Source organism: Semicossyphus pulcher, unplaced genomic scaffold, assembly GCF_022749685.1.
Source record: "Semicossyphus pulcher isolate SPU_LCO1_2020_fin unplaced genomic scaffold, fSemPul1.0.p SCAF_28, whole genome shotgun sequence".
In the NCBI taxonomy this organism is placed as follows: domain Eukaryota; kingdom Metazoa; phylum Chordata; class Actinopteri; order Labriformes; family Labridae; genus Semicossyphus; species Semicossyphus pulcher.
Window position 1 is genome coordinate 6,934,029 of NW_027211702.1, and position 142,685 is coordinate 7,076,713.

The following is a 142,685-nucleotide window of genomic DNA, read 5'->3' on the forward strand; positions in this document are numbered from 1 at the left end:
TAAGAACTGAGTCACAACCGCCCAGGCTGAAAAATGGCCAACATGGAAGTTCCAAAAGCTGCAGTTCCTCTGGCGTCCACTTGAGGCTGTCTCCAGCAGTGAGTCAGTCCCCATAGAGCCCCATGTTAAACTTTACAGCAGAAATAAACATGTTTACAGCCTGGTACAAAAAACAGTTTGGGTCTCTATAGCTCATTTCTCTCTTCATGACAACTGTATGTTTTTAAATTATGAGCTGTAATTCGAGTTTTGCTGTTTTTACTCTTTTTGTCTAATAAATCATTAAATTGATTTTGGACTCGAACTGGATCATTGCGCGTCAGATAGATGTCACACTCCTTCACTTAGCCACTTGCGATCTTTGGATTCAAGTAGATCGCAACAACAAGGCTAAAAGTGATGCATCATTAGGGGCGTGGCCTCTTTGAGTGACAGCTTGGAGCTGCTAGCTGTCTGCTAGGTGTCACCTCAGCTAATTCAGTCACTGAACGTAACCTCTGGGCCGTGTTTGTGTAACAAGTCTGACGCACAGTTTTTACACTCAGATTCTACCATTATTGTATTTAGATGTTAGCACTGATTAGCAGCTATCTGTGTTCACACCGCTATGTTCCAAAAGCTCTCCTAGCTTCTTTAGTCGAACAAATAAACATCCCCAGTGAGCCACCACCACAAATAGAATCTCATTTTGTACACACAGTCGTTAACTTGCTAATTAGCCAGCTAATTAATTCGCCTTGGGCACAGACTGTATAACTGTATTACTTTGATACTTTGCCAACCTCTCCATCCTCTCAAGCTCCACCCTCACGTCCAAATATGGTCACTTCTGGCTCCAAGTAACCAACATGGCGACGGCCAAAATGCCAAACATGAAGGTTCAAAACAGTAATCTAAAAGGTCATGTTGGCTTTGTCTGTTTAAAAACTGTCTATGGCAGGCATGATGGGACAGATGTGTGTGTGTGTGTGTGTGTGTGTGTGTGTGTGTGTGTGTGTGACGTTGTCCCTGTTGTTTACACAGCATGTCTCTTTTGCTCTGGGCCCGCTGTCTAAAAACACACACTGAGGCAGCAACATGCCGGTGTAGCTGTAAGCAAAGACTCAGTGGCTTCAGATAGTATTTAAGTGTTAAATTTAAAGCTGTACTTATTTCTATGTTCACAATGGAAGAAATATAACTTGGTTATGCTAAGTGTTGCAGCCACAGAGTGATTACTTGACTCTGCAGTTTCCCTCCGCTCTCTGGCAGCACAGGCCCAGCCCTGCCTGCAGTGTCTATTATTGATGGTTCACAGAATTATATCGGAATGAAGGACACAAAAAGGGAAAAAACGTAACTTAATTTGTAAAAAACTACATTTTCTATTTCATTAACATTGTTTTTTTAGCTCACTTAATTAAAAGAAGGTCCCAAGTAACTCGTTTCTAGGAGATAAAGGAGAATTTATCTGACTATATTTATCTATTCACATTTGCTATTGCAAAACATGAATTGAGAACATGAACTGTTCTGCTTTCAGAGAGGCTGAGAGAATACATGCACCTGAAATAAAGTTTTAACTGTAATCCTGTTTATGAAGGCTATGTTAACGGTACTTTATATATTAACTGCGAAACATGTAGTTCCACTAGTTTAATCCGATTTTAAGCAGCAGGAAACATTAAACGTGACATGCCTCAGTGGTGGTTAAAACAAGCTAACCGTGATTATTTCAGGTGTCAAAGCTTCCTCTTGGCTGGTGAAGATCATAAATTGCTTCAAAACCTGGTTCTGTTTAGCAGCAGTACTGTAGATAAAACATCTGAACTCTAACAGACGCAGGATTTTGGATGCAGTTCGATGCTGGATTCTCCGCAGCAGTGATGGGAAAACAAGAAATAGAGGCTAAAAATGACTCGAACTCATAAAATGATTTATAAAACAGCTGTCACCATGTTTAGATTAAAGTGTTTTACTTGCCTCGTGTGGCTCGTGGACAGATCGGTGCGCCGTCTCCGCTCTGACCATTCCTCACTGTGTGTATGTGTGTGCGTGACTGTGCGTGACGCTGCGTCACATGTCAATCTGCAGACTGACCGTGTGATGACATCGAGCGGAGCCTGCGGTCACACCCATACACTGACAACCAGGGACCATGAACGCACACCGTTAACTCGTTACACAGGGATGAATCGTAAAAAAAAACAAAAAACTAATTTGATGAAAAAAATATATATATATATAAATGTTTCGATCAACTTTAAAGCTACACATAAAAACGTATAATAAATAGCTGAACACGCAGCAAGATACTGCAAAATGTATTTAAACTTCTCGATTAATAAGGTTATTACTCCCCAACACAAGCATCGATTAACTAAATAAGTACACCGATAAAAGGTGACCTATTCAGTGTTGGGGTGACACTTTAAAGTAATAGCTTTTAGAAATCTAATTTAAATAAAGCTGCCTAAAAAAAACTTTGTAAGAAAAAAAGATAAGAAATATAGAACAAATATGATACAAAAAGTCATGTGCAAGCAAAATAAGCTACACAATAATGTTTTTGCAAATGGTGCAGGTCTTACATAAACCCCAAAACAGTAAAATACTCCACTGTTCATGGAAAAAGAGCATTCAACCACTCCCCTGAATATTTGTTAATAATAACAATCAACAATACCTATGACAAACTGAGTTTTATAAATTCAGATTATAAACTTTAAAATGATTGCAGAATATTTTCTTAATCTCATCTGGGTTTTAAACAAGGACAGAACTGCAACAAATGCTGCATCATCAAATGTGTCATCTGACCTAAAACTGGTGAAAAATAGATTTTACTTTTACCCTCTTACCTTTTATGGCCCCATTTTTTATGAATTAAATGCATTAAAACATTGAAGAAAAAAGTTTACTACTTGCAGCCCATATCCTTTCATAGCCCTCAAAAACTCTCGTATATCAATAACATGTAGTTAACTACTCCCCAACTGTAGTGGAGATAATAGGACACCGCTTATCCGGGTGCTAGTTAGGGCTTATCACTAGATTCAAGTCACTGTGTCGGCCAGAACACCACTTAAGGCCAAAACTCAAGAGTGTGCATTGAAGAGGCGAGCGATGGTTGATGCTGCTTTATTCCCTCCTAGGTAGTGACAGGCTTACATCCAGTTGCAATACAAGATAACGTGGGTGCGTGCGTGTGTGTGTGTGTGGTTTCTATAAAAGAAAGAAGATACATACAAATGAATGAATAATATATACATAAATACACTCATATGAACAGAGAAGTGATAAACACTCATTACATGAGATGCTCTCTCATATATACGTTCTGTGAAGTTACTGCCAATGTGAACCTAACACTTCCGGTTATTTACGGCTAATGTCAAATCTCCCGCTGCCCAACCGGGATACCAGGATACCTTTATTTTGAAAACCTACGGACGTGCTACATCCGTCACCGAGTGATCAAAGCACATATGATTAACACCATTCACGTCGTACCCAAGCTCAACAATTAAGCACATAACATTACTAAACAGATTATGAGCACATTAACACACATGAACATGTTTAAACTTTACGTGATGCAGGTCCGACGACCGTAATTACGTGCATATAATTAGCATAAACATCAAACAGCCAACATCAAAGCGCAGAATCCTGATCAGAATTGGCTGACATTAAGTATGCGTATCTACATTAACACAAGAAATACGGTCATTCAGTAGAAAATACTTACTCTTATGCATTTACGCACACATCACTCTTCACAAGTTATTGCACCGCACTGTCCCTCACTCATCTATCACTCTGAAGCAGCCGGCTTATTAATGTGAATGACGTCACTTAATACAGCGAGCCCGTGGGTAAGCTCCCAATCGTATGATCTTGACGATATACACCAATAACCAACAGTACTTCAAAACAAAAGACCCCACATAATTAAAGCCACTTAATAATAATTATTAACACACTTGTCACTTTGCAGCCTTTTCTACACCAAAGCTGGCATGGGTAAACTGACAAAAGTTCACTGATAAAAGGATAAAGGTCATCTCAAATGTCATTGTGTGGGTTTGTTAGGATCACAGCTGCAGAGAACACTTGCTGACTCATTGTATCACTTGATGGCTAATATGTTATTTATTTTTCATCCTCACTCCTGGTAACAGGAAAAATACAGTTTATCACTCCAGGGATAAACATTAATCACAAAATAGACTTCTCACATGCAACATCTGCTGAACAGTATTGGTGCCAAGGATAAGAAAATAAATGACGTTTGTTTAAGATTAATTTGTTTTTTGTTTCTAAAGAATCTAATAACATTTCTTAAAACTGGCTTCTTTAAAGGAAGCATGAAAAGGCAGAAAAGGATGGGTCCTAAAGTTGAGCCCTGGGGGACACCAAAATTTGTGGCGCAGGGAACGACACAGCATCATCTCTGCTTACCCAGACTTTTTTACCAGTTAAATCAGAGGTGAAACACATCAGGGAAACACCAGAGAAACCCACAATACCGGAGCAGAGACGCAGAATTTGTCAACAAAGGACTTAACTTCTCGCACTGGAAGAGTCCCCGAGGAAAATATGAGGAGGAAGATTTTGTTTTTATTTTGTAAGTACAAATGTCGAGAACACATCCTGAAGATGGTATTTGACTTGTAAAAAAGTTTGGCAAATTCATTTCTTTGCCTGAGATTTGCTTCTTTCTTTAAGCCATCCCATTTAATTTCTTAAAAATTGGCTTGCTTTAAGAAAGCATGTAAAGGGAGAAAAGGATGGGTCCTAAAGTTAAGCCCTGGGGGATGCCATAATTAGTGGAACAGGGAATGACATAGAATCATCTCTGCTGACCCAGACATATATACCAGTTGACTCAAAGTTGAATCACTTGAGGAAAACACCATATAAAAGGCCCTTCAGATGGTTTAAGAGCACAGTGTGTTCAGTGGCGCCAATCACGTACGTTGACAGGAAAATACCGAAGCAGTGATGAAAAATTTGTCAACAAGACGCTGTCGGCTCCACTTTGCATTCAGCTGTGAAACAAAAGCCTTACAGTTGTGGTCAAAAGATTACATACACTTGTAAAGAACATGTATGTCATGGCAGTCTTGAGTTTCCAATCATTTCTGTGATGGAATGATTGGAGCACATACTTCTTTGTCACAAAAAACATTCATGAAGTTTGGTTCTTTTAGGAATTTATTATGGGTATTCTGAAAATGTGATCAAATCCGCTGGGTCAAAAATATACATACAGTGGGGAGAACAAGTATTTGATACACTGCTGATTTTGCAGGTTTTCCCACTTACAAAGCATGTAGAGGTCTGTAATTTTTTTCATAGGTACAGAAATCCAGAAAATCACATTGTATGATTTTTAAGTAATTAATTTGCATTTTATTGCATGACATAAGTATTTGATACATCAGAAAAGCAGAACTTAATATTTGGTAAAGAAACCTTTGTTTGCAACTACAGAGATCAGACGTTTCCTGTAGTTCTTGACCAGGTTTGCACACACTGCAGCAGGGATTTTGGCCCGACTCCTCCATACAGATCCTCTCCAGATCCTTCAGGTTTCGGGGCTGTCGCTGGGCAACACGGACTTTCAGGTCCCTCCAAAGATTTTCTATTGGGTTCAGGTCTGCAGACTGGCTAGGCCACTCCAGGACCTTGAGATGCTTCTTACGGGGCCACCCCTTAGTTGCCCTGGCTGTGTGTTTCGGGGTCGTTGTCATGCTGGAAGACCCAGCCACGACCCATCTTCAATGCTCTTATTGAGGGAAGGAGGTTGTTGGCCAAGATCTCAAGATACATGGCCCCATCCATCCTCCCCTAAATACGGTGCAGTCGTCCTGTCCCCTTTGCAGAAAAGCACACCCAAAGAATGATGTTTCCACCTCCATGCTTCACAGTTGGGATGGTGTTCTTGGGGTTGTACTCATCCTTCTTCTTCCTTCAAACACGGCGAGTGGAGTTTATACCAAAAAGCTCTATTTTGGTCTCATCAGACCACATGACCTTCTCCCATTCCTCCTCTGGATCATCCAGATGGTCATTGGCAAACTTCAGACGGGCCTGGACATGCGCTGGCTTGAGCAGGGGGACCTTGCGTGCGCTGCAGGATTTTAATCCATGACGGCGTAGTGTGTTACTAATGGTTTTCTTTGAGACTGTGGTCCCAGCTCTCTTCAGGTCATTGACCAGGTCCTGCCGTGTAGTTCTGGGCTGATCCCTCACCTTCCTCATGATCATTGATGCCCCACGAGGTGAGATCTTGCATGGAGCCCCAGACCGAGGGAGATTGATCGTCATCTTGAACTTCTTCCATTTTCTAATAATTGCTCCAACAGTTGTTGCCTTCTCACCAAGCTGGTTGCCTATTGTCCTGTAGCCCATCCCAGCCTTGTGCAGGTCTACAATTTTGTCCCTGATGTCCTTACACAGCTCTCTGGTCTTGGCCATAGTGCAGAGGTTGGAGTCTGTTTGATTGAGTGTGTGGACAGGTGTCTTTTATACAGGTAACGAGTTCAAACACGTGCAGTTAATACAGGTAATGAGTGGAGAACAGGAGGGCTTCTTAAAGAAAAACTAACAGGTCTGTGAGAGCCGGAATTCTTACTGGTTGGTAGGTGATCAAATACTTATGTCATGCAATAAAATGCAAATTATCTATTTAAAAATCATACAATGTGATTTTCTGGATTTTTGTTTTACATTCCGTCTCTCACAGTTGAAGTGTACCTATGATAAAAATGACAGACCTCTACATGCTTTGTAAGTGGGAAAACCTGCAAAATCGGCAGTGTATCAAATACTTGTTCTCCCCACTGTACAGCAATGCTAGTATTTGGTTAAATGGCCCTTGGCCATTTTCATCTCAATTAGGCGCTTTTGGTAGCCATCCACAAGCTTCTGACAAGCTTCTGGTTGAATCTTTGAACACTCCTCTTGACAGAATCGGTGCAGTTCAACTAAATGCGTTGGCTTTCTGACACAGACTTGTTTCTTCAGCACAGTCCACATGTTCTCGATCGGGTTTAAGTCAGGACTTTGGGAAGGCCATTCTAAAACCTTAATTCTAGCCTGATTAAGCCATTCCTTCACTCCTTTTGATGTGTGTTTTGGGTCATTGTCCTGTTGGAACACCCAACTACGTCCAAGACCAAACCTTCTGGCTGATGATTTTAGGTTTTCCTGAAGTATTTGGAGGTAATCCTCCTTCTTCATTATTCCATTTACTTTATGTAAAGCACCAGTTCCACTGGCAGCAAAACAGTCCAGAGCATAATACTACCACCACCGTGCTTGACGGTAGATATGGTGTTCTTGGGGTTAAAGGCCTCACCTTTTCTCCTCCAAACATATTTCTGGTCATTGTGGCCAAATAGCTCAATTTTTGTTTCATCTGACCACAGAACTTTCTTCCAGAAGGCCTTTTCTTTGTCCATGTGATCAGCAGCAAACTTCAGTCGAGCCTTAAGGTGCCGCTTCTGGAGCAAGGGCTTCCTTCTTGCACGGCAGCCTCTCAGCCCATGGTGATGTAAAACACGCTTGACTGTGGACACTGACACCTGTGTTCCAGCAGCTTCTAATTCATTACAGATCTGCTTTTTGGTGGTTCTTGGTTGCATCTTGACCATCCTGACCAATTTTCTCTCAGCAGCAGGTGATAGCTTGGGTTTTCTTCCAGATTGTGGCAGTGACACAACTGTGTCATGCACTTCATACTTAGAAACAATTGTTTGCACAGTTGATCTTGGGACCTGTAGCTGCTTTGAAATGGCTCCAAGTGACTTTCCTGACTTGTTCAAGTCAATGATCCGCTTTTTCAGATCCATGCTGAGCCCCTTAGACTTTCCCATTGTGGCGTTTGTGGCCGAGTCAGATGAGTGTCTCAAACGAGCTCTATTTTAAATGGGCTCAGAGAAATCACCAGCTGTCGTCAATCATAATCACTCACAAGAAGTTAAAGAGGCCATGCCACAAAGCACATTTGATTGACACAACTTTCTACATCAACAAAATTCAAAATTGAAGTTGCTGTATGTATATTTTTGACCCAGCAGATTTGGTCACATTTTCAGAAGACCCGTAGTAAATTCCTAAAAGAACCAAACTTCATGAATGTTCTTTGTGACAAAGAAGTATGTGCTCCAATCATTCCATCACAGAAAAATAAGAGTTGTAGAAATGATTGGAAACTCAAGACTGCCATGGCATACATGTTCTTTACAAGTGTATGTAATCTTTTGACCACAACTGTATGTCTGATCACGACCGTGTGTGGCCCCGTTTGATGGTCTGCTCAAGCTTCTGAGGTCTGAACACATCCCTTCTTTAAGAGGCAGGCAGCGGGGGATTCATTACTGATCTGAAATGCAGGATGTGGGTTTGTTAGGACCACAGCTGCAGAGCACATTTGCTGACTCATTGTATCACTTGATGGCTAGTATATTATTTATTTTTCATCCTCACTCCTGGTAACAGGAAAAATAGTCCAAAATCACTCCAGGGATAAACATTAATGGACTTAACTTCTCGCACTGGAAGAGTCCCCGAGGAAAATATGAGGAGGAAGATTTTGTTTTTATTTTGTAAGTACAAATGTCGATGCCTTTTTGTTTTTAAAGAATCCAATAACATTTCGTAAAATTGGCTTGCTTAAAAAGAGCATGTAAAGAGAGAACAGGATGGGCCCTCAAATTGAGCCCTGTGGGACACCATTGTCGGAATGAACCAGGAATGACACGGCATATCTAACCATGTAAATAAAACCCCAACATTATATTTGACCTATACAAAAGTTTAGCAAAGACATATACGTATTTGCCAATTTTACTAAAAGGTCTGTGTTTGAAATGTGCTATGTAGATAAAGCTGCCGCACTTTACTTTAAAGTTCATGTCAAAAGTTAGATGCTCTTCCAAAATAAAAGCCTATAACTATTGGTCATTAACACACTGTTGACATAAAATTCTTCCTCCTACTTCTTACTTTATAAAATATACATACGTGTTTACAACTGGGATCCACTGGAAGCACCAAACGACATGGAATGAAAACTGTATCATTTGCAGAGAGGACAATGCAAACAAACAAATCATCCATCCCTCTTCTATACCACTTATCCTGTTCAAGGTCGCGGGGGGCTTGAGCGAGAGGCGGGGTTACACCTGAACAGGTCACCTGTCATTCACAGGGCTGACACATGGAGACAGACAACCTATCATGCTCACAATCACACCCACAGGCAATTTTAGAGTCACCACTGAACCTAACGCGACCATCAACAGAAACATAGGAAAAGGTTTTCTACAACCTGTTGACAGAATGTCCTGCTCTACACTCATGAACGTGTTTAAAGGGAACAAACAAGGAGACGAGGTGCAAACAGGATTTCTTCGTTTGTTTTACTGTTTCCTCCTCGTGTTCTGTCGCCTTTGGCAGCAGAGAACAAACAAGGAGTCAGGATGTTGATGGAGTGGAAAAAACTGGTTAAACAGTTTCAGAATCACCTCTCACTGTGAAAAAAATAAAGTAAACAGCTGATTAATTTTTTTTTTTTTATTAAACAGAAATTTCCAGCATTGTTGTAGGTCTGCACCAGAGAAAATGCTGGTTTGCATCCAAAACAATTCACTATTAACACTTCACAAAAGATTGACACCATTATTTACAGAATTTACGACCCGTGCTGCACAGTGATACACGTCCCACGCCTGCCGTAGTTCTTTCAATTACCGTATTGACCCTAATAAAGGAGATAATAATGTTTTTAATATTATATTTGAGGACAAGACAACTTCATATTCACAAATAGAACCCTCCGGAGTCGAACGCCTGATGTTTTACTGTTGAACTGGTTTCTTATTATTTGCAGATGAGTTATAAATGATGGAAAACAGCAGAATCCCACCCTGACATAATTATCTGTTAAACATCCAAGAATAACTGCTGTGATGGCGTGACCAACAAGCTGCTGCAGGAGCTCAGCTGGAGAGTGCGAGTGTTTGACCACGGAACAAACTGCCTCACCTAAAAACACGAACGATTCGGGGAACTTTGGCCTGAATTGGTGTTTGTGTTGTTATTTAATAGAGGAGGAGATTAAAAAACACTCTTTGCATGTTCGTCATCATGGTCAACAGTTTTCTCGGAACCTTTGCCCAAACTGAATATGTTAATGTGGACTTGTTCTCATGAAGTGTACGAAAACAAGTTTAAGGAAAATCAACAACTCTCATGTAAATTGGTCTCTTTTGCTTCGAGCAAATGCAGCTCTGGAAAAAGGATCACTTCGGGATTTTTCAACCTAGACCCTACTTTCCCATGTGTTTGAGTGGAAGTGACTAGTGGAGACATTAATTATTGAAATCGATCCAGTATTCAGGGAGGGAGCACCGGCCGGCAGCCGCCACATGAGATATGATGTAACTAAACAGGGCAGCGTGCATACGCCAATATACAGCCACTAAAAGCGCTTGTTTCTGCTACTGACAGGCTCAGATCGTTATAATAAGTGTCTGACAACACTGTGGCAGCCATGCTACTTTACCTCATGCTCTCTGTTGTTGTCTGTAACCAATTCTGAAGGCTGAAGTCTCGCGTGAGACCGTAGTTGTTACAGGAAGAAGGAGAGAGAGGAGTGAGAGTACAGAAAGCGTTGCTCAGTGCTATCTAAAAGATTGTCATGGCTGAAGATCCTCTCTCCTTCTTCTTCTTAAAGTAAGGTAAGGTAAAGCAGCATGGCTGCCACAGTGTTTGGCGGCTGCCGGCCGGTGCTCCCTCCCTGAACACTGGATCGATTTCAATAATTAATGTCTCCACTCGTCACGTACACACAAACACGTGGGAAAATAGGTCTAGGCTGAAAAATCCCGAAGTGATCCTTTAAGTAAGCAAAAGATGTTTTTCAGAGCTGAATAATGCAAAGAAAACATCAGAATGTTTTAACAGAGGAAGAGTTCACAGATCAGTGTTTGGTGGAACAACCTGGTTTTTAATCACAGCGTTCACGCATCTCTGCATCCTCCAGTCCGTCACAAGGCTGTTGGTGACGTGAGGTCGCTCTTGGAGCAGCTCGGCTTTGTTCGATGGCTTGTGACCGTCCATCTTCCTCTTGATCACATTCGGGAGGTTTGAATGGGGTTCAGATCTGGATTGGGCGGGCATGACATGCAGAGAGAGATGATGATTTAAGGGACATTTGGAGTGGGCTCTTAATATTTTCCGGAGCCCTCTTTTCTGGGATCTTTTTCTGTAATCGACACGTAGTGGCTTTAAAACACGGAAGCTCATTTTGATCTGAAAATAGAAACTAAATGTTCTTTTTAACGAACAAAACTCAGCGTCAACTTTTCAGGGGCCTTTTTCAGAGAATGAAGGTTTGATTAGTTTGCAGGATCACCACAGAGGCTGTTTTCACGTACTCTATTCCACGCCATCATCCTGAGATCAGTCCACTTTCTTTGGTTTGCGATTCTTCCACATGATCACTGCAATGAAGGCCCCTGTGGACAACATAAGAATTAGGCTACACAAACACATACACTGTACATTTTAATAAAAGAAGCTCGTAGTGCTGACGTGGCCTTAGACACGACACACATTCTCACATCTCTGTTATTGCCATATGTTGAGAATTTAGAGGTGTTAACTCTGAAGTGAGTTCATGTCTCGATGACAAATACATGCGTGAGAGCTTTGCTTTGGAACAACAGCTGACTTACCGATACAAAGGAGCACAATAACTGCCGCGATGCCCGGCAGAATGACCGAATACTCCCGAGGAAGAAAGTATTTGTGCAGCACATGATCAGTGTCTACGAAGGGCTGGGGGAGGACAACATAACAACATCGCGTGTCTAAGTAAAACATTTAGAGACAGTTTCTTATTGATCTCAAACAAGCCTGGAAATGACTATTTTTAAACCAATTTTTGGACGTGAGGGAAAGTAACAGAACATACCAGGACGATGACCCATACTGAGTAATATGTGAACAACACAAGGCTGAAGACCACCAGGCTCATGCCTGCTGCTTGATCCACTCCTGTAGCCTGAAAACAAAGAAACATCTGGTGAGCATGAGGCTGGAGGGGTTGCACGCCATAATGATTGTAAATGATGAAACTATTGGGGAAAACTATTGGGTGCAACTAGCAGCGTGTTTGGTCTGAGAGACAAAAAGTTGTCTGTGAGACATCTGGAAAAAATTTGTTGTGAAAAGTGACGATAAACTTTGTACAGCTTTTACTCAGAACAGACGGATCTGATAGCCGGTCACAGAGCGTAAACAACAAGAGCCAGGCAGGCGTCAGTTTTCAGCCTGCTCATCAGAACATTTCCAGCTCATGGCTGTCTGACTGTGCGGCGCCACTTTTTAGATCCTGGTCATTTTAAACGATGTGTTTTAACTGGACGAAGGATTTTGGACAATTACTGAGTTGAAAGTAATCTGCAGCACAGAAGCTGTTTCTTTCAGTGTTTCATTAGTTTTAATTTTTGAATCTAAAAACGGAGCTCACGTCGGTTACAGCAGCTTAGCTCTCAGACCCTCCATACATGCTGTGTCTGATGGAGAGTGTCAGGAAAACATCAAACTGCTTCATTCTGTGTATTTAAACTGGTTTTATATATATTTACTTTTATTACAAAAACAAGAATACAACTTGAAACATGTATGATGGGCCTTCTGAGTTTTACTAATGAACCGTCTGGTTTCTTCAGGCTTCCTTCATCACCAGGACACCCCTCAATCCGGCAGGATTATCAAACTATATTGTGATCTGATAAATATAAATCATCATAATCATATGTTTCCCTGCTGCCCTTCAGCATATACGATTAAAACTGAAGCATCAGAGGTGGAGATATTCTGCTTTTACTACATTTCCCAGGATGCAACTTTAATCAACTTTTATTTGACCTTCCTTAGCTGTTCAGTATCCTTAAATATTACACTGTATGCTACTATTTTTTTATTGTAAGTTTACTTTTAAAGCCTGATTACATTTTTGAGACTTGAGAGGACGACAGAAATAAAGCTTTTCTCACAGCCTCAATATGACTGCTCCTGATTAGTAAGTTGACCTTTAAATCCCCCTTTAAATACACAGACCTTGATAATATTATGTTTTGAGTAAAATGTCAGGGTGAGTCAGAATACTTCAATAACAGGTGAAAGGAGCAGATAAAGTGTTTAGATACACATATTTCTGAGTCATCTGCTTATATCTGAAGAGTAAACAAAGCTTGGATTTGAACTCATTCAGAAAAACATCTTTATTTACCTTCATTTTTATCTTTTCTTCATATCTACACTTTGGAAAAACTATATTTCTGATGTGTAAGAAGCCGCTGGCACTAACTAACCACTATCTGTTAAGCATATGACTATAAGCATAAATTTAGAATAAAAAACTGGTACTAAAATAAATTCTTACCACTTAAAGTGTAATGTAATTCTTTAAGGATCACACTCTGGTTGACTTTGTCTGTTAACCCTCCAGTAAAAACAGCTTTAACGGGGAAAGCTGGTTTGTCAGTTGGCCGCACACCTCTTAGCAAGCCGAAGTCTGCTTTCAAATAAGATAGCCAAAGTTCATTTACATATATTGAGAGTTAACAGTTATTTTACTCATTTACAAATATTTGTATGTGGAACATCAGATATAGATTTAGATTATTGATGAACAAGGTCGTCTTGTAAATTCGGCGTAGAAAAATTATATAATTCTTATAATATTAGGGCCTTTAAGTTATATTTACAGGATTGACTGGCACAGGAACATTCAGGAAAACCACTTCTCAAGATGAGAAAACCGCGAGGATCTTAAGCAGGGATTTTGTAGAATCGCAATTCAATATAGAATTTGCTCTACACTAAGATGTAGACAAAATTTTGATTATAATCCCCAAACATCATACTATGATTGATTATTAATGTACATTATATGTCTGTCACAACCGTTAAGATTAGCTACAGTAAAGAGTTAGTCTGCTTTACTCCATTATCGTGTGAAACTGGCCAAAGTTTATAGTCTGATATTCTAGAGTTAACGCTAAGTAACTAAAGCTAAAATATAAGTTTAAATATCGCACATTTATTCAGGTATTTCACTTTAATCGGCTTATTTTCTTACCATTTCTGCCAGTGTGCTGACGTTTCCTGCTCTCCTTCTTCTTCCGGTTGGTAAATACGGCTGACGAGCTGTATCTGAGGGTCTTTGCTGCCCCCTACTGGTTGATCCGCACAACACGCTTCAAGCTATTAGAAAGTTTATTGTAGACTACGAGTCTGCAGATTAACCTGTTCAACAAAATAAAGAAGTTAAAAGAAACAACTTTAATATTAAAATGTTGCTTACAGGTTAAAGCAAACTTACTACAAGCAAAGGAAGACATTAATACAATTATACAATAAAATAAAACCATGAACACAAACACAGGCTCTGTATTTTATTACGTTTCCAAATTTAAAATTCACTAAATTCACCCCCCCAAAAGGGTGAAACATCTTTTAAGTTAGACATCAGTTTCACAGATTTTATATGCCTGTTTTGTTCTGCACAGAATATAACAAAATATTGAATAAAACCAGAAAAAATTGAGACATAAAACAGCAAGAGAGAGACGGTTAACTGATTTGGAAATACTTTATTAAGTGTTTCATAAACTGAATTGTGTTTTCTAAATGTTCTTCTATCCAAGCAGGCCGACACAGTGAACAGCAGCACACTCACACAGTAAAACTATGGCCCTGCTGATGTACACACATGAAACTTTTTTTTTATTTTAACAGTACCTGGTCAGATTTACAAAGTGTGGAAGCACAGAGGATGGAAGTCACAGCTGCAACAGATCATCAGCAGGAAACAGATCCACCAAAATACTGCAAACGCACCACTGCAAACAAGATTTAAAGGATTTAAACGTCATGATTCTTTGAGAAGAACACGGATCTGCTGGATTCTTCTTTGTGCTGTAAGAAGAAGCTCTGCTCCTTTAAAGAACCTGCAGCTTTCAGTGTGTTTGGTCCTTCTGATGAAATGCAGACCTCGCTGTGCAGGAAGTGCATTGCATCGTGGGAAAGACAGATTTCAGCAGCTAATTAAAGATGCAGCTCGTGCTAACAACAGAGCACATATGCTTAGTTGCATTCATGTCAAACAGACTTTAAGCAGCATGAAGAATTATTCATGTGGATGTGGTTTGGATCTCAGCTGATGCAGGAGGGAGGCGTGACTGTGAAAGTTACTTCACGAGAGTCCTCTTCAAGGCAACGCAACTTTTATGCATGTGGCGTGATGGTATAAAAGCTTGTGCATGGAAAACAAGCCATCAACTTCAATCTCCATACTGATACCCGGTTCGTTTAAAACCTGATGGAAGTTATGAAGTCAAACCTTACAGTCTCATCTTCAAGACAACTCTTTTTCATCACGCCTTTTTCACCGTAATTTAGCACGTTGATGCAGGTTTTTCAGACCCCCTAATTGATGCTGATAGTCTCTTCTCCCATTGCCAGTGAAGTATCCTCCTGTCGGTCTCTTTTCTGCTGCGTCACCGCCTGACGTCACAAACGCACCCGAAACAGGGTTAGTAACCAGTGAAGATGTTACAGTGGTTAGGTTTTTATTGTATCTGTTACTCATTCAGTCGGTTTATCAAACTCGACGACAGGTTTGGAGCGACGTTCGAGCGCTGCTCAGACGGAGACGGGCGGAATTTGTAGCTGAGATGACGAGGAGTCGCAGAAGTTACCGACGGAGACGGAGCCGAGGCGATAATTACCCGGGTCTTCTGCAGAGTCATGTGACCCGGGTCTGAATGCTGATTGTAACCTTTCGCACTGAGCAGAAAAAGCTGGGTGTTAGCGTGTTTTTTGACCAGTGGGAAAGTGACTCATGTTTCTGAACCAAAACAAAAAGATAAAATGCACCAAATTAAAGAGCAACTTCACATCCTGTTGTAGCAAACATACACCCACTGCCTCAACAAAGTGCAACACTAACCTTTCCCTGATATCCCCAAAAATCAACAGTATTGTGTTTCCTTATTATTCCGGGGGTGGAGACATCGTCCATCTTTATGTTACAGTCAGCGGTTCAGACTGAGTTTTTCACTCTGGTTCTGTTTGAGCATAACTTTCCGTGAGCACCTAGCTGTCGACAAAATGGCAGACGCCTGCAGCTGACAGGAAGTCACATGTTCTCTCAGAGGAAGTTGGCGTTCATTTGTAGTTTTTTCGTTCACGTTATATTTTAGCTGAGTTTTGAGTTAAAGTTTTATACAAATAAGACACCGATACAGTGCTGAGATGTTTTTCTTTCCCCCCACTCGTCTCCTCTTTTCAGACTTCTCTGTCCTCTCATGAACTTGTGTCCTTGTTGTCCTCTGGTGGAACGTTCTGGTCAGCGCAGCTTTTATCACCTCTGTTCCGTGAGGGAAACGTAATTCAGAAGGCTACGTGTTTGCTGAGAGGCTACGGAGTCATGTTCTGAGACAAGAATTAGCTAGCTAGCGTGCTAACTGTACAGGAAACATTAAACAGACCGTATTGGACGGATTGTTCGCTGTAAATTCTTCCTCTTCTTCATGTCACACCCCCTCCTCGCTTCTCCTATGAGGAGGATGATTTGCCAAATGAATAAACGACTGACAGAAACCTGGCCACAATGTTTCTATGCACATGGGCAAGAAAACAAGACGAACTTGAGCTGCAGAGATCACCTGGTTCCTGACTGCTGCAGAGGTCTGCCATTTCACACTGCTGACAGTCTGTTGCTGTATTTCTGGTGATGAGTGTGACCTTGTGTCACACTTTGGATGCAGTGTGTCCCAGAGTACGTCACACATTTCTTTACAGGTGTTTTGGGGGGTCAAGTTTTCTTTCTCAGAGGGAAATAACTTGTCGCAAAAAACACTTAATAAGATAAATAAAGTGACTGCACATGTTATTAACCACAATAAGAAAGTGCATTAAGTGTTGAGTCACTCTGTAAGCGTGAACATTTGGCAGCTTTTCACATCACAGTAGGTTCTCACAGAGCGCAGAGAGACACGGCGGGCTGAGACCGTAAAGAAAGATGGCTACCCTGTACGAGCGAAGCACCCAAAGGTCGTCTGTCTCTGGTGTGATCGTATAAAAGTTCACCGTGTGACACGTGAGCGGCAGCTCCATCAGCGAATGTGCACAGGGAAGGTTTGAGTTAGAGACACTGAACAGTCTCTGTTCAAACTGTGTGACACGTTTCTGTCGAACCAGACATTAAATCAATCTCAGTTTTCAGGTAAAGGCGTCCACCGGATCGCCTCTGTGTCCGTCTGTAAAACTTTAAATATGTGAGCAGGTTTGTTTTACCTTCCTTTGACAGGAAGTTAGCAATTTAAATATTTAGACATTATTATTTGATGTTCAGGTTTTTTTAAGTGAAGGCTTCTTTTGTTGAATAAAGAATAATTATGATTAACAGAACAACATTTGTTTATAATGTTTGTTTAAACATATAAAAAAGTATAATTTTGGAATCAGAGGCAGACCTCGCATCACTTCACCTTTAAATTATACCCAGCAGGGGCTGATCCAGACGGGTGGCCTGGGCCCCCCTTGAAATCTGATTGGCCAAAATCCTAAACTATGACTGGCCTTGTCAGAGGCGGGACCTACACAGGCTGCTAGTAGCATTTCACTGTGGCACATTTCCTTTAGTACTTTAAATTGTTACTCTGGACAAACATCTCTTTGAGTCCTTAAAGAACAAAGCTTTGAAGATGTATATGTTGCCACTTGTTACTTTGTTGTTACAGCTACGACCGGTGTCAGTTCGGCTCGGTGCACTGGGTGTAGATTCCAATGAAGAAGTTGTTTGTAGCTCAGTCAGACGTAAGAGATAAGACCTTTGTTTTTACACCCAGCTGGTGCGCTCGGCTCCTGATACCCAGCCCAGGTATAAACATAACGGAGTTCATGTGAAGTTCAAAAAGTTTGATTCTTTTGTCCGTCTGGATTTCATGATTCATAAATATTTGAGACGACAAAAAGGAAAAGGATCATAATAAAGAAGAGCATAAGATCTTGGTAAGTTTTGCAAGTTAGCTAATGTTAGCGGTACAGACAATTGCATTGTGTACATTGCTAGCTAGCTCGAGCTAACGTCTCTATAGTAAGCTTGCTGCTTTATTTCTCACTGCGCAAAATTCAAGTTTTTCACAGTTACTCTGAAAACGTCTGCTTTGTAGAGCAGCAGCAGCAGCAGGTTACAGAAGTCTTAATTCAGTTGCCATGTGACTGGGCCGTGTCAAAGTGAGCAACCAGGGCAGGACCCAACGTTCAAGATGTCTGTATTCACTTAGATTCAGACAAAGACGAACAACTTATTCCATCATCCTGCTCTCATCCAAATTTGATCTGTTTTGCTGTCCGCCGTTTCAACAGATATTTGGTGTCATCTACGATCTCATAAAAGATCCTGTGTAAACGGTAACACAGTCTCTGTCACAAGTTTAACAACAGGTGAGAAACTTGCCTCAGCTCAGCATTATCGCTCTGCAGTCTGTATTAAAGCAGAAGAAATATTGAGTTCATAAAGCTTTGATGTGAACACACAAGAACAATAAACAAAGAATCAGTCTCATGTTCAGAAGTCCGTTTTCTCCGTATGTGCAGGTTCTAAAACAGTTTGTGTCAACATGGCAGCGTACGCGGAGTCACAGTCAGCCAGGCCGGCGTGAGGTCTTATAGATCCATGTAGAGAGGAATGTGAGTGAAACGCCTCCACACGATGCGGAGCTGTTCTCTCACTTTGTGCATGTGAGAATAAAACACCCAGAAGGCAGCTTGAGATGGAGCATCACATCAGACTGGTTTCTGCCTCTCTGTGCCTCCATAACCTGAAGGCAAACTACAGCATGTGTGTGTGTGTGTACTTTAACAAACGGCAGTGTACTCGATGTGTGTATTTGAGTATATTTGACACTAGGCCAGTGTGTAGTCAAACTGGCCCTTCTCCAGCCCGTCGAGGCCGTCAGCCCAGGTGGAGGTGGGCATACTCCTGTACGGGTCCAGCAGGATCCGGAAGCATCGCACGATGAGGATGAGGAGGAAAACAAAGAGGAAGATGACCAAGGCGAAGGTCGTCTTCTGCTCCAGGGACATGGCAGCGATGGCGGAATCCGACGAGGACGCGGAGGAAGACGAGGAGGAGGCAGAGGAGAGGGCGACGAAGTGTCCCCCGGCAGAGTACAGCAGAGAGGAGAGGGCAGAGGTGAAGGGCTCTCCCTCCATCATCCAGGAGGAGGGGAGAGAGGCGGGGGCAGGACAGCAGCTCTGCAGCTCCCACAGGGGGCGCTGTGGCATCGTCTTCACTCCGGCCCGGCCCCTTCAGATGAACCTCATTGTCTGCAGAGACAGAGGACAAAACACAAGACTTTACGTGTCACAGTCACAAAGTATTTACAGGATAAGTTCACCCTAATGATTACATGTTCATGTCGAAGGTTAAAGGTCAAACTACCGACCAGTCAGCAGAAGCTTTATCCTTCCTGAAGACAGCACGTCACGTCCCCTAAAAAAGCTAATGGCCTGGCTAGTCATTAGCATCTGAAGATGTTAACTAGCAAGCTGAAGCTCCCAACTGGTCGCTTGTCTTGGCATGCTGGTTACCAGTCTTGAAAGCTAATATCGTGGGTTGCTGGTCTTGGCATCAGTTACCAGTCCTTAAGTTGATGACAAGCAAACCAGTGGCTGATCTCGGGGCTTGCTAGCCCTGGCAAAGTAGTTTAAAGCCTTGTAAGCTGAAGAACTAGCCAAGCCATTAGCCCATATACCATCCAGTGGGTTGCTAACCAAGCTAGTTACAAGCCTCTGAAGCTAATGTCCAGGGTTGCTAGTCTTGGAGAATTAGTTACAAGCCTCTGAAGCTAATGACTACCCAAGTGAGTAACTGATCCAGTGGGTTGCTAGCCTTGGTTTGCTAGTTGCCAGCCTCTGCAGCTAATGATTAGCAAAGCCAGTAGCCCATCTCATGGGTTGCTAATCTCAGCATGCTCAAGGAGTAGCCAAGTAGGTAGCTAATCCAGTGAGTTGCCAGCCTTGGCAAGCTAACTACTCTCTCGAGGTGATGACTTGCCATGCTATTAGCTCATCCTATGGGTTACTATTGTAAGCATGCAAGTTACCAGCTCCAGAAGTTTATGACTAGCCAGCTTGTTAGTTTATTATTGGCTAGATGCTGATCAGTCAAAATGCCAAACTCAAGGGTTTAAAAACGGTAACCAATGGGATCAATAACTTATGAATAATTACCTAAATATGCAAAACAAAGGTGAAGTATTTTGTGCAAACATAACGGCCATCACGCAGAGAGTATCGTTAGAGGAGCAGTGAACGTGCTAATAAAGCAGCTGGAGTCAACGCCAGCTGCCTGAAAGCTTCCTGTCCAAGGAAGGAACGACTTGAATCCATCATCCAACATCCACAGCAGTGTTTCGTATGACTGTATATTAATGGCTATAGATTTGGCTAATTTGACCACATCATTTGGGTTGGCTTTTATGTTTCCATGATGGTTTCCTTGGTAACTTGTGGCTGGGAGGTTTCCTTGTATTAATGTGTATGTTTGTTGGCGAAGGTCAATTATGATGTAACACAACGCTGTACACACTCAGGTGTGACGTCCAAGAAGTTGCGTCTCCAAGACCACCGATTTAGTTTTGATAATGTGGTATTTGATTGGATGATGGGGAGCGGGCTGGAGGCAAATGTGACATTTGAAACATGAACTAGAAACAAAGGAGGCCAGAGCGACGTTCAGTCTGTTCCTCAGCATGGACACAATGTCATCTTTAAGATGACTTACTCTCTTTCCTCTCCGCTCCGCACAGGTAACAGGACACTGTGTTTTGTACCTACCGACACGTTTGTACGTTGTAGCTATGAAAACCATGGACAGCTTTGAGGCCGTAAGCTGCAGACAGCTGTGTACGCTGCCCTCCTGCTGATTGTGAAGGAAAATCGTTCATATTTAAAAGATATTTAGCGCTCTGTTGGTTCTGCTCGTAAGTGAGTGCTTTGATTAATAAATGTGTTCTTTGATTTTAAAACTGTAGCCTCAGGGAGTGTTTCCTCTCTCATCGCCGGGCGCTCCATCCCAGCGCTCCTCAGCACTTTCTGTCAGAGAGAACAGCACACGGAGTCCATATAAATAAGGGGGTGTGTCTATAGGGGGGGTTACTGTTCCTACAAAATGTTGAGACTGAACTTGCACTTTAAAGTCAGATATCAGGATGACTGACACGACGCATCATATCAGAAAGATGTCGTGCTCATCTCTACAGGTTCTAAAAGGAGATGATGCATGCAGGTGGAGTCATTCTGTGTCATCAACAAATCCAATGAAAGGACAGAAACTAATAATGCATGATGGTGCCGACAGATGATGGTGCTATCGTACAAGTTAATTCATGCAGAACTGTGTGGGATGGATCTAATATAAAGCTGGTCTCACTCTGTCAGTCTGTGTGACATCAGTTTGGAGGCGACTCAGATTGTGCGCTGAAAGTCTGATGAATCAAAGTAACAAAGTAATGAGAGGATGCAACATGCAGAGACACGCCTCGGCTGGCTTCACCTGCAGCTCGCTCAGGTGTAGCTGAAAACAAACCTGTTTGTTTCTGTGCTCTGAGAACAGGGGAGCAGGACGAGGAGAGAGTGGGAGACAGGAAATGCTAAAAAGTTAGTTTGAAGCCAATGATGTTGTGATTAGTGTTAGCCTGTTACTGTGTTCTGCATCATTTCTTTACACTTTGACATCTCACAGAGTGATGTCAGAACGCTGATTTGATTTTAATGTAAGAAAAATCACCAAGTGCATCGTAGCCTTCAGTCATTGTCATGGTTCTTTCAGTCCTCAGAGGGTGAAGCTTAAAGATATTCTTGCTTTAAACTACAGGTTCACATGCACAGTTTGGAGCGTCGGCTGTGCACGTCCTCAAAAATGACCACTGCATACACGACATGCAGTCTGCACATGAACAGTAGGGGCAGTGTGGAGGCAGAGGGGATGTGACGGGGTCAACACAGCAGCAGGGACAACAAGGGCAGAAAGTTCTGAAGACGAGCTGATAGACCGAGTCCACAATGATCCACATCTGTACGATGTGTCGTTGCCGCTGCACAGAGACAAACATGCCTGTCAAACAGCTGCAGACAGATAAGTTCTGTTTTAGAAGTCAACGTGGAAACCTGCAAAACTAAACGTCCGTGCACGGAGGAACATGTTGGAGAGACGGAGCGGGGACGGAGCAGACTGTGTGTTCTGTCCACCGAACACACAGAAGCTGTTTCTGCTGTGAGCTCAGAGTGAACATCACAGTAACCTCCTCGAGTGTCTGTTGTTTGTATCCCACACATACATCCAGCCTGAGCTCTCTGGTGTGTCGAGCGGAGAGGTCATCTTAAATGTCCTCCCCTTTGAAACCCCCACACGTGTGGTCGAAACAATCAGTTAACAGGTTTTTAAACAGGCAACATTGGAACATACCCAAATGAAGTTAGATACACACGTTCTGCATTTTCATTCGGAGTGAAATCAGTCAAATGTTACATACCAGCAGGATGTTGACTGAAATGGCTGACAGGGTGAGATGTGTCGGGGTTTAAACAAGAAGAAACTCCTGGGCCTCATGTAAAAAACAGATTTATTCATGCGCGGCACGGCGGGCGGATGTCAGAGAACTTTCTCTCAGACGAGCACAAACAGAACTCCCGCTGGGTTCAGATCTGTCAGACAGGTCATGTACAGAGAATAAGAAAATGTTCCTGCATGAGGTCCAGGTCATGGTGAGGCTGGCGGACCAGAGCTGAAAGTAGTCTGAAGATAGAAGCTCTCTGAAAGGTGAGACAGGCAGCTGTCAAAATCAACATGTTATACATCCATAACATGTGGTGAGTTGTTCCCCCTCAAAAGTGCATTCTTTTTAATGGCCAACAGGGGGCAAAAAAGAAGTGTGATTCTATAGCAGTCAATGAGAACATGCTCCTCCTCCTCTCCTGATGTATTCCCTCTGTAAACATGTTCCTAACGAGTTTATGGTCTCAGTCTCTAGTTTCAGGTCTTCTTCAACACAGCATGATGTTCATTTAGTCACTGATGCTCCCATTTAGAGTCACACAGACCAGGAAGAGGGGAGGAGTTAGGGCGGGGCTACCTTTGATTGACAGGTCGCTACAACGGCAACTTGAAAAATGTCCTGTTCAGTGTTTGGTTGTACTTAGAAACACTCTGAGGAGTCGGCTGTTAATTTGTACACTTTGATTAAAGCCTGTTTTTAGTGAAGCAAAAGGATGAGCCTTGCTAACCAAGCTAGCTTTAGCAGATATCTTAGCATTAGCTAACCTCCAGCTCCGCTCTCTCTTCTAAATGTGTCCACTTCTGGCTCAAAAAAACACCAAGATGGCGACGTCCAAAATGCAAATATCCAGTCTTCACAACTCTACAAACCAATGGATGATGATACAATGGCCACGCCCACTTCTTATTAAAGTCTATATTTTGTAGTTAAGGTGACCCCTCTTGGCCAAAGTTATGATCATGGGAGAAAAGGTGGATGCACCTTGCTAACAAAGCTAGCTTTGGTTAACTTAGCATAGCTCCTGTGGCGCTCCACCCTCACGTCCAAATATGGTCCCTACGGCTCCAAAAGATGTTAAACTCAAGACTTCAACACGGTACTCCACAATCTGATGGGTGACATCACTGTTGCCGTGTCCGAAACCGCATACTTACGTACTCCCTACTACATACTATGTACTGCATAATGCCTACTAACCTGACTGTTAGGATGCCGTTGGCATCATACTCAGAGCCGTCTTCTCCGTATCACGTGACTTAATCGTTTACGTATGTCCGCTCTGATCTCCGGTCCATCTCCGCCATAGTAGAAGCTGAATAGCCACAATGCATTTTGGGGCGGTTGAGTACAACCAGAGAGCTCCCCTCTCATACTCAAACATCCGGGCCGATCGAGTATACATCCGGGCATTTCTCGCATACACAAAATTGCATACTAGGAGATGGGAACGCATGACATACTTAATTTCACGTCATGGTTAGTATGGTTAGTATGATTAGTATGATAGTATGATAGTATGCGGTTTCGGACACACCGAACGTTTATAGTTCGGAAGCGACGCCCAGTGGCCAAACTTATGATCACATCCTTTTACCAGTTCTATCATCTTCATAGTTTTGAACAGCACTTTGTCGTTTCCATTTTGTATTTTCCTTTATTTGTTGTCTCTTCTACAAACAGCTGATCCGACACCGTGCGCTGCCTGCGTAGGTATACGCCCCCCGAGGTCGGTCTTCCGACTTGGGAAGTCGGATGGCTGCTCCGTGCAACAACAGTAAATGAAAGCTGTACTATTAACGGTTTATTATCACGTCTGTCTTGTGTCTCAGTGACTCAGTCGTACACACAGTACTGTCCAACGTCTATCTGTGGACATGTTGTGGACCTCATTGTTCTGTGGTTCTCGGTATTCCGAGAGACCAATCACAGGTTCCGAGGTAAATGGAACTCACCAACAGTGCAGAGGGAAAGGGCTGTCTGAAACTGAAACTGACATGTTTATATGTAGGACTCTTAAAGTGGCTAAAGTACGTGGTGCTCCTGACCCCGTCTGCAGCTAGCTTAGCTTAGCTTCTGTGTAGGAACTCCGGCCGGCTTCTCCGAACAGGGACCGTGCTGACTGTTATCTACTGTACGTAGTACACTTACTACTGATAAGGACCTCAAACAAGCCCACTTGAAACAAACTGAACTATCCCTTTAACTCTTTAACAAATAGAATACAGCCTTAAAGATGTCTGACAGACAGATTTAGCTCCTTTAAACAACAGTCTAAATGTGATCAACTTCCTGGTTTCCTCAGGCTTCCTCCATCACCAGGAGCTGGCAGAATTATCAGAATAAACATTGTGATAAATATTGATCAATACAGAAAAATAATTTGATCATATTTGTTGCCACATCGCTTAAAGTGCTTTATAATACTGCCATATACTGATACTATCACTGGTGCTGTACACGTACCTCTGGCTCCACCTGCTAACTTACCTGCTAACTAATTCACTACCACCTGTTTATACCTCGGGACTTTACAACAACAGTTTATACCTGCACGTGACAGGAAATGTGTCATTTATGATCAATAACAAGTTGTTCTGCTGCAGCAATATTTCACGTCTTTATGTCGAAAACTCAAATTACATTTTAACTTGAAACTAACCTTTGTTTTCACTTGAAGGCTGTGTGCGCTGTGTGAGAGCTCCGTTGGGACCTGAGAAGAACAAATCACGTCACGCTGACACTGTACATGTGACGATAGGGATGTGACCGCCTGTTGTTTCAGTCTGTTATCTTCAGCAGCAACATGTTCGCGGTTCATGAGATGCACTTTCACTCATTCAGCTCATTAAAACGCAAAATCACGTCGGACACAGCGAGACAATGAAGGAGACATCGGGAGACAAAGTTGGCAGCAGGAATCAATCAGACAAGGACGCTGCAACCTTTTTGTCCCTCACATTCACCTGTAACTCTTGATTCACACATGATGACAGAGCAGAGACACGACAGGTGAGCAGCTGTGACAGAAGCTGCTTCATTCTAAAGTCACACACACAATCACTCAACAAGTGCGGAGCCTCCATCAGCATCAGCACCACCGACACATCCGCAGAGAGGCACCTGACTGCACACACACACACATGCAGCACATGCACACCTGCAGACCCCTGCAGCGGGGGAACAGCGGATCGATGTTACCTTTGTCTGTGTGCGGGGGAGTCAGATCCATGTCCAGGGTTAGAGGGGGGACCGGGAGGTTCGGCCCATTCTACCTTTAGTCCGCCTCACAGTCCGCTCAGGATGCGACAAACATATGAGACACAGCTAAGGAGGAGGAGGAGGAGAAAGAGGAGAAGGAGGAGGAGTGAGGAGCTCCGTGTGAAGCCCGACAGGATGCCATCCCCGGCGGAGGCTCTGCAGCCTCTCTGCCCGCTCAGCTGCTCCCTGCCTCCGCTGGGAGGGAGGGGCGGATCTGGATCAGGATCAGGATCTGGATCTGCACAGTCAACAGACTCCAACCCACAACCCCAGAGAGGCAGTCTGAGATACAGCTGCTGCGCTTATCAACACAGCGTATTAAAGAAACAATGAGACATACAATTTAAATTGACCCAATTATTTTAAAACACAATTTTTGAGAAAGGTTCCCACATGTCTAACACATGAAAAATATAAGAGGACACAAATCTTGACCCCATCAGACATTTTTACAAGCAAGAAAGCAGCTAAAGCTCACCTGTGATTAATGACATCACAGGTGAGCGAGTTTAGCAGTGATTGGTATAACTGGGAGATGTGATGAAACAACTTTGGGGAATGAAAAACAGTAACCAACCCTGAAGTGCAGAAACCTGCAGTTCCTCTGGTGTCCACTTGAGGCTGTCTCCAGCAGTGAGTCAGTCCCCATAGAGCCCCATGTTAAACTTTACAGCAGAAATAAACATGTTTACAGCCTGGTACAAAAAACAGTTTGGGTCTCTATAGCTCATTTCTCTCTTCATGACAACTGTACGGGGAGAGTCTTTATACAACTCACCTTTACATTATATTAAGGCTTAAAGTGATGCAGCATTAGGGGCGTGGCCTCTTTGAGTGACAGCTGGGAGCTGCTAGCTGTCTGCTAGGTGTCCCCTCAGCTAACTCAGTCACTGAACGTAACCTCTGGGCCGTGTTTGTGCTGTTGGAGCCTTTTGGAGATTTGTTCATGTAAATATCAGACAGATAATCTGTGTGCGCTTTATTGGACGAACAGACCGTCCAACACGTCTCACACACTTTTTTTACACTCATTATTTTATTTATGCTGTATGTCAGCACTAATTAGCAGCTATCTGTGCTCACCATAGCAGGCTCTTTAGCTCGTTCAGTGTTTGTCATACACTAATTTATTTGTTCAACTTTGCTCAGTTAACACAAAAAAAGATTCTGTGGAAACATGATGGTTAATGAGCTCATTCAGCTAATGAATTAGCAATGGACACTGATGTTTAGCTTTGATAACTTAGCATCTGCTAACCCCTTCCTACTCAAGCTCCACCCTCTCCTCCATATCTGGTCACGTCTGGCTCCAAAAACCCAACATGGTGACAGCCAAAGTAATGTCAGACTTGAGGCTTAAAAAAGGCAGTCGACAAACCAGTGGGTGACATAATTGTCACAGTTGGAGGTAAAACAAAAAGGGAGACGACCCAGGTGCAGACAGTCCAACAAAAAGGTACAACCATAGATCTAGGAACAGGAAACACGGGGAGCCACAAGGAAAATCCAGAGTACAGGTGACAAGGTAACAAGGCTTTCACGAGCATAGATGCAATGAAAGAAACACACAGGTGGCAAACAGGGACAGGTGAGACTAATCAACACAGGTGAAAACAATGAGGGCAAGGCACACAATCCAAAAGGTGGGAAAAGACACAAAGGAAGGAAGTAAAACAAGACGTGACAAACATGAACAAGAACTACAAAATAAAACAGGAAATGATAAACAATGAAACACAAATGAATCACACAACTAAACAAGACTTAATCATGACAAGAACACAGAATGAACCAAATTTAAACAACTCATGACAATAATGGCGGCTTTATACAGTAGTAATAGAGATAGTAGTAATACAGTAGATCATCCAGGTGTAGTATATGTAAGACAAAGAAATCCATGAAAACATCTTAAAAATGAACCTCAAACAATTTAAATGTAATAAATGAAACAATGTAAATCTAAAGGCAGCTTCTTTACAGGTGTATCCAGGTGTATAAAACCTGTTTGCAGCACAACTTCTGGCACTTTTGTCACAGCAGGAAAAACACAACATATATTAATCATCATAAGACTGTCCAAGGGTCCTGATAGCGTGACGCTGGCTCACTGAGTGATGAACACTGATGAAACTTTCTTTAGAAACATGTACCCCACCTTTAAACACACCTGTTTAAAATGTTATTCATTAGTATGAACACGATGTAGTGTAATGTAAAAGTTTAGTGTATGTGACAGAGGAGGAGCGTCCTCCACACTTCCTGTAAGCAGTATCGACCTGCAGCTTACAGACAGGTTATTTAGTCTCCGGAAAGACCCCCTCATTGATTTTTTGATGCATCTCACACTCAGCTCCAGTGTTTCTGTGTGTGTGTGTGTGTGTGTGTGTGTGTGTGTGTGTGTGTGTGTGTGTGTGTGTGTGTGTGTGTGTGTGTGTTTAATGGGGAACGATTTCCAGCATCCTCTGTGCTGCCCTCGACCGTCTGCAGTCAGAGGAGACACACTGACAAACAGGTGTTTGTTATGACCTTACAAAGGAAGCCTGCTGCTTCAATGTCACAGCTGGTTCAGTGACTTTCACCAATCACACATTCTGGATGTGATCTGAAGATGTGCAACGACACTTTGGCAGACAAACATTAAATGCAGAGTGAACTTAGCAGCTCTTCCACTGTTCAACCTCTTCTCGCTCGGTGTTTGGTCTCCTCCACCTCCTGAGGGAACGTTCTGTCTCTTTAGCTGCTAAATGCTCCACTATGACCATGTTGTAATTATTCTTAGCCCAATACAGAACTGGATCTTTAATATGGAGATTCTTGTGTGTCATGCTAATCGTCGCTAATGTAGCCTGAAGCAGAGAGGAGGAGCAAGCTGCAGAGGTCTGATAGGCTCCTTCACACTCAGCACAGACTTCAGTTTTCCCTGTTTGTTATTTAGACCATAGACTGTTTAAACAGTGAGGACAATGCTTTAGGGCCTAAAATCTGCATTGTTTCAAATGTCCAGCAGGGGGTGACACTCTGATTCTATAGCAGTCAATGAGAACATGCTCCTCCTCCTCTCCTGATGTATTCCCTCTGTAAACATGTTCCTAACGAGTTTATGGTCTCAGTCTCTAGTTTCAAGTCTTCTTCAACACAGCATGATGTTCATTTAGTCACTGATGCTCCTGTTTAGAGTCACACAGACCAGGAAGAGGGGAGGGTTTAGGGCGGGGCTATCTTTGATTGACAGGTCGCTACAACAGCAGCCTGAAAAATGTCTTGTTCAGTGTTTGATTGTACTTAGAAACACTCTGAGGAGTCGGCTGTTCATTCTGTGAACTTTGTTTAAAGCCTGTTTTTAGCGAAGCAAAAGGATGAGCCTTGCTAACCAAGCTAGCTTTAGCAGATATCTTAGCATTAGCTAACCTCCAGCTCCGCTCTCTCTTCTAAATGTGTCCACTTCTGGCTCAAAAAAACACCAAGATGGCGACGTCCAAAATGCAAATCTCCAGTCTTCACAACTCTACAATGGCCATTCCCACTTCTTATATAAAGTGTATGGTTTGTAGTTAGAAGGTGACCCCTCAGGGCCAAAGTCATGATAATTGGAGTAAAGGTGGGGGTCATCTGAGGTGGTGTTTGGGGGCAGGGATGGAGTCCTGTGTGAAAGTCAGTTTCATTCACTGTTTTTGCTACTTTTAGTCATCTTAGTTTTCAAAGTAAAGGTGACGCCATAAAAACGTGAGATAGAAATCTTTAGATCATTTTGAACGAACCGTCTGGTTTCCTTCAGACTTTCATCCTTATGGGGACACATCAGAAACAGGCAGCATCATCAAATATAATAATAAACAATAATGCAAAAGATGCTTTAGGGCGGGGCTACCTGTGATTGACAAGTGACTAACAGGGCGACCTGTCAACCAGGATAGAGGCATAGCAATGTGTGTCCATACGTACCAAATATGGTCACTTCTGGTTCCAAAAAGCCAAGCTGGCGACGTCCAAGATGCCAAACTGAAGGCTTCAAAACGAACAATGGGTTACATCACTGTGACCACGCCCACTTCCTATACACAGTCTGTTTGCCCGGAGAACTCCTCTGTTAGTGTTTAGTCCACATGTCCCACCAATCACAGAGTCCGATGTTAGTTATATAAAGAATCAAACAGGCTCAGGTGTGAGAGTTGATGTGTCAGCCTGAGGCCTTAATGAAGCCCTGATCTGATATTTAACTCTGCAGCAAATGTCCTGGGACCCGTATGAAGGCTTATTAAAGTCAGAGACAGGAAGTGAATAATCTGAGGATTACAGTGCGGACACGAGAGGAATTCTAATTAAAGAGAAACTTTTTCATCTGAGAGGAAGAGGAGGAGAGTTTGGTCTGCTCAGAAACAGTCAGAGGAGAAGCTCCGTCACTGAGCAGCAGGGGTAGTGGGAGGATTACAGTACAGGATATAAGTAAAAGATTATCAGTAGTTTCTAAAGTTGATTCAAGACCATCAACTTTGGAGACTGGACTAGTGAACCAAAGGCAGAGCACATGGACCCAAACCTGGAGGGGTGAGGTGAGGGCAGACAGGGGGTCAAAGATCTTCTGCAGCAGTGAGAAGAACACATGGCCCCGTTTCCACTGAGTGATGAAGAAGAAAAGATGAGGATTTTTATGGTGGGCGATCGCGCTGCGACGGCACAAACGGTTTCCATTAGAAGAAACAGGCTGCAAAGTCAAAACTACAGTGGCCCTTGTAAGCCACCGTAGTTTATGATTGTTATTGGGATGCTTCTTTGTTGCCCACAAAACTACAAAAATGGTCATTATGCTAAAGTTGCCAAAACCCTAGAGGACAGAGAGCTACAGATTTATAGGAATCTACAAAGGAACCATTTTCCATATTCACACGGCGGCCATTTTCCTCTGATGTCACGCTCAGTGTGGAAGCTCACATGCTGCTTAATTCAAAACTGCCATTCAAATAAACTTTAAAAAAGCTTATTGTTTTACTACAGTATCTAATCGATCAGCAGCTGAAAAGACGACTGATCGAGAAAGATCAAAAGGACTTTTGGCCTCATTTCAAGCTAAACAGCAGGTCTGATAACCAGTTAGCTCCCATCAGACGTTAGCTGCGTCTCAGTTCAGGGGCTGCACTCTTCAAAGGACGCGGCCTACAGAGGACGAGTCACTCGTAGCCTGTGTAGACGCTGAGGCCGAACTGAAATGAGACGGTCTGGTCTACGGTGGATTTCCTGTTTGCGTCACCAGCTGTTCCCGCCCTTACCCTTGGGTCACAAAATGCAGCACTTGTCGCCTAGCAACAGGTAGGTAGCGGGCTAACTAGCTAACATAACTAACATCATGTAACTTTTTTTTTAAAGATGATTTGAAGTCTAAAGCCCCTTTCGTTTTTTTACATTTGTATCTCGAGCTGTTCGATTGAGTTGAAACCAAAAACGTTGACATTTAAAGTGTGTTCCTCGGCTGTTTAAGAGTCCGCATAATGAACCTCGATGCAGGAGGATGCACCCGATGGGGGAGGCATTTGTTGGGTGCATCTGAAGGAGCCTTCGATGCGCCGCTGTGACGCAATCAGCCTTTAAATACGTCCTTCAAAGGATGCAGCCCCTGAATTGGGACACACTCAATAGCTAACATTAGCGTTTAACCACTTCTTAGCTAACGTTATTGTTAGCTAGGAACTTAAACCTTTCCTCTTTAAGCTATGTTGGTTTCCCACGTTTAGCATGATGTCAGAGGAAAATGGCTGCCATGTGAGTGTGGTTGATTATAGAGATCTTCACATGATGTTCCTACGTCCTGATTGGGCAGATTATCTCGTGGTAGAAATAGTTTAAGGATTGCAGGGGTTAAAGTCGGACCAGGAGCACCAAGAGAGACATCGTATACATCAGGGATTATCCTCTGGGGACCATGACTGTGCAAGATAAAGTTAAATAGCAATACTGCAGGTGTGTATTCAGACATCAGAATGAATCTCTGGTTTATAATAAAAGCACAGAGCCAAATAATTCCTGCCATGTAGGTCACATTTACTCCTCCAGGCAGCCGTTTGAACTCCTCCTCACTGTAATCAGCTGCTACATGAGCCTGCAGGGGAAACAACGGCACACAGGGATGAAATCTAAAGTCAGCCAGGTGATGGGTGTGTACGCTTGCAGGTACAGAAGCTGCCTGCACACATCTTGTTCTCAGTGCCAGCTGGAATCAGAGTCATCCCACACACACACACACACACACACACACAGAGGAGAGAGGAGCCCCTGTGGTAAGAAAGGATTTCTGCCTGGAGGCAGCATGAATCATTGATGTGAAATACTGTATACTCTTCCTCCGCTTTAATTGAAAGCTCAGCAGACGAGAGTTTTATTCATCAACTCTGAAACTTGTGCTGAAGCTGAACAGATCTGCAGCGAGAGCTCAGAGCAGATACGGAGCAGAGGACACTCTGTGAATACGGGAACATTCAGGGGACAGACGGAGAGTGAAGATAATGTCGTCTTAATTATCTGATGTCAGGACGATTCTCTGTCAGCTGATCACATACTCTCACAGTTATTCTCCAGCAAAGACAATAAGAAAAGTTTGTCTTTGAGTGACAGCTAATAAATAATAAAAGCCTGACGTGACCTCTGTCTGCAGAGAGCTGGGGGACTCTACGCTGACTGAATATTAAGTAGATGGAAAATGTAGTTGGAGGACTTTTGTTCCTCCAGACTGTGAATAACAAACTTTACAATGAGTTAGCCCCACATTACTCTGCTGGCAGCTATGATGGAATGGCTGCAGTGGCTGTTTTCCTTTGGGGCAAATTAACAAAGGTCGTCCACTAAAAGTTCTTGTTGTTTCCACTGACAGGCTCAGATTGTTATTCTAAGTGTGTGACAACATGACAGAAAGGATCCCTACAGAGATAGACCTTTTTGTTACAGAGGAAGATGATTGTTTTAACCACAAACAGACGTTACATCGCTCTCTGCACACACACCAGACTCCATTCAGAAAACAGGGATTTTACTTCTCAGGACACAGGAGTTGTTGGTCTACCTCTGCTTCAATTGGTTAGATTTATGGTGTTATTGCGGGTTAAACAACTATTTTGTTGGATGTGAACAAACCATTTAACTACACTAGTCATACAGTAACACAAACAAACTCACCAATTGAGGCAGCAGTCCCTGTATTCTGTGAAGTAAAATGAGTGTTTTTGTCAATGGAGTCTGGTGTGTTTGAAGAGAGCGATGTAACGTCTGTTTCTGGTTAAAAAATGATGTTCCTCTTTGACCACATTACAGAAAGGATCCCTACAGAGATCTACCTTTTTGTTAAAGAGGAAGGGTTTTTTTTTTTACTCCATCGACAAAAACTTTATTTTTAGTTTGGAGAAAACAGAAATAAACGCAGCTTAAATTAGTTTGTGTGTTTGTGTTTTTGTTTGACTTTTATTTTATATAGTAAGCGCAGCTCCAACACAATATTAGTGTAACACACAAAACCACAATCAAAATAGCCAATGTAGGCAGCGGTAGACCAACAACTCCTGTGTCCTGTCAGCTAAAATCAGTGTTTTTATGAATGGAGTCTGGTGTGTCTGCAGAGAGCGATGTAACATCTGTGGTTAAAACAATCATCTTCCTCTGTAACAAAAAGGTCTATCTCTGTAGGGATCCTTTCTGTCATGTCGTCACACACTTAGAATAACAATCTGAGCCTGTCAGTGGAAACAACAAGAACTTTTAGTGGACGACCTTTGACCCATCAAGGATTATGTTGCAGCCATTACAGCCTGTTTCACTGCTGCAGGATGTAGAAAACTTTGCATACCTATTTATAAAAAAATAAAAAATAAAATAGGGCCTAGGTTCAAAAAACAAAAAGAAACACAGAATGAGCCTTATCGGGGAAAATAAACATAGCATTGATAGAAATGAAAAAGAGATGCATTTTATTTGTGTAAAAAGGCACATTTAGAGGACAGAGTACAGAGAAATGTTCCTTCCACTCAAACACAGAAACAACAGCTGTTGTTATTATGTATCAATAAAACAAACAGGAAGCAACAAATGTGATGATTTTAAACTAAAACATTAAAACAGGATTAATCCATCGGGCGGTCGCTCCGTCCCAGCGGCAAACTACAAACTCAAGTATTGATTTTACATCAGAGGAAAAGAATGGAATATGCACATTAGACATTATGAGGCCTTAATATTTACTCTTACCAACTTTATCATGTAATTAACGTTTATAATGTCATTTATTATGTTACAAATACATTTGTGATTAACTGCTTCCTACAAGGCAAAGTATAAAGTAAATTCAGCATCAGCTATAAGCATCAGAATTTAGCGAGGAGTGGTGGGTTAGTACATCTGGACGTGGTGATCTGATCCAGAAAAAGAAAAGTTATTTACAAGCAGAAATATGTTTTGGCTGAAAGGTGCACAACAGGTTGATGGCTACAGCAACAACTCTGAAAATAAAAATATTAAACATCAAACATTTGAAATGTGAGACTGGCAGAGGCGCCAGCAGTTTCAATCATTTCCTGTTAGTGCAAAACAGCACACAAGTTTCTTTAATACAAACTGCAACTAGTGCCCTGCTAACGTAGGACCAAGTAGAGTTCACACTATTACAGTATATAGTAGGGGACTAGTAGGTTTGGGCGATCGCGACACTTTTTACTCATATTTCGATCTAACAGACAATCACAGGAGGAAAGAGGTTTTTTTAGCTCGATCTACACGCACACATTTCTGCCCTAAAGCTTCGTTTGAGCTGCTGTTGGAAAAAGAGGAAACAGGAAACGGAGAAATTGAACTCATGTTGGCTTCCAAAAAAGGTAACATGACATCGTTTATGTGGATAAGTAGATTAAATCTTTTAGCTTAAGTAATTATTTAATGGGAGAAAAAAACCCTCACACCGGCAGCATTATCAAACTGAATCTCCCGACAAATCTCAGTATTGATCAGAATAGAACAAATATGATCATAATTTGTTCCACTGCATTTCAAATCTCATTTAACGTTCAGGGAGGTTTTCCTGAATCTCTGGACGTGACGACCTCGAGGGTACAGAATTCAGCGGGGACGCGGGCCATGGATCTCTACGACAAAGGAAACGAATCACTTCCACAATATGTTTGAAGGGTTTTGAATAATCTCTTAAAGTCTGTTCTGGCCTCTCAGCTGACGTGTTCGATCGTCTTTAAACAAATGTACATTTGGCTTTTTCCCCACGAGGACGGACGAGGAGCGACGAGGACCCTCTCTGTCCAATCAGCTGGCTCCTCCTCCAGCGTGACTCCGCCTCCTCCCAGTACGCGACACAAACCGGGCCCGTCAGCCTCACATAGTCCTGGGGGGCAGCTGCTGTTTGTAAAGACCGGCTAACGCTTTGGCGGCGCTCTGGATCATCTGGCGCTGCGTCATCCCCGTCACCGCCTGGTGCCAGTCCGTCCGGTTGATGTTGGGGATGCTGCGCTCCAGGACCTCGCCCACCGTCACGATCAGACCCGACCAGCGCAGGCTGTAGTCCGGGGGGGTCAGGGACTGGGCCTGCCGGGGGAGGGGTTACAGGTCAGTGTGAGGAGACGCTGGAGGTCTCTGAGTGAGTCTGACGCTGATGAGTTTATCCAAATCAATAAAGTTTTATAGATTGTGTTTGTCCATTTTTACGACTACTAGTATACTATCCTGCTCTCTAACATACTTCTTCTCTGAAAGTACTTCATTCTATAAAGCTCATCTGCCTTCCCATCAGGGACCCTGATACTCTGCGGTTGCTGTGATTGTGTCACCTGCTCAGATTTACCTGCTGGATGTGATCCAGAGCCACAGGAGTCGCCTGAGTGAAGACCTCGATGCGGATGTTGTGACCCGGGTCCTCCAGGATCAGACAGCACATGTCAAACCACCTGAGGAGGAAAGTTTAGAGGAAGGAGCATGAAGTTTTCTCTGCAGCACAGACGTTAAATAAATGTTAAATACAGTGAAAATAAAGTGGAGCGTCTTCACACACGGAGGAGGCGAGGCAAAAATATGTGAGAGCAAAAGTTAAAAGTCTGTTAAAAATAGTGAAGAAGAAACAGCTGTGGTTGCCTCTGTGTGTGTGTGTGTGTGTGTGTGTGTGTGTGTGTCAGTCAGAGGTTGTTTTTCTTCTCACTTGTCAGGAAACAGCTCAGCGATGAAGTTTTCCAGAGAGACCACCGGCTGCTTCTCGTGGATCACACCCGCACGACGCAGGCTGTCAATGCGCTCCTGAGCTCCCTGCACGCACGCACGCACACATGCACAATGACACACACACACACACACACACACACACACACACACACACACACACACACACACACACACACACACACACACACACACACACACACACACGCAAAGAAAAAACACACTCAGCTTGCGCATGACTGAAATACAAACTGAACTATTAAACTGAGTTTTCCTTCTCATGTGGTTTTAAGTCTGTTGTGACGAGCAAACGTATCAGAGGGCGTCGTGTAGGCAGCTGGTTTGCTTCTGTAGGAAAGGCACACATACACAGACGAGAGTGTTCCAACACGTCTGCTGTGACAAACTTCACACGGCTACAAGTCAGTAAAGTTCACGTCTGGCAGTTTAAAGGACCTCACATGAGAACATCTGAGTGGTGATCTTTAATAACTGCAGGGAAATCTTCCTGCATCGGTCAGTTGGGAAGTGTTCTGGGAAGGTCTTCTGTATAGGTGTGTTTAGGTGGGTCGCAGGCAGGGTCAGAACTGACGTCACACTTGCGGGTTTTTTTTTTTGACTCATTAGCCGATATAAGTCGCACCTGATATGAGTGAGGCGCTGGCGTGGTTTCGATGGAGAACGAGGAAGACGCCAAAGGCAAGACGTCTCTTAAAAGCCCATGACTGAGGACACAGACTTTGACACACGCACACACGCACGCACGCACACACGCACGCGGGCTTGTTAACCTTAGCTAACTACAGGAAACGAGTCTGGTTTAGTGTAGCCGCGTAACAGGAAGGCTTAAGTGAAGTAATGTGTCTGAACTGGAGGCTCAAACATTTAACAGGAGTGCCCGCTCTGAATAAAACACGTCCCAAACTGATCGGATACAAAGTTGTAGCGCGTCTGTGTGACTCTGTCCCGCAGCAAACACTGTCGTCCTGAGAAACCTCCTGATGACTCGTCTTATTCAGACATCCCCAAAACAATTCACAGATATGACTTCACCTGGAAACGTTATTTTAGATTTTCAGAGAGACAAAATGAACAGGTGCAGATCAAACTGCCTCCGACAGCTACAGCTAATCTATCTAAAATACATATCATTTGCATTTATGCCGTCAGACCCAAAGCTACGTCTTATCAGAGCAACCAAAGGTGTGACGTAGCAGCAGGCTGCTAGGATAGGTGGCTGGTTTCAACATTATTATGAAGATGCCTCAACTGTGCGGTAACCCACCCCCTATTACATAAAGGGTTGTGATTGGCCCGACTCAGGTCGGATGGAAATCTGTGTGAACAGGACGGGGGACCACACGCACCTGCAGCCCTTTCTACATCGGGATTCTGCCACAGCGCTGTAACGAAGCTCCGCCATCATGCAGCCTTTGTCATTTTACATTGAACCACGCAACGTCACCATAAAACGCCCCAGTGTGTGTTTTCACACGGGCGCGTGGGGCGTAAACAAGCCCGAGCCTTACACACACACACGGTGCTGTTCCGCCCTGCTGACGCCGCTGTTTACACACTCTCTCCTCGGTTACAACCTCCGATGCCGGCTCGGATGTGGAACGACCTCGCCCCGTCGTCACAGACGGAACGTAACAGCGGTGCAATAACCCGCCTTGGCCTGGCAGTGTAAAAGGAGCGAGCGTCTGCGTTTGTTTACAAGAGCCAATAAAAGCTGCACTCACAGGTTGAGCTGCTTTAAAGGACACGTCTGTCTATAATCTAATGTCTTCTGTTTTTAGTGATAAGCTGATAATTGAAGAGTTAATTTCCTTTATTTCGATCACCATTAAACTTTGTTGTAGAGCGCTGTTCAGGATTCAGACCCTCTCCCTGTTCAGGACTCTCTGGGGGGGGGCAGGTGTTATTGAGGTGTCTGTTCTTTGTCGGTGTGAGGAAATTTAACAAGCCGTAAATTTGCCACGTCCTCGTCCTTGAGGCGTCGCCTCCTGTAAAACTCTCTGAATGAGACATAAATCCCAACCTTTGTGTTTCTTATTGTCCACAAACTGTTCAAAGAGCCGCTCACAGCCGAGCGTTTAAAGAGGGACGCATCCTGCCGGACACACAGAGCGGGGGGGCTTCGCTTTTAAAAGGAACTATAACCCCCAAATACACACACACTTTAAACATGAGGACTTTTCTAGTAAAATAACTTTATTCAAGACATACGACGACCTTGTTCTTGTAATTCGACCACTTTGTTCTCCACAATGACTATTTATATCTATGACTTCATTCTGATCATCTGTTGACCTTTCAGCACCAAAGGTTTCATCCTGTGACGCTCGTCTGACCGACACTCGTCAGCCATTCATTTCATGGATGGACTTTTGTTTTGGTCTTGTTAGCTAACTTTAGCTAGCTCGCTAAAGCCAACAAATCGCTCACTAGCCTCCGGAGAAAACACCGTCCTGAGAGGAGAACACCAGCTAACACACGCAGACTCCGGAGCTCATCTTCAGGGTACATGTCTAACTTACTGTCGCCAAATTTCTCCACCAGCAAACTCTTTTTATGGTCAAATATTGTCTCCTGGCCCTTTTTATGTGAGCGCCACGTCTCTCAGAGCGCAGAGATGAATTCGCTTCACAACATGTTGAAGCAGTTTCCTGTTTCAGTCAGAACAGGAGAAACAGGAGAATAATGATGAAACACGCGCCTGTAAAAGATCCACCAGTGCTCCTGCCCTCTGTTTTACTTTGAGTCATTAAACAGAAATGTTAATATCAGGCTGTAGACGCGTCAGCGGACTGACCTTGACCCCGGCAGCGTAGCCCATAGGCTGGGGGGCGATGTTGGACTGACCGGGCTCTCCGGTGACCATGGCCATCCCAAACACCTCCTGGAAGGCGTCTCTGACCGCGGCCACGTTCATCTCTTTGTCTGAGGTCACCACGACGTCCACGTCCCCCCCGGACCCTGCAGAGACACAACACAGGAACATTTAATGAGGACGCTTTAATATTCTGCTAACACTCGGAGCGCTGCAGGACGAACGAGTCATTTTTATGGAGTCACTTCAAACGCTTCCTATGGCATCAATCTGTAGCGCTGACATTAAAGAGTTATCTCAGTTAACAAAGCAGAATAATTCACCTGTTTTCCTGCTAAATAAACACAAAACATTTTGATAAACTTTTCTGAACGCAGAAACATGACCTCAGTATTTCTGAACACTCCAGAAGTGATTTGAACTCCGAACATCTTTTAGTTTTTGTGACATTCTCACTTTTATGATGTGATAGAAATGCAGTGTTACATCGCTCTTTGCTTATAGTGATGTCACTTCCTTGAGTATCTTCAAACGCTTCATGCAAAAGAAATCCCAAGTTGGCGTTTTCATGGGCTCAAAGTGACGCAGTGACTCACTGATGTACGGAGCCATGCCGGGGTCCAGAGTGGTGATCATGGACTCCACAGAGTGTTTGGTTCTATCCAGGACCGTCTTCACTACGGGGTTTCCTGCTACGCCCTGAGGACACACACACATTACATCACATTACATACAAGAAATACATCCGGCCATAAAAAGTAAATCAATATATCGATAATTCATAAATCATTTCAGTAATTTTTTTAAACATAAAGTTCAAATGTTTTCTGCTTCCAGCCTCTTAAATGTTTGTGAGGCGACACATCTGGAGGACCCGCCCCTTAGGAACCATCATGGTGGCCTGTTTAGTGGGACTTTATCAGCTACTACGTCTGAATCTTTAAGCACAAGAAGAACACTGAGTGATGTGACGTGAGCTGATACGTTAAACAAACGAGTTAACAGAGAACGTTCATCTTTAAAAACTTTTCAGCAGCTAAAGACTTTAAAAAAGTCCAAAACAAGGAGGAATGGAGCCAGCGTGTTTTTTTCCTTCACTCCATTTTAATCCTGAAACTCAGGACACACGACAAACACACTGATGACCTGCAGCTGTACTGTGTGTGCTGTAACTAGTGCTGTCAGGCGATTCATAAAGTCACTCTGTGATTACCAGCGGACGTCTGTGTGTGTGTGTGTGTTTCTCTGCATTGACCCTAACCCTCCTAAAGGTCTGTATCTCTGGAGACGCTCTTCCTGCCCTCTGAGATGAGGCAGATGTGTGAGGACGGTGGGTGTCAGCGGTCTTATATTGTGGTTTTCATATGTGGATCTGAGTTATTACCTTGAAGAAGCCCCAGATGCCTCCACCTGTGTTGGTTTCTCCAGCCGCTCTGGGATCGTCCTGCTCCTCTGGGAACGTGATGGGAGATCCAGCATCTAATCCTCCGGTCATCACGGGCTGCTGGACCAGCGGGTTCGAGGCCACGCCTGGAAGAGGATGTGAGATAAATTAGGGCGCTTAGAGGAGAATCCGAATAAAGTATTTGTACTGAAACAAATCATGAATATATGAAACACGTCACACGCTGGAAAGCTACAGAAGAGGACCAGCGCAGCTCTCACCTGGCATGGCGGTCGGACTGGAGAACGTCGGCATCAGTGGCGTCTGTGGCGTCCGCCCGGCGTGTCCCCTTGTGATGTCATATCCTGCGCTCATGGAGAAGCCGGATGCCATCGGTCCTACGGGGGGTGCCGACACGCCTGCAGCCATGGGAGGAGGAGGTCTGATGGAGGAGGCCAGAGGAGGTGCAGAGGGGGAGGTGAGGGGAGGGAAGGGAGAGCTGCTGGTGAAGGGGGAGGACAGTGTGGAGGGAGGGGGGAACTGGGAGGAGAGGGAGTGGTGTGGGGGGAGGGGGCTGCTGAATGCTGGGTGGGAGGGGCCAGAGGGGAGGGAGGGGCCGGGGGGGAAAGCGGTGGAGACTGAGGGGGAGCCGATGGAGACGGAGCTGGTGCTGAGGAGGGACGGCGGGCTGGACAGACCTGGAGGTTAGACAGAGAGGTTATTTAAACGCTTTGACTGCATGCTGGACGATGTCTTCATTTGATCCTCCGACACGTTCAGGAAGCTACGATCACATTAAAAACATTTATTTAACTTTAGCGAACTTTAACAGGTGGTCTCGTTAAGGTTAAAAACTCATGAGCAGAGAGAGAGAGAGAGACAGAGAGGGAGAGAGAGAGAGAGAGAGGGAGAGAGACAGAGAGGGAGAGAGAGAGAGAGAGAGAGACACTTTTTTTTCTATAATTTTGGAGCTTATTATATTTGGAGCAAAGTATTTGAACTCTTCTGAATCTGAACTTTTTTTCGTAGTTGAAATTGTAGAGACCTTAAAGCTTTCTCTGAGAGTCATTAACTTTATCTATCGGCAGCAACTTATATATCGTTTCTTTAATATGGCAGCCTTCGTCCCTCTTACCGTCTCTGGGGACAAATAAAGGATGTCCTACCTGCGGTCATTGGGGGGCTGCTGGCTGTCGCAGCCACACTCAGAGGAGGTGAAGGGCTGGCAGGAGGCGTCGTCTCAATCCCGCTCTCTTCCATCATCTTCCTGGTCTTTTGTTTTCACTTCAGTCCAGAATAAACCTGAAAGAACAGGTTGTGATCGATCAGGGAGTGTTTATCACCTGGGTTACGCAGCCCCTACTCTGAGTGCAGGAAGCTGTTTGGTATTTGTAAGGCTGAAAGACCAACACGGCAAACAAGACGACTTTCCCCCAAAGGCCTCAGGTTTGCTTTGTAGTTTGTTAGTTTTGATTTAATTAACTTCATCAAAATGTGAATACCAGTACTCCTAAAGAGACACATTTAAGCACCTTATTTGATCATGTTTAAGGATACATTTGGTTTTGTAAAATGCCTCCACCTCTCCTCATCCAATTTATTTCTATTCAAATACATTTATACATCAAATACACTCGACTTCCACCACAGACTGTATGGATTGTAGCGGCTTTGGTCCAATCACATGCTGCATTAGCCTCAATCGACTAAGCTTGCTGTGATTGTCTCTGTGGAAAACCAGACATGAAGTCTTTCTTGATCTGTGTACAAAAATGATGAAAATACAGGTATCATTAACATTCTGATACTAGGTGTTTTATTTGGTGATAGGCTACCTTAAAGGTATTGAGTACAGCGCTAACAAAAAGGCAGATACCAAAACTCAGCTTTGTTTTGGATCATGCACCACTACTAAACAATGTAAACTGATAATTCCTGCGTATTTCAGTCATTAAACAGATATTCCGGCCCTTTCCAAAATCCGGTTTAGCTCCATTTTGCACATTCCTGAATACATTTGTGTTTGATCACATTATCACCTGCTAACACGCAGCTTGAGAGATGGAGGAGGAACAGGGGCTCAGTGGGGGCTACAGCTCGTTCTTGTCCCTTTAGCAGGTTAATCCAGCCCTGAGGAAATGCACCAGCATCCCTGCTAGGAGGCTTTAACATTACAATGAGGAACTATTGTGCTTCAAAGGCAGCACATTTAAAATAGATATCACACTGTAAAGTTTTGTGTTTATGCAAAGCCAAATTGTTTTAATTTAAGTGTTATGATGTTTTGATTGTAGGGACAAAATTGACATACAGGACTGTAGAAGTTTTGTAAAATACAAAAATAAGATTACAGTAAGACTCACTAAATGACTTGAGTTATATTTTGTTTAAAATCCCCTTTAGTTCGTTAGAAATGTATAATTATACATAGTTTCGTTTTTGTGATTGTTGTTGTTGTTGTTTGTGCTTTTCAATAATGATGCCTGACTGTTATTTGATGTTTGAGTGTAATAAATACCCAATAAACATAACAGACATCTGCTCTGTCAGTGAACACCTCTGCTTTCTTGTTGCAATGTAAATAACACACACTTTGTTCAGTGCTGTAAATGAGTACATGAGTAAATACTGGTACCCGACTAAGGCACTCTTTTAGTAGGATTTAATATTTAATAATGTTGTAGTTTTTATTAAGTGTTCAGTGAGTCAGTGTTAGCTTCCTTTAACACAAACCGCTGCAGTTAACACCTCAGCTGTACACGTGTACAAACACTCTGAGCGCGAGACGAAATAAAATGTGAACAATTAAAAATAAACGTGTTCATTTTAAACTCACCCTGCAGGAAATAATCAGCCGTTAATGATAAGTGTCCGTGTTTAAAAGTAACAGAACAAATAGCTTGAACACTCACCTGCTAGCTGGACTAGCTCAGTACAGTCATGAACAAACCACTGGCGCTTTTTGATGACGTCATCTGTTGCCACGTCTGCTCAACTCCGACTCCTCCCATTACCGGGAGCAACCGGACAAACTGTACAGATTCATATTTCATAACCTATTGAAATGCAGCTGAATTGTTATTTAAAACACAATTTAAAATAATTATTGATAAAACATAAATGTTGTGACTAAAAATTACGAATTTCACCGAAATTAAAAGTTATCTGTAGAACTTCCCTGGAAGTCATAGTGACCAAATTAAACGCACTTTTACCTTTTATTGGAAAGAGTTGGAATAATTCGAGTGCACAACTCATCAGAATATGTAACAAAGATCTAATTGGTTTCAGACATTTGAAAGCGAAATTGTTACATATTAAACTTCTAAATTTAGATTGTTTCAACCACAAAATACAATAACAATGTGCCAACTTAAAATTTTAATTCAGCAGAAACATGAGAAATTACACAGATTTATTTTGGTCAACATTTCAAATTCATATATAGAACTTAATCTATATTATGTCTAAAAACAAACTTAATGTACAGAAATATAAAAACATTATCTTTTTAAAGGGGATAATGTTTGCAGAGGTGTTTACAAGTCTACAGCAAGTTCTTACTATTCAACAAATTAGGTATTAAAATTCAATTGCATTGTTAATTACATGTCAGAAGATGCATCAAATTTGGTGAAAATTGAGCGGCATTTTTCTATAAAATCCCACAAGGCCAATTTAATTCAATTTCTACCTGCCTCCAGCCAAATACCGAGTAACTGTTGGCTGTCAAAGGTAAAAACTACAGCCTCCCACCGCGGCAGAGAGATTTATTCTTACAATAATAAATATTTTTTCAAAAGCAATTCTTAAGTTAAGAACAGTCAGGGATTATAGGTAAATGTCTACTCTCAGCGTTTACAGTTTCAATGTGTTCTACATGATCTCAGGTGAGAGAATAAAGCTCAGTCAGAGCCGGACTGTCAGTGTTGGTGCTGCTTAGTGCTCTGCTGAGGTGAGTTTTAATGCTTGTTTGCCACCATCAAGAAAAAGCTGTTGATTTCAAAAGTCAACGCAAAGTGTCTTAAACCTGCATTCTTTCTAATGTCCAGCAAGGGGCGCCTTCACTGGTTTTAAAAGAAGTCTGATCCTATAGAAGTCTATGAGAACATGCTCCTCCTCCTCTCCTGATGTATTCCCTCAGTAAACATGTTCCTGATGAGTTTATGGTCTCAGTCTCTAGTTTCAAGTCTTCTTCAACACAGCATGATGTTCATTTAGTCACTGATGCTCCCATTGAGAGTCACACAGACCAGGAAGAGGGGCGGGGTTAGGGCGGGGCTACCTGTGATTGACAGGTCGCTACCATGGAGACCTGAAAAATGTTTTGGTCATCGTTCAGTTTTACTGAAAACACTCTGAGGAGTCGGATTTCAAACAGTAGGCTTTTAAAAACAAGAAAAATAAGCAATAAAAAGAGATTTTTTTACTTATTGATAAAATAAGTAAACACTTTTTCAAAACAAGTAAAAATAACTAGAGTTATTTAAATAAAATAAAAAAAGGCTATATACCCTGGTATGCTTTAGGGTGTGGTTTCCTGCAAGTTACAACCATAGACTGAATAAAAAGATGGACGACATGTCTCTATCTACTTTCAATGCACTTATTTGAAGCCCCCCGAGGCGGGCGCTGCCATCCTGCGCTGGTGACTAATGACAGAAACCATGTTTGAGAAAAATGTATTTGACGTGCATTTTGATTTTCTAGTTTGACTCATGTCCCATCTGTTAACATGGAGGAGGCGGGCTTTATGAGCTATACTGCAGCCAGTCAGCAGGGGGCGACAGAGAGGGTTTGGCTTCACTTTTAGGGAGCCGTCATGTCGGCCATCTTTTTATACAGTCATTGGTTACAACACGCTAAATTGTCCTGTAAACCAGGACAGAGACATAAGACTACCTAAAGGGTGACGTCATGGTTGCTAAGCCCACTTCTTATATACAGTCTATGGGGACAGTTTCATCCATATAAAATCTTTACACTGACGTTTAAATGTTGACATTTTGTTGACATATAAAATCATAAAAAGGAGTAAAAACGTTAGAAAACCATTAATAAGCCCCTGATAGTTTTAAGTCCAGACAAATGAAAGGCCTCAGGAGGGTTAAAATGAGCTCATCTTTCTGTGTCATGTGGACGATCATCAGTATTGCTGTATGAAAATGTTATAATTTGATCTTTCCGGACACGATGTCGTCATAGACAGAAACCGTCAGGGGAATGTAATCCTTCTGAGAGGCGTCTAAGAAGAACAGAGGGTCCTGTGTGACGTCCGGATTAAAACCCTCCAGAACCAGCTTCACCTTCTGCTGCTTGAACGTCTCCGTCACGTCCAGAGAGGTCTGAAGACACACACAGGGACATAAATATAACACTTATACACACTGAAGGTGAAGAACACCTGCACGACTCACCTGTACTCTGAGGAACCACGGCCAGGCGTACGCAGGAAGAGTTTGTACTAAATGTTCGTGGAGTTTTGTTCCGTCTAATTTGTGATCCTGTTTTAAGACGACGGCAGCCATTCCTGCTCGACCTTCATGTCCTGAAGACACAGAGCGGAGAAAGTCACAGAGACTGAGCAGAAGCTTGCTGATAGTTAACGGCTGCAATAAAGAAAGACGTGAAAAAGTAGCTAATAAACATGAAATAACTCGTCTTACATCACAACGTAACACCAACTAAACAAAGTAAAAACACCTTTTAAATCAGTTTCTGTTGCTTAGCAACACTGTACATGACGCAGTATATAAATGACATCACGTCCACAGACCTGTGATGGAGACTCCGTAGACGTTTGCTTCCTGGATAAAATCAAGAGCCCCTAAAACCTCTGAGACCTCTGTGGTGGAAACATTTTCTCCTTTCCACCTGCAGACACAAAGTTACAAACATGTTCATACAGGTGAACCTGAAACACCTGCAGGTGTGAACACAACAGGCCGGCGAACTTTAAAATAAAAAGCATGGTATTATTGATCAAAGAGATTTTCCTCTTTGTAAGTTAATATGTTGAGGTTAACAACATGCATGCTGGGAAAACTTAGCTAAATGACCAAAGCACAGCTGGGAGGTTTTTAAACTAAGTGTTGGTAATGATCAATAAAACTGTATGTAGTTAGCACCTGTGTTCCACCTCTGCTTTAATACTTTATTTTATTCACTTTTTATTCACTTTTTAATTGCATTTGCTGCCAAAGTGACCTTGTTATTAACATGTAATGTGCAGTCCTTATGTGGAAAACTACTGCACATGTTCATGTTGTAAATATCCAACATTAATTCAACATATGACCTCCATATATTTCTTCCAACACATCTCAAAGTAATTTGACACATCTGAATCGATCCATTCAGTGTGACACATCACAAAACAAAACATCACAGTCGTGTATTCTTATTGTGAACGAGCAGAAATAAACCAGCAGAGTTTCATCAGCAGAGTTTTAGGTTACGGACGGTGTTGCACCTGAATGTGTCTCCGATGCGATCGCTGAAGTACAGGAAGTCTCTGTGGTCGTGGAACAGGAGGTCTCCGGTGTTAAAATAAACGTCTCCGGCTTTAAACACGTCTCTGAGCAGCTTCTTCTCTGACTGGACTTTGTTCCCCGCGTAGCCCAGGAACTGACTCATGACCGTCAGAGGAGCCACCAGGATCCCCGCCTCTCCTGGGGCAGAGACAGGAAGTACATTTAGAGCTCAGCTTCTCTGCATACAGCTTCATACTACAGACTTACACGTCTCTGTATGCCATTTATTTACCTGTTTTTGCTCTAATGCATCTTCCAGAGTCTGTTCGGACCGCCTCGTATGTTTGTGGATCGTATTTCAGGAGCTCAAAGGGCATCGAGAGCTGAGGAGGAGGGAATTACTGAACATAATGAAGAAGAAATGTATATAACAAATAATACAGAAATAAAAAAGTTTGGATGTGTCCAACTTAGCAAACCACTCGTGTAACTGAATATATTGTCCCAGGTCCAGAGGGGTCATAGCTAAACGTTTTCTTTCTCACCTTGTTGAAGTAGCTCGCCCGCCCGATGGCTCCCACCTCGTCGGTGTAGTTGAGGAATCCGATGCTGGCCTCCGTCAGGCCGTAACCCTCTCTGATCTTTAATCTTCCAAAACGTTTGACAAACTGCCTCCAAACATCCGGCCGGAGGCCACTTCCTGCCGCCAGCCGGACACGGTGAGATCTCTCCTCTGGAACCTGCAGGCAGGACGAGACGTTTAAAGTTTAACAGTCCAAACACTGATCCTCCAACACAACCACTGATGACCCGAAGCTTCATGATGCTGCAGCATGTCTGATATTCTGGTTTACTTTGTAGCTCATAAAGAGAATCAGAATTAACTTCAGTCTGTTTCATGACCAACACAAAACTCCTCACAGGAGCTTCAAAGACAAAACCGGTTCATGCGGATGTTTTTGAATTCATGAGCCAAACGGGCCTGAACAGACTGCACACCTGTTCGGATCTGTCTTTCAGCTGTTCATGAAACATTTACAGATAAAAATACATTTTTAACTTCAATAAAAAAAAACAAATAGTCCTGCAGATGTTGGGGTCAGGTGCCAGGACCTGGACGGACTCGGACTTGCTCTGGGTCGTGTTGACCCGGCGTTGGGAATGTGTGTGTGTGTGTTAGTTTAGGAGCTGTATGTGTGTTTATGAGTTTAGTTCCGGGGTAATTGACTTACCCCCTGGAAAGTCCCTGCCCGGGCCGGGGGGGGGGGTAGTACTTTCCAAAGGTCCAGGAACTTTGAGGGCGGGGCCTGCAGTGCTGATCGTTTCTGATTGGATGAGTACTCACAGCGTTTTATTTTACCCGCCATGTTTAAAAGACTGCAGCTGCGCGCTCACTGTTATCATCAATCGAGATTGTTTATCATTTGCAATGAAATCAAATAAAAACAGCACAAGTCGGATCTCCTCCATGCTAACAGGCTAACTGTAGTGTCGCGGCCCATTCGTCATGTTTTATGGCGTCATCTTTGTTGTGTGGCCTTCATCTTCTTCTTACCGCCACCTACTGGACTGGCGGTGTAGTGTAGTTACTTTTACTGCTTCTCCAAAAATCATTGGCCTGTTTTGCATAATATTCCCGGGACTGTAGGCCGCCATGGAAACGCAGACAACAATGGGCCTCAGGAAGCATTTAGTTCCTTGAAGAGAAGTTCCTGGTACTTAGGGTGGAAAAGCACCTATGATGTCATTGTTATGTAAAGACGCACGCCATGGAAACAAACACAGCAGGGTTTACATACACACATGGCGCTGTTCCGTCCTGCTGGCTCCGCCTCTTACACCAACGCTGTTTTGCCTCTGTTAGTACCTCCAATGCTGGCTCAGAGGTGGAATGATTTCACCCCACCATCCCGCCTTTGTGTGTTTTACATCAAAGACGAGGAGGACAGAGGAGGAACAGTCCCGGCTTCACATGGCGATGTAAAACAGCTATAGAGACAGATGACCTTTCACGCTCACACTCACACCTACGGGCAATTTAGAGTCACCAGTGAACCTAACGAGCATGTCTGTGGACTGTGGGAGGAAGCCGGAGAGAACCCACGCATGCACGGGGAGAACATGCAGACTCCACACAGAAAGGCCCACTACGTCTGACCCGGGATTCAAACCAGGAACCTTCTAGCTGCGAGGCGACAGCGCTAACCTGCTTGAACTTCTTTCAGTTAAACGACATGATGAGAAAGTGTGTTTTTCAGTCTTACTGTCGGGTGGTTGATGAGGTATCGGAGCAGCTCTCCGATGTACTGAACCACCGTCACGTCGTGTTTCACACAGTCCTTCCAGAACTGACTCGCTGAAAACTTCTTCTTCAACACACACGTTGCTCCTGAGAAGAAGAAGAAGAAGAAGAAGAAGAAGAAGAAGAAGAAGACAACAGTCAGAAGTCAATAAACGTTTTAATACATTCAACATGTCTAAGAATGTCGATACAGATTATTTATAGCCGAGAACTTTCCTCTGCTTTGTTTCTGCTGCCACGAGAGGAAGTCACACTTCCTGACAGGCTTGTAGAAAAGATTTCCGTCTGTGTGAAGGTTTCCTCCTGTGTTTGTGTCTTTGACGTTATAATGTACTGAACATGAAGGCTAAGTCTCCCATGAATTGTGTGTTTGTCAGGGTCTCGTGCTGCCACAGACTCTACGCTGTGTTTACTCTACGAGGTGAAGGTGCAACCTACTTCATTATCATAAAGGAAGCAGCTCCAGAAGCTGCAGGGACTAAATCTGAAACCTGAAGACGAGACGGAAACACAAACTTGTTCTGCTCTTTGTATGCGTCTGCAGGTGTGAGCAGGCGGACACTGGAGCTCCTGGAGTTCTACTAAAGAGAAGCTGCTCTTACCGAGGTGTATGCATCCTCCGAGCGCTAACAGAGAGGCCGACATGTGATACAGAGGAAGAGTGACGTAGATGATGTCATCAGATGTGGCTCCACACATGTGTAAAAAGGCCATGCTCATGATGGCTTTGAGATGACCCACGCGGGCCGCCTTCGACAGACCTGGAAGAATATGTGAGAGTAGTTTAGATGTGCAGGATAAAGAGTCCATCTGTAGGTTAGAAGAACAAAGTGCTCACCTGTGGTTCCTGAAGTAAAGATGAAGAGGAAGTTGGACATGATGTCGACTTTAGGAAGGTCACATGTTTCTGCAGACATACGATCTACCTTATCTAATAAACTGCAGAAGTCCTCGGACGGAGACGTGTGATCCACCACCCACACACACATGTGGTCCTTCTTCAGATCAGGCAGAACCTCCGACACCAGGCCCACCAGATCTGGAAGGAGCAGACACAGTGATCTCTCTCTGCAGCCTTAAAACACTGGTACAGAGAACATACCAAAACACAATGACTACTTTAAAGCACATGTGGAGCTGGAGCCTCCTGATTATCTCTTATTAATCTCCTTCTGTGCCTGAATGCAGCCTGATGTCCTCCTATAAAAGAAGAAGATCAGGTTCTGAATGAAGTTCCCGGGTCTTTACTTTACCCCCTCAGAGTCCCTGCTCAGGGGCTTATTCATCCCATAAATACAGGTACTTTATTGCTCAACATTTATGATTTATCGAGAACTAGTTTTTGGGGAAAACCTGGATACAACAGACTGAAGAGGAACTACTTGAAAAGACGTCCTGGGACTAAAAGTTCTGTGTTCCTTGGTCGGGGCTAAGAACAAAATGAGTTTGATTCTGCGACGACCTGTCAGAGGAGATACGGCTCTGGATCGTCTGCTTCGTAATCATCCTTAAAAACAGACGTTTTCAGACGTGCTTCCTCTTCAATGGATTATTCTTCTGCTTTAATGTGTTTTACTCATTTATACATGAACTGTAAGTAATTAACGTTTGTTTGGTATAGCGCCTTTCACAGAGCAAGGTCACAAAGTGTTTTGCAGAATATTACTGTAGTAATGAACCATAAGCTGCACGTGTACAAAATGACGTCAGATGATCAAAGCCAGTTTGAACAGATGAGTCTTAAGCTGCTTTTTAAAGCGTCAGTAGAAACTGTGGAGGAAGAGGAAGGCACAAACACCTTTTGTTTTCAGTCGGACACAAGGGAGGACAGGTAGACCGTGTTCAGAAGACCTGAGGGATCTACAGGTGATGTCAGCAGACACATGATCAGCCGTAACATTATGACCACCTGCCTCATATTGTGTAGCTCCCCTTTGCTGCCAAAACAGCCCTGACCCGTCGAGGCATGGACTCCACTAGACCTCTGAAGGTGTGCTGAGGTATCTGGCACCAAGACGTGAGCAGCAGATCCTTTAAGTCCTGTAAGCTGCGAGGTGGGGCCTCCATGGATCGGACTTGTTCGTCCAGCACATCCCACAGACGCTCCATTGGATTGAGATCTCATTCCTCAAACCGTTCCTGAACCATGTCTGCAGCGTGGCAGGGAACATCATCCTGCTGACAGAGGCCACTGCCATTAGGGAATACTGTCTCCATGAAGGGGTGGACTTGGTCTGCAGCAATGTTCAGGTAGGTGGTACGTGTCAAAGTAACATCCACATGAACGGCAGGACCCGAGGTTTCCCAGCAGAACATTGCCCAAAGCATCACACTGCCTCCGCCGGCTCGCCTTCTAGTGCACCCTGGTGCCATGTGTTCCCCAGGTAAGCGACGCACACGCACCCGGCCATCCGCATGATGTAAAAGAAAACGTGACTCATCAGACCAGGCCGCCTTCTTCCATCGCTCCGTGGTCCAGTTCTGATGCTCACGTGCCCATTGTAGGCGCTTTCAGTGGTGGACAGGGGTCAGCATGGGCACCCTGACCGCTCTGCAGCTACACAGCCTCATACACAACAGACTGTGATGCTCCATGTGTTCTGACACCTTTCTATCAAAACCAGCTGTAACTTTTTCAGTACTCTGAAAAGGATCCATGGACTTGGCAACCCTGGAAGCAACGCAATCAGAGGCAATGATAAGGACGTCTCTTATCAGTGTTTATCTGAAGGCAGTTGTTGTTCATCCAATCCTTAAAGGACGCTGTTGTTTGTCAGTGTCGTCAGGCTTAAAAGATATGTAACAGTGATATGAGATTCCTTGAAATTTGCTGATAACGTGGCCCAGTGGAAGCTTATAGAGAGAATAAAATGGGACAAAGGACAGAACCCTGAGGCACGCCACAGGACAGAGTAGCAGCCTTTGGACATGTATGGACCAAGTGACACAGAGAGACTAGGCAAGGACCTTTTGATGTAAGCACATTTTTAAGTAACAAAGTTGGTAAGTTGCAGTTAAGTCTTGCAGGGAAACAGGAAAGGAACTGTCTCAAAGTGATGGCAGAGGTGGACACGCTGAAATGAGTGGAGTAAGGGGTGATGCAGATCTTCAGATCCGATCACTCAGGCCACATTCGGGATTTTGCAGGATATGGCGAACAATGGCTACGAGCGTTCGTGGCTGCAGTGCCAACGCAAGATTAGAAATAATCATACAGAAAGGCGAAGACTCCAACAACAGGTCGCGAAAGGTTAACGTGTGCTTTTAATGACGGATTAGACCACGTTCTGGGAGACCGGCCCTATTTCTGTCCCGCTGAGGAGGAAGTCCTGGACTCTGAGCTCGAGGGCTCGTGAAGATGAGCCTCTTCAAAACATAACGGCAGACGCCAGAGCCAGCAGCCACTGAGAGGGTCCGAACGCCGGCAGAGACGCAGGATGACGGCGAATATTTTATTATTTTATCATAAAACATAAATAACAAAAAATGTATCCACTAATTCCTCGTTTCAAAGTCTTTGTATAGCACTTGGCAGCTTGTTCTCAAACATGTCTATAAACATGTTGTCCAACCTACACACAGATGTGATCATGTGTGAGGTGGAGATAACACCTCCCATGATCATTTACAGACATGACATTGAAGGATTTCAGGTAAAAAGTCACTATCACCACATCCTCCTGATTCAGAGCTGCAAACACACGTCTGTCCTGTTAGATGGGAGAAGCCGTGCTGAGGTACTTTGCTCTTTACATGTCAACTATCAGTGAGAAACTTGTACTCCACAATAAAGCACAGATAGTGACGTTACAACAGCTGCAATCTGCAGATAACCCAAAGACCTCTCTTTGAGAAAGGTTGAAACTGGTGCAGGAGCCTTCACGCTGGGCGAGGCGGAAACAACAATAAATGCTTGTTATAAATTAGATTTAAACTGGACTAAAAATATATTTCTTCTAACTTTCTTTCAATTTAAGATTAAAGAACTTTCCTGAGAAAATCTGGGAACTCTACCGATTAAGAAAGCACTGAATCACAGACGGGACTCGCGACCAGAACGACCGCGTTCAAAGTCAGCACGCCGGTCTGTCACCGAGCACCAAACTGCAAAGAGGCCGCTTGTCTCCTCGGCCGACCGCTGCTTCACCTTTATATCCATGAGAGAAAAAGTGCAAACCTGCGCCAACAAGCAGCGTCTTCGCCCCGCAGCTCTGGAAGCAGTGCAGCAGGATCTTGGCTTTAATGTTGACGTTGAGAAAAGCGACCTCACAGCCCAGTTTGCAGAGTCCCAGCCACGCACAGATAAAGTCCGGCTCGTTGAACATCAACAGAGCAACAATGTCTCCTTGTTTCAGAGAGCCCTCCGTCCTGAACGCGTTGGCGAACCGGTTGCTCCTCCGGTCCACGTCCCCGTAAGTCAGGGTCTGGTTCTCGAATATGATGAAGGGTTTGTTCGGGTTCTTCCTCGCCTGGTACAGGAAACAGTCGAGGTACGTGATGATTCCCTGCTGCATACGAGCCTGCAGCGCCTTTCTGTAACTCTGAAGCTTCAAGTAATAAATCAAATCCACCCAGAAGAAGGGGTAGGTCATCCTCTGGTAGAGCAGCAGAGCCAGGAGTCCCGCTAACACGCTGCTGATCACTAAAGTTATCATCTTTACTTAAAAACACTCCACAGCTCTCTTTAGGACGGCTGCAGAAGTGTAAAGAACAGGCTGCAGCTGCGCATGCCTTCAGGAAACCTGCACTCAGCCTGATAGCTCTCTCATTATGCAATTTCTCAGCAGCACAGTGACAGCCAATGAGCTATGAGCATGAGATGAACCGTGTGGATTCAACAGGGCCGTAAGAAAGTCATTTGGGGCCCGAGAGATTGATTGAATATCTGAGACAACATGCAAACTTTTCGGAGAGCTGGAGAAAGGACGAAGAAGACTGAGGACATGCTGACAACCCAAAGCCTCTGGTGGACGTACAGATGTCCACATGTTGTTTTTAAAAATGTTCAAACACTCTTAATCTGAATGATTTTTTAAAACAGAAGAAAACAATTGCCACCGAGCTGTGTACAAGACTAATGATGAGGAATAAACAACAAAATGTGTAAACGTTGGTGTGACCAATACTGCAGCCAGTCAGCAGGGGGCGATAGAGATCTTTTGGCTTCACTTTAGGGAGCTGTCATGTCGGCCTTTTTTTTATACAGTCTATGCTTAAAGGTATAATCTGCTTTAATCAGTGGTTGGTCTGCCAGAGAGGGTAGGCGGAGCTAAGCGGCTGCTTTTCCGCTCTCTGCAAGTGTTGCGAGTAAACAGTAATCTACTATGGCTGAACAAACAAAGAAAAGATGGATGACTACAGATACAACTTCAACAAGAAGTGAAAATCCAAAGAAGAAGAAACAAACTCGACGCTCAGATGAAGCAAACAGTCTGAAAAGGAAAGCGACCGTCAGCCAGGAAAATCAAGAGTTACAGCCGGAGCCGACCGTGGACGTCTGGTTAGACTGGGATGTTTACTCCCGTAATTACTTTATATCGCCAAAGGTGCCGCCAAAGAGAACAAAATTTAAATCTTCAAGATTGAATCTTTGATAATGTTTATGTTAAGATGAAATACGTCTTTAGATTATTTTCTGGGGTTAAAACCTTTAAACAGAATTTGCATTTGATCCTTTATAAGATTGCTAGCACAGCCTGGAATCCGGCATAAAATGTGCATCTTAGTGGTATAAAAAATGTCTTAGATATAATCTCTTAGGACCCTTGATGTACCCTGAAAGAGCGCGGCTTTAGGGTTTGAGATATTAAAGATAACTAACAATTGTCGCTCTTTCCTTAAAGTCTATTAGTCTGCTGACATTCCTCTGCTTGTCTCCTAGCTGTGTTGTAAATAAACTGTATCAACTGCATACAAAGTGATTCTGCACTTAGTCGGCTTTATTGGAAGGACACTCGTATATACAGAATAACATCGGGCTAAGTACACTTCCCTGTGGCACGCCGTGACTGCAGGAAGCTAGGCTGAGTAGTGCAGAACAAAACCCAAAATGTCTGCCAAAAAAGTTCTCACAAATTCAACAAGACTCCAAACACTTTCATCATATTATGACGTTTTATTCCAAAGCATTTGCACCAATATCACTATGATGAAAAACAAAACTTCAAAAAGAATAACAGACAGAATCTGAGGGTGGTAGTGGCTAAACCATCGTCACCTTACAGGCAAACAAACACAGTGGCAGCTTGTGTTGAACAGATTCTTTTTTACAAGCACAGGAAGGAGCAGTATGTGTAGAAGAGTCTCAAGTTTCCCAGTTTCCAGAATCATCAGTGCTAACCAGAAGCCGCGTGTGTTCTTGTTTTCAACATAAGACGCTGGGTGATGTTAATATTTTTACACCAGAACTGATCAAACTATTTACAATATTTTACAAACATTTCAAACCGGCTCAGAACAGCTTCAGACCGCTGCTGCGTCAGGCCGTCCAGAGAACAGGAGACAAATACAATCATTCAAAAGCAACGTGTCTCTGAACAATGTTTTGTGGTGCGTGACGTATTACAGATTAACGACGTGAACTCTTCCTGCTACAAAAAGCCAAAGTCCAGCTTGAGCTTTCACTTTATTACATGTTTAGCCCTTTAAATCGCACCGTGATAAACATGACGAGCTGTGTTAGCTTCTTCTGTACCAATGGCAGTGATCGTTTTGGTGATTTAGACAAGGTGAAGATGAAATGATGTCATCGTGGATTTCGTATTACATCCATCGGACATTTTGACACGAGTTTATAAGACAAACAAAAGTATAAAAAACATTATTGGACCCACTGTTGTTGGTTCCCTCCGTCCTCTGCTTCAGGGACGAACACCTGGAGGAACATTTAGATGCTGCTCAGGAGGTCACACTAAAAGCTTGATTGTGATTGGTCAAGCAACAAACAAAACATTAATAACCAAGATATCCAAGATGTCCAGAACTTATTAGTCCACGTGGAGAGGAAACCGTTTAAAGGAAGCTGAAGGAGCAGGGAACACTTTCAAAGAAACATAAACGTAACGTAAAACTATTCAAAGTTTAACTTTCATTCTGTGATGATTTTAAAGTTTGTGTGGATGAAGTGGGACGCCTCAGGGCCCGGGTGTTCAAGGTTTAATCATCTAGATTTAGAAATCCACTTCTGTTCTGTCCAGGATCAGCTGATCCCACTTTCTTTTATTCCAGGTGTTCAGAGAAAACTGGATCAGATCAGCCTGATCCAGATTACCAGAGCTCTGAATGGGACTTCTGACGACTTACTTTGTCCACAGGGGGGCGCCAACATCCTCAAAACAGAAGCTCCTGACAGCTTTCATGTGAATGTTTTATGTCTGATATGAACTTGGGACGCACCGATGGAGAAAATCAGGGCTGATGCCGAGACCGATGTTTTTACAATGACTGTAGTGTTTGTGATTAATGGCCTCGTCTGGATACGGGGCCAAAATGAACTTTAATTATAACAACATAAACGTATTCAGGCCTTCATCACACTCTTTGAGAAAGCTTGAATTTAATCTTTAAATACTTTTTTTATTTAAACTTTCACATAAAAATTCAGCCTGTTTCAGAATCACCTGCTCAGAGTACAAACACTCCTCAGAGCCGAACAGAAATCTTTCTGCAAACATGAATACTTTCATGTTACAATTACATTTACTGCACAGTTAAAGCAGTTCATTAATAAAAACTACTGCCATCGCCGACGGGCCGATGTCTGTCCACACGGCTGATATCGGCCGATTCCGATGTTCAGCCGATGTGTCGGTGCATCCCTGACATGAACAACTTTTTGGCGAAACGTTTTATGGTGCTGTCACAAATCAGCAAGTCAGGAGCAGAATATAAAAAAATAAGTATTAACATCTTTGAAAAATGTCGACTTAAAAGTTTTATTCTGTTCTGTCACCGAGTCCTCCCTCTGCTGGGATCAGGATCATCCTGATTTTATGGATCAAAGTTTCTCAATCCGAGAACCCAAACTGAAGGATTTGATTGATCACCTGACATCATCCGATTACATCATCCTTTTTTGTCTTTTGTCTTGGAACGAGCCGGCCCCGTGTCCGGATAGTTTATTTTGTCGGGCAGTCAAAGAATCTTTTCATTACGATATTTGATTTTTAAACACGGCCGTGTTTACATCGGTCTCTCAATAAATAAAAAACACATATTACATGCCAATCACACGGGGACACACTGAACACGCGGTCAGAGCCAGACGCTCCTGATCTCATCATGAAGTCAGAAACATGTGACACACCGAGAACGAGTCTCTCACCCAAAGTGCTTCTGTCAGTGACACCAGGTGTCACAGGAGATGAGACACCTGCTTTCAGGAGTTTTGGTTTAAAATCTTCGACATGAAATGAAGTCGATGTTTTCTGTGTCTCAGACGATTAAATGAAAAGAAAAGAATGTGAAGTTAGTGAAAAACCACCTAAAATATAAAATGGAATATTGTAGAAGTTTGAGCGACACTGATAAACGACTGGTTCCTTTGGTTAACATGAACACTCCTCAAACACTGAGTGACGATCAGGAAACAGTCAGCAGCTTGATCCCACGACTCGTCCCCTCCACACGCTCATCTTTGATATGAACACGACAGCAGATTAGCCGTTGTCTAACTGTTGTTATAAAAATAGAGATTTCACTGGAGCTGAATGTCACACGGAAACTTCTGAAAGGCTTCAGGCTGCTGAAACAAAGTCGTTTAAAAGCATCTAAAGCACCTTTTCACTCAGAGGATCCTTCAGGACCTGGTTCTCCGTGTTACTGCAGCACAGACAATCTGATGCTTTGAGACTAAAAGACCACTGAGGGGCGATCACTCCCCACCAGCGTCTGCTCCGTCTCAAGGTACAATACACAAAGGATATCACACTAAAGAACCAGAGCAAACACGCCCTGTAAGTTCTGCAGCTTCACAGAAGAGCTGAGAGCGACTCCGCGGTCTGCTGAGAGAGCACGCAGGCGGGACGGGTTAATGCTACCCACGACAAACGATGAGCCCGACTGTGAGGGCTCTTCTTTAAGTTTATGGTGAAGCCCAGACTCAACAGGTGTGACGGATGTTTGAGCGCCTGTAACGCAGCTTCCTCGACCGAGAGAGAGCAGCTGATGTAGTAACGTGAGCCTGTCACCCCGTATAAAAGCTGCGCTTCAGTTCCCACCTGCTCTCTGAAGAGGCTCATCGTCTCCCTCTCACTGCATGCTGCTGTTTGTGGCGAGCATGTCAGATCATTAGCATAGAAAGGGGCCAGCTCTGCCCCCAATGTGTGCTAATGATCTGATTTGAATAGAGGGAAGTGAACGCAAAGAGCGGGGATGTATTTAACCTCTCTGTGTCTTGTGTATGTTCAGCGGCTGGTAAAGGTGCCCGTCCTTTTGTGAATGTGTTCCAGAGAGTTCTACGAGAGAGATCAGGGAGGCGGTCAGAGGGAGGACGTGACAGCAGAAAACACATCACACAAACTGCTTCGTCTGAGACCTACACTCGTGTGGGATGACCTACAGAGACTTCATCCAGTTTACAAAATGCTATAAAAGATAACAGCTGGACCTTTAAACTCTTCTGTCCACACTTTGTTCAGAGAGAAGACGATTACAAGGATAATGTGGAAGTATAACAGCGAGGAGACGAGTGAAGAACGCTGTGGGTCGAAAGAGTTTCCTGTTTGTCCTGGAGCTGCAGCCCGGAGCTCAGTCTCTGCTCTCATTCGCTGTCCGGCTCCTTGTGGTCCGAGGACGGACTCTCTCTGGCTGGCAGGATGTCGTAGTGACACGGGATGTGGCTGTTTTTTGGGAGATCGTACGGATCCTGGCCAAACTGTCCGTGTCCACTGCAGTCTCCGCTGGCCTGGATGGTGCTCACAGTCGGCTCTGGAATCAAAGACAGACAGGTTGGCAGTTACAGGAGAGATAAAGCTTTAAGGGCCTCGTTCACGAAAGACTCGACTTCTCGAAGCACACGCAGAGGATTCAAAGTGCCCTGCAGAGACAGCAGAGACAAGACACAACTGTGTGCTCCGGTGCGGTTTGTATTTAAATGAGTCATTCTGCAGACATTCGGGGCCAATGTGGCTCCGTTCTATGAAAATGAGCCTCGTGGCTGAAAAAAAAGGGTCTAATCCACAAACAGCAGCGCTAACAGCAGCGCTAACAGCAGTGCTAACAGCACGGCGCAGAGAGAAAACATCACCGCTGTCATGAGTCAGTCTAGTTTAGTTATGATGTTGTTTTGTGTTTTGGTGTTTTGATCTTACTTCCGGTTTTCTTCGGTCACTTTGTCTCTTGTTGTCTTGAGTTCTTGTTGTTTAGTTTGTATCTTGTGTTCCTGTCTTGGTTTAGTTGTGATTTGCATGTAGAGAATTTCCTGTTTTACTTTGTAGTCCTGAGTTTGGTTCCTAGTGTTTCCTGTTTTACTTTGTAGTTCTTGCCCCTTGTATGTCACGTCTTGTTTTACTTCCCTCCTTTGTTCTGTTTCCCGCTTGTCAGACTGTGTGCCCTGCCCTCATTGTGTTCACCTGTTAATTAGTCTCACCTGTCCCTGATGACCCTGTGTGTATTTAGTCTCTGTGTTTCGACCCTTTTGTGCCGGTTCATTTGCGTCTTGTCCGTGACCATCCAGGATCCTCGTGCCTCGTGTTTCCTGTGTGGATTTTCATCGTGGCTTTTTGTGTTTCTCCCTCGTTTTTGATTCCTGGAAGTAAGCTGTCTGTTTTTGCCTTGTTTTGTATCTTGTTTTATTTAAATATATATCTTAGTCTGCATCTGGGTCCTCAACCTTCTTGTTTCTACTGAAACCGTGACAACCGGCTGCAGAGAGCTGGTGGTGGAGACGGTCTGGAGCCGTTACGTGTGACGGGGACGAGCTGCGTTACAGACAGTGAAACTAGTAAACACCTGTCGAGTCTGGACAGTAAAGTGTTACAGAGCAGCCCCCTCCTCTCCCTGCTCGTCATCGACCTGTGCATGGAGCTGAGCTCCGTCAGCGTGCAGCTCAGTTAAACCTGAGAGCAGAGAGGAGCTGCAGACAGTTTCTCTCCACAGTCACACACAAAACAAGCAGACTGAACTTTATGGGGCTTTAGTGGTGGCGTGTTTGCGTCTGAATATCATCAGTGCAAGAAGAGAATCAGACCTTCAGACGGGGCAGATAGTGGGGGCAAATAATGCAAGTTATGGGGCTAACAGCGGCCGCAATCCATTCTTAGTGACTTCCTGTCTGAGCTTCAAAGAAAGCTTTTTTTAAATGAGCAAAAACATCTTTTGATTGATTCTGTGTGAACGTCCTCGGGGCGCGTTAACGGATTATTTGGTGACTATATTTGGAGCTATAAAAAGTGATGACACAAGAAAACAGTCGCCCATTCAGAGGGCACAAACATCAGCTCTGTCACAAGGGGTCATGTTTGAGACCACCTGACGAACACCTATATTTACTTTGCTCTGTCTCCAACAATGTGTGAGAAAGGTCTCTGTGTCTTCAGCTGCTGCAGGCCGCGCCGCGTGTCAGAGCTCGTCGTTAGCGAGGTGGAAAACGTCTGAAGTGATGATTCACTCAGAGATCCGTTTCTTTTTGACCAACTCGGAAAGAAAGAAGACGTGTTCCTTCAGAGAGGAGGAGGTTAACTTCTGTCACATCTTTACATGAATATATATGTTTTGTATGTTGTGTAAGATGACCTACATGTTGCCCTCCCTTTATCTCACACAGCAGAGCACTCTTTCATCTCTCTAGAAACTCGGACTAACGCTCAACGTACGCTGCAGCCTCTCACCAACTTCGTAGACGTTCCTGTTGCTGGTCGGGCTGCTGTTGCTGATCTCGGCGTACGGTGAGTCTCGTCTGGCCGGTGACTTCATCTCTACGTAGCCGCACTCGGTGTTTTTGGCCGTCAGCAGCGGCGGGTCCTTGATCGTGGCGTACGGGTTTTCAGAGCTGTTGAGGGAGCAGGAGCTGGCGTGATACGGTGTGCCCTTCACCAGATCTGGGGAGGAAGAAGTGGTGAATACCAGCGTCACACCGAGCTGCTGACACATCTGGAGCAGGAGAGTTTTAGGACCTACCTCGTAGAGATTTCCCCGTGTATCTCCTGTCGATCCCGTACGCTCCTGGTAAGAAGAGAAATTGAAAAGATCAGTGACTATTATGGCAAGTGTTTTCTTTTTCACGTTGACTTGTTGCTCTTGAACACACCGAAATCGTTAGAGCGACTTCCCCACGTGGGAAATGTGAGCATCCAGCAGCAGGTGAAATCAGGTCGTTCTTTAAAAGGGGATTTTCTTTGTGCTTTGTTTTACACAGCTTTATCAGACGATGCAACCATTTATCAGTCACGAGTATTTCTTGGAATTCACCAAGAAGAATTCGTCACCTGTTCCTCTGCGGGATTCCCCCGTAAGCCACGCCTCTGGACCGCCCACTCTCAGGTGCCTTCAGCTCCGCCCTCTTCGTCTGTTTGTGGCGCAGACCTTCACGTGTCTCTCGTTCGGGTTAACTCGCTCTGTAAGCTGCTGTAAGTTTAACTCTGGTACGAGTGAACCTGAGTGTTGTTTTAGTTTGGACCTGGGCACTCGGAGTTAGCTGATTTATTTCTGCTCATCCGTCTTCACACCACACCGAGGGAGTTTCTTTGTTAGTCATACATTAGTTTATGGGTGGCTGCTTCTGTGTATGTTTTGGTTTTTGCACAGGTAAGATTAGTGCAGCCAGAAAGGTGAAAGTGTAGCTCAGCGAGGCGGCGCTAAAATGAGCAGCAGGAAGATGTTTAGAGTTAGTTTGGTTATTGATTCGGCGCCTCCCTTCGTCCCGGCCTCATCCAGCTCCGCTTTCTGCTGAACTATTTCTGGAGAGCTGCTGACAGCTCACCTTTTTCTTTTGCTTGTAAACAATAAACGTCTTGTTTACCTGATTACATCAGCGTGTTGCTTCCCTTACACCTACACCTTCACTGGCCTGTAACTCTGTTTTTCAGTTACATTTCAGCATCGTTCAAGTGATCTGAGAGAAAAGTGGACGTACGCTAACTGCTGTTTGTCTTAGTCTAGCCAATCACAGGTTGTTTCAGAAAGAGGGCGTTCCTATTGGCTGTGTTCTACAGATGTGCACGCACGTGGGTGAAAAAGGCATCCTGCAGAAAACATCGCCGGCAGCACTCGACATCAGCCTACGCTGCAGAGCAGTAAGGCTCATCAGGGAGAGAGTCTGATTACCTACATATAATATAATATATTTTAAGTCTTTACTGTTAATATGTTCATGTTTACAGCTACACTACAGCCACTCGCAGACGTGCTCTGCTCTCCCCGGGTCGCTGCATGTGAGAAGGAAACTCTCAGAATGTGTTGACCTGTTTCTCAGCCGTGTTTGTCTCTGCTCACTGACGGCTCCTGAACGTCTGCGTGGAGCGTGTCGTAGTTCCTGTGTGAAAGGGGCTGACGGTGCGGCTCACCCAGCTCGTTGAAGCAGTCTCCTTGTTTCCAGTCTGCAGGCAGTGTTCCGGTGTGATCAGCCAGAGGTCCTCTCTTCCTCTGATCCACGCTCTTCAGGTTCACAAACAGCTGGTTGTTCTTCGTCTGACACAGAAGAAGGGACACGTTCAGAACATTCATTACAGACACATTGTGCACCGAGTTACCGCTCCGTCTGCTGTCGCACCTTCCCATACGGGCCGTTGTTGATGTGCGGGGGGCTGATGCACTGCGTCAGGGTGTGGTAGCTCGGGTTGGAGAAGTAGTTGCTGGGGTGAGTCTCACATGTTGGAGGGTGAGCTTCTGAAGGAGGCGAGAATCAAGAATCAGGTCACAATAAAAGTGCTGCTGCGGTTAGTTCAGGCGAACCTGATCGTACCTGTGATGGTGTAATCGGCTGTGACCCTCACAGCCGGGGTGTAGGTGACGGCGGGCATGGCGGGCTCTTTGCCCTTCTGCTTCTTCCTGTAGATGACGAAGAGGAGGAGGAGGAAGAGCACCAGCAGCACGAGCACGATGATCCCCGCGATGGCTCCGATCTGATACGTGTCCACCTGCATGGCCGCACTCGTCAGGCTGTTCAGGCTGCCGACCACCACGCCGGCTGCACAGGAAGAGGAAACCAGGGACGTTTAGTCCCTTTCAAAATAAAACTCACTCTTAATACCGTCTGTTTTTATTCATGTCCTCACCCTGGTCGCAGCGAGCTCCCTTCCAGCCCGGGTTGCAGTAGCATGTTCCGGTCATGTGATCACAGGTGGAGTTGTTGAGACAGTCACAGACCTGACGGCAGCCGTAACCGTACGAGCCGGGAGGACACTCTGAAGACAACACGTCGACATTAAGTCAACTTTAGATTTTATAGAAGGTATGCCGGTCGGCTTTAGCTGCACCGTCTTAGATCAACACAATATGATAAAATGTATTCACGTTGAGTTTTTCTTTCTGAAGTTCCTCTGAAAGAAAAACTGAACCAACAAAGAGTAAATCAGAGTTTAAAAACTCATTAAACCATGAAAACAGAAGGAAAGAAAGGAAGAGTAAGGAGGAAAGGAAAGGTGACAGACAGGTGAGCTGTGTGAAGGTGTTGTATCTTACTTTGCTCACAGTGTCGTCCCATGAAGCCCGTGCGACAGGTGCACTGTCCAGAGATGTGATCGCAGTCGGCTCCGTTCCTGCACTGACAGATCTGAGAGCAGTCCTTCCCAAAGAAACCCAACGGACAGCCTGCAGGGGAGGAAGTGCGCGTCAGGTGACACACTTTCAAAATAAAAGATCTGAGATAAACAAATACAGAGTGAAAAAATCTCAGAGGGAAGTATTAATGATCAGCCCGTCAGGTGATCGGCTCCGGTTGTTATCAACTCTTTACTTTGTTTTTAGGACTTTTCAGTCACAGACTAAGTGACACATCTAATGTTTATCTTACTTAATGTTCGATGCATAACAATCATAAACTGAAACATTAACTCACATGGTGACAAAATAACGATTGATTTGGAAGAATATGAAGCAGATAATTTCCTCCTTCCTTTCGGTTCAATACACTGATCTGAGTTTGAACAATAATCCAGACTTTTAAAATAAAAAGTTTAAAGAAAGTTTAAAGAAATTAAATACAGGATAACTTTGCTTTAACAAAAGTGTGTGTGTGTGTGCGTGTGTGCGTGTGTGTGTGCGTGCGTGTGTGTGTGTGTGCGTGCGTGTGTGTGTGTGTGTGCGTGTGTGCGTGTGTGTGTGCGTGCGTGTGTGTGTGTGTGTGCGTGTGTGTGCGTGTGTGCGTGCGTGCGTGTATCTCACGCTGTGTGCAGTACAGTCCGGTCCACCCTGGCGTGCACTTGCACTCTCCATCGTACGCGCTGCAGTACGCCCCGTTGTGACAGTTACAGGTGTGGATGCAGTTTGGGCCCCACTGACCGGGAGGACACGCTGCAGCACAGAGACAGAGACACGTCAGAGCTTTGGTGTCCTGAGGAAACGACGACCTTAAAGGGACAGTAACATTATTAAAGACATCGTTCTAACGCACGCTGGGAGCAGTCGCTGCCGATCCAGCCGGGGTAGCACTGACACGAGCCGTCGATGGGGTTACAGGTGCCGTTGTTGGTGCAGCTGCAGCTCCAGGCGCAGTTCTTCCCGAAGCGACCGCTCGGACACACTGCAACCAAACACATGCACGATGTTATAAACATTCACCTTTCAGACACGAGCATCCTCACTGCCAGCTCAGCATGGGTGTTTCACACATGCAGAAGCGACAGGTGTCCTGCAGGCTGACTCACCCTCGTTGCACAGCGCGCCCTTGAAGCCGGGCAGACAGTCACACTGTCCGGAGACGTGGTGACACGGCCCGTTGCTGTGGACACACTGAGGACACGTCTGACTGCAGCGGTGACCGAAGTAACCCGGGGAGCAGACTGCAGGAGAACAAGGGGAACATTCACCTTACATTACTCTGAGCTCATAACTTCAGCACCATGGAGACAAATCCAGACTCAAGTAAATTGTCCTTTATTTTAATATCTTCTGTGTGTTGAAGATGCAGCATGATGATGATGATGATGATGCTGCAGCACTCACTCCTCTGACAGGTGGTCCCTCTGAATCCTGGAGCGCACTCACAGGTTCCCTCGTCCGGAGAACACGACGCTCCGTTCTTACAGTTACAGGAGAGAGAACAGTTCGGCCCCCAGCGGCCCTCAGCACACACACTGTCACAGTGGATACCTGTTCACACACACACACACACACACACACACACACACTGAGTACACTTCTGTCTTGAACATGTAAATCACACAGCTCAGTGATTAGTTAGTTGACTGATGAACATTTAACATAAAAACTTGAGCAGCTTGTTAAGCGGTGGTTTCATCCTGCAGGTGAACGTCGCACGTCTTCTGCTTCATTTAAACACAAAGAACAAACACAGACACGTGTCACAACGTCTCGTTTCCTTCTCTACCTTCAGAGCGTTCTCTAACTACTCTTTGTAAATATGTATTTCCCATCATGCCTCTGTGACTGGAGCTTATAAGTGTGTGTGGGTTAGTGAGACGTGTCATTGATACGACGATGCTGTGAAATCCTGAAACTTCAAATAAGCGTTTGTACATATTTTTTAACGATTACAGGCGGCACAGTGGAGCAGTGGTTATCGCTGTCCCCTCACAGCTAGAAGGTTCCTGGTTTGAATCCCGGTTCAGACGTAGTGGGCCTTTCTGTGTGGAGTCTGCATGTTCTCCCCGTGCATACTCCGGCTTCCTCCCACAGTCCAAACACATGCTCGTTAGCTTCATTGGTGTGAATGTGAGCATGAAAGGTTGGTCTGACTCTGTGTGTCAGCCCTGTGATTGACAGGCGACCTGTCCAGGTGTAACCCCGCCTCCTGCCCAGTGACAGCTGGGATAGGCTCCAGCTCCCTTGTAGATGATGGTTGGATTATAACGACTACATCCCCGTCTCTAAATGTCTCGCTCACATGACTGAAGCAAAGATCAGAAGCCGTCAGCAGGAAGTGACGTTCACATGGAGACAGGGAATCATAAACTCTTACCTGTCCATCCAGCCAGACACCTGCAGTGGCCAGTGGAGTGATGACATCCGTCAGCGTGGCTGCAGTCACAGCGCTCTCGACAGTCCAGGCCGTACGTCCCGTCCTGAGGAGGAGCAACAGACGTTCAGCAGGGAAACATCAGAAACAGAAGTCTGGTGTATTTACGTCTGGGGTTCCTTTTTTAAACGAGCAGCTGTAACAAAGAGTTCTGGGAAAGTGTTACACCAGACTCCATTCATAAAAACACTGATTCTACATCACAGAACACAGGAGGAGTTGGTTTCACTGCTGCGTTATTCACTTAGTTAACCACAGAAACACCTGGGAGTGGAGACATCCTCTCACCTGGCAGTGCAGATCACACCTGTCTCCCCTCCAGCCGGCAGCACAGGTACACTGACCGTCCAGCGCGTTACAGGCTCCTCCATTCCCACACAGACAGGTGAGGTTACAGCCCAGCCCCCAGGTACCGCTGGGGCAGTTGATGGAGCAGTCCACCCCGTGCCACCCTGATCACATGATCGAGAATCACTTTTAATCCCTGAGATATTTATTGATTAGATATTGAGTCATGTTGTCACTCATATGTTTAAAAAGTCTTTGACTCAGACGAAGACTTTGTTTGTTTTTGTGCCTTAAAGAGAGAAAATAAGAGAAAGACTGCAGCAGAACTCCTGCTGACAGACACACAAACAAATTCACTCCAAACATTTAACACAATATTACATAAAAATAATAAATATATCTGTACTAATGTTAATGATTAGTTAGTAATCAAATGTAACTTCTTTAAGTGCATTAAAAGTTGATAAAAAGACACCAGCGTGTTCTCATGTCTCCTCCCCCTCTCTCCCCCCTCTCTCCCCCTCCTCCTCAGCTCACCTGGTTTACAGTAGCAGGACCCGTCCACAGGTGAGCACTGGGCTCCGTTCTTACAGTCACACCTGGAGGAGCAGTTCGCTCCGTGAGTTCCTGCAGGACAGGCGACGGAGCAGTTTGGGCCCTGAGGAGGTCGCAGCCAGAGAGAGAACAGGATGAAAACTTTTATTCTACTTTTAGATTTTTCATTTATTCAGAGATTTTTTGTGACTAATTCTTTGGCAGGCCTCAGATGTGATGAGCAGATAAAACAGCAGCGGAGACAAAGAGCAGATTCTGCTGATAACAGTCGGATGTTTAGCGTCGCTGTGTTGGTGAAATTTAACGAGAATCCAGCAGCCGGAAGGAGACACTGTTCCTCCAGACTCTCGATGTCTCAGACCTCTGATTCCCACAGAGCTCTGATGTTTCCATGAAAAACTCTTCTGTGCGGCCGTGAAGAGACGACACATACGAACAACGACGACTTGTTCTCTAGGATTGAGCTCAGGTCATCGTACTTGGAAATGTTTTTAGTGCACATGTGGTTGTGTGACGCTCTGGATGTCTGAAAGCTGAGGATGTTCTGATGAGCCAGGACCGAACCGAGCAGAAGGAGCTTCTTCTGTGAGATGAACGCAGTCCAAACTCTCCAAAACAAACCTGCTGCGGGCGCTGCGTTCGTTAAATGGTCCTGATTTATGTATATGAGTTCGAGCATTCAGTCTTTAACGCTTCCATATTTTGTGTCATTACGTCGATTCACACGTGATGTGAAACGTGGTGAAACCGAGCAGGCAGCGGGAGCGGACGCAGTCTCGTTAGCATGTTTCTGTTACAAATGATGGAAAACAGAAACCGTGACAGCTGGAGCATAACTTACTTCACTTAAATAACCTTTAGGTTGTGCAGATCTTATTTATATGAATCATTTGAAGATGCTCCAAAACATGACGTCACAATAAACAAACTTTCTGTTCAGATGAAACTATTAAAACACCTTTAAACTCTGAAATGAGAATATCTTAAAAACTAAAAATGTGTTCAAATAAGTTCTGGAGTGTTTCGAAATGTTTGTTCATGTTTCTGCATTCAGAATGTTTTTAAACATTAACTTTTCTTTTTATATTTTTATCAAAATCTAAAGAAAAATGTGTCCAATTGTTTTTTTTCCTTTTATTTATGACACAATTTGAAGACATTTATTAATTATTTTGGTTTATTGATTCACATAAACATTTGGTTTAGATTGTAGAGATTTTAGGGAAATGAAAACATTAAATATAGTCCATAAAATGACGTCATGATAAGCAAAAATATGAACGCAGACTCTTTTCTATTGCAGAGATGTTACTGCAGTTCTCCCTGCTGCCACTAGGGGCTGCTAAAGAGCGCTAACTTTAATGATCACCCCTTCAGATAAACTTAGAGAGCACGTGGAGCCGTTAGTGTTCTGTGGATTCAGGTGAATATTTTTAGAAGTATAAAAGTTCTGAAAGTTAGAGAGTCTTTGTCACATCCTGTCACACACACACACACACACACACACACACACACACACACACACACACTGTGTTTGACCTAAATCCCTCATCGAGGCGCGCTTACCGTGAACCCAGGAGCGCAGATACACTCCCCGCTCACGCTGTGGCAGTCGGCTCCGTTCTGACACCGACACACCTGCTGACACGCCTCGCCGTAGAACCCCGGCGTGCACGTCTCGTTACAGTACAGACCCGACCAGCCCGGCCGACACGTGCACTCTCCTGACATCGGGTGGCAGCTGGAGACAGAACATAGTTACACACTGTTATTGTATGACCTTTAGTTGTTGTTGAACCCAAAACCTGACAGAGCTCCGACATGTGCTGCTTTTTACATCTGAAGGCGACACACAGAAGTGAACATGCCACCTCACGTCCACATGAACGTCACGTCTCTGCGGCCTGTAGCTCGGACACAAAAAGACAAAAGATGTAAACTCTATAAGAAAAGGTAGTGTCGTGTTTTTACTAAACTTTAAACCTGTGAAAACATTAAATTAAAGTTGACTGCAGCATCTCCACAGCTGATGCTGAATCACTGCCCTCCTACGCAGCCTTTAATGGGGATTTTCCAGCATTAAAAAATAGGACGCCTCCTCCATTGTTCGACTATAATAAACAGACTTATGTCTCAGCTCGAAGGCATTTGTGTTTTTCACTCAGAAGTGAAAAGAAGAAGACGAGGGAAGGATTAAGAAAGAGACTCTGAGAGTTCAAAGCCTGACCTGCTGTCAAATGTAGCTTTCTGAAAGCATCTGCACCAAATTCTGACATCACAAACATGTGGGGCAGTTTGCTTCAGCTGCTGTTGGACCAGAGAGCACAAGGTCCAACATGGAGCTACAAGCTTACAAGCTAACAAGCTAACGTAGCAGCTGCTCGGCTCGCAGCGCTTCATGAGAGCGTCGCTGATGTCTAACCTGAAACTGTTCCTGTTGATGATTATTCACCATCTTAAAACACACAACAGAAAACTTCAGCAAAGGTTGATGAACTATATTCTGTAGTTAGCACGCTTTCTTCAGTATTCGCTCATTATCGCGACGAATCCTGGTGATAAAAATAGATTAATCAATTAAGAAAATTAGCACCTGAAAGCAGCCCGAAGCCGACCGTAACCTCTAACTTTTGTTCGGATCTCTAAAGTTTATTTGGCAGAAATCTAAGAGAGGCTTTTTTAACAGTTTCCTGAAACTGCCTGATGTGTTTCCCTCCTGCAGCAGTGAGAGGATTATCTGCAGCGACACAGGTGGACCCTTCCTGTGACTGTTTGACTGACAGCTGCTCCACCTGACACAGAGCTCACATTGAGCAGGAGCAGAACAGCTGCTCTCTGCAGACACACATGCAGATACAGCTGTGCTAAGCTAACCGCTCGCTGAACACTGAGCCACAGTCAGCTGTCTGCAGGCTCAAAGATCTCACTCACAAACATGGACGGACAGAACATGAAGACTTCAACAGAGAGGTTTTTGTTTTAGAATCATTAAAGCTGATATTTCACTCTGACAGCATCCCTTTCTTTATATGCAGAAACGTGTGGCGTGTGTTTCTGCGTACCTGCGTGTGTTTCTGCGTACCTGTGTGTGTTTCTGCGTACCTGCGTGTGTTTCTGCGTACCTGCGTGTGTTTCTGCGTACCTGCGTGTGTTTCTGCGTACCTGTGTGTGTTTCTGCATACCTGCGTGTGTTGTGGACGTCGCAGGGACACTTCCTGTCGCAGCGCAGGCCGTAGTGTCCCTCCGCACACAGCCGGACCTCGCACGTCTCCCCGGTGTATCCCGGCTCACACAGACACATCCCGTTGGTGTGGTAGCACTTAGCGTTGTTCTGACAGCGGCACGTCTTCGCACAGTCGGCGCCGTAAGAACCGACCGGACACTCATCCTGACACCTGATCACAGCAGGAGACACAGAGAGAGCTGCTGTCAGACAGTGGAGGGGATCAACATCAGTTCTCTCAGGAGGATTAAACATCTGTTACTGCAACAGTTTCTCCTCATTTACTCAGTTTTCTTTTATATTCTTATTTTGTGTTTTGTTCAAGAGAAAAGTATGACACAAACACGCCTGTCACTTCCTGTTCTCCACACTCAGCTCCTGTAGTGCAGGATGGATCGATTGTTTCTCTGTTAAACTTTACAAGAAAGATTTTCTTGTGTTTCCTTAAGAAATCAAGTCTGAGGCTTCTGTTCCACCCGATGGACCTAAAACTGTTACCTGCTGCACCTCAGCTCCACTAATGTAGACAAAGGTGTGCTTACTGTTTTCAGAATCCTCAAACATCTTCCTGGTTTTGCCGACATTAAGCAGCAGGGTGTTCTCTGTGCATCGCTCTGCAGGATTGTAGATTTCCTCCTGATATGAATTCTCTTTGTTGTCAGAAATCTGCACAAAGTGCTAAATTTAGCGATCAGTTTCATCGGGGAGATCACGTAACATGCTGATCAGAAATCAATCAGCATTCTGACTCTGCAAAGATGAACTCTGCTCCAGCCTACAGCTCTGCTCAGTCCCGTTTCATGTATCCCCCACGTTCTTGCACAGCTCTGCCAGTCAGCAGGCAGCTCCTCTCCCAGTGCTCTTAATGGATTCCAGTGGGTTCGGGTGTGGCTCGGCCGGCCCAGTTCCCAGTAGGGCGACTGCGGCGTTTGGCTTCCCTCAAACCTTTATTTACTGGTTTCAGAGCCCTCTGACGGTCTATTCCTGACTCTGCGTAAGTATACGCTGTGCGCTCTCTGATACTGTTAATTATACGTGTCTGCAGCCGAGCGACGCTCTGAGATCTGTCTGAGAAAACACTGACGCTGCTTCCTGCCCGTGTTTTCTCTCCTCTCTCAGGATGTGGACGAGTTAGAGCTGATGTTTAATTTGGATTTGGTTCGTTTGATTCGCCCTTCATGGTGTCATTCAGGTCCAGTGAGGACAGCAGGTTCTCCCCCTGAGCGACAGACACAGTTTAACACCTCACATGACCCCAAACAGTTCACTGTTAACCTGCTTTAAACATGAATGTGGTTTCTTGGCTAATTTGTTCTGTATTTTAAAAAGGGGACGACCACTCTGACTGTCAGTACTTTGGCTTTGTGCAGAGACACGCTGAGACATTTTCCACTCTTTAGAAATCTTACAACTTCTGGTTTTGCAATCATTTCTGCACTGAAAACTAATGATATATGTACTGTAGTAAACTCTCTGATAACTTGCAGTATTTGTGTTGGCGCTACTGGAGCTAAAACAAATACCGGGGACGAGTGTAAAATGTCAGACTGACTCAGTGACGCACATCAAGGTCCCAGTTTTGTATGTTTGAACAAGCACAGTGCCTCATTAACACCATCAGCTGTGTTTTTATACAAACCCCAATTCCATAAAAAGTTGGGAGGGGGCAAGAAAAGACGGAGAAAGTTGTGGAATGCTCAAAAAACATCTGGAACATTCCACAGGTAAGTCGGTTAATTGGTAACAGGTGATAGTACCATGATTGGGTATAACAGGAGCACTCCTGAAAGGCTCCCTCGTTCACTATCAACGATGGCGTGAGGTTCTCCACTCTGTGAAAGACTGAGTGGGCAAATTGTCCAACAGTCTATGAACAACGTTCCTCGACATGCAATGACAAGGAATTTAGAGATTTCACCGTCTACAGTCCAAAAAACATCCACAGATTCAGAGAATCTGGAGAAATCTTGCAAGGGGCTCGTAAGAAAGCTCGTAAGAAAGTTCGTAAGAAAGTTCGTAAGAAAGCAAGTAAGAAAGAAAGTTCGTAAGAAAGCACGTAAGAAAGTTCGTAAGAAAGCGTGTAAGACAGCACGTAAGAAAGCACGTAAGAAAGCGTGTAAGAAAGCGTGTAAGAAAGCACGTAAGAAAGCACGTAAGAAAGCGTGTAAGAAAGCGTGTAAGAAAGCACGTAAGAAAGTTCGTAAGAAAGCGTGTAAGACAGCACGTAAGAAAGCACGTAAGAAAGCGTGTAAGAAAGCGTGTAAGAAAGCGTGTAAGAAAGCACGTAAGAAAGCGTGTAAGAAAGCGTGTAAGAAAGCGTGTAAGAAAGCACGTAAGAAAGTTCGTAAGAAAGCGTGTAAGACAGCACGTAAGAAAGCACGTAAGAAAGCGTGTAAGAAAGCACGTAAGAAAGCACGTAAGAAAGCACGTAAGAAAGCAAGTAAGAAAGTTCGTAAGACAGCAAGTAAGAAAGAAAGTAAGTAAGAAAGCACGTGAGAAAGCACGTAAGAAAGTTCGTAAAAAAGCACGTAAGAAAGTTCGTAAGAAAGCAAGTAAGAAAGAAAGTAAGTAAGAAAGCACGTAAGAAAGAAAGTAAGTAAGAAAGAAAGTAAGTAAGAAAGCACGTGAGAAAGCACGTAAGAAAGTTCGTAAGAAAGCAAGTAAGAAAGTTCGTAACAAAGCTCGTAAGAAAGAAAGTAAGTAAGAAAGCACGTGAGAAAGCACGTAAGAAAGTTCGTAAGAAAGCAAGTAAGAAAGAAAGTAAGTAAGAAAGCACGTGAGAAAGCACGTAAGAAAGTTCGTAAGAAAGCACGTAAGAAAGTTCGTAACAAAGCTCGTAAGAAAGAAAGTAAGTAAGAAAGCACGTGAGAAAGCACGTAAGAAAGTTCGTAAAAAAGCACGTAAGAAAGTTCGTAAGAAAGCAAGTAAGAAAGAAAGTAAGTAAGAAAGCACATAAGAAAGCACGTAAGAAAGCACGTAAGAAAGCGTGTAAGAAAGCACGTAAGAAAGTTCGTAACAAAGCTCGTAAGAAAGAAAGTAAGTAAGAAAGCACGTGAGAAAGCACGTAAGAAAGTTCGTAAGAAAGCACGTAAGAAAGTTCGTAACAAAGCTCGTAAGAAAGAAAGTAAGTAAGAAAGCACGTGAGAAAGCACGTAAGAAAGTTCGTAAAAAAGCACGTAAGAAAGTTCGTAAGAAAGCAAGTAAGAAAGAAAGTAAGTAAGAAAGCACATAAGAAAGCACGTAAGAAAGCACGTAAGAAAGCGTGTAAGAAAGCACGTAAGAAAGTTCGTAACAAAGCTCGTAAGAAAGAAAGTAAGTAAGAAAGCACGTGAGAAAGCACGTAAGAAAGTTCGTCAGAAAGCACGTAAGAAAGTTCGTAACAAAGCTCGTAAGAAAGAAAGTAAGAAAGAAAAATCTGTTGTTATTCACATATTACACAACGTCCCAACTTTTTGGGAAGTGGGGTTTGTAGATGAAAGACCTGCATTCTTCACCACCCTGCCTGTTGTGTGATGTATCGTACATTAATGAAAGAAACAGCAGATTAGTTGATGCAGATTTATATGAAATTATAACATGTAGATGTTTCTGTGTGTTTCTTTCATAATAATTGTTTGAATCTACTCTTTAGAAACATCCTCATCCTCCTCTGGCTGCAGGTTTGTGCTGCTTGAGTTCACGCTGTGACTGTGACTGGCTCTGATAACTAATGCACTCTGTGCTGCAGTCTGTCTGTCCATTAAATGTGAGAGGCATCCACATGCTGTTTGACTGATAAGTGTAGCGCACCATAAATCTGATGATTGATGCTTTTGCAGTAAATCCGGAGCATCTCTGGGTTTCAGGGACTTGATGTAATCCCACAATCTGCTGCACAATGCGCTGTACTGTTTGCTGTGTGGTGTAGTGAAGTGTGACTTGCCGTTCTCCGGTGTATCCGGGGCTGCAGAGACACTGCCCAGAGGACGACACACAGAAGCCGTTGTTGTGACACTGACATTCTTGAGAGCAGTTCTGTCCAAATCTCCCCTCCGGACACGGCTGGCCGCACACTGTACCCTGCACACAGCGACCACAGCAACATACATCAAGATCATGTCAGCAGCTAAATCTATGTGAACATGACTTCATGCTAGGCCTCATTTTTCCTCCTGCACCTCCTCTGCAAACTCATCAGGCTTCTTGCCAGAGATTCACAGACTCGTATCACGTTATGACCGCAGGAGTCTGTCGCCTTTCTAACCGTCTATCAGGAGTCATCTGTGTGAGTCTTTCAACTTTATCAAACATGTTAAAGGAGGAGCTCATGCCCAGACACTAATCACGACTTCCTGTCCTCTGGTTCTGCTCACACTGACATGTTATCTGAGCATGTGTGAGGTTCTCTCAGAACTATGAGGACGAATCTGTTTTCCCAGACCTTAAAGAGGAATGCTGGTATCTTAAATCTTGACTGAAAGGAATAAAAGAAAATTGGAATTGCTCCGACAGATTGCTTCAGCCAGCAGCCATGAAACAGCCTGTATTGACTGCAACATAATCCCTGGAGGGAAATGTGACAAATCAGTCTGTCCACGAAAGGTTTACTTTTACAATCTGAGCCTGTCAGTGGAAACAACAAGAACTTTTAGTGGACGACCTTTGACCCATCAGGATTATGTTGCAGCCATGACAGCCTGTTTGCTGCAGGATGAACACATCTACTGGAGACATTTAAAACTTTTTGTTCCCATTAGGTGCAAACCAGACTTAAAATGATCACTGGGTGTATGAATGATGACGATGATTGTTGTAAAGAGTTCAAACAAACAGTTCAGGTGAGTACCATCCATCCTGCAGGACAGGAACACTCTCCGGTCACGTGATGACACACTCCTCCGTTCTGACACGGACATCTCTCCTCACACTGCTGCCCGTGTTTGCCTGGAGGACACAGGTCCTCACAGCTGTAGAAGGAAAAAAGTCCAGTTAATAAAACCGCAAAGTAAAAGTTGTCTTCTGTAGATTTTTTGCTCGCTAAAATTCGCCTCTCTGAATGCTTTACAAGTGTAGCCCACGAAACAATGAGTCTGTGATGTTTACATTTAGCAACATTGAAACTTTCTACCAAAGAACAGGAAGTGTTTTTGCATCGTCACTGCCTGGGCTTTTACTTTGACATCACAACAGGAAGCAGATCCTCCCTCCTCATTACTCACAAAGCTCCAGTGTATCCTGGCGAGCACTTGCACTCTCCGGTCACATGGTGACAGGCGGCTCCGTTCTGGCACTGACACTTCTGCTGGCAGCCGTTCCCGTAGGTGCCCACCTCGCACTGGGCCTCACAGCGCCAGCCTCTGAACCCAGGCGTGCAGATACAGGCTCCGGTGATGGGGTTACACAGCGCTCCGTTCTTACACTGACATCTGTTGCTGCAGTGGGAGCCCCAGTGTTCACTGTCACACGCTGAGGAAGAGGAAACAGAACCCAGGGTTAGTTCTTGTTTGACACGTATCACTGCTCAGGTCTCATCTTTACCTCTAACAGCCTCTTCTCATGCAGGATCACATGTTCAGGCTGCTTTACACCAAACTAATGACAGGTAACATAATCTCCTCACGTCAAACACAAGAGGAGTCACATTGTTGTTGTCCTGTTATCATCCAGGTAATCACTGCTACTGTAATGACTCTTTAACACAAAGTGACCCATGATGCAACTGACCTCAGCCCTGACCTCAAAGCAGCTCCAGGACAAAAGACAAACTATTTACAGCGGTGTCGAGTGAATCTAAAGGAAGTCAACTGTAAATACTGCTTAAAGGAGAAGGCTGGCGTTATACAGAATGTGTTACAGATCACAGGCTGTATAAAAAGATGGCCGACATGACAGCTCCCTAAAAGTGAAGCCATACCCTCTCTGTCGCCCCCTGCTGACTGGCTGTAGTATAGCTCATAAAGCCCGCCTCCTCCATGTTAACAGATGGGACATGAGTCAAACTATAAAATCAAAATACACGTCAAATACATTTTTCTCAAACATGGTTTCTGTCATTATAGTTAGTTCTTATCTTGCTGATTTATGTCACAGTGTTCATGTTTCTGACAAGTTTACTTTTAATAAGTTATTTGATGCTATAAAAAGGGGGTGTGGCCTCATGATTGACAGCTCTGTTGACAAATGGGGCTCCTGCAGCGTTCTGTTCCTGAGTAGCAGAGTAGAGGAGGAACGGCGAGAGGAGACGTAACTAACACTAACACTACAGTCATTGAACTTTCCATCAGCGTGAATATCTGCTTCAGACCGACACAAGAAGCTGTTCTGCTGCAGACTGAGCCCACCTGAGGGCTCCGACACGCCGAGGACACCTGAGGGCTCCAACACGGCAAGGACACCTGAGGGCTCCAACACGCCGAGGACACCTGAGGGCTCCAACATGCCGAGGACACCTGAGGGCTCCAACACGCCAAGGACACCTGAGGGCTCCAACACGCCAAGGACACAAGGTAAAGGTGTGTGTCTGGTAGAGGAAGGGGCGTGACGTCAACACTGCGACTCCACCAGCGCCCGCTCCGGGGGGGTTTAGGCTTCATCTTTGTACAATGACAGGAGGAGACGTCGTCCATCTTTATATACAGTCATTGTTACAGATGCAATGTTTTCCTATTTAGTTTTTCCCACCGGTGACCTGAAATCTGAGCGTATTCTCATAACAAGTGGCGTTAGATTCTTGGGCCATTGTTCAGCCTGTGCATGCTCATGATCACAGCTACGCAGACGACACAAAGATCTACTCCTTGAAGAACACAAACCCAGTGGGAACCTTAGATCTTTAAAAAGCAGTCAGCCTGAAGAACCTTGAATCAGGAGGCGACCTGGCGAAGCGGCTTTTGGCTCGTCTGTCTCGTTTTCTGTTCTGCATTTTGATTTCCTTTTTTCGATTTGGGAAACATGAAACTTAAACTGTGTTTTAATCTGCACTCTGTATTTTATTGAACTCCATCGTGTATCGCTTATTGTTTTTAAAAGTCATTATGAAGCTTGTCTTTGCACTCTGAATGACCTCTGTGACCTCTTATAAACATAGATGCCTCAAACTGCCTTACTGTAACTCATCTGACCTCCAGCTCCTCACACCCGTCTTTCCTTTTTGCATCTCTAAAGGCTTCACATGCTCCAGCTCCTCTCTCTATAGTTTGCATGTTCGCAGCGCAGCCTGAATCTGACGTGAGATATGAGTGATGTTTCTTCCTCCATATTTCCTAAACAAACTCTTGAGGCTGAAACCAGAGCCTGCTCCTCATCGCCGACATGGAGACGGATTCTACGAGCTGCCACAGACTCGATCACTGCGCGGCTCGGCGGGCTGCGAGCTGAACCCACCTCATTAACCCCTGGCTGTTGGGTTTGACCCCTAATCAGGCCACACCTCGCACACAGGAGCAGCCGTGTATCTGGCCTTCACATCAGGAGGCTCCACATGTGAACCTGAGAGCGTGTCGGACCACATGTTGATCCCACATGTGTTTCATGTTGTGGAGAAGACGTCAGGAGGCCGACGGAGGCCGAGTGTTTACAGAGCCTGCTGAACCTTCATCAAGGGGCTGTACGTCACACAGCTCTATATAAAGTTCAGTGGTAAAACATACACAGTGTTTCTGTGCTGTAGTTAGCTCACTGATTAGCAGGTTATTAAAGGATCATTCTGTTTAGTAAAACCTGAGTCTGAGGTTAAAGTTCATCTTTGTGCTCTGAAACTAGATTTCACTAAGCACCCTTCAGTATCTGTTTTAAAGAAACATTTTTTAATGTCACTTTTTAGGGACAGTTTTGAAGAACACTTCAGCTTCTGTTTCAAGGTACAATTTAGCATCAAGGTCTGTCTTAAGGTACACTTCGGATCACATCGGATTGTGGGTACTCTAAAGAGTCTGTTTAAGAGTCTGTTCCCTTCAGCGCCATTTTTAATGTCTGCTTTAGTTTCTGTTTCAAGTTATGATGTAGAGTCTGTTCAAGCCGCCCCGTCAGCATAGTTTTAAGGCCTGCTTAATTAATTTCCAACATGTGGCGTTTGTTTTACGGACTGTATTCTTCATTTCCAACACTTGGTCAGGTCTGTTTTGAGGTACATTCAGTGTCCATTTAAAGGTAACCTTTAGCATCTGATTTTGGACACCCTTACGCACCGGACACCTAAGCGCTGCGAATAGCCGCGGAGCGGAACCCGTTTCATTTCGGCGCCCATGTTAACCGATTGTGTCGTTCACACCAGACGCGTCGCGGTGCACACCTCCGCGGCCGGCTCGCGCCCTGCAGCGATCGTTTCGGCGTCTGGTCTATTTTTTCTGCGAGCCGCGAGCAATCGCGTCAATCCTGGCAGGAAGTCAAACATGAAACAACGAGAGAATTCGGTAAATTTTCAAAATTAAAATTATTTTCAAAATAAAACACCGCGATTGACAAATGCGATGTCATATTTGTGTGCTTTTATATATTTGTCAGCATCTAAACAGAGCGCAAGAGAGATGAAGATACACACATACACACAGACATAGACACACACACAGACACACACACACAAGAAAAAAAACAGCTCCAAATGTGAGTAAACGACAGCTGAGGAGCAGAGGCGTTTGTCGACCGGCGCGGAGAAATGCGCGTCTGGTGTGAACGGAAGTGCTCCGGCTCGAGCGCGATTTTCGTTGCGCGGCGCTTTGCAGCGCTTCGGCATCCGGTGTGTTCCCGGCTTTACGAGTCTCAAGAGTTTAAAGCATTCTTTAAGATGTACCTTTTGGAGGCAGAAGTACCCTTTAACGTCTGTGACATCTTTCTTTGTTTGCTTCCTTTCTTGCACATGGTAACATCTGTTCTGGGGAACCATTTAATGTCCTTTTGAAGGTATACTTGTGCATCTGTTTCTGGGTACCCTCAAGAGTCTTAAGACTTCAAAGTAAATTTTGATTGTCTGTTTTACTGCCTGTTTCCTTCATGTCTAACACGTGGTCAGGTCTGTTTAAAGGTAACGTCTGTTTTGAGTGACTCTTTGATTTAGTCGTTTCGTCATGTTTATGCAAAGCTTAACATCCTTCTGGAAGCATGTTATTGTGAGAATTAAACAGATCACATGAGATTTTTGCTCCCTGGTGATGTCACTTGTCAACTGTTTCTTCTTTCCTATTGATCGTTCGACTCGGAGCTTCACCTCAGATCCTCCTCAGATTGAAGTGTGTCACAGTGTGCAGTAAGAAGTGTGTCCCATGTGTTGTGTGGGCTCCTGCAGGCTGCGACTGACCCCTGCAGCTCGCTGTGGTTTCTCTGCTTTGATTAGAAAACACAGAGCAGCTGCAGTGATCCGACTCTCCCTCAGGATGCACTCTGAAGGTGGAGGACACATGCACTTAATTAAAGCAGCAGAGAGGAACTACTTTGTGTTTAATAAAATAAACATATTAATAAATCATGTTCCGGGTCGACTGTATGAACCATACAATATATTTACAGTAAATAGTCGTTAACCTCGGTTTAGTCACGCATGTTCTTTAAAGAGGACACATGACCTTTGCCCCGGGGCAGAAATGAGCCGAGCACCATCTGAATTAATTATTCAAACATCACGTAATGTTTCTGCTATGCAGCGTATAGATGTAGATTAACTGGGCATCTGAGTAGCATGGCTGTGTGTGACCTCGGGGAAGCTTTCAATCACTCTGCACATCCTGCTCCGTGGTTTCACATCCATCTGCAACACTCAGCTGTGTGATTGTTGTTTGAATTGGTCTATAAATCCAGAGCTGACGTCCACAGACTGTTCTAATAATATGAGTAATACTCATTTCTCTTTACATAAAATAACTCCTGTTTCCCGATTCATCTGAAGCCTCACGTAAGGACAGCTGGTGGAGAGATGTTAGCAATGAGTTAGCTCTAAGCATTCAGCAGACACACAGCAGCGTTCTTATTCATGTAGATGTTAATGTCCGCCTGACGACAATGTTTCAGTGTTTAACCACATGCTCTTAAAGCACAAGGAGAAGCCAGCGGAGACACAACAGGCAGTCTCGCATCACATCATTAGCTAGCCCTGTTAGCACACGCCGTTGTGTTGATACCAGAGCGGTTAGCCTGCTAATAAGGAACATGGTGACTGGAGATATGCTCCCAGTAAGTGTTGTGGAAGGAGAAGGCTTCTGTGAGCCGGAGCACAAGCCAACATCACGGCGGACAACAGCTACGAGGGTGGGAAACATGTGAGCTACGTGTTGAGCAACACAGAACAGAAGTCCATACAGTCCGCTATGCTGTGACGTCTGATGACAGAATGTTACAACAACTTTAACTGAAGGGCCTGTTAAAGTTGTTCAATGCTTTTGAAATGTTGTTGGCTATTTATTTACATTAATGAGAAAGTTAGTTAATGTTCTCTTACAGGCAAACAGCCGACTATCACCGGGCCGGGAGGTCGGTGTCCAACGTCTGTTTTTTTATTAGGTACTTAGATTACTCGAAGATTGAAATCACTGGAAATGCCCATCCCTAATCTTAACCTGCAAAATGCTTCCTGATGCTCATCTGACGGTGGCCCTGAGAGCTCAACAAACGCTGCAAAAACAAAACTGCTCTAGACGACAACGGAAAGAGCGGGAAACGTTTCCGAGTCACAGTGACTCAGATTCACGATACTTTATTCATCCCAGAGGGCCGTTAATTCTTACAATCGTACCCGTCCATAAGAGGAATAAATAGAACAGATAAAGTGCACAGGCTGACGTCACAATCAGGCGTCAACAACAACAACAACAACGTGTGATTACAGCAGGTTCACGGGATGCTGAACAGAAACAAAGGACTCAAACTGTTTAGTCACCTGATAGCAGAAGGAATAAGGCCAAGGACAAGCTAACCGGCCATTAGCATGCTAGCGCAAGGGTAACTGGTGATTAGCATGCTAGCGCAACAGTAACCTGCTGTTAGCATGCTAGCGCAACTGTAACCGGCAGTTAGCATGCTAGCGCAACAGTAAGCGTCAGTTGGCATGCTAGCCCAAAGGTAACTGTGATACTGTCTGTGTTAGCTTGGCGGGAGGGAGCTTCTGGTGAGCTCAGGAGGAGGGGCCAGTTTGATTGTGTTGTTGACAAAATGCAGGAAACATCCTCCTTATGATCCCTTTAAGATCCGGCTGTTTGTTTTATTGTTTGGCAAAAACAAAAGATCCAACTCAATGACAGCGTTTTCTTTTTGGAGGTTGAAAGCACCAAAAAAAGCTCGTGACTAAGAAGAACTTGAAGTTGTAATTTTGTTTCTGAAACTTTTAAATCGGAGCCTAAAAATGTTATTTTGGTTGCAGGAATGTCCTGTGGGGCTCCTCTCTACAGCCGGCCGTCTGTGTGCCCTGCATGCAGAGTAACACACAATCTCAACCATTCCTCCTTTCTGAGGTTGCTCAAGTGATTAACAGGCTCCTTTTATTCCTCCTGCATTAGCCTGGTTCACTCTGACCCCCACAAAAACGGCATACTTCCTTTTCCTCGGGCAGTCTGGGCCTGTGTGGCGAGGACGGAGGGGGGAGGGGCGGGGGACAAAAGGGAAGGAGGAGATTAGAGATACTAAGATGCACATGTAAAACCCTGCTGCATTCAGATGTGCCGGCCGGGTACCTTTGTGAAACCTGACCTAGATTGAAGAAAAGGCCAAACTCCAGGAGCTCCGGGCTCCTCGCAGAACAGACTGTTCTCTTTCATCAGCCCATTCGAGATGGCCGCGCACAAAGAGGAGCGCACTGTGCCAGGGTTCGGTCACAAGGCTGAGTGTGTCACAGTCTCAGGCAGGAAACCATGGTTTTTATTCTGTTTATTTTGGAGGGTAAATCAGAGACACCTCAGAGGTCCTGCAGAGGTCACGAGACGGACCGAGCGTCAGAGACACAACAAGTCATAAAAACGTAAAAATGAGCTTCTTCACACCTCGAACACGAGAGGTTTCAGGGGAAAGAGTCGAGAAAAGGCCCGGAGTCTGAAACCTGAGCTGCCAGTTGTTAAAGATTTGGCTCGGCTCGGCCGGTCCGCGCTGGGGAGGGATTGGGAGCGGGATGTTTTTCCATCTTTTCAGCGATTACCCCGTCCAGCAGGCACGGCGCACTCATGGGAACAGAAAACGCCTCGCACACTGGCACCGAGGACTCAGTGAGAGAAAACATCTGTAGCATTCCTCCGGTTTTCCATGCAGAGCGGGAATGTGTGTCCTCCTCCACAGTCTTATTGTCATTTCTCAATAAAACTCTCACCATGTGCTCACCATCAGGGTGACCCCATTTTAGACGCGTCAAACAGAGAAGCTGCACACAAAACGGGATTTTTGGTGTCGCGAGTAAAATAAGAGGGAAAGTCAGCAGACTTACACCAAGTTCACCTGTCATGGTTAGTTCTCCTGCTGTCTCCGAGCCGTCACTGTAGTTACAGAATAGAGAATCCCGATGATGTCAGGGTTACCTTAGGTCAGGCTTTGAGACTATCTAGAGCAAATTGGACAACGAGTGCATCATGGGAAATGTAGGACAAAGCAGGAGCCATCATGTTGTGTAGAAGAGTTTTTTAAAGAGCTCAAGGAGGCACACGGCTTCTCCGTAAAGTAACTGTAGTTATGCTAAACGCTGAAAGAGTCGCCCCCCATGGTGCATGTATAAGTGCATACATGTGCACATGTATAAGTGCATACATATGCACATGAACATGTGGTACATTTAAGGGTTCGCGTTCGGGGCTTTGGGCTTTAAATGCTCCTAAATCGTTTCATGTGCAAAATCAGATTTTAAAAACTCTAAGGACAAGAGTACAAATGTTTTTTATTGTTTTATCCCGCGTCTCCTTGTGTAGGTTAGAAAGCATGTACTTATTATACATTGTATACTTTCTGTGTATTGTGTGTTTATTGTATTTCTTTAGTTGCTCTTCTGTTATATTTTATAAATCTGACTCCAGGAGCAACACACACTCATTACAATGTACCAATAAACTTTGGTATTCTTTCTCCCGTCACAGGGCCGAGCAGATTCTAGAAAAGAAACCTGAAATGTTAATCTTAGGTTATCAGAGAAGTCAAAAACATAGAAGATTAGCCAGTTAGCTTTGTTAGCGTTACCCTCCCAGTTAAAATGCCTTACTGTTACAGCAGTGTCCCCAGGAAGAGCCAGGCTCGCAGCCAGTTTGACATAGTGGTCAAACCACATCATTACAACGTCCTGTGATGTTCACTGACCCAAAAAATGATTATTGATTATGATTATCCTGATCACGATGTCGTCTTCCCACGATTAAACAAATATGATTGACGGGGATATTTAAAAACTCTGCTGCAGAGCAAATCAAGCGCTCCCTAAACTAACAGCCCCTCCTCCAGGGGGCGATGGAGAGGTTTGGGGGAGCTAAGAGGTCATGTGATGAGCGTCTACCTCGCAGCGGCAGTTAAGAGAGGAAGAGTACACAACAGAGACGATCGGAGAAACTAAAGTCAAACGTCTGAACAGAAGACGCAGAGCTGGTCCCCTGAAACGGGTCAGCGCTTGTTTGGAGGCGTTTCAGGTTTAAGTGATGAAGAAGAAACAATAATCAGCAGAGAGGTCATGAAACCTGCGTCTGCGCCGCAAAGCAACACGACTTGCTTGTTGAAGCAGCTGAAAAAGCAGCACAAAGTGCAGCATGATGAGTGTGTTGGTTGAGTTTAGTGGCTCAGAGCAGCTGGAGGAGCTGAAACTTGTTTATTTAACCGACTTGTTGAATAAAATCAGTCAAATCTGAGTTAAGACTGAAAACAGGTCACGAGCACGTTAGCTTCAGCAGTCCAAACACTCCAGCGGCTCTGTCAGAGACAGCAGGATTAGCAGACGCCTACTTATTGTTGTCTCTGCCATGTTCCCACAGCTGAACTTGAGGCCTCCTGAGCGTCTTGTGTTGGTATCATGTGTACTAAATCACAAGCTCCAGCGCCCCGGGTCATTTTCTACCACACGATTTTCTCCCCTCTGTTTTTCCTGCTTCCCCCATTTCCTGTTCTCGGCCCCCAAATTGATCCTCAGACATATTGTTGGGGCCCGCTGACCTGTAAAACACAGTCAATGCTTCGGAGGCTTCGCTGGCTGTGGAGGAAATTACAGGCGGCTGACAGGCAGCTGAACGGGGGCTGAACGCTGAACGGGACCCGATATGTCCACATTTGATGCAGACAGACAACTTAGAGATTTCAAATAAAACATGTACATGGAAGAATCAGCAGCTTCTTAGCCGCTCCGTCTCACACTGACGGTGACAGAGGAAAGCCTGTGTGGTCTGTGTGCACTTCAGGTACTGATGTGGACCGACATATTGTCCCACAGACACAGACAGCGGTAACAGAGGAGGAAGAGATTAAGATTAGGAGACACTAAGGACAGGAAACAGCAAACAGACACGTCTTTAAACTCCGCCGTATCCCTGTTCTGTTTCATTTTACTTCACGTGCCGTCTCGGTAGCTCTCTCGCTCGTAGCCTTCAGTTTTGCATCTGTTGCAGCTGTTTCGTCTCTTTTCTTGTTTTCTCTCTGTAAACAAACCGACGTCAAATTTACCGGACTCCTTGCGGCGGATTTACATGATTACAGTTAGTCCTCCAGATGCTGTGATCAGAGCAGCATCCCTAGCAACGGTCTGTTCTTCATAGCAACAGTCTGCTATTGAGAAATAACAGACCTCAGAATGCCGTAATCATCCATCCATCCATCCATTTGTCCAGGGTCGGGTCGCGGTGGCAGCAGGCTAAGCGAGGTGACCAAGACGTCCCTCTGTCTAGCAACGTTTTCCAGCTTCCTGGAGGATCCCGAGGCGTTCCCAGACCAGGTGGGATATATAATCCCTCCAGCAAGCTCTGGGTCTACCTCGAGGTCTCCTCCAAAGGGAGGCGCCCAGGAGGCATCCTGATCAGATTCCCGAACCACCTCAGCTGGCTCCTTTCGATGTGAAGGAGTCGCGGCTCTACTCCGAGCTCCCTCCGGATGTCCGAGCTCCTTACCTTCTCTCTCAGGCTGAGCCCAGACACCCTGCAGAGGAAACTCATTTCGGCCGCTTGTATCCGCGACCTCACTCTTTCGGTCACTACACAAAGCTCATGAGCACAGGTGAGGGTTGGACAGTAGATCGGCAGGTAAATCGAAAGCTTTGCCGTGTAATAAATGCAGATATACAAACTGTAAGCATCTGAGTGTGAACACTGTGGTAACATAGCTTTGTCTGATCATTAGTGTTTGATGAAAGGGTGCAGAAGGCTCTGCTGTCACCTCTGACGAGTGGTTTGCCTTCTTTCTTCACTTCTGTTTCTCTTCTCATGTTCTGACTCTCTGAACTGAACAGATACTCAGAGTGATTTCTCTCACCAAAGAGATTTAGAGATTGTTTTAGCTCATCTTTTTCCTTTTCTTTTCATCTCTACTTTGACTGCTTAGTTTCTTATGTTCCTCCCACACAGATGATGGTAACATCCAGTTCTGCTCCTCGGTTAATAAACAAAGAGAGAAAATGATCCACATGACACTGACTCGGTTCAGAAATCTGGCCTCTTATTTCCATGGTAGAGGATCACATTTCCCGTCACTCACACTTTCATTAAGTTCCTCCTGACAAAAGAAACTTCTTTTTATCCAGACTGTGTGAGAGCAGAGAGACAGGCCGGCCTGGTGGGACCCAGGAGAGCTCAGACACAACAATAAGCTTCTTTATTACAGCCTGACAGTGAGGACAGCGGGAGACACCCTGAGGACCGCTCATGTTCATCAGCACATACGTCTGCTGTTGGAGACGCATGGAAATAGCCTCCACCAGAGTGTCTGCCAGCTTAGCGCCAACACAACAGCTCGTGTTTCAGCAGACAGTTATTAACAGCCCCAAACACAAACAACAGACTGAATGTGACGATGAGTTCAAGCTACAACTGTGGCCGAAAAACAGCGACAACATTAGCCTGAGGACACGAGCTGGTCGAGATCTGAGGTCGTCAAAGTGTTGACTGATGAACTGATGAAGACAAGTGAGACGAGGACTTCCCCTCCTCTGTCCACAGCTGCTTCGACACAGATTAAACTGAACCATTTGAACACATCAAAGAGATCACACAAAGAACGATCCATCCACTTATAGAAGGAGTGGACGAAGCCAGCGCGATGTCATCCAACGTTTTGTGGAGTTTTGGCTGCCGCCATGTTGTTTTTTTTTAGGCAGAAGTGACCATATTTGGACAAGAGGGTGAAGCTAAGGAGGAGCGAGCTATCATCTTACATTAATGCTAGTTAGCAAGCTGCATCTGTCTTTTAGTGTAACTGTCACACTAGCTCCCCCAAAAAGCCACGCATGAAAGCACATACATACAGAATTTGACTCCAAATGGGACCATGGTTTGCAGAATGAACGTAGGCGGCCTCAGATTTGGTGTTTTAGCCGTCACCATCTTTAAAAAAGCCAGAAAGGACCATATTAGGACAAAAGGGTGGAGCTAGAGAGGAGCAAGGGAGTAGTGTAGGTTAGCAGCTTACACTAGCGGTAGCATCCTTAGCTAGGTGCAGCTGTGATTAATGGTAACTGTGACACAAATTTGGATGCTAATTTAGGCTAGCGAAAAACAGGCTGTAAACAAAATGAAGACTTGAAACTAGAGACTGAGACCATAAACTCATTAGGAACATGTTTACTGAGAGAGTTAAGAGAGAGAGGAGGAGGAACATTTTCTCATAGACCCCCTGCTGGCCATTAGAGAGAATGCAGGTTTAAGGCACTTTGCAGTCACTGTTGTTCACACTGTATTTCCCTGAAACTGAGGAAAGGAAACTCCGAGCAGCTGGACAGAAGTGAACATGGCAGCTGGTGTCTGACGGCTGCAGAGTGTATCATGGATCATGTTGATGTCTGAATGAAAGACTGAACTGTTGATGAGCTTCTGTGCAGCCTAATTCTATTAGAACATACCCTCAGCCTCATTTAACTGTCTGTTTCTTAACATGAAGACGGTGTGGGTTTCAGATGGTCAGGGGGTCATTAAGGAGTAATGTGTAAGGAGCATGAACATCCGTTACAAACTATGACAACCTTTAGCCTCAAGCTTTGAGCCACCATCCTGACCTCGCTGATTTGGACTGATGGAGACTTCAGAGCAAAGGTCACTGTCATTTCCTCTTGGTTTGAAAATTGAAGTCAGTGCTGAAGTGTCTTAAACCTGCATTCTTTCTAACGACCAGCAGGAGGCCTCTGATTCTATAGAAGTCTATGAGAACATGCTCCTCCTTCTCTCCTGATGTATTCCCTCAGTAAACATGTTCCTAACGAGTTTATGGTCTCAGTCTCTAGTTTCAAGTCTTCTTCAACACAGCATGATGTTCATTTAGTCACTGATGCTCCCATTGAGAGTCACACAGACCAGGCAGAAGGGAGGGGTTAGGGCGGAGCTACCAAATAAAAAGAAAGCTCTCTCAGGAGTCGGCCTGGACATTTGTTTGAAGTCTGGTCTCTTCATCACTGTTACTGTGAATGTACCTTTCTTACCAAGTCAGCACTTGCTTTAGCTGATGGCTAGCATTAGCTAACACTTCCCCGCTCTTCTTCTCCACCCTCTCGTCCAAATATGGTCACTTCTGGCTCCAATAAAGATGAGCTGGTGCAGCCAAAAAGCCGAACTCAAGACTTCAGAGCAGTGCTCCACAAACCAGTGGGTGATGTCACATCCCATTCCTCCACACTGGGGACAGACACTTCATGATACATGTCACAGCAGTCAGGCCAGCTGCTGTGGAAAATCCCTCTGAACCAAAAGAGCCGGGCAACATCAATTAAGCTGCTCTTCAACCTTGTGTCTACTGTGCTGGATTGTCTATAGCGCTGATTGTAAATGTTCCTCAGCGAGACAGAGACAGCCGAGTTCTTCTGCTCGTGGAGCCGTGCAGACAGTGCCTTCATGTCCCAGGATGCACTGCAGCCTCAGCCTTGCTCTGCACTCATATTTATGGATGCAATGTGGTCTTGAGTTTGCATTTTTAGATAAACAGGGAAAGGTGGAGACAAAACATTCAAGCTCTCAGTTCTCAGCTCGTTCTTCAGGGACGCCAACTGTTTCACATAAAGGCTCTGGTGCAAGACTGATGGTTGAAAATCTGCAGAGTTCCCCTTTATATATATACGTTTCATTGAGGTGGAAAGTGCTAACATACAGCTAATCATAAGCTAATCTTGTTTACAAATGATCAGTCTGAAAACCAGCTGTAAACTGTTGAAAAACAAGGATGAAATGAAAGTAAGTTTTGGAGTATCTCAAACTCTTACTTCACTCACTCGAGGAAATGTGTGTGTCTGTCTGAGCCAAAAACAACAACAAACAGTTCTGTTCCTGTGTGTGTGTGTGTGTGTGTGTGTGTGTGTGTGTGTGTGTGTGTGTGTGTGTGACAGGTCAGGTCAGTAAGACGACACCGCTGCCTGCTCGCCCTCTCTTTAGTTCAGAGACTTTCATAGAAAAACCAGATTCACACAAAGAGCGAGCTCCTCACAGACAGCAGCAGCTGCACGACTCACCACTCGAGCAGTTGGAGCCCCCCCAGCCCGGCTCACACTGGCAGGTGTTGGGGGCCATGCAGCGGCCATGAACGCAGCTCTCTGCACAATGAGCTGGGTGGAGAGGAGACAGGAAGACACGGATCAGGACGGGCACACAGGACTTAAAAATGACATCTCGAGAGTTTCACATGTCGGCTGAATAAAGGGAAGCAGGATTTCAACATGACAACTAAAATTAGGACTTGGACTCGGCTGTGAGACTTCAGATTTCCATGTCCAAAGACGTAACTCGACTTAATCCAAAATAAAATCGAACCACTTTGTTTAAATCTGCATCCTTCAGGTTGTAAATAATCTTTGCTTTTGGCTCTCAGATCGTTTTAAAAAGATCATCTGGTTTAAACAGATTTACAGCATCCAAAAGTTTTCAGACTTCACTGCATCAGGTTATGTTGAGGGCAGAAAAGTTGCACTTAATGAAATCAAACTCTCATCCAGGTCGTGAATTATTGTCACTGTTCCTGAAAGTGAGATTTAGTTTTTATACGACAGATGTTCTGACACACTTTTGTTCTTATAAGAACACAAACAAGGAACAAAGGAACCGTCTATTTACTAAATTAGATAACTCTTTTCCAGTATTTATTTCTTTGTGCGGTGAAGGTTATTTGGTTTATTGTTTTTGCAAAATACACACTTGATGTGGAATTCACACATTTCCAAAGATGGGCCCTGGTTTGACATATTTTGGGGTCTTAATGACTAAAAAGATTCAAGAATTCCTTTTTTTCAAAGCCAAAAAACCACCGCTCCGTCGCTCTCTTCAAAGCCACCAGACTCCATTAACAAAAACAGCATTTTAAAGTGCAGCACACAGGAGCTGCTGGTGTAACTGCTGCCTCTATATGTTTGTTTTTTGAGTTTAAATGTCTTAAACAAAAGTTGGATTTGAAATAAACATTTAAAACAACAAAGTCAATAACACAAACAGACTCCCTGATTGAGGCAGCAGGAGACAAGCAGCACCTGTGTTCTGTCAGGTAAAGTTACTGTTTTTCTGAATGGAGTCTGGTGTCTTTGAAGAGAGCAATGAAACATCTGTTCCTGGTTCTCTTTAACTCTGAAAAATGTTTTAATTAGGGAACATTTAATGTCATTTTGTGAGAGTTAAGAGGAAAACATGGATAATGAAATGAAATAAATTCAGATCTTTGACGAGTCTGTCTCTGTCACCGTCGCCCTGCAGGAGGCCTCGGAGCAATCTTAAATTACCAACTGCCTCTTCATGCAGAGGACACCGGTCAGTAGTCAGAGATAAACAGTACCTGTGTCTTCTACATTTGCTGTTACAGGGTCGAGTTCACTAAGTAATGAGGCTACTGTGCACCCTCTGGCCCCCTGTTCAGAAGCCAACAGGCGGTAACAGGTGTGCAGCCACAGAGGCCGGTGGCAAAAACAACAACTGTTGTTGGGCAGCGACAGTAAAAGAAAGCTTTATGCTAACGCACGGCATGCTGCTGTGAGGGTGGAGGTAATCTGTGATAAGAAAGTCATAACGTGTGTGTGTTTCAGCTGAGACAGAGAGCACGGCTTTATTCATGCAGGAGCTGTGAAAATGTGCTGCACAAGTTCAGAGGGGGCTTTATTTCAGAGTGAAAAGACTTGTTGTGTAAGACAGGATCACATGCTGCTCTGAGAGACGCACAGAGACTTCAGGCGACAAACCGTTTCAGATCGGAGTCAGAGTGAAAAGAAATCTAATTAAAATGAGATTAAATTTAGAACTTGAATGGAGTCAGTTAGCCCGCGCCACACTCACATTTAAAATATATACTGCAACCTCATTACTGAAAAGGGTTTCCTCAAACTGTGATGGGACACAGACGCCAGGTGAAGCTGAAAACACGGAAACAGGCTGCAACATAATCCTTGATGGGTCAAAGGTCGTCCACTAAAAGTTCTTGTTGTTTCCACTGACAGGCTCAGATTGTTATTCTAAGTGTGTGACAACATGACAGAAAGGATCCCTACAGAGATAGACCTTTGTGTAACAGAGGAAGATGATTGCTTTAACCATCGCTCTCTGCAGACACACCAGACTCCACTGACAAAAACAGTAATTTTACATAGAAGAGAAGAGGAGGTTCTGGTTTACCTCTTGCTTCAAATGATTAGTTTGTCTTTATTGTTCGGTAACTTTGGTGTTTTTAAAAGTCATCTTGGATCTAATAGAACAAAATCAAACTAACAGTTAGAACCTGTGAGTCAGTTAGACCCTAAAATATGTTAAAAAAATAGGGCTGAAAATACCAGAATTCCTGTTTTGGTCCAGTTACACTTTTATTGTGCATAAACACCATTTGCTGTCATTAATTTGGTTATCAGTATTGATCATGTCCTTCTCTTGTGTTAATCTTTCTGTTGTTATTGTGAATATGTTTAAACTTTAAATTAAACTTGTGTCTTCAGTTGGTGCTCAGATACTCACGAGCACAGATCTCTCCGTTCTCGTAGAAGCCCGGGCAGCACTGCGACTTCCTCCGGTACATCGTCTTCTCTCCTCTGCGGTACGCCGTCCGATAGCTCACCCTGCACGCAGAGAGGAAGTGATGTCACACGGGATCTTACATGCAGGAAAGAAAAGGCTACTAGATGCAGTGTAGTTTAGTTTGTGGTTATAAAATCTGATGGAGATGCTGTGAGGCCCAAAACTGTCTGTGTTATTTCTCATCATCATACAGAACCTTTAAAAACTGACAATGAAGAGATCAAACAGCAGCAGCTCTGAACGTCACACTCTCTGGTTTGTGGTTAATGCAGCTAACCTTTAGGATGCTTACAGTGTGATCGTGTGGAAGCAGCTGATGCTCTGTAACATCAGCTGATAGCGTCAGCAGTCTGCTGCGCACAGGTGAAAAGTTCACATGACATGACCGAGCTCTTCCGGGTTCAGAGATAAGAACATGTTAGAACTTCTGCCTCATGTTCCAAACAGAGTTCTTTAAAATCTAATCAATTAAAAGCAGCTCAACCTTTAGTTTCTGTATTTACAGGTGTATTAATGTTCAGATCTGATTCATGCTGAGGTGTTCATTTAATACATGTTTATTAGAACAGTCGTCTATACTTGTTTTAGCACTGTTGTCCTGAGCAGTGCATGCTGGGATGGAAATGTGAATGAATATTTTAAATATTTCAGTGTAAATGATTCTTTTAAATATCTCTTAACACGGTTTTCAGATTTCGTTTCTTTTGACTTTTCTTGTATTTTTTCTGTTTGACTCATTCATAAAACACTTTTCATTATTACTGTAAGAATTCTACTTTCATTAATTACACATCTGATAATATCTCTGGATTTTATGTCCTTGCAGAAAACTTTGTTGCTTAACGGCTTTTAAAAGTTATTTTTAACCCTCCTGTCGTGTTTGCTTCTCCCCCCTTCCGTCTGTTTTAACGGCTCTTACACAAAAACCTTTGATCGTCATCAAACACCTTTTAAAGCTGTAAACAATCTCAGACTCGTGGTTCACATGAACAACTGCAGTGAATATACAAAGCAAAGACATTGAAAATGTATTCCATCAATGTTGTCTTCATTTCTTTCTTGTTCAACTCCAGTCTCCTCTTCTTCTGGTTCAAAAAGTCGGTCCAGTTGTTCAGTCTGAGATGTGTGGTTCATGTGTAATCTAGAGTTACCCATTCATTTCCTATATGGCGTCTCTATTGATCGGGAACACCGCAGTGTTACAAAGTCGACTGAACCACTGAACTATCAATGAAAACGATGATCAGAAACTTAACATGTTCCAATGCCTCGTGTGGAGGCGATCATCAGACCTGGAGGTGATCGAATGTCAAACACAATATTTATGATTGATGAAAGTTATAAATCACACGACAGGAGGGTTAAATGGTGTTATTATTACGACTGTTTGTATCTGTTGTTGTTTCTAATATAAGTTAACTCTTGATTATCACATTGTGGAAGCATCGCTGCCTTTAGTTTTAACTGCGTTTGAGGGTTTAACAAACATACATTGTATGGATGTAGTGCTCCTTGTAGCACAGGATGGTGTTTCAGTGCATGCCGCCTGCAGCTGGAGCTCTTTGTAGAGACTATGAACGACTGAATCAGACTCATTAGTGACCTTTAATTGTTTTCTTTTTTATTTGTGTCTCAGTGTTGGTGACGGATCTGTCCAAGAATCATCAGCAGTGTTGGGAGGTTACTTTGAAATGTACAGTTACAGAAACGTAAAAAATAATGTAACTATTTAAATTATGACATCAAAGTTATGTTATTACATTTGATAACTTTTTGATTACTTCTCTAACAAATGTGTTTAAATTAGGATAATCCTGGGGCGCTGTTTAGCTCAGTCGGTAGAGTAGGCGCCCCATGTACAGAGGCTACAGTCCTCGTCGCACTGATCGCAGGTTCGACTCCCGGTCTGCCGATCATTTGTGCATGTCATCCCTCACTCTCTACTCCCAACATTTCCTGTCTATCTTCAGCTGTCCTATAAAAATAAAGCCAAAAAAGGCCAAAAAAATAATCTTTAAAAAAAAAAAATTAGGATAATCCTTGAAGTCCTACAAACCGACTGCGCTCTCATGTCAGAGGCCTTTTCTGACTTTATAACAAACATATTGTTTCATTTCCAAATTTAAAAGGCGTTCAGTTCTTATCTGACAGGACCACCCGCCTCCATGGGGTCGACTGGTGCAGATTAATGTGATTTGATTGGCAGCTGAGAGGTGGTGCAAATTCAAAGAGGAGAACCAATCAGAAACAGCGCACAAAATGTAAACGATGAGAGGAGCCAGTGAGGATGCAGAGTCTCATGTCGGCCCTTAAAGAAAGCCGTGCGGTCCTTTACTAAACCTGCTCTTCATCACTGTCAGGTGTCAGCGCTGTGTGTGTGTGCGTGTGTGTGTGCGTGTGTGTGCGCGTGTGTGTGTGTGTGTGTGTGTTCTCACCTGTGTCTGGTGCACTTGAACCAGTTGAGGATGTCGGTGCAGCTGGTGTAATAGATCTGATCGTACGGATGAGCGTACGACTCCTGCACCGTCACCGAGTAACTGTAAACACACAAAGAGAGAGTCAGAGTGAGTGTGTGTGTGTGTGTGTGTGTGTGTGTGTGTGTGTGTGTGTGTGTGTGTGTGTGTGTGTGTGTGTGTATGTGTGTGTGTGTGTATGTGTGTGTGTGTGTGTGTGTGTGTGTGTGTGTGTGTGTGTGTGTGTGTATGTGTGCGTGTGTGTGTGTGTAGGAATTTCATGCATGACCCATGTTTATCACCCCCCACACCGCCTCTCTGCCTCTAAGTAGCACTATTTTTGATTGTTTAAATCATTAAGCTGCTTCTGTGTGTGTGTGTGTGTGTGTGTGTGTGTGTGTGTGTGTGTGTGTGTGTGTGCGCGTGTGTGTGTGTGTGTGTGTGTGTGTGTGTGTGTGTGTGTGTGTGTGTGTGTGTGTGTGTATGTGTGTGTCTGAGTGTTTGTGTGTGTGTGTGTGTGTGTGTGTGTGTGTGTGTCTGAGTGTTTGTGTCTGAGTGTTTGTGTGTGTGTGTGTGTGTGTGTGTGTGTGTGTGTGTGTGTGTGTGTGTGTGTGTGTGTGTGTGTGTGTCTGTGTGTTTGTGTGTGTGTGTGTGTGTGTGTGTGTGTGTGTGTGTGTCATGGATTAAACCCCCACGTCCCTCTGTGTGGCCCTGTCTGTCAGAGGCTTGTATTATATCAAGATTGTAATGATTGTGTCTCACCGACTGTGTGAGGGGGGGGGGGGGGGGGGGGGGGGGGTGACAGATTTTCCTTATGACTTCCTCGTGAGCCGCTCTCACCACAGGTCCCTGGGGGCAGAAATGTTTCACTTCCAGAGGGATACAGTTGGAGACATTTACTGTATCCGTCTGTGATGGGCAGAAAGATAATTTAAGTTTTGTTGGTTCCAGTTTTTATTTTTTTTTTTATTAGTTTGTTGTTAAAACACATTTTGTGTAAACTGCTGCTTAACTTTTAGTGGTTACATCTTAAATGTGCATATTTAACAGATTTAACAGATTTAAATGTGGACACAAAGCATTATTTAATATTGTTAATGCGTTGCAACGTAGATGCAGTTCCTCTGGTGTCCACTTGAGGCTGTCTCCAGCAGTGAGTCAGTCCCCATAGAGCCCCATGTTAAACTTTACAGCAGAAATAAACATGTTTACAGCCTGGTACAAAAAACAGTTTGGGTCTCTATAGCTCATTTCTCTCTTCATGACAACTGTACGGGGAGAATCTTTATACAGCTCACCTGTTTACATTATATTAAGGCTTAAAGTGACGCAGCATTAGGGGCGTGGCCTCTTTGAGTGACAGCTGGGAGCTGCTAGTATTCAGTCACTGAACGTAACCTCTGGGCCGTGTTTGTGCTGTTGGAGCCTTTTGGAGATTTGTTCATGTAAATATCAGACAGATAATCTGTGTGTGCGCTTTACTGGACGAACAGACCGTCCAACACGTCTCACACACTGTTTTCAGACTCAGTCACATTATACTGTTGTTTCATTTATTTACAGGAAAAGTTGACTTAGATTAAGCTAATGTTAAATAATCTGTGACCTCTGAGGGTCAGATCAGTGCAGAGGGAAGTGAAAGTGTTGATGGAGCGCACAGAGGAGGCCGAGCGGAAGAATTGGGAATTCTTTAGATTGAAACATCGGGTCTTTGTGTTCACTCACACGTCAGGCGACCAAATGAAAGGCAGTGACCTTGAGTAAAGTACTGACAACTAAATATTTCAGTTCTCATCGTGTCATTTTTCACATTTTACTGCTGAAATGTCAAATATTAAACTTTTACAAAATGTTTCGTAACATCTTATTAAGTCGGACAGAAATCCACCAAAAATTTGTGAAGTGAAATAAAAGAGAAAAGCAGAAAATCTGGACCCTAATTCATCTTATCTTATATAACTTATATAACTTATATATATATCTGCATCTATCAAATATTTTTCCCACTTGATTCATAATTTAGATTTTTAAATGCCTTAAAAAGAACCCCACTTTAATAACTGCCAGTGTTCACGTGGTGACGTTAAACTTAGATTTCCTTTGTTAACTGTGAATTTTAAATCAAAGATCCATCTGAAGCTCATCATAATTCATACCTAACATGTATTTAACATATTGTAGGGGTTGGAGTTTGTCCGGAGTTTTACTGATTCAGTTTTTAACAAATTCCCAGAGAAGTCGACAGACGGCCCCGACAGAACGACATAAAGCTTAATAATGAGCGTTTGTTTATCCTGAATATGTTTATTTCTGAGACACAAAAATTCAAAAGGGCGGGGCTACCTGTGATTGACAAGTAGCTACCATGGCGACCTTGTTCAGTTGTACTAAAAGACACTCTGAGGAGTCGGCTGTTCGTTGTTTCAGCAAGAACACTTTGTTTAAAGCCTGTTTTAAGCTAGCCAAAACTAGCATCCAAACTAATATCACAGTTACTTAGAGTTTTGGATGCACCTGGCTGACCGAGCTAGCGTTAACTAGCTGCTCACTTTGTGTTTGCTAACCCCACGCTTCTCCCAGAATGGACCCCCCAAAAATATGGCGACTTCCAACATGCCAGATCTGTTATGTTGCTACGCTAACCCACTGTGGGTTTCTGTTTAGTCGGTACACTAGTCATCTTTAAGTTCCTTAAACAATAAACATGATTTCCTGCTGACGAGCTTCAGTTGTTTTAATAACTAAGTTTAGAAAAAGGCTTGTGAAAAAAAAACGTCCAGAAACTGTAAAGAAGAATAAAACCCTGCAGACTTTAAGACGGCTCATTACCACACCGCCCTCCTCTGACTCTCCGCCGTCAGTCAGAGGCTCTGAGTGTGTCTACAGCTGTTTCCTCAGATTAGTCAGTGACATGAATATATCTGGGAAATCTGCCTCTACCTTTATTCTTTTACACGTCTCTTAATGTGTTTCCAAGATTCCTTTTCAGTCAGAAATCAGCCGACAGATTCGTTCACCTTTTCAACACCTCAGGCTTTTAGCTGCTCTTGTTAGCACTTTGTTTTACGTTTTTGTCGTCTGAATACAAACAGGAATGTTAACACGAACGAGATATGAATGTTAACACGGGAACTTGAAGGCGTGTTCAGACCAATCGTGCAGCATTTTCCCTTCACGACTGGTGCCACAGCTGATCAGTTGTGTTTCTTCTCGTCTGTCTGCACGACGACAAACAAACCTTTTTTAAAACGCTTCTTTTTTTGAATGGAGTTTGGTTTGAACATTTCTGACACGATCAGGTCTTCAGGAGAAACTCAGTGCTGATTGGCTTATACACCAAATCTGTACTTGATTAGCACCGTGAGATTCGTTGGGTCTTTGACGTGACTTTAAATTGCACTGTGTGAAAAATGTTTACAGCCTTTTGGAACTTTTGACAGAGACAAGCTAGCTGTTTCCCCTGTTTCCAGTCTTTATGCTAAGCTAGGCTAACTAATTCCTGATTTTTATTGAAGCTTAAATTCAGACTTAAACAGCGCTGCGTTAAAACAGCACAGCGCTGTTTTAGAACCAGAGAGACATTGAATCACTTTATGATGCTCTTAGCTCTTTTTGCTAGCAGTATTAGCATGGCGACAGGGATCAGTAGGAACTTCTGTCTTTGCGATGGAGGCCCCTGAGGTGAAACGACAGCAGCATCATGTGACTGACCTCTCCCAGTGGCTGCAGACGTTGGGATCCTCCAGGTTGAGGGAGGAAGTGATGCAGGGCAGGAAGCAGAAGGCCACAGCCAATAGGACGGTCCTGTGGCAGCGCAGTGAGGCGGCCATCACAGACGGAGCTGCTGCACCTTCAGAGAGGAGGAAGAGGAGGGGGCACAGGTTTACTGTCTGCACGCGGAGTAGAAAACACATTTAAATAAGGAGGGAAAGCCAAGTCCAAATCAGAAACTTCTGAGCTTTGAAGAAGTCACAGAAATACGACGACTGAAATACTGTTTTTTATTGGTTACAAAGAGAGTCCAGAGACTCTGTTGGTGTAAACACATTTTCAGCTGGAACCTTACATTTCCAAAGCGCTGTCTGCAGTGTCGCAATATAAAATTAAGTGAAAACAAATGTGGGCGACATATTTAAAAGTGTTTAACAGATTTGTGACAACCGAACCACAGATATGAAAACACTTCTTTCTGTGATGTTTTGTTTGGAACAATGAGAGAACTCCAGGAACAGATCGGTGCCTCCACGCTGTTAATTACTTCCTCTAATGATACAGAGGAGCGACAGGAAACTACAGGAGGCGTTTGAGTCCCTCGGCCTGATGACAGAACACATTTAACTGACTTGAAGCAAAACAGCTTAAAGAGAAAAGAAAGTGAATCAGAGAAAGGGAACAGGATCTGCGTTGCATCATTTTAAACACATTTAAACTTTAACTAGAAGTTCTGCTGCTCTGTTAAAGTCAGTGTAAATCCTGCAACTGTGATGACAGAGCTTCTTGTGCATCTTGTGGGTTTGAAGGATTAAAAGTCAGAGTTTCTATTGTGAGCTGTGTTTACTGGCCGTCTATTTACAGGAACAAAATAAGACGTGCTGGTTTCTCTGTGGGTTTACACAAATATCTGTCTTTACTCTGTTAGAAGACGTCGGGCGTCCTGCAGTGCGGATGTGCTGTACAGGGTTAAAGGCTTTAAAAGTAAAGGTTTATGTGCTTTTATATCAGAAACACTGAGCTACATTCAGCTTGGAGAGGAGATACTGTCACCCCGGAAGACTTCCCTGTATCTGCACACTCAGGAGTCGAATGTTTGAACACTTTAAGTTTTTTATTGAGAAAAATCTGCAAAACGTCTGTTAATCTGTTTCTTCTGTTTTGTTCTTTTCCTTTATTTTTCCTTCAGTCTCACTACGATGAACTGATGAACATGCACTCAGGAAGCAGGAGGCCACAAGGAACCCAGTGCTTTTGTGTATGTGTGTGTGTGTGTGTGTGTGTGTGTGTGTGCGTGGGCGTGTGCGTGTGTGTTTCATGTGCATATATCTCTGTCCGCTCAGTAAACAGCCAAGCAAACATCCTGAGCATCAGCAGTCCTGTCACATCACCTGTGCGGACGTCATCTGAGACTCAGGCAGGCAGACCGGGCAGAGAGACGTGTTCGCCTTCTATCTGACTGTTGATTGGCCCATCCAGATACATAAGAAAACTAAACTCCATCACGTCTGTGTTCATAACATCTCCTGTCCTCTCACAGCTGGTTAACCTCCCTCCTCCTCCTGAGCTGTGTCTGATGAACTCTCCTGCTGCTTCCAGCTCCTTCAGGCTGACCAGTGCCCAGTGTGATGAGCTGTGAGCTCGGATCAGTACCAGGACTTCTCTGATGGACACCAACTACCGGCGTTCTGTTTCAGCTGTGGAGCGCCTGTCCATCTGTCTCCGCTGAGTGGCAGTTTCACTGTATCTATCAAGTCACAGGTGGGCTGAGATCTGTCTCACTACAGCGCTATGAAGCCACAACAAACAGATGTTACTGAGATTTAATGACAATAAACAGGCTGAGAGGATGCTGAGAGAACTACATCAGGAGGCAGGGTTGTACACAGGCTGAAGTCATGCTTTGTCACGTCTGTCTGTGAGATGACAAGAACACTACTTTAAAATGACTGTTTTTTGAATGGAGTTTGGTTTGAACGCTCTGATGCAACAACAGGAGAATCTCAGCCCTGAGGGGCTTTCAAGACACAGCGTCACACGGATTACTAGTTTGGGTTAAAAACAATCAACTTGCACGGATATGTGAACGACGCCTCAAATCGTTTTATTCACTTTGTCGAACCGTGCCAAAAAACGTCATCCTAAAACTCTGAGTGTGCTCTTCCTTCATTCTAGTCGGCCACACGTCGTTCATGTGGTTAAACAGTTTTAGTGCATGAAGTATAAAAGCATCACTTAGATCTCGGAGGGATCTTCAGGATTTGTCCCTGTCTGTTCTTTGTCTTTAATGACACAGCAGCAGCTGCTGAACACAGAACCAGATCCACTTTATCACTCCAGCTGCCTGATGAGTCTCATCAAGGTTCGCGCTGCGTCTGGCTGGAAATCGTGGGTTGATGGAGGCGTCCTGCAGGATGTGTCTGCTGTCTGCGTGTCTGCTGACAGTGTGTCTGTGCAGGCGGTTTACGGGCCAGCGGGGCCAGTCCTCTCTGGTTTCACTGAGCACAGAGGGGGCACAGCTGCAGCCACCAACGCCGAAACCCCCCCACCCAAGACAACTGCACCGCTGCACAAACAAGGAGCATGCTGTGTGTGTGAAAGGGCTCCAGACACACACCCCCTAATGGAGGGATTAGACCGGGCTGCCCCACTTTGATACACTGTTCCAGGCAGCGCAGCGTTGACGCCTCTCTGTCCGCTCGCTGAGGACTGCCAGGAACCGAGACCTGCGTCTGAAGTCCCTCCAGGGTCCAACAAAGGCTGCTCTCAGACCATGAACTCATATCTGTTAGAGGACACATGCACATCCTGGGGCACGTTTTCTTCCCTGCAGGAACCACGAGATGCAGCTGAAATATGACGCACTCATGCATTTTCTCATCCTCTGCCGGGTTCAGAAGGACAGACTGGCTCAGAGTTCATCTACACAACGCACAGCACAGGTCAAAGTCAGGTTTCTTTGAGATAAGCAGCGAGGATGAACGAGGCTTCGCACTTTGTTCAGTGACACTAACAGACACAGGAGTATGTTCATAAAATGTTTCTATTCTGATTTACTTTTACAGATTTGTACTTTATTTCTCCTCGATCAATAAGTATCTATAACAGCTGCCAGAGATCAGAGAGCCGTTTGTCTTCCTGCTCTGAGGACACACATTAAGATAACGGTAGCTGTGGCAGGAGCGTGTGCACATGAATGCACGTGAAAGCATAAAGATGAACCTTCTGGTTTTTTACACTGAAGCTTTTGTGGAACAACCACATCAGCAGTGATACAAACAGACGGGGGTGTTCATCACTGTAACATCAGCTACTGGTGATAAATGTGCACTAATAGCCACCGTGTTCTGAGTAAAGCAGATTTATGTGGGAACACACTAACGTTGGTTGGCGTCTGCGACATCTGTGTCCACACCATGTGTCAGAAGATGTCCGGCTCTTCAGCTGGGTGTTCATCTCTCCTCCATTGTTTCTGACATTCAGTTATACTTGTAGGATGTTGTATTATTTGTCCCCTCCTCCTTCACTTTCATTTGTGGGCTGGTTAAAAACTCAAAGCGGAATATTTATCAGCTGTTGGCGACTGCAAAAAAACCCGACATGCAGCGTTCAGCGCAGAGCAGCAGCTCAGCACGTCCTCCCTCTGCGGCTGTTTGTATCGTACTTTAAATACACAGAGCTACAAACATAAGACGTTTTTAAAATACACCTCAGGAAAAAACACTGCTGGACACAGGACGTCTGGCACTCGTAGCTCTTTTTCAGTTTACAACTTACACTGGTGTCATGTTTTAACGTGATAAGAAAGTGTCATATCGCGATATCAAAGATGTCAATAGTTGCGGCTATCAAGTTGCGTCCTGCTTTTCCTGTTCATTATAGAAGCACTCGCCTCGGCTTTAAATCAACACAGCTGAGAGCAAAAGAATTGAAGACAAGCAGAACAGTTGCATTTTACTGCAATGAGAGCGGCCGTCGCCGTGCTGCTTCAGAAAGCTCCGGAAAACAGCAGCCACGTGACGCCTGCACAGGAAGCACTAAAGAGTTGTCCTGATACGCCACGCAGACGTTTACGGGGTTAATGAACAAACAAATTAACAAATGACCTTTAATAAAGACTACACTTCACTTTTCTTCTAACTGACATTTGTAGCATAGCCATATATAGAGTTATAAATGTGTCTATTTACTGAGTTAAAGATAAACAACATGTTAGAACAGATCAATAACCTCTTATTAAAAAGAGGAGAGTCTCAGCATATCACAGCTTGTAGCTGCTACAGCAGTGTTTCTCTGTTGTCACGTAGATCCAAACGTGAACACTGCCTGTGCGGGCGCAGAGCGGGCTCAGACGTACAGAAGGACGAATGCTCCTTTGAAAATGTGCCACAAGCACCAAATTTGGGCTTTCCTCCCGCAGACCGCCGAGCTCACCGGAGAGGACGGGAAGTTTATTCTGTTTGCATGAATAAATTCTGCTGCCTGAAAACAAAACATTATGTATTCATTGTTTTCTTTTTTTCACATCATCATGAATATCGTTAGCACAAAATGTAGTGAAATATCGCCCACCCCTATTTACAAGTGACGTTATCCACGACCGCAGACCAAACTAACTCTGGATGCTTTATCCATCAAAGCAACTCAAGCGCTGTGCTGCTTGTTAGCACGTTTAAACATCCAGTCCATCAGTCTTGGGAAGTGGTTCTAAAAGCTTCCCGAAGGAATAGACACTGTGTGGGAAAGGACAAAAAATAATGAGCAGAAAGCTCCTTTAACCAAAATCAAAGTCAGGGTAAGGAAAACTAAACCAGCACTGCCAAGCAGCTGAACCAAAAGTAAACTCTCTGGAAAAAAAACTCCTTCGTCAAACAAAAATGGGCCGAGGGATTTAAAGGAGAACAAAAAGGCTTCTGAGATAATAAGGCCAACAAGGTTGCTATTTTGATTTCTACAAACACACTGACAACGCAGGAAGATGCTCTCACTATCTCTGGAGGTGAGACGATGCTGGACTCCAAGGGTTTATATAAGCTCCCACCACCTGCTCTCAATCAAGAGCACACACACACACACACACACACACACACACACACACACACACACACACACACACACACACACACACACACACACACACACACACACACACACACACACACACACACACACACACACACCTGACTCTGCTCTGATCCCTCTGCCAAACTGACTGACAAAGTGCGTGCCCCTCACAGTCTTCTAGTTAAACGTGACAGACGTTTGGTTTAGTAGGCAACAGTTACCGTTTGAACGTGAACAGATTTCAAATCTGTGGCGGCCATCTTGGTTGTATAAATCACTTCCCCATCCAATAATAGTTAAACAAATGGGATTGGCTCGAGCTGAATCATGGCACGGGATGGATCATGGATCCATCAGGTGGCAGCAGCCTACGTTAGCCAGACGTTCCTCTCGGCAGTAAAGTTTTCCGGCTCCTCCTGGGGGGTGCCGAGGCGTTCCCAGGCTAGATGGGATATACAATCCCTCCAGCGAGCTCTGGGCCTACCCCGGGGTCTCTTCCCAGTTGGACATGCCGAGGGAACTTCCACATCTCTGTGAATTATGTGCAAGTTAATCATGAGCTTGCAGATTTGCCTGGTTCCCAGGATAGTTCCAACATGCAAAGGATGTAAGAAAGTGGATTTAAGAGACCGACAGACTTCTAGCAGACTTCAGTTTCTGTATAACGTTTACACTGCAAATCTCTTTTCTTTTAGTTTGGGAATAAACTAGTATGGCCTAATTTATCGATTTGTTGGACCTGATTTGTGGGGTCTTGAGGAGAGAAGTGGGTGAAAGTGTCTTTCCCATCATCGGTCGCGCCTGAAAAACAACAGCTGAAGCTGCTGAAGAAGTCCTCCAGCTGACTGCTGAGCGGCCTGACACATTCAGCTTAGCCTGATTATAGTTTACAGCTCTGACCGCAGAGTGTTTACTCCGACAGGCTGAGCCCTTAATGTGCTGAAACATCATCGTACTGACGACGTACAGAAAACAACCTCAGTGACAGGACGACGGCTGTTTACATCACTGTGCTTCTTCATCTTTTGTCTCCGTGTGTGTCTCATCGTTTTGTCCGCGCTCAGCTGCTGTGACATGATTATCTACCCCGGGGCAAATAAAGTAGGGCTACCATTACAGAGAAAAGCCCCTCTGTGACGACGATCAGATGTCACCGTCTCTAAAGTGTTTACTCAAAAACATCCACCACTTCTGATTGGCTGACTCAAACCTCCAAGAAAACACAGCTGCTGTTTGTCTGTGTGTGTGTGTGTGTGTGTGTGTGTGTGTGTGTTGTCTGATTGTGTTGGCCAGCCTGTGTTTTGGCTTTCATCTCACACACTCAGCTGTGAGTCTCCTGCAGTGTGAGCTGACATTCCCTCGCTCACTTTCACCAGGGAAACACTCACAGTGTGTGACATCATCCTGCAGTGTGTTTCCATCCACACTGCTGCTACTGTAACACAAGTCATCAGCTTCAGGGCAACGGTTCAAATCCTACAGTTAAGATTTAAATGAACCCTAACCCTCCTGGCACTGAGCATGTAAACAGAGTCGCACTTCAGTAGCGACTGGGTTTCACTTTCTCCTGCACCTGTTGGAAGCACTTAATTGTTTCTAAGGATATAATAGCCGGGAGACTCACGGACTCCAACAGAACTTTTTCTGTTGCTCTGGGAAAACTCTACTTCCTGATGGAGCAGATAAGATGTGGTGTCCCTCAAGGCTCCATTCTCAGTCCCCTTTTGTTTTCTATGCATGCCGCTTCTTTTTGAAATGATGATGTGTTTACCCTTTTTATGCATATAAGTTAGTCGGCCCTTTATACAGAGGAAAGTGCTGCCCTTCATTCTGCTTTAACATTTTGCATAAAAGATCAAAGAAAGAAAAGAGGGGCAGAGTTGTTTCACCATATTCATCAATCAAACATCATCTTTTATTGCCAATGTGTGAAGGGATAGTAGAGGAAGTGATCAATTGTGTCGCTATGAATGAGGATTTTCTGAAAGTTACATATAGCACCTTTAGGTCTCGTCTTCTATGTATAACGCACAGAGGCTGAGTGGTGGGGCGAAGTCGTTCCACCTCTGAGCAAAACGGCGTCAGTGTAAACAACAGAACTGGCAGGGTTCAACAGCGCCGTGTGTGTATGTGAAGCTCGTGCTGTTTGTTGACACCTTGCGCATGTTTTGCTCCAGCCACGCTGGAACGTTTTGTAAAAACACACACTGGGGCGGCTTTACGCTGGCGTGGCTCGGTCCAGTGTAAAAAAGGCAGCGTAACGGCAGCGCTTCGTTACGGAGCTGTGGCGGAACCGCAGTGTACAAAGGGGCTCCAATGCTCCGAGCCTTTATGGACCTCTGTGATTGTTATAAGAAAGAAATGTGGCTACCAGACAACAATGTCATATTTCTGACCTTGTGTTACCTGTTTCATCTCTTTTGCTTCGGGGACGCTGTCTGCTGGTGCTGTTTGGTTAACTGTCAAAGAGCAAAGCTGGCGTAAAGAGGGGCCTTCATGTCTCTGCTGCAGAATCCCTTGATAATAACTGTCTCTTTAATACCCTTCAGGCCTTTTACTTGAAATAACCGTTCAAATTCCTAAGCACTCATGTTTCACTGAGACGTCATTCCAGCTCCTCTAGCTGTAACAGACATGTCGAAGTCTTTCAGCAGCTCACTTTGTTTGTAAATCAGCTTCTTTCATTAGAAACAGGTGCAACTTCAAATCCTCATCAGTGTTCCCTTAAGAGCGTCAACTTCAGATACAAAGGATCAGTCATTCTTACAAGACAATGGCTGCGGATGGACAAACACAAGGAAGGATCTGTATGTGAGCTTAAATACTGTATTAAACTGGACTTCCCTTGCAGGACACAAACTGGGAGCACTGGTTCAGTCCATAGCACACACCGGTATGTTCTTAAAACAAACCTGAAGACACCAGAAATAGTTCTCATGTTTGCATCTGACAGGCTCTAAACTTTCCTCACAGCTTCACTCACACAACACTTCCAGTTGGTGGTCTGGAAAAGTTTGAAAGTGTGTGTGTGTGTGTGTGTGTGTGTGTGTGTGTGATCTTGGCAGGTGCAACTTATTAGCCCCATTAAAGCCTCTGGGGTCTTATTTGTTCAGTCTTTCTGCAGCGGGTCCCTCGCTGCTCCTAACAGGAACAGGTGCTGCATTTGGAAAAGCCGTATTTACTGCAGGGAAATCACACGGGGTCCATCTGCAGAATTTAAAGTGCAGCTTTGCAATGCATGAAAGTTCTGGTTCATGATTGTAAAAGGACCCCAGTGGCATGTAGACGTCTTTATTAAATCTCAGAAATCCAGTGTCATAAAGATGGAAAACAGCGGCCATAAAGAGAAATCCATCAGAATCCCTCACAAGAGTTAAAATCCGTCACAGAAAAGGTCCCATGTTTGGTTTCATCGCGTCGCATCTTCAGGGAAACATCAAGTATTTTCAGCCTGGCTGTTACTCTCAGGTTTGTGGTCCTTCTCGCTTCCTTTAGCAAACTTTGAACCACATGTGAGATCCATGGGCTCAGTGACACAACTTCATCATAACAGTGTGAGCGTCCAGGAGCTTTTACAATAACTTCAGTTTTACATTCATCACGTCACTTGTTTCTCTTCCAGTCCAACCAAAAGGAAACAGATTAGCCAGCTGGATTAGCTGTCGTAGCAGCTAAACTTGCCCGATAACCAGCTAACCGTGTTCATCAAAGCTTACAGCTCAGGTCAAGTTCTAGTTAGCTTGTTTTGAAATGTTATTTGGTCAGAAAAGTTCCTCTTTCTTTCTATGAAGGGCTTATTCGTCTGCTGCCACCATTTCATGTTTGTGTATTAAGTAGATTTGCAATGCTAACTTAAAAGAGAGAGGTGAAGACAATTAGCCTGTGAAGCTAACGCAGAGCTGCCAACTCTTGTGCTTTGATGTATCAATATTGACCCCTGACCTAACTAAGTACTTTTGGAGCGTGAACCAGACTGTAAGAGGCCTTGCAGGCGGTTGCAGTTTCACAAAAAGTTGATGGTTTGAGCTAAAATTAGTCATCCAAGCACGGCCTGCTGGGAAAAAGTTCAGTGTTTAACCAACTCATTCACCACAACCCGATCTGTGACAGAGAGACACTGTTTACAGGCGTACACACAACAAACACACGATGAAGAAACGTACAAATCTCCAAAAGCTTCCAAATGTAGTTTTATGTTACACGTCCGTTCTTTCACACAGTGTCAAACTTTATAAGTGGAAACGCTGCAGCAGGAAAAGAGGACAGGGTGAGTTTATAGACCGGACAGAGCGACACATCGCAGAACTCTGAACACTAAAGAAGCCTGAGGTGAGAGCTACAAACCCTGTTACACCATCATCAGTTCAGAAACTGCTTCTGCTGAGGTTTTCACAACACCTGGTGACTAAAAACATCTGTGCAGGGACGACAGATGGAAAACAGCATCTTGGCTAACTCTGGCACATTTACAGCGGTGTTCCTTAATGTGCACTGTCCCTGAACGTCTCTACGGTTTACAGAGCGTTACATATCCAGTGAGCCGCAGTTTCCTGGGTGAAAATTCCTGGTTGATGTTCGAGTGCAGAGAAGGATAACAGACTGATTCAAGCTGACAGAAAGACATCAGAAGCTCAAATAATCACCTGTGCTTGCAGGTATAAGAGCATCTCTACAGGCACAGCACCCCCAACCTTACAACAGAGCAGCTACAGCAGCAGACGGCCACACCTGGTGACACTCCTGTCAGGTAGGAACAGGAAACTGAGACTACAGGGGATGAAGTGTCTCTAAAACTGGATCTGAAAACTTCGCCTGGTCTGACGAGTCTGGATCCATCCAAACTAAAGCTCACCCCTCTATGACCACAGCTGCTAATGACTACCTGCAGCATGATTTCATTTCATCACAGCGGTGTCTACGTGCATTCTCTCATTCTGTGTAGTGAGGGGATAATTTGGCCTAATTAGAACACAAGATCACTTGTGCACACATTATTGTCTTTATCCAGTGTTCTCTGTAGAGACACCAGGAAGGACTTGTGAACTACCACACCCTCGACCACGTCTCTCCTCCTAAGATTCACAAACACATTGAACCAGCAAAGTCGAGGAAATCTCAGGGGGCAAAATGCCACAGCATCGGTGTCATGTTGGGTCCTGTGCCATGAGCCAAAACCAAACCAGAGCTCACAGTTACAAACTGTAATTAACTGCAAGATTAAAACACAATCAAACACATATTAAGTTTGCAGAATGTCTGCATGACTTCATCCACAAAATGCAGAGTGAAAACAAACCGCTGCAGCCACTTCTGTTTGATTTTCAGGACAAAAAGAGAAGAAATTCTAGATTTCCCAGCAGCCATGTCGGCTGGATAAATGAGTCAGGACGGAAACCTTCTTATTTTAGTCAAAGGAGGGAAAAGCTGCTTTGTTCTGCACAATAAAAACACATCAAACTAGAATACTGGAAATCTAACCCCTCATTGATTCATGCTCATAAGACTTCAATAATTCTAATAAAAACAAAGTTAGAATATTTAAGTTGCAAAAAGACACAGCAGTTATATCACGTTTTAAATGTACTGACAAAAGCACGAGTGTAAACACATGAATTATTTTAAAGGTAAGGACCCTGGTATAACTCCGCGTCCTAAGCAGAGTAAAGTTCTTTCTCATCCCTCTTTAATGACAAACAAACCTCATCACGTTCACTGATCTGCAGTGTTTGAATAAACGTGTTTTCCAGCTTTGCTTCTGCACGTTTCCAAGGATGATAAAAACAGCACTTTTTTTTCATCGATGCAAATATTCAGCTTTAACGAAACAAGTCATTGATGAATCCGCATCCACGGAGCGTTAAAAACAGCACCACGAACACATTCAAAGTGACATCTCGTCTGTAATCAGATCACACATGAACCCTGAGCAGCTCTACAAACAAACGTTACCTTCTTTAAGAGAGGAAAGCGGCTGTGGCTCTGCTCATCGGTCCGTCCTTTCTGATAAATCCACTTTTTAAAGGTTTAAAACCTCAGTTTGGTGCTGAAGGTCCGCAGAACATCCAGCTGAAGTCATTGAACGCGCTGTTTCTCTGGTGCTCAGTCAGTCTCATCCACACAGACAAACTTTCTCCCATTCTCAAAACACTGGACGAACCACTGCCGTGACGTCACCAGCCTCTCCACCAATCACGGGCTCTCATCGTCCCACACGTTTTTTTTCCTCGATAGAAGTGATTGTGATAATTGTTCCCTCGATTAAATATCGCCGATTATAAATCATCATCCGATATTTCCTATAAGCTACATTTTAACGCATCTAATAAAATCTAAATGAGATTTTTTTAAAGACAGAGGTGACTCCCTCTTGTTGTATATTAATGATTTCTATGCATGTGAAAAGAAGTTTAAAGCTAAGCTGCAATGTCAATAGTTCTAGTACACTTTGATAGTAAAATGTAACTATAACAATCAAATACATTTGGTGCTGTTCAAAGCAGCATGGAGTTAGATACAATCATGTAAAATGGGCCACATAAAGTTTTATAAATATTAACTTTACAGCCAATCACAATCACTCATCTTGCATTGTTGCTACAACACTCATTACAAGAGCTTTTATTGGTTTGAAGTTGCTAAGCTTGGCATGGCAGAGTTTGAAATGAAGAGAGAAATCTAATGGTAAGTAAGCATGACGGAGCAAATGTCACTCTTCAATAATAAGGGTGAAAAAGCAGTTATAAGAAAGCTTACCATGAACAAGGTTTTTACAGGCTCTTTACATGTATAAAACAAAGTCTGAATTATATCAAAAACGTTCATATTTGTAGCCTATTTTAAATAAGTAATTTTAGGTAGGGGGCTACAAATACACACACACACGCACACACACGAGTTGCATTGAAATTGAGGGCCCAAAGCAGGTTAGCATAGATAGCCTACAAAATGTTCCTCTAAAATGTTTTAGAGTAAAAGTATAAAGTTAAGAAAAGTACAAGCTCCCTTCACTTGTTCCAACCAAGCTGAAACATCCAGGGCTGAAAAATGAAGCTGCAGTTCCTCTGGTGTCCACTTGAGGCTGTCTCCAGCAGTGAGTCAGTCCCCATAGAGCCCCATGTTAAACTTTACAGCAGAAATAAACATGTTTACAGCCTGGTACAAAAAACAGTTTGGGTCTCTATAGCTCATTTCTCTCTTCATGACGACTGTACGGGGAGAATCTTTATACAGCTCACCTGTTTACATTATATTAAGGCTTAAAGGTATAAACCTCCTGGGTTTTATTACTCCCATCCAAATATGGCCCCTTCTGGCTCAAAAACTAAACAAAACATGAAGGCGACATTCAATATGCCAATCTCAAGGCTCAAAAACAGTACCAGCTTTTTTTGTGTAAGTGTTTCCATCGATTTTTTGTTCTTGGCCAAAAATCAGTTTGACTAAAAAACAGGGTGCTCCTGGAGTAAAGATTGTTGTGATCTAGTTTTAAGATATTATTGTTTCAGCCTGTGCTCACATGGTGCAGATTCCACATTAAAACTGTCTTTAGTATATTTCCAAAAAGTCTTTTAAAAACAGACCTTGTAGTCAAGAACATTGTTCCAGTTTAGGAGAGCTGGTTGGGCAAACCCTGAAGCTGCCATGCTTTGTGTGCTGTTTGCTTTGTACTAAATGGGGCCTTTGAAGAGTCACAATACATTTACAATGTAGAGAGGACGGATGGTAACAGTTAATTTTACCCCAGGGTACTCTAACTGGTTCATCCAGCCCCGGTTTTAACCTTAATGTGTGAATAGAATCAAATGCCTTTAATGTCATTCAACATTGTCCAAACAAATAGCTGTGCATCTCCTTAAACAAATATTCAACATTCCCAGTCTCAAGCTTAAATCTTGGCTCCTTAGTTCACGTTAGCCTTAACGTTAATAACTTATTTTACAGAATTTCCCCACAGGAGAAGTTGTGGCAGTAAAAGCACCAAACAAAATTTGTCCAAAGACCAAACTCTTGGCCTGGAAAGCATCCTGGCTGAAAGGATTCAGTTTAACAATAATTTGACTCTGCTGCCACCTGGTGGTCGAGTAGTTCTCCACAACTTCAAAAACAAGTAAGTAATGAAATGAATTTTTAATGTGAAATAAACAAGTTAAGGCTTTACACACAGACTATTAAAAACTTTGTTTAACCACATCAAATAACAGGAAAAATCATAGTTAAACACAGCAATAATCCTTCATAATACATTAAAAAAAGATGGGAAAAAATATTAACTTTGATCCTCTGAGTTCATTTGATTCAGAGTCTGAAGAATTTCGTTCTATAAAATATTTAAAATAAGATTTTCAAGTCTATTTGATAATCTAACAACTGAAACATTTAAAAAAAAAATGAATCTACAATTAAAATATTACACAAAAAATCAGAACTTAATTTTGCTTCAAAACACCAAGTTGAACAATGTAATTGAACACTATAAGCTTTCTCTATTTTATTACATCAATTCTCATTTTTAATACATGGGTGCGTCCTTTTTAAACGTTATTGAAATAATTCAACTATTAAATGAATATTGCATAAATGTAACGTATAATTACAAATAACATGAAAAAAAAGAAAAATAATATTTTTGATAGTAATTAAAAACTACATTTTGAAAAAAATGAGAAGGCATGTTATGATCCTCTAAATCTGTAGCTTTACTTCTGTAAAGCAGAAAGAATTTAATTTTTTTTTTAATGTAAACCACATGGGTCAGTTATGAGTACATCGGTGAGAAATATTTTTATTTTGTAGCGATAAAATCTGACCGGAAGTCGCTTTTTAATCAGAAAAACCTGAAAACAAAAAAGGGTTGCTGGTTGTTAATTAGCCTTCAAAATAAAAGCACGAGCATACGGTTCTTACGTTCATATAACTAAAACTATTGTTTTTGCCAAAGATATTTCATATACCATATGTACGTTTTAATGTTCTTATTAACTGGCTGTTGTTCGAAATGGTAGTTTTTCAGTTCTTGTGTCCTGATAACAAATTAGGCTTTAATTGTGAAAATCCGCCTGGAAGTCCTCTTGTTCTTCATAATAACGGAACACGGAGGCGAGATGATGACAAGTTACCTACCCGTGATGTGAAGACAGATCATTAAATCCAAAACAACCGTTTAAACGTAATATTAGAGTTAACGGTTAGTCGCGAGCAGTTTGAAGTAAGGTACAGAACAATGGCGGCTGCTGGGACGACGTTTATTATAAAACTAGCTTCATTTTACAGATGCTAATTTGCCACAACAAGACGATGGAGGATAATAAAGAGCCGCTGGGACAGTATTCCTCGGTATTCGGGACATTTGAAGGATTCATCGCTTCTTTCAGTAGGAGGGAAACTTGGATATAAAATATTTGTACTCTTGGTTCGGTTTTACAGTTTCAGATGGGACAGGCGAGCCGTGAGGATGGGACTTACTGTTCTCAGTGTATTTTTAGCGCGATGATTTATGCTAACAGAGGTGTGATGTGTGTTTTTCCACATCAGGTTTAACGGTCTACAGAGATGTTTCCACGTCAGCACCTCCGCATATAACGGCAGCATTCACATATTAACAGCTTCGTAGGGGAGACAGGGGACGGTTGCAACACTTGCTTGCCTTTTAGTCAGTTACTGAGAGACTGTAAAGAGTAGAGTAGACCAAACAAATTAAGTTATTAAACTGAAATCTGTCAGCTATTTACCCATAACATTCAAAGATATATAAGACAACATAGTATACATCATATTTTTGATAATAACAATACATTTAATTTGACTATTTAACTTTAGATTTTTTTTTCATAAGCATATTAACTTGTATTTATTTATACATTAATTATAAGCTCACCTTAAGTCCACGTACAGATTTTGTTTAATCCCTCTATATTTGTGTTTGGGACACAAGGAATAGAACAATTTGCATTTTAACAAATGTTTGTGTATTTATTCAGTGAGTACATGTTTGTAACTGTTGTAACAACTCATAATAATCACCTGGTTAAGAAGAAGTCAACAAAACAAGGATCCAGACCAAAGTAAATGTTGATTTATTCATACAAAGGTTTAGGACCATATGACAAAAAGACATTTCAGTAAGAAGGAATACTTTCATGCCTCCAAAACAAGTTGTTTTTATTAAATAAATGTAGCACCAGAGGTTAAAAGTGTCTTCCTGGATGGAATGTCTCACTGAGCATGTGCAGTATGAGTGCCATCTCTGTAGCCTGTTTCGACTGGAGGAATAAGACTTGTTGCATCCACCCCCAGTCTCCCCTACTTTAAACAGCCATGGGTCTGAGGTCAAGGAGACCGTGGACGACCGTGATTTTTGGCATCTTTCTTGGGTTCACCGCCTCCTCCTGGCTCATCGTACCTCAGGTTTTGGAGAGTAAACGAAAAAAATCTCCAGAGTGTTTGTACTTCAGTGACTCCTCCGCCCGTAAAGGTCCTGATCCGGCCCTCAGAGTCCGGGACATCCCTCAGCTCAACCCGGAGGAGGTGAGAGGATCCAGCCCGGGAGGGAACAGTACCGGAGACACCGGAAGACCTGTAAACAAACCCAACCGTTTCCTCTATGTCGGCGTCATGACAGCGAAGAAATACCTGCGGACTCGTGCCGTGGCTGCTCACCGCACCTGGGCGAGCTCCATCCCTGGGAAGGTGGAGTTCTTCTCCAGTGAGGGGTCTGGCACCGTCCACGCGCCCGACCCCCTCCCAGTGATTTCTCTGGCAGGTGTGGACGACTCGTACCCACCACAGAAGAAGTCATTCATGATGCTGAAGTACATCCACGACCACTACCTGGATAAATACGAGTGGTTCATGCGGGCGGACGATGATGTTTACATAAGAGGTGATTATTCCGGGAATCTGAAGGCTGGATGTGTGTGTGTCAGGGTGAAAAGCAGACCCCTGAAACCCTCACATTCATGAGACGTATAGTGGTTCACACAGTCTAAATTACATTTTTACTTTCAGCACTTTCAGGTGAGGTCAGTGTTATCATAGTTTACAGATCGCCCGAGCTATAAAAATGTAGAAAGATTTGTTTAAAGGTAGAAAAGTTTCTGATTAAAAAAAGTTTGAACCCCTACCTGGCTAAAGATGACTGTGTTATATAACTTTAATTTCTCTCGCTAGGTGAGAAGCTGGAGTTGTTCCTGCGGTCCCTGAACAGTAGTAAGCCTCTTTACATCGGTCAGACCGGCCTGGGCATGGCCGAGGAGCTGGGCAGACTGGCCCTGGAGCCCGGAGAGAACTTCTGCATGGGCGGCCCCGGGATGATCTTCAGCAGGGAGGTGCTCCGCAGGATGGTCCCTCACATCAGCACCTGCCTGAGGGAGATGTACACCACACATGAGGACGTGGAGGTGGGCCGCTGTGTGAGACGCTTTGGAGGAACGCAGTGTGTGTGGTCCTATGAGGTTTGTATTGAGTGAATACGCTTTCTGTTTTTTCATGGAGTCTGTATTCAGTGACGGAGGACATGTAAAGCGTTCTTTTCAGGTGTATAACAACACAAACAAAAGAAGGTTTCAGTGCAGATTAAATTAGAGACTTCACTGAACAAACAGCAGGGAGGACGGTTTCTGTAATGGAGGCTGTTTTAAACGGTGATAGACAATCATGGCTTAGTGATTCCTCTTCATGTTGGTGCTTTTATGGGAACGTTCATGTGGAAAAGGAAAAACAAGCTTCATGACTGGCATCGTCTACATACCTGCTGTTACTGATGGAAATAGCATAAAAATTAAAAGTCTTTGAGATATTTTTCCATTGTAACGTTAACAGTCATCGATAATGTTGTCTGTGTTTTTGTTTGTTTGTTAGTAAAAACCTTGTTGTAGGGAAAATGTCATCAGTACTTGATTCTACAAGTAAAACAGCAAAGTCATTCGAGCCACCAGACTCCATTGACAAAAAACTTTATTCTAGCTTGCAGAACGAGAGGGTTTATGGTCTGTTGCTACCTCGATCTATGTGTTGGTTTGTGTTGGCGGGACTTGTTTTGAATCGTTAGTTTAACCCAACACAAAGAAATCAACAGATGGAGGTCGAACAAGACCAGCAACTTTCCTGTTGTGTGAGCTACAATTACTGTTTTTCTGAATGGAGTCTGGTGTGTGTGCAGAGAGCGATGTAACGTCTGTGTGTGGTTAAAACAATCATCTTCCTCTGTAACAAAAAGGTCTATCTCTGTAGGGATCCTTTCTGTCATGTTGTCACACACTTAAAATAACTATCTGAGCCTGTCCCAAAAGATGATGTTGCAGCCATTACAGCTTGTTTCATGACTGCTGACTGCAATTAACTGGAGCAAGTCCAACAGTTTTTGTACCTTTTAATCATTTACACAATAAAACATCGGCCCAAGTTTACAGTTAGTCTAGTTTGAATCAATTTTTAACACTTAAACTTAACACTTTAACACACCAAAAAATAAGTCCCAAGTTCTGCAGATTGTGCATTCAGATGCTGATATCTGTTGATGGAGACGAATGTGTTGTTTGTATTGTTACTTGGACATCATCCTTGTTCCTGTTTTCATGGTCTTTCCACAGATGCAGCAGCTCTTCTATGAGAACTACGAACGCAACAAGAAAGGTTTCATTGAGGATCTTCGGAGCAGCAAGATCCACAACGCCATCACACTCCACCCCAATAAAAACCCCGCCTACCAGTACCGACTCCACAGCTTCATGCTGAGCCGTGAGATCTCCCGACTTCGGTACCGCACCATCCTGCTCCACCGCGAAGGCCTGGTCATGAGTCACCTCAGTGATACTGAAGTCCTGTGGGAGGACCAACAGCTGGGATCCCCTCCCTCCTACTCGCTCTATCGGCCTAATGAGAGAAATGATGTCATTGAGTGGGACTTCCTGACTGGCCGCCATATTTATTCTGCTGTTGAGAACAAGATGGCCCGGCACAACCTTGGGAACGTGTTTCGGACGGCACTAGAGGACATCATCCTGCAGGTCATGGAAATGATTAATGAGAATTCAAAAACTCGGGGCCGTGTTATCGACTTTAAGGAGATTCAGTATGGCTACTACAGAGTGGATCCAATGCATGGTGCAGAATACATCTTAGACTTACTGCTTCTGTACAAGAAACATAAGGGACGAAAGATCACCGTGCCTGTGAGGCGACACGCTTACCTTCAGCAGTCCTTCAGCCGACCCTTCTTTACGGAATCCGAAGAGTTGGATGTGACTGAGCTCGTGGCCGCCATCAACTCTGAATCCCAATCCCTGTCTTTCCTCTCCAACTCTCTGAAGTTCCTGTCACCTTTCCAGGTGTATGAATCAACCGCAGAGATGTGGGAGCAAAGCCAGAGGAAGGTCAACATCCTCGTCCCGTTGTCCGGTCGCTACGACACCTTCGTCCGCTTCATGGAGAACTTTGAGAAAGTGTGTTTGATCCCCAAACAGAATGTGAAGCTGTCCATCATTCTGGTGGACAGTGAGAGCAGTCAGAGCAGAGGACAGCACCTTCAGTTAATCAAAGACTACGACAGGAAGTACCCCAAAGCTGACCTGTCTGTGATCCCCATGACAGGAAACTTCTCACGGGGGCTGGCTCTGGAGCTGGGCTCCGCACAGCTGGATAATGACACTCTGTTATTCTTCTGTGATGTTGACCTCATCTTTAATGGCGACGCTTTGCAGCGCTGCAGAGACAATGCTGTTCAAGGCAGACAGGTGTACTTCCCTGTCGTCTTCAGTCAGTACAATCCAAAGCTAGTGTATCCAGAGAAAACCCCGAGAGATAGCAAGTTCGTGCTCACCAAGAAGAGCGGCTTCTGGCGGGATTACGGCTTTGGAATCACCTGTGTTTTCAAGAGTGATTTACTAAAAGCTGGAGGTTTTGACACCTCCATCCTCGGCTGGGGTTTGGAAGACGTAGACTTGTTCACCAAAGTGATTAATTCTGGTTTAAAAGTGTTGCGCAGTCAAGAACCTGGGATTGTCCATGTTTATCACCCCGTCCACTGCAACTCAAGTCTGGAGCAGAAGCAATACAAAATGTGCCTTGGGTCAAAAGCAAGTACGTTTGCATCGACAATGCAGTTAGCAGAGCTGTGGCTGGAGAAACACATAGAGGTGGGCTATAACAGAACTTCATCCTGACACTCCACCACGCCTGGACTACTAACGCAAGTTTACCTCAGTTAATCAGATACAGAGTGCAGACAGTAATGGGCTTTGGGTGTGTTGGAGTTTGACTCTGCATCAGAGGCTGGAACGTCTGATCAAGAAAGGACCCGAGCATGAATGATCCAAAACAGAGACGGAACAAACCAATAAAAACAAACTAACCAGACCCTCCTGCAGTCAGAGATCCGGACAAATCCGAACAGAACTGAGTCCAGGATTGTCTGCTTAAAACAACTCTCTGCTACCTTATCCAGGTCCAACCAGCTGGGGAACCTCTGACTCCATGCAAAGAGATTGTTTCTTGGTACTTTGAACGCTGTACTGTTCTGTTCAGCTTTACAGGTTCATTGATGTATTGTTTACTGTGCCAGTGATTCAAATGTAGATCTTTGGGACCTTTTTTCTGTTCTTTGTTTTGGGTTGAATCTAATTTTCTACTAATGTCGTTTTTCCAACATGTACAAATGATCCATGGTACTTTGGAGAGTCCCAAGTTTGGGAATTTTTAATGTACAACCCAAAGAAGAAGCGATGTTACCTAAATTACTACCTGACAGGTGATTTCAATCAATATACAATCATGTCAGGAAATGAAATCAAAGGAAACTCTATATATTGTAGGCGAATCAAGGGTCTGAGGCTTAACCTCAACATCTGCTTTAATGTACTGCAGGTACGCAGAGTCAGAATCACCTGTTGCAGCTAAGTTAACCCGTGAATTCAATATTTAAAAGTGGACGGCTGCTGAGCAGCGTCGTCTGCTGCAGTACACAATCTGTGTGTATCTCTTGTGTTCCTGTGCATGTGACAGATCGAATATTCTGAATATTATTAATCTGAGTCTCAGTGAATTTTTAGAAGTTCTCTGTTGCCCACCTGAAGCCGAAGCTGTTTGATTACTGCCCCTGCAAACATGACTCTTTGGTATGTACAAATATTGATCCTGTTGTCTCTCTAGTATCCCTCCTCATACTGTGTGATTTCTCTGTTACCGATGGCAGCCATCACTTCTTTATCTTAATGCCAAACCATGGGGCCTCAGCAGTCTCCTGAGTGTGCTCCTGCCATTAATGGAAATGTACCTGAAGAGGACAGCTAACAGAATGTTTACAGGGTGCATGGTAATCATCATGACTGTGTTAGTTTTAATATTTGTAAAATTTAAAGGTACTTTGTACCGTTTTCAAAAAATCATTATTAATGACACCGGTGGCCGTTATGTGAACTGCAGTGAGCTTCCTGTTGCATCATCAGGGATGCTACATATAAGACTGAACATGATTAACCAGCATCACGTCACGTATATGCCTCTGTTTTGTGCCGTGAGCTTCATCATTTATGTTATGGCCTCAGTAAATATCATTTGTCAGTTAGAATCATCAATCACGTTAGCTGGTGAAGTAATTTGACTAAAACAAGTATTTTACTAGCAATAACATTAGCAATTAAGCTAGCTAAGGTTAGCCAGCCAGCAGTAACTTTGCTACATACCTCGATTATGGTCATTACAGATAAAGGAATATGCAAACAGCATGGTAGCCAATTTACCAGCCAGATCAGCCCAGGCAGTCTGGATGAATCAGCTGACATGGTCCACTCCGGCAAGTCTTTGCTCCACTCTGTTGCTATTGATTGGTCCGCTTTAGTGCGCATGTCACCGTTGGTTATTAAAACCCTGTTCACTGAAGTTTCACCATCGACGGTGGCCACACTTCCATTTGACGGATGAACCAAAGTTCTGCTTTCTGTTGGTCTGTGTGTTGTGGTTGGTTGGTTCATTTCTAAGCTAACATTAGCACTGATGCTCATTTGGAGTCTTATTTTTTGTGTTACGTCACAGTCTGTTCTAATATTGGCAATAAAAAGTCATTTAAGGTTCAACTGAAGCATTTTACATGTATGTAAAGTCCATTAGAGCCTTTTAACGTGTTATTTTTGGACTGTCGAGTTAAAAACATACCAAACAAAAGATGCAGTTTGATGATCATCCCGTCAACATCACAATCAGACAATCTTTAAAATCACGAAGCCTCACTGAAGATTTCTATGTTCTTTGTGTCTTTCAGTTCTGCGGTCTCTTCCAAAGGACATCACTGACATAATCTCCTCATGGACTGTAATAAATTGTTATTATATAAGATTTTTCTCGCTGTCTCTGTTATTATGATGTTTACCTTTCTGCCACAGGACCACACCTAACAACCCAGTGTGCTGCACGCTGTGCTTTCACAGATACGCTCCCTGAGAAAAGGAATGATATGATGAAAACAGTTTGATCCAAGAAGGTAAATTGCTGCCACAACAGAAAAAGAAAAAACTGTTTGTGTCAAGTTATCATGAAAAGTAAATCATAACAAGATGATTTTTTCTCTACATGTTTTGATGATTGACGTAGCCACTGGAGAGACATCTGGCTTCCTTCCCAGCTCTGTTGAGGTTTGCACATGTGCAGTACTGATCAGCAGAATCACAGGGATAGGTGTATGTAAATACTATATTTATGGTTCTTAGGCTCTGCTGCAGGAAACATGCTACACCATCATTGCAAAATGACAAGCTCACGACTGGAGCACATATCGCAGGAAGTCCAACTTGCCTGAGAATAACTGATGATGTGATCATTTTAGGAGGCACGTTAACACAAAAAGGTTCATGTCATAAATAAAATTTCAATTGTTATTGTTTGACATAATGATGTGAAAATATTATACTATACGTTATTACATTATAGGTTATCTTGTTATAAAATGAAATTTCACATAACAAGATAAATAGTTTATCACAGTATCATAGTATTTATTATATTATTTTTTTCTCAGCAATTAAATGATTAATTGTCACCTATAAAATCTACAGCTTTTCTGATAATCAAGAAATCGATTTGAGTAATTCTTTAGAGGAAAAAAAGCATAAATTCTCTGATTTCAGCTTCTTGATGTTGAATATTTTCTGGTATTTTTCCTCTTCAAGAGTAAACTGATCATTTTTGGGTTGTGACAAAATAATACATTTGAGGACGTCATTTTCGAATAGTCCGCTAAATCCACGTTTTAAAGTTTAATTCCGGTAAATTTGTAACATCTTTGCTCCAAAGTATTTACTTTTAATTCCCTGCCGACATTATTATTAGAATAACATTGTTTAGACGTAATAATTTGCCATATAGTTTTCTAAAATAAGGTCTCATGGGGTCTAACAGAAGGGGATTTACCATACACTGTCCTTCCATTATCCTGGACTTGTTATTATTATTATTATTATTCATACAATTTTTAATGACTAATTTCATCGACTTTTAAACGTTAGTAGCGAATTTCAAACAGTCCAATCCATAAAGGGAGGAAGCTGAAGATACACGGGCGGATGTTGGGATCTACTATTTTTCCTGTGGACTTTGTACGCAACGTCACTGATGACGTTGCAGCAGGAAAACAAACATGGCGTCCGGGCAGCAATGGGTGTTGGTGGAAATGGTTCAAGCGTTTTACGAGGTAATTTTGTCTCCTCTTCATCCCTGCCGGGATTAATCACTTTAAGAGGTTTCTAACTAAACTGCTCGTGTGTTCAGCTACACTGTGAGGTTTTTAATTTAGTCATACGCTGTTAAATGTAAACTTCTGAATCCGGAAGTAACATCCGTGGCCCGGGGAGTATTTGACAGACTCCCACCCATCCACTGTATGAGAGGGAAAGTAACGTTAACTAGGAAGTTAGCTGATCCTCAGAAAGCTTCAGCTTGGTCTACAGCTCGCTAGAAAATTAGATATTAGGATCGAAAATGTTTGGTGCACCGACTAAGAGCGTTAAAGCCAATATTTAGTCGTGGAGTTGAGTGTCGATGTGTTTATGTGTACATTGCTGCCTAGTTTGTGTGTACAATGGCGCGTTCAAGGCATGTACGGCTACAGAGTTGTACAAAAATACATTAAAGGATGTTTTTGCCCTGAAAGGTTTGCACATAGTGTGTTTTAGATTAAAGTCCTGTTTGTTCTTAACAAACCTGAATATCTTCCATATAAAGGTGCTGCAGAGACACTCCCTCACCATGCTGCTCTCCTTATGTCACCTGCGTTTCATTTGTAACAAGGACATTCAGCAGACACTGTTATTCATGGTGACTACCGAACTGTGCTATTGAAGTTAACAATCTTATTATAATATCTTTGTCAGTTTAATTTGTTTCTGATGGTTACAGTCGCTGCTTTTGTCTTACTAAAAGGTTTGTGGCTTAGCATTAATATATAGTACGTTTTAAATGATGAGTAACACGTAACAAGCATCTACGAGTGCTGAATGTTGTAGTAGGTAAGGAGTTGGTTGGGTTACAGATCTCCATGTTACTGGTGGAATTGTAAAATGAGATGAGGCCGGACGATGTACCAGCCTCAGGGATTTCTGCAGAATGTGAACACAACAAACCTCTTTTTTATTGCCCTGAACGTGTCATCAGAGAAGTTTGTTGTGTTGGGGAAAACAGCAAAGAAACAAAGACAGTTTGCTGTTGTTTACTTCAATTAAAAATTCTGCATTACAGTGAAATATTCAGCAAAAAGACCAGATGGCCTTTAAAGACAACTGATGCAAAACGTAGGAATATATACAGGAATTCTAAATATGTCTGTGGACTGTTTGCTCTCAGTTATGGTTAGAAAACTGATCGGTTTGAACGTAGACGCTCCGCACCCGTTCAGCAGTGTGACAGCAGGATGATCCTCCTGTCTGTGTCGTCCTCAGGCTCCTGCGTATCACCTGATCCTGGAGGGGATCCTCATCCTGTGGATCATCAGACTCCTCTTCTCGAAGACCTACAAACTCCACGAGACCTACAGGCTGACAGAGAAGGTAAAGTCAGCACTGCAGAGTAAAAGACACACAGCAGCAGAGTGTGTGTGTGTGTGTGTGTGTGTGTGTGTGTGTTTGTCACTGAGCAGCTGTTTGTCATTTGCTTCCAGGAAAAAGAGGACCTGATTGAGGAGTGGCAGCCGGAGCCTCTGGTTCCTCCTGTTTCTAAAGACCACCCCTCGCTCAACTATGACGTCGTCACAGGGTAAAAACACACACACACAGGACACACAGGAAACCCTTTAATTTACTGACTGCTTATAAATAATGTCCAAAGAAGCGTTAAGAGTCCATCCAAGTGTGCTTACTGGTACCTGAACCCTGTATCCTAGATTCCTTAGACCTTCATTTTGAAGTCTCGTGCAGATCTCAAAGTTTCCAAAGATACTGAATCAGTTAGTCTGAGTGTTTTGTATCAAATGTTGCAGTAATAAAATGTGGGACAAACGAGAGTTACGTTTTCCCTCACAGACCGCCCAGCCATAAAATCATCATCAATGGAAAAGAGTGCATCAACTTTGCATCGTTTAACTTCCTGGGTCTCCTCGACAATGAGCGGGTTAAGGTCAGTCTTTATTATTTAATTTGATTCTTTTATGTTTATATTGAATAACATCGTATCTTTGAATAAATCGTTTCTGCTCTTCACAGCAAAAAGCTCTGTCATCCCTGAAGAAGTACGGCGTGGGCACGTGTGGTCCGAGAGGATTCTACGGGACGTTTGGTGAGTAAAAACTCGACTGAGCTTTTATCTTCAGTTTACATTCCTCGATGATTTATAGACTATAACAACACAGAGCTGCTAACCAGATGTTTCTAAATGTACTTAATATATTCAGTGGAATGGTGGGGCGAAGTCGTTCCGCCTCTGAGCCGCCTTCAGAGGTAACAGAGGCGATACGGCGTCTGTGTAAACTGCAGGGCAGGCCGGGCGGAGCAGTGCTGTCGTGCACGTTTAGCTTCCACAACGCCAAAACGCTATTTAAAAACACACTGGGACAGCTTTACGCCGGCGTTGCGTGGTTGAATGTAGTATGACAAAGGTCACATGAGGACGGAGCCTCGTCACGGCGCTGAGGTGGAACCGCAGAGTAAAAAGGGTTTCAGATCATTTAGGCTCGACCCACCGATTCTTCCTCCTCATTGTATCCACAGGACGTCTCTCCACCTCTCGTTACTAACTCGGCTAACTCGGGTGCATTTACATTTTATCCGAATGTTGATTAATGTCAATGTTCCGTTTTCTTCAAATGAAGTATCAATTTATCACTTTATGGAAATGAACCAAGACGCTCGTCAGAAGCAGAAATGCTCAACTTTACCTGGAAAGACGTTTCGTCACCTTCACGTCATTTTGCTTTGTTTTATCGTACCGGGAATATACCTGAGACTCACCTCATGCAGTTTCCTGTGCCTGCGTTCCCTCCCTTTAAGAACATTCGCAAAGCCAAAATCATTTTGAATCGTTAGCCTGCAAACATGAGAGTGAAGAAACGTTGTCCTTCCCTTTGTGTGAAGGAATGTGCATCACATCCCAATGCGCATGAAAAAGAACCAAAACATAGGCTGGCCAATAAAACAGTTATTATTCCACAGGACTGTTAGAGGCTAAGACCTGTACAGGACACCTGTCAGGTGTTTTTAGTCTTTTGTTTACAGAATGATTACGGAAGTTTCGCTCTCTGCAGGGCGCTATACATGCTGTGATAGTAAATGCAGATTAACAGTGTGACTTGTTTCCTCCCTCAGACGTTCATCTGGAGCTGGAGAGTCGTCTGGCTAAGTTCATGAAAACAGAAGAGGCCATCATTTATTCGTACGGCTTCGCCACCATCGCCAGTGCGATCCCGGCCTACTCCAAGAGAGGGGACATCATCTTTGTGTGAGTCCTGGCTCTGCTCGTGTGTTTAACGCAACATGAAACCAGGATCTTCAGAGAGCACAGAAAACACATGTACCTGCTGCAGCCTGAGTGTGTTTCTGTGTGTTTGTCTCTCAGGGATGAAGCCGCCTGTTTCTCCATCCAGAAAGGTCTCCAGGCGTCCCGCAGCTTCCTCAAATACTTTAAACACAACGACATGGAGGACCTGGAGAGGCTGCTGAAGGAGCAGGAGCTGGAGGACCAGAAGGTGAGGACCATGTGATCTGTGGTTTCATGCTTTACATGTCTCACAGAGTGTTTGAACTGCAGAGTCTCATATATGAACACACTCTGTTTCTTCTGCAGAATCCTCGTAAAGCTCGAGTGACCCGGAAGTTCATCGTGGTGGAGGGTCTGTACATCAACACTGCAGACATCTGTCCGCTACCTGAGCTGGTAAACAGAAGAGTTATTGTTCGTTACAGTAAGACTGACCTGATCTCTATTAAGGTTTATTAACAGGTGAATGAGTCCGGTGGCTCTGAAGAGATGTCAGGGATCCTTTCTGTAAAGCTGTCGCACACTTAGAATAACAGTCGGAGCCTGTCAGTGGAAACAACAAGGATCTAACACACCATAAAAGCCTCAGTAGTGTCATACTCTCTGACCACGTGTGTGTTGCACCTGCAGGTGAAGCTGAAGTATAAGTACAAGGTGCGGATCTTCCTGGAGGAGAGCATGTCGTTTGGTGTTTTAGGAGAACACGGCCGAGGAGTCACCGAACACTTCGGGGTGAACGTGAGTTCACTCAGTTTACAATGAGGAAATGTTAAATAGTGACACAGTGAGCGGTTAAATGATGCTACCTTTGTTACAGACTGCATCTTTCACCTGAACACACTCTCAGTGTAATAATGTTCACCTGGTTCTGTTTGTGCTCCGTGCAGATCGATGACATCGATCTGATCAGTGCTAACATGGAGAACGCCGTGGCGTCCATCGGAGGATTCTGCTGCGGCCGCTCGTTTGTCATCGACCACCAGGTAAAGAAACAACAACAATATTGAGTTGAATATCCTGCAAAGGCATCTACAATTATTGTTTTAGTTCCCAAATGTCCAAGAACAGATTAAAGGACTTCTTGACAGACAAAAACCTGCAGAGGCAGACACACACTTGGTCCACACCTCAAACCACCTCACCGACTCTCCCTCTGCAGCTGCATAACTTAAAGGAAGCTGATAGTGATCGGTGCACGTTGGGGTGCACGAATGCTTCAACATACTGTACATACTGTTACTTGAAAGGGCCGAAATCGTTTCCCTACTTTAAATCCAGTTTAATTCAACTGTTTTGTTTTGTAATTCCAAACTGAAAAGTAGTTCTTCCCTTATAATCAGCGTCAGAGTAATGATCCGGATGCCTTCCACTGTGATTCATTCAAACTCTCCTGTGTTTCAGCGTCTGTCCGGGCAGGGTTACTGCTTCTCTGCCTCTCTGCCTCCCATGCTGGCTGCCGCTGCCATCGAGGCGCTGAGCATCATGGAGGAGGATCCAGGTACAGCAACGTCTTTCATGTCAAACGTAGAGAGGTGTTGGTTACAGACGAGTTATTATCAGATTTTTTTCCACTCATGCTTTTTGTTTCTTCCGTTTTGCAGATATTTTTACTGTCCTGAGGGAAAAGTGCCAACATGTTCACAAGGCTCTACAGGGGTGAGTTTGTTCACGAGGGCGTCTGTAGGAGGGATGCATGATGATATCAACGTGTTATCGATACTGGCTAATAAAGACTTAAAAATTAAATATGATTCATTTATCTGCATCCTCCTGTGGGCCTTCACAATAAGAGCAGCATAACAATACCAACACTACAGGAGAGATGTATTTGTCTCTGCAGTAAGATCCCTTACATGAAGTGTCTTGTCCCCAGTTTGTCACTGTTACATAATGTCCTGTTTTTCCTGGTTACCTGTGCCTTGCAGGACTCCAGGTGTGAAGCTGGTCGGCGCCTCGTACGCTCCGGCTCTTCACCTGCAGCTGGAGAGAAGTTCAGGCTCCAGAGACGCCGACATGCAGCTGCTGCGCTCCATCGTAGATTATGTAGGTCCTCTCTGTTTCACAGGCAACACGATGAGACGGATACATGATACGTTTGTTTTAAACGTACGCAGAGGGCGAATGCACCGTCTGAATCTCTGCTGTGTTCTGTAGTTTTTAATCTTCCTTCTTTTATGCTCAATTATTTATTTGCAACATTTTTATGCACCTTCGAAAAGTTCCTGTAAATGTGGATGCTTTAGTGTCTAACAGAAGCATCCTTGTTTCTTCTGTCAGTGTTTAGAGAGAAGCGTGGCGCTGACTCTCGCTCGTTACCTGGAGAAAGAGGAGCGATTCCTCCCCCCGCCCAGGTAAGACACTCTACCTCACTGTGAACCGTGCTGTATCCTTAAAGTCTCGTGCACACCCAGTACTGTGTGTTTATCACTACAGCTCCAAATGTGGATTCATTCGCTGCTGAAAATAGTCCCAACTACGTTTCCTCTTGTTTCAGTAACGTTTCATTAAAGCAAATGTTTAAGCAGCTGGTTCAGGAAATCACAAAGACTTTAAAAATGTAAACTAAATATTTGTTTGGCATTTTAAAGATTCATAGCTGCTGATAGCCACAGACAGGAAGTCTCTTTTTAGGGGCTTTAGTGACTAAACATGTGACAAACATAGAATAAGACACGTTTGTTATTTAATACTTGTGACTGATGTTAACTCATTTATAAGGACGTATTCCTTATTACATTTTCTGCCAGTTAATCCTTTTTACACGGGAAACACAGAAGAGCAGACAGAGGATGAAGATCTTTAAATAAATATTGGGAAAAGATTGAAGCCCCAAAATCTGTAAAATGTTGACCCAGTTTGAGAAAAAATCTGGAATTACCCTTAAATGTGAGGATTTTCTTGTTGCTGACAGTTTTGGGTAACGTAACTTTTAAAATGAACCTGTTACGTTCCTGCGTTACCTCCTGACAAACGTGTTGATTACTAGTTAACCCCCCTTTGTGACTCGTTCCACACGTGTGTTATATCATCAGGACGGCGTGTCGCCTGCTGCACGTCTACCTCTGAATGTATCGACTCTACCGTCTCTGCGTCGCCTTCTTTACGGCCCATAATCTGTAACTCTGCAGCCTGATAACAGGACTGACGGACGCAGTATAACCTTTACAGCTCTTTATGATGCTAACAGTCTGACAGTGAGCTGGGCAGAGACATACAGTATTAGGCACAGCTGTTTCCATTACAACAACACAACACAGGCTCTCAGTCCCACCAGTGTTGTGGAGCTGTGTTTAGCTGCAGATGCTTCTTCCATTTGAAGTCGAGCTCTTCACAGCTGACGAGCACTTCTCCTCCAGACACAGCTTACATTTCACCGTCATGTTGTTCTCGTCCCTTTCACACAAACATTCAGAATCATGTGAATATTTACACAAAGTAAACGCTGTCCTCTCTGACAGCTCGCTAGCTGAGTTAGCTAGCTACACATGCGCACTGACACAGCTGTGTTTACCTTCTGCTGGTACGCAGCGACCTGCCAAGAAGGAGGAGAGAAACAGAAACAGAGCTTCAGAGAGTTTCTGTTTCTGTGGAGACAAAAGGAAAAGAGAAATACGCTGATTTATTTTACAGATTACTGTTTATGGAAAAGTAACTAAATTACAGATTAGTTGAATTGCAGAATAACGTGTTACATTACTCATTACAACCTTTCTTACAGCACATTGAGTCTTTGAGTTTCGGACTGTTAGTTGGACAAAAGAGAATAAAAAGAGGTCATTTTGGAGATGTTTGATTTTATAGACACGACAAATAATCATCAGATGATTCTGGAATAAAAATGAATGGAGTTTGAGACGATGGTGGTAAGAGCAAAACTTTTTCAACTTTATATATGTGAACACTGAACGTCCTCAGTGATATTTCTACCTTATAAACAGGTGTTAAAATGTTGAAATATTCTGTGTAGCTGACGCTGTGACTCCTCCCCCTCTGTGTGTCCTCAGTATCAGAGTGGTGGTGACTGTGGAGCAGACGGACGAGGACATCCAGAAGGCCGTTTCCTGCATCAGAGACGCAGCTTCAGCTCTCATCAAGTGATGATGATGATGATGATGTGTCAGCAGGCGTCACTCGAGCTTCAGCTGGAGGCGGCTCATCACTGTGAAGGAAACACTCCCAATCTGATGCTCTCATTTACAGACTGAGCGCTGCACCTGAATGTGTCACGAGGATCTTCACTGATAAACACTCCTGTGCCTCCTGCCTTTGATTGTGTTCGTTTTTTGTCTGTTGATGATTCTTTTTGTTTATCATGTGCCATGATCACACTGCTGTGCTACATGTGGTGGTGTTATGAATGTATGTTTGTGCCTGCAGCAGCTCTGTTAGCTGCTCTGTTAGCAGCGAATGCTAACGACAGAAAGCGTTACTGATAAAGACAAACTGCAGTTAAAACAAGACGTGATCTCCGACCAAATGACTCGTTGCTTCTGACCAAATATTAAACATTGCTCTCTTTAATGTTATTGTTTAAACGTCTGCAGTCTGATGCTCCTGAACGCTACATGATGGTTGTGATTTAAAGGCAACTTTTTTTACACTTTGATTTTTCGTTTTGTTTTTCAGTTGATTCCTTTTTTTAAGAGGCATTGTGACCGTTTTACATCCATGATATGCAAATACATCTAATTTAAATTATGTGTGTGTGTGCGTGTGTTTATCCTACCTTAAGAGGACCTCGTTATGTACCAACCCTGTGGGGACCAGTCAGCCTTACAGGGACCACAGCCTGGTGACATGTAGAGATTGGTAAAGGTCTCCAATGTTCGAATAACAAGAGAAGAAAGCAGTAATGCGGGCGTTGTGCCGGGCTGTGGTGGTGAAGAGGGAGCTGAGCCTGAAGGCAAAGCTTTCGATTTACCTGTCGATCTACGTTCCAACCCTCACCTGTGCTCATGAACTCTGGGTAGTGACCGAAACAATGAGGTCGCAGATACAAGCAGCCGAAATGAGTCTCCTCTGCAGGGTGTCTGGGCTCAGCCTTAGAGAGAGGGTGAGGAGCTAGGACATCGAGAGGGAGCTCAGAGTAGAGCCGCTACTCCTTTGAAAGGAGCCAGTTGAGGTGGTTCGGTCAGCTGATCAGGATGCCTCCTGGGCGCCTCCCTGTGGAGGTTTTCTGGGTATGTCCAACTGGGAGGAGACCCCGCTGGAGGGATTGTATCACCTGGCCTGGGAACGCTTCGGGATCCCCCAGGAGGAGCTGGAAAAAGTTGCTAGAGAGAGGAACGTCTGGGTCACCTTGCTGAGCCTGCTGCGACCCGACCCCGGATAAGAGGACGGAAACGAACAGTTCTGAGGTACCTGTCGTGAGTCTTACCTTAGTGTTGTTACTTTGCAGATTCACACGAACAGAAAATGAAATCTTATTTCCTTTCGACGTTTACCTGCTGCAACATTCAAGTGATTAACACATTACTGAGTCACTGAAGTCGTTAAATCTAATATAATGTCAATTATTCTGAAATGGACAACTGCACGATGTTTACATGTCTTTATATTTAGAAGCTTCTACCTTTGTACTTTTCTTTCAGTAACATGTCAGAGGCAGGACTTTAACTGTCGGGCAGTGGTTCTGCTCAGTGGTTCTGCTCTGTGTTTCTGCTCTGTGTTTCTGCTCTGTGGTTCTGCTCAGTGTTTCTGCTCTGTGGTATTAGAACTTCAGCTCTGAGGTGTGTGTGGTGTCGTGTGTTGAATCAGGAGGATATTGAAGAGGAGGAATATAAAACATGGAACATTTCCGCTCCCGTCTCTAGATGGCGCTCTCTACAAAAACGTCACCGCACTCCTAAGTGTGCGCGTTAAATACGCGCGTGCGTCCGCTCCACTTTTCCACGCTCCCTTCTTTTCAGCGCGAGGACAGAAGCCACTTTGGGATCAACAGGTCTGCAGGAGCAGCGCGGCTCTCTCCCTCCCTCTCTCTCTCTCTCGCGGAGTTTCTGCTGGACTTTACCGGGATGAACGTGGCTTTGTTTTCCTCCCTGAACCCGCATCCGTCCCGCACCTCCATGTGTGGATCCTGAAAAGTGCGTTTCTCTCTGCGGGCTGCTGGAAAACAAGAAGAAGGAGATCCAGGAGGAGAAGTTCAGCTCCCTGAAGTGGATGAAACTGTGTTCAGTCTGAGTTTTGATTCTTTCTGCGCTCTGAGAGAAAAGTGGCGCTATGGCTGCGACCCCGAGGACTTTTCTCTGGATGCTTTTCTTGTTTCCAGCTCTGAGATGTGAAGGTAAGTGTCCCTCACACACTGCAGCTGCTTTAAACACACAGGGTCAAACAGAGAGGTGATGCATGCTGAACAGAAGCTCAGAAAAGGTGATGAAATGTGAAGTTTGTGCACATGTTGCACTTTTGTCTGTGCGTAAAAACGAGCTCTTTGCACGCCTGTTTTCACGGTGCGTTCAGATGTTCTTACACAATAGATGCCGCTTCTTCTGGTCACTTCTTCTCGCTGCAGTTTCAGTTAAAGGTTCGCAGACTTGTTTCAGCTCCATTGTCCCGCTCGGAGCTGCAGATTTCACATCCAGTCTGCAGGAAAACTCACATTATTCGTTTTTACGGAGGCTTCTCTTACAGCCGCGTGAAATACCTGAATCCTCCTGAGTCACTCTTTAACATGAGGACCCCCCCCCCCTTATATATTTAAGGTTGTTGAACATTTAGTGAGAATCAGTCTGTTATAATGAGGGCTGGTTTTGTGATTAATGGTCCTTTCGCTTCTTCAAAGAGTTCGTTTGATGCAGATTTTCACCTTAAAGTTGAGGAGCGGTTTAATGGAGAGGGGGAGGATGGGTGAGGGGGGTGTCTCCCCCCTCTGAGTCTCTGCGGTCACTTAAGCTCGTCTCTCAGCTTGTTGACATGTGTTCCTGCTCGGGAGAAGAGGTGCCTGTGTGGGACTCAAAGGAGCACTGTGTCGTTGTCATGTTAATTGGACGCATAGCTCGAGGTGATCTCGCGTCTTTGTCAGTCATGTTAATTCATTTACTCCCCCAGCGGGGGGTGAAGGCCGGGGGAGGTTTCCTGTTTTCAGCTCTGAGGACTCACCATTTGGTATGAAGTGAAAGGGGGGGGGCTAAATGACCCCCCAGCAGTATTTCTCTCTATTGTGAGCAGAGAGTGAAGAAGCGGAGAGGAAAAGAACCAGAAGTTAAACATGTTGATGTTCTTCTTCTACAGAAACCAGAGAGCAGCTCAGGTCTTTATGCGGGAGCTGATCAGATATTCATACATCTGTGCGCGTGCCCATCATTGTGCGCAGCCTCGTGTCTTTATAGGACGATCAGGGCAGGTTATCACACCGACAAGTCTTTAATGTGACCCAAACAAGTAAAGAGTTTACAGTACTGGAGAACATTGTTCTTTAAATGCATTTTATTTCCAACATGCAGAAGTTAGATTTTGTAGACATTAAATTCGCCACATTTTATATGAATCCTAAAAACATTGAAGCTACTGAGTTAGACTTTTACTGTTGTTTGTCTTGTTCTTCACATAAACCTGAAAACGAGCAGATGTCACGTGACCTGAAACACATGCATGCTGAGTTCATGCTCTTCTTCTGAATGTAAACTACACACAGCTCAAATATGTGCACGTTCACATGCACGTGATCAAACTGCTGATCAAAGCAAAAAACTCTGTTGCACTGACTTCCATCACCGACTCTTCAGATGTAAAACTCACAATCGTTTGTCTTGTTGGTGTTAAAAGTTCTTCAGTTTAGATCTGATGTTTGAATCTTTGTGTTCCTGCGCTGACCGCAGACGCTGACGTCCAATCATTGAACAGTAAAGATCAACAGGTGAATCATTGGGAGCAGCTTAAAGCTGCTGTGAGGACTTTAGGTTTGTGTTGATTTTGGCGCCCCCTGTGGACAAAGCCTGCGTCTGATCTGATTCATTTTATCAGTTTCACTTTGGAGGGATTCAAAATCATCTTTCCTCTTTGTGTCGTCTTCACCTGAGGAAGAAGAAGAAGAAGGATGGAGAAAAAACAGACTGAAACTCGTGTGACAGATTTACGTGAAAGCGAGCGTGCCGTGTTAAACACACCTGCCTGTGAGAGACGTTTGAATCACAGGTTATTAAAGTGAAGTGATGTGAGGTTCATCTGAAGCTCGGCAGCAGCTGTGACGGAGGCGGTTTGATGCTAATGAGCAGCGTGAGTCACCACGACTGCTGAGGCCGGGGGGCGTTCCTTTACTGTGGTGAGAGCTCCATCATCATCATCACCGTATCTCTGATCACGTTCAGCTAGAGCCAAATATGACATGTTGCTTTAACAGCCTCAGTACAAGACGTCTAACAGCAGCAACATGTTTACAACCTGCAGATTAAAGAACAAATCACATATCACACACGTCACATGACCGCGTCCCTGCTGCTCCCTGCTGCTCCCTGCAGCTGGTGAACACTTCCAGATGACTCCTCGTCTCTCTGCAGACACCTCTCCTTCTTCTTCACCCTCGGATGTTTTTAATCGTCCTGTGTCGCTCTGACACGGCTCACGTGATATAAACGTCATCACACACGTCGGCTCACCCCGACTTCTTGTGAACATTTCACTCGGAGGCTGCAGGAACAAGTCTGCAGAAATTCAGGGTGAACAACTCACAGCCTAACCGGACAATGTGGGGACGCGCGTGTGTGTGTGTGTGTGTGTGTGTGTGTGTGTGTGTGTGTGTGTGTGAAAGAGGCTAAAGTAATCCAGCAGGAATGTGGCTTTCATGTGTTTGATTGGTCGTCACAGCAGGACGTTGGATGAAGTCACTTTGTGTAACAGCAGAAGTTTAACCTGGCAACGCAGCATTGTTTTGGCAGAGACCCCCGCCGGTCTCTCCCGCTGTGCAGACCGACCGACTCCGCTCACACACGAGGAGGGGGTGTCAGCGTCCTGCAGCGGGGCTGAAAGTTGGTAAATCAATTAACACGAGGTTGAAGAGAAGCCAGGGTTAGATATGTGGTGGAGAAGATTAAGATCAACTGGAACATTTTTATGCAAACTGTGATTCTCCATCAGTCAGGTCAGACTGATTTCTGTAGCACATTTAGAACAACGTGAGCCGAGCAAAGGGAGAAACAATCTGTGTAAAACAACAAATGAAATCGGATCACAGACACAAAAACCACTAATGATGAAAACAAACATTTAATATATTTAGAGCCTGCGAGTCCTGCAGGATGTGAGGAAATCTGCAACGTGCTGTTACGTCATCCAACGTTTAAAAACTGTGTGCAGAATAGCTCAATCGTTCCTGTTAGTTTTTACTCGCTCACTTTTCAGGACGACTTTTGTTGCATCTTTTTAGCCCACGCTCATTCATGGAGAACGGCAAACAATCCCCTTTCCCACTGAAATTAGCACGCTGACGCAGGTTCTTCAGACCCAGGTCGACCCGCTTATAGATGCCGATCGTCTCTTTTCCCATTGCCAGTGAAGTATCCTCCTGTCGGTCTCTTTTCTGCTGCGTCACCATCTGACGTCACAAACGTGCCGCAGACAGGGTTAGTAACCAGGGAAGATGTTACGGTGGTTAGGTCTTTATTGTCTCTGTTACTCATTCAGTCTGTTTATCAAACTCGACGACAAGTTTGGAACGATGTTCGAGCGCTGCTCGGACGGAGACGGGCGGAGTTTGTAGCTGAGATGACGAGGAGTCGCAGACGGAGCATAGCATCGCGCCGGAGAGGGGGCGGAGATTAGCGTATCGACACGGGTCCTGTGTTCCCATCAATGCCGATCGAAGCCGAGGCGATAATTACCCGGGTCGACTGCAGAGTCATGTGACCCAGTTCTGAATGCTGATTGTAACCTTTCACATAAATAGGCAGAGTGTTACCTCTCAGACGGGCAGGTCCTTCTCTCTCCCACATGTGTCAGGCTGTACAACAACAACAACAACAACAACAACAACAACAACAACAGTCCGGAGACGTTTTCACTCACTTTCGTTGCAGCTTTTGCATTTATGTTCTTTGAATTTGCAAAGCGCTTCGAGCTCGTTCGAAACGTCTCAGATAGTCGAAGATGAAACAAACTGAACCGTCGTCATGAATCATGAGAATTAAGAGTTAAAAATCAGTTCTTTGTTTTTCAGAATGAACACAGAACAGAGACTCTGTGTGCCGTGTTTCCTGCTTAGTTTACAGTTTCGTTCTGTAACGAGGAACATTCACACATGAACTGTGATTACATTTTGACACACCTGTAATTTAGTACCTGTAATTTTTAACCTGTTAATACTTTATTCTTTAATTACATTCAGATGCAAATATTGATGCAGCTTTCTCAGACGTTTGTATTTCGACTCTTATTAAAGTGATTGAAGTCCCTTCGTCTTCGCTCTGCAGGTGCACTCACACTTCATAAAGAGTTCCCACTGGACTGATTTAGAGTCGAGCTGAAGCTATAAGTACAATGCAGTTATAACAACCTGCAGTTTAATGAAACTACTTGTTGCTTGATTCTAAACGGAACCACGCAGCAGGTTCTTTTCAGAGCGCTGTTCATGCCCTGCTTTCCTGCTGCAGGTATAAAACAGCAGGTGAGAGTGATTCATGTGGAGGCTCATTCTTCTTTGTGGGAAACAAACTCTTCACGCTGTCAGGCTGTTGATGCCTCACCACATACATCTGCTGCAGTGGGCGGAGCCTGTCTGTGGTCTGAAGCACTGTATGAACTAATGGCTCTGTTATTTAGCCATAGGCCAGGCCCTCGTTATTAACTGTTACATGGCACACACAGTTTTATGGCACACACACCATCCAGCCTGGAGCACCTCCTGATTTACCTCCGTCCGTGTTTCCCGTCGAGCTGCAGCAGCGGACGAGCCGGAGGAGTTAGCCAGAGGTCGCAGCGTTAATGCAGAGTTTGTGGAAATGTGAGCGAAGTTCTGAAGTTTTCCCTCGTCTTCACAGCGAGGAGCTTAAAGCTGCTCTGAGACGTGAAAACTTTACTTTGGAGCGGCAGCAGAACAGTTGAGCTGCAGCGTGTACAGTTTATCCTCTGTTGATCTGAGCGGGCAGGAAGTCAGAGAGGTCTTCTGTCTGCGACTAAAGGGAATATTAGAGATCAGAAGATCAGGAGAACAAGTAGCTGCAGCAGAAGCTCTCCAAACAAGTCTCGGAGTCAGAGCCGGAGATACACGAGAAACCTTTCAGAGAATTCGTCCGATTAACGTTTAATATTCAGGATAAAGCTGATGAAAGGATGGATCTCCGCTTTACGGGCCATAAAGTGGTTTGATTCTGAGATCACAGTTCAGCCGATGTGATCCTCTTGTACTCTCCAGATTCTGTGTACGACCACAGCTCGACGACAGTATTTGGACTACAAACACCAAAAATGTTCCTGACCTACAGTTTCTGTGATACTCACATATCAGTTCATAGCCGCACCCTGCTGTTTCCTGTGAGGCTGCTGTTGCAGCTCCTCATCAAGTTCATCACTCTTTTATCTTTAATCATCAATTAACCTCCTGATTTCCCAAAAGTCTACCAACTGTTTGATCAATGAAATCTCACCACCACCAACACGAGTCTGACAATGTGGTTCACTTATCTACAGTATGTGATTGAACCCCCCGGGTGTTTTAATATCACCTCTTCAGCTGCCTCATCGGCGCTTCACATCCGACCTTCCTCCATCAGTGCTGCGCCTCGTCATCCTCCCGCCACAGAGTCGGCTTTGTTCCGAGCTGCAGCTAATTGCTGGCTGTTGAAAAGCCGTCCGAGGAGAGAAGCTGCTGCAGGAAGGCTGCAGGGTGTTATTGTGTTCATATCCTCAGAGCTGGGCCACAACACACACACACACACACACACACACTCTGTGGGTTTACACCTCTCACTCTCCGGCTTTGATACGTGCAGGTGGAAGAGGGTGATGACAGAGTGAAAAAGTAGATCTCTTTGTGCAGAACTGATGAGCCTCTAGTTGTGTTCAGGAACCAAGCAAACTTTTTAATGCTGCAAAAAAGTGAATCAGACGCGTCTCCATCGACTGGTTCGGAGCAAATCAACTCGCTGGCTGCAAAGAGTCGTTTGGTTTGAAGCCGGAGGTTTAGGCGGCGTATTGAAGAAACAGTGATCAAGTGATTAGTTATAAATGCAGAGAGGTCAAAGGGTCAGCTGATCAGTCATGTGATCTGTTGTGTGAGTCAAATGTTCATTATGTCAGAACTTATTCTGCAAAGGTGTTTCCATCTCTTGTGAACGCGTCACCTTTACGACAAAAGCCACCGACTCAAGCGAGTGTTAAAACCTTTCTGATCAATGGAAGTTTAAATGGATCGTTCTGTCTCCATAAAGAAGTTAAACATACACGTCTGCCGTCTGCTCTGATGTCCTCATTAATCCACTCATCACACTGACCCTCTCCCGAACACGATTCTCACTTTGCCTTTGCAGCAGAAAAACTTCTGCCCTGTACACACCTGGTGTTAACGTGCGTCCAGGAGGAGCTGATCACACGCTGAAAGATTTCAGTGCGTCTGTTCACATCTGCCGTTAGAATGCGTCTCGAGTAAACACGTGTGATTAGATCTCACTTTAAAATAAACACGTCTGATTTCTGTTCGCAGAGACAGGATGACTTGTTGTTTGTAACCTGCAGTCCAAATGGAGATCGGACGTGTTTCGCTTCGTGAGCTTCATGCAGGAGAATGCATGCTGCTGTTTCTGTCCTTGTGTATTTAAGTTTGATGCCACCGGCGACAGCGCTTAGAAACGTGCTCATGTGTGTCCCAGACCGCCTCTGAATGTCTCCTGATCAGACCTCAGTGTGCGTTCAGCACATCTTTGAGACGTGGACCGCCCACCTGCTCGGATCGTTCAGGGCGCATGTTAGAGCCAGGTGTAAACAGGGTGTTTGATTTTAGTTTCTTCATATAACTTAATTATTGTAAACATACTTCAGCTTTACACACAAACAGGTTCCTTCATATGAGACTTAATTTGTCAGCCTTCTGCCAACACGCAGACCAAACAGAGACAGGATCATAGTGAGAGCAGACGCGACGTGCAAACTCCCAAAAACAAGATCCATCAGTCTAACATCTTTGTGAATACGGACCCGTATTTTAATAAAGGTAATGTTGAAGCTGCATGTGCTGCATGTGCACAAATGTGCTGCATGTGCACAAATGTCTCTGATCTGTTCGTGAACGTCTTAATTTGACCTCATGTTCAGTTATTTGTGCTGATTAATAAACAGGAAGTCATTGATTATGACTCTGAGTTACACTTATTTACATCGCACTAATCAAACACAGAGTTAGAGTGCACACGTCTGCTCGCACATAATGAAGGTTCATGTCTCTGTTTAACCTCCGGTACAATAATAAGCCTCAGTGTTGGACGGGCGCTGGCACACGGCTGACCTACTTTAGCTACAGATCTGTATATTGTTGTTGGGGGTGTGACAGGAAGTCATATCAGACGGCACCACGTTTGAGTTAAAGGTCGTTTTTAACACCCTGAACTTTTATGTTTTTATTTCTCGGCTAAATGAAAGATTGTAGAAAATAACTGAAGTTTAAAATTGTCCATTAAAAACGTGATGTTTGATCTGTGAACGTCTCCGGGCTCAGGAGGCGGAGCTGGTGTAAGAACGTGTCCGACCACACGATAATCTGTAAACGAGAACCACCGAAGAGCTTTAACTCTTCCTGTGTTTGTTGACGTGAGGTGACAACAGGGAGAGAGATTACTGACAGGAAGCGCTCCGCTGTACGCTGGCATGTTTAAAGTCTGCTACTAATTATAATCCTGGATCTGGGACTAATTAGAGCGATGGAAGACATTCCCAGAGACGGGCTCAGTGTGGGTCGACATGCAGACAGGATGGACGAAAGCTGCGTGTTTAAGACGCTTTACTTTGGTAGCTTTATGTACAAACTTCCTGTTTAGTTTGGGATCAGTAGTTTATGTTCTAATATAACGTTAAGACTGTTTTTCACTACATTCATGACACACGCGGACTTATCCTGACGTATCTGCATTTTGAAAGAACCCGCAGATGTTCACATGTGCTGCTGATTACTGAGCGGGTAAACAGAAACAGAGCCGGAGGAGGCCTACAAGTGTTCTGTGATGCTTCATTGTGTCGCTGAAATCTTCTGTGTGTGTTTATGTGAGGAGAGTAAACAGAGAGCGCAGCAGAGGTGAACAGGGAGAGGAGGGAACAGCTCCAGAGCAGAACTGAAGACAGCAGAGACGTTTTAAAAGAACAGAAATCATAGTTGTCGGCCATGTTGGAGGAGACGGCTGCAACTACCAAAAACCAAAAACCTGTCAACTCCGAAAAACTGTGATTCATAAAGTTCACTCAAAAAATCTTTTTGGTAAGACTCAAGCCTTCAGTTTGGCATCTCGCCCATCGCCCTTTTGTTCTCTGGAGTCAGCAGTGACCATATTTGCAGGAGAGGAGGGAGGAGATAGGACACACACGCTGTGTCTCAATCACGCAGCTGCATCCTTCGAAGGACATATCTGAAGGCGTCACAGCGTCGTGTCGAATGCTGTCCCATTTCGAAGGCTCCTTCAGATGTGGCCGACAAATGTGCCCCCCTTTTCCCGGGCAGCAAAGGATCCATCGGGTGCAGCCTTCATGGCCCAGCGTATCCCGAGATTCACTGAGCGCCACTTCAAACAAGGTCCTCTCAAGCGGCCGAGGAAGACACTTTAAATGTAAAAGTTTTTGGTTTCAACTCAGTCGAATAGCTGGAGATACACATGTTAAAGATAACGCAAGGGGCCTTGAAACAAATGATCTTTAAAATAATAGGTTAAGTTACGTGACGTAAGTTATGCTAGCTAGTTAGCATGCTAGCTACCTGTTGCTAGGCGACAGGAGCCGTGTTTGGTAACGCAAAGGTAAGGGCGGGAACAGGAAACAGGAAATCCTCTGTAGTCTCATTTCAATTCGGCCTCAGCGTCTAAGCGAAGGACTCATCCTTCGTCGACTGCATCCTTCGAAAGATGCAGCCCCTGAATTGAAACACAGCTACTAAGTCATCAGCTGATGTTAGCATTAGCTTAGTTAGCAAGGTAATCAATTAAGATGCTAGTTTTTTCTAGAAGATATGACGAGCCGACGCCTCCGAGTTTCTTTTAAAAGAAGCTCTGAACCTGTCTCAGGTTGTTGTTGTGAAAGGAGTTACTGGATGTAACTGCAGTTCTATGAGACATTATGCTACATATAACTTCCTCCTGCACCGTCTGTTACTTGCATGTTGGAGTACATTAAACGCCTGATAGAACTCAAACAGACCGTTTAGCGAGTATATTTACCAGAATAGACTTTAAATGACTTTAAATAAACGTCTGGAAACCTTCAGCACAGATTTCTTTCACACACCTTTACCTCATTATTTTACACTTTTGATAGTTTAATATGAAAACACGACATTATGAAATTACATAAGTAACAGGAAATAAGGAAAAAGCATAAAACGTCCCGTTTGAAGGCATTTATTAAGGAAAGAAAGCTTTTTAACCGGTTGGGGTCATGTTGGCAAAGAAAACAGGATGTAAACACAACTTCAGTTAGTTTATAAGAAAGATGACGTCTGTTTTATTTGAACCTGCAGCCTCCTCACTCTCTCCGTCAGCCGGCTGAAATAGAAGATCCTGACTCAACTCTCCCTGAGGTCAGGACGGTCTGCGGGGACGGGAAGAATCAGACTGTTGACTTAAGGCATTGTACGACTTCTGGTGGGTCATATTCTGACGCCCACGCTCACTCCTGTTGTTTGAGTCTGTTTTTACACCTTCGATAAGTGCAGGATGTGGGTGTTGGGATGCGGCCGCCTCTGAAGGTTCATGCAGAGGAGAAGAGGTGTCAGACGGCCTGAAAGAGACCCTTTCAGAATCACACGGGGGCTCACCTAGCATCGCCTCTGTTGGAGAGTATAATCACCTTTACGCAGTGGTGGGGGTGGAGGTGATGAAGAGATGCAGCCGTCAGTTATCACAGTTATCACTTCGGGGTGTGAGGGAGGAGCCTTAAGCCTTTAACTTGAAAGTGATGTGTTTCTTCCTGTAGGGGGCTCTTAAAGGGCCGGAGTACTTCGGTAGGAAAAGATTGATATTAAAAGAGGAAAGGTACAGATGTGATCTTCTTCTGCACCAGACAAAACAAAGTCTTCAGACCTGCTCGCTGGAAGTCGTAAACCAGGAAGCCCCCCCCCCCCCCCGTGTGTCGGGTCTCTGTGTCAGAAAGTTTTATCAGTTGTTTGGGTTGGACGTTTCCTGCGGCCCTCCTGAGCCGAGTTACATAAACTGTGTAGTCTGTCCAGTGAGAGAAAGCCCCTCCACACTGCTCTGTCTGCACACTCAGAGGTCAAAGGTCAGCTTGAGAAGCTGCCGGGCCTTTTGTGCATTCGATGGAAGTTAAAGGCGTTCGTTAAAACGTAATCAATCAGAAGTTTTATCTCCAAGTCTCCAGAAGAAGACGAAGCAGCTGTGGACGTGTTTAATCCTCCGACATGTGCTCTCGTCTCTTTGGATGATCAGACTCGAGGAGCCGCCGGCGCTGTTGTTGAGCCTGTTCATAATTATCCTGTTAAAGATTCCCAGGATGTGTTCTCATCTTTTACGGTGCATATTTCCCTCTCCATGTAACTGTCCTCAGAGGGTTTGATTCATGTATGTTTGATTCACATTCCTCCGGATTAATAGAAGCAGAATGATCAGCCGCTCTGCACATGTTGCTGATGATGGTGAAACCTCAGCAGTGTGGAGGCGAGGAGAAGCAGATGTTTGATGTGATGCAGATTTCATATAAAAGACTTTAACGAGCCAAAAGTGTGAAGAGCACCAAATATGGAGATCTCACTCACAGAGTGTGTTCATGTTTAGCACGTGGAAGTAAATACAACATTCATTTTCAAACCTTCTCTGTGTTACGTTCACTCGACCTGTCTTTAGTCGAATGGAAGTGGGCGTGGTTTCACACTCATTACAGATCCTGCAGGCGACCCTTTTCTCTGCAGCGTCGGGGCTGAAAAGCTCCCAGACTTTACAAGTTTTAGGACGCGTTGGTGTCGCATCGGCCGCCATTTTTCTCTGTTTCGTTTACCTGTCACTTCCCGGTCGCCGTTAGCTGCACAGCTCTCAGCAGAGAGAGGACGGACGTGAGACGTCTCACCCCTCAGCAACTCCGCTTCGGAAAACGATGTTATGTCCGCGCACAGCACGAAAAATTACGTAACCAAGTAATTATTGACAACTAACTTCATCGGCAACTATTTGTGTTATTGATTTTGTTGACAAACTGTTGCACCCCTAGTAATGACATTGTATAAGGCCTTTTTCCTCTCCAAAGGGAGCTGCCTGCTGTCGGCTGATGGAAACAAAACTGTGATTAAAGAAGTTGGACTGAAGTCAGGAAGAAGTGCGAGTATGTAACGTAACCACATTTAGTCTAAATCTAAATCTCACGCGGTCAAACGAGACTTCAGAGAAAACAAAGATGGCCGACGGGCAGGAAGAAGTGGTGATGATAGTTCTTAAAGAAAAAAGAACAAGCTGTGGATGAAGTGGTGGAGACGGCGTGAACACGGGCTGGACGTGTTACTTTATGCTGCACGTTTGCTTTTGTCGCCATGGCTGCGGTTGTTGTGCTTCCTGCTTCAGTCAGCTCGCTTCCTGATTGGCTATCTGGGTCCCCCCCACACAACAGACTGATTGAACAGGTTTGATATCATTTATTAGTTATTGGCCTGATTATCTTGTAGTGTGAGCCCTGTTTAAAGTATGGTTGTCATGGGAACAGAGCGGGAATGCACAGACCTTCATGTAAAAGTGGGCGTGGTCTAATCTGAAGTGGGTGGAAATACAGACGCTGCAGGTGAATGTGTGATTTATTTTTCTTAGACTTATGTTGATTAAGGTCCTCGAGTGATGTCACTTGAGTCAGCTGTGCTCCGGGCTGAAGCCTGCTCAGCTGAAGCTTAACCAGGACATCTGGCTTTGATGCTCTCTTTGCCTGCAGCCATCAAGTTATCTTACTGTATTTATTTTTATGCAATAATTAACTAACCAGAATGAACCTCTGATGAAGTGTGTAACTATGTGGGGACAGGTGCTGACCTTCAGCTGTAACAGAGGCACAAGAACAGATCAGTGAATATTTTACTTTAATAAAATCCGATGCTGAGCTTGTTGTTGAGCCGTGGAGCTGCAAGTCTTTATACAGTGAAGCATACGTGAGTGATGTGAAGGATTATTATGGGCTGTCTGCTCCGGTCGTCCTGCGAGAGGAAGAAGAGGATGTTGAGATAAAAAGCGACTGAAGTGTGTTGATGGATTCAAACTGAAGCGAGACGTTTCAAACATGCCGAGAGCTCTCAGCGAGCGGCCGGCGGCTTTCACAGTGTTTCATGGCTGTGTGGAAATATGTTAACAACAGTCCTGTCAGCCTAACAGCCGTCCCCCCTCCTGCAGCAGATGCTTTGTTAATCATAGCTCAGCGTCGGCTGCAGAGGAAGAGTCGGGAGGGAAATGGAGCTGTGATATTCTGCTGCGTCGGAGCTTTGAGCTGCACGTCTCCTCAGACTGAAGGAAAGAAAGATTTAACACTCGAGCTCGGTATGCACACGCTTATCAGAGGGCCAATAAAATGCAAATGACCCCCCCTAGTCACCCCCCCCAGGCTCCTTTATTGTCTCCTCTTTGAGCCTCCAAATGGCTAAATATTTGAAGGGAAGTGTCTGCGTTTTTATGAGATGGCTATTGTTGTCTTAGCTCAGCCACAGGGATGGATTTCACTGTGTGATGAGGGCGGGCGGGCGGGCGGGAGGAGAGATAGCATCAGGGCCTGTAAAGTGAAAATTCCTCTGCAGGAGTGATACCATCTGACAGTGCACAGTGCCATGATACAGTTGTTATGTGAGGGAGACTGTAAACTTGTCCTACATGCGTGTTTATGTCGACATGTTGATGCCGACACATCTGGACGTGGTTTGGATCAGAGAAGAACTTTTCTGTTTGCAGCGTCGATTCTGAAGGAGAGTAAATAAAACGTTTCTCAGCATCAGTTGGTGTCTGACTTTGTGATTTAAGGGACACAAGGTGCCTTAGTGAAAGTTTAAGTGAGT

At 44.1% G+C, this 142,685-nt stretch overlaps 7 protein-coding genes across 8 annotated transcripts in view; 3 read left to right on the forward strand and 4 right to left on the reverse strand.

Moving 5' to 3' along the window:
* Positions 1-10,828: 10,828 nt before the first annotated feature.
* dpm2 (dolichyl-phosphate mannosyltransferase subunit 2, regulatory) lies at positions 10,829-14,181 on the reverse strand. Of its 2 annotated transcripts, XM_069677320.1 has the most exons (5): positions 14,147-14,181; positions 11,972-12,061; positions 11,733-11,835; positions 11,433-11,513; positions 10,829-11,158 (listed from the first exon to the last, which is right to left on the reverse strand). In XM_069677320.1, the coding sequence occupies exons 1-4, from the start codon at positions 14,147-14,149 to the stop codon at positions 11,458-11,460; spliced, it is 252 nt and encodes an 83-aa protein (XP_069533421.1). In that variant the 5' UTR covers positions 14,150-14,181; the 3' UTR covers positions 10,829-11,158; positions 11,433-11,457. The 2 variants fall into 2 exon arrangements, with proteins under 2 accessions (XP_069533421.1, XP_069533419.1); XM_069677318.1 differs by having other exon boundaries at positions 10,829-11,513.
* A 19,640-nt stretch (positions 14,182-33,821) lies between these two features.
* Positions 33,822-43,246, reverse strand: prrc1 (proline-rich coiled-coil 1). Its single transcript, XM_069677226.1, has 9 exons — positions 43,216-43,246; positions 41,470-41,605; positions 40,585-41,001; positions 40,304-40,449; positions 39,516-39,618; positions 38,902-39,065; positions 36,070-36,173; positions 35,719-35,821; positions 33,822-35,462 (listed from the first exon to the last, which is right to left on the reverse strand). Exons 2-9 carry the CDS (start codon positions 41,564-41,566, stop codon positions 35,253-35,255), a joined length of 1,344 nt encoding a protein of 447 aa, XP_069533327.1. The 5' UTR covers positions 41,567-41,605; positions 43,216-43,246; the 3' UTR covers positions 33,822-35,252.
* Positions 43,247-43,671: 425 nt separating this feature from the next.
* On the reverse strand, positions 43,672-53,733 carry LOC138605064 (long-chain fatty acid transport protein 2). Its single transcript, XM_069677142.1, has 10 exons — positions 53,256-53,733; positions 49,917-50,117; positions 49,681-49,839; positions 49,041-49,165; positions 47,322-47,516; positions 47,069-47,159; positions 46,776-46,974; positions 46,080-46,177; positions 45,721-45,851; positions 43,672-45,648 (listed from the first exon to the last, which is right to left on the reverse strand). The coding sequence occupies exons 1-10, from the start codon at positions 53,731-53,733 to the stop codon at positions 45,472-45,474; spliced, it is 1,854 nt and encodes a 617-aa protein (XP_069533243.1). The 3' UTR covers positions 43,672-45,471.
* Positions 53,734-58,195: 4,462 nt separating this feature from the next.
* On the reverse strand, positions 58,196-97,641 carry megf10 (multiple EGF-like-domains 10). Its single transcript, XM_069677141.1, has 24 exons — positions 97,523-97,641; positions 93,794-93,895; positions 91,299-91,399; positions 88,829-88,921; positions 75,477-75,723; positions 75,104-75,224; positions 74,201-74,337; positions 70,238-70,450; positions 68,622-68,796; positions 67,038-67,158; positions 66,501-66,664; positions 66,156-66,258; positions 65,180-65,326; positions 64,882-65,016; positions 64,629-64,757; positions 64,400-64,528; positions 63,698-63,826; positions 63,292-63,420; positions 62,979-63,203; positions 62,787-62,902; positions 62,581-62,704; positions 61,196-61,240; positions 60,907-61,116; positions 58,196-59,005 (listed from the first exon to the last, which is right to left on the reverse strand). The coding sequence occupies exons 1-24, from the start codon at positions 97,639-97,641 to the stop codon at positions 58,839-58,841; spliced, it is 3,381 nt and encodes a 1,126-aa protein (XP_069533242.1). The 3' UTR covers positions 58,196-58,838.
* A 14,874-nt stretch (positions 97,642-112,515) lies between these two features.
* Positions 112,516-118,875, forward strand: chsy3 (chondroitin sulfate synthase 3). Its single transcript, XM_069677234.1, has 3 exons — positions 112,516-113,465; positions 113,753-114,036; positions 115,174-118,875. Exons 1-3 carry the CDS (start codon positions 112,901-112,903, stop codon positions 116,743-116,745), a joined length of 2,421 nt encoding a protein of 806 aa, XP_069533335.1. The 5' UTR covers positions 112,516-112,900; the 3' UTR covers positions 116,746-118,875.
* A 1,326-nt stretch (positions 118,876-120,201) lies between these two features.
* sptlc1 (serine palmitoyltransferase, long chain base subunit 1) lies at positions 120,202-128,214 on the forward strand. The gene is made up of 15 exons (XM_069677273.1): positions 120,202-120,263; positions 121,507-121,614; positions 121,725-121,819; positions 122,086-122,179; positions 122,266-122,338; positions 123,364-123,496; positions 123,614-123,743; positions 123,842-123,931; positions 124,166-124,273; positions 124,423-124,518; positions 124,937-125,033; positions 125,137-125,191; positions 125,461-125,578; positions 125,813-125,886; positions 127,540-128,214. The coding sequence occupies exons 1-15, from the start codon at positions 120,210-120,212 to the stop codon at positions 127,631-127,633; spliced, it is 1,419 nt and encodes a 472-aa protein (XP_069533374.1). The 5' UTR covers positions 120,202-120,209; the 3' UTR covers positions 127,634-128,214.
* A 1,251-nt stretch (positions 128,215-129,465) lies between these two features.
* Positions 129,466-142,685, forward strand: part of ror2 (receptor tyrosine kinase-like orphan receptor 2) — a 49,831-nt gene continuing 36,611 nt past the window's right edge. Inside the window, exon 1 of the mRNA XM_069677348.1 lies at positions 129,466-129,818. Within this exon, the coding sequence (XP_069533449.1) occupies positions 129,755-129,818 (64 nt within the window). The 5' untranslated portion in view covers positions 129,466-129,754. The remainder of the gene's footprint in view (positions 129,819-142,685) is intronic.

Bases quoted from the DNA above. Each gene is read 5' to 3' on its own strand.
- dpm2 (XM_069677320.1), bottom strand. The intron at 11,836-11,971 runs GTATGTTCTGTT...GTCCTCCCCCAG, and splicing joins CAGTATGGGTCATCGTCCTG to CCCTTCGTAGACACTGATCA. The intron at 11,514-11,732 runs GTAAGTCAGCTG...TGTTGTCCACAG, and splicing joins TATTGTGCTCCTTTGTATCG to GGGCCTTCATTGCAGTGATC.
- prrc1 (XM_069677226.1), bottom strand. From the start codon at position 41,566: ATGATGGAAGAGAGCGGGATTGAGACGACGCCTCCTGCCAGCCCTTCA. The intron at 39,619-40,303 runs GTAATAACTCAG...GTGTGTCCTCAG, and splicing joins GCATCTGGGGCTTCTTCAAG to GGCGTAGCAGGAAACCCCGT. The intron at 35,463-35,718 runs GTAAATCTGAGC...CTCCCCCGGCAG, and splicing joins CTCTGGATCACATCCAGCAG to GCCCAGTCCCTGACCCCCCC.
- LOC138605064 (XM_069677142.1), bottom strand. From the start codon at position 53,733: ATGATAACTTTAGTGATCAGCAGCGTGTTAGCGGGACTCCTGGCTCTG. The intron at 49,166-49,680 runs GTAAGAGCAGCT...TCTTCTTCTCAG, and splicing joins CGGAGGATGCATACACCTCG to GAGCAACGTGTGTGTTGAAG. The intron at 46,975-47,068 runs GTAAATAAATGG...TCTCTGCCCCAG, and splicing joins ATGCATTAGAGCAAAAACAG to GAGAGGCGGGGATCCTGGTG.
- megf10 (XM_069677141.1), bottom strand. From the start codon at position 97,641: ATGGCCGCCTCACTGCGCTGCCACAGGACCGTCCTATTGGCTGTGGCC. The intron at 70,451-74,200 runs GCAAGTCACACT...TGCTGTGATCAG, and splicing joins CCCGGATACACCGGAGAACG to GTGTCAGGATGAGTGTCCGG. The intron at 62,903-62,978 runs GTACGATCAGGT...CGCCTCCTTCAG, and splicing joins AGCCGATTACACCATCACAG to AAGCTCACCCTCCAACATGT.
- chsy3 (XM_069677234.1), top strand. From the start codon at position 112,901: ATGGGTCTGAGGTCAAGGAGACCGTGGACGACCGTGATTTTTGGCATC. The intron at 113,466-113,752 runs GTGATTATTCCG...TTCTCTCGCTAG, and splicing joins CGATGATGTTTACATAAGAG to GTGAGAAGCTGGAGTTGTTC. The intron at 114,037-115,173 runs GTTTGTATTGAG...GTCTTTCCACAG, and splicing joins AGTGTGTGTGGTCCTATGAG to ATGCAGCAGCTCTTCTATGA.
- sptlc1 (XM_069677273.1), top strand. From the start codon at position 120,210: ATGGCGTCCGGGCAGCAATGGGTGTTGGTGGAAATGGTTCAAGCGTTT. The intron at 122,339-123,363 runs GTGAGTAAAAAC...TTCCTCCCTCAG, and splicing joins AGGATTCTACGGGACGTTTG to ACGTTCATCTGGAGCTGGAG. The intron at 125,034-125,136 runs GTACAGCAACGT...TCCGTTTTGCAG, and splicing joins CATCATGGAGGAGGATCCAG to ATATTTTTACTGTCCTGAGG.